Here is a 144,179-nt window from a genome sequence, read left to right on the forward strand (position 1 = left end):
CATTATCTATATAATATATTTAAACAAATATTTTCAATTGTGACAGAACAGGAAATACGGTACACATTAGTGACATTACTACCGAGTGCCCGATGGGATTCGAACCCGGGTTTCCAGCGTGATTGTTCCGTACAAACCACATTGATCAGAACGTTCAAATTAACAAAAGGATGAAGTTACAAATGTAGAATGTGATTCAGCTTAGAGTACAAATTATATCAAATTCAACATTTCTGTTTCTTTAAAACGCTTTGAAAAATATGTTAGCATACCAAATTACCATTAAAGGTTAAACTGATATTTTATTTAGGTTGTCGGTTCGATTTATTTCGGGTTACAAAAGAAATACTACTCTATTTAAATTCATCGTTATTATCACAGATAATATTAACGGGACTGATATAGGTTAGTCCTTGTACAATCTGTGCTTTTCTTTGTCAAATCAATTTCGTGTTCATCCACTTCAAAAATTCAGGGCAAGGCAATAACACAAATTTTATGATTAAAATAATACAAATAGAATACAAAAAAACCCCAAAACTTTCTGGATTTCCACCTTTCTGCTAGACATGCTATAGTAAGTTCACATATGATAATTAGTTCAATTGACTTTTCCAGGCAACTCCATATATAACCAAATGTAATGCGAGATACACAAATGTTTGATTGGTTTGGTTTAGTTTATTTTGTTTAACGTCCTATTAACAGCTAAAGTCATTAAGGACGGCCTCCCGTGCGTGCGACATGCATGCGTGTGGTGAGTGCGTATGTGTGCTTTTGGAGGCTGCGGTATGTTCGTGTTAAGTCTCCTTGTGATTGGCCGGAACTTTTGCCAATTTATAGTGCTACCTCACTGAAGCATACTGCCGAAGACACCCAGCAGCACACACCACCCGGTCACATCATACTGACAACGGGCGAACCAGTCGTCCCACTCCAAATATGCTGAGCGCTAAGCAGGAGTAGCAACTACCATTTTTAAAGACTCTGGCATGTCTCGGCTAGGGGACAGAACCCAAAGCCTTCCTCATAGCGGCGAACGCTCAACTAAAGGCCAAAAGTGAGGCATTGTCAAGGGAGACATTAGGAAGAAGAAAGTTGTTCAGAAAGAAGAGAAAAGATAAAATCCCAAATTTAGTCGCCTCTTACGATCATGCATGGGGGCAGCAGGTACAATTCTTACGCCTTACCATCAGGGCTAACAAATGTTTGATATTTATTACATTGATATTAGATTAGGTTATACCCAAAAATCAATAAAATATTCTTTCAGACATATGTTTGGCTGACTAAAAAATACATTATTTCATTTGAAACTCTATACATAACATATGTTGCTTTAAATTGATTTTAAAATAAGTTTCTGAGTTGCTCCTGATTTATCTTACAGTTACCTCCCCTTAACCATAATTTAAAGAACTCAAAATGCAAAATGTGTAACAAAACCTTTAAAATGTGGTTGAGTGCTACAAAATAGGGATTCAAATAGTGTATTTGCTCTATCGGACCATACATCATCTAGGCTAACTATACAAATACTCAAACATCGCTATAGAACTATTGCAATGCCTTGATAGGGGCAGCAATATTTGTTTATAGGAGAGGGAATATTAATTTCGCACACTTTCGGTGTGTATTAAATACATTTCTATCAAATTCATCATGAGAAAGAATGCTCTCTTACCAGAGACATATATACAGATATATGTATATATGTCTCTGCTCTTACATACAAGTGTGTATGGGCGGCCATTTAAGGATAAAATGCATACACTACTTAAGTAAGTCCAAAAGATTTGCACTTAAGTGCAAAAAAAGTTAACATAATTGCACAAGTTTTTTATCACAGAGCTTGGAAGCTGTAAGGTCATTTGTAGACAAACATTCTAAACAGAATCACAATCTGTTGATGTCTTTGAATGCTTGGGTTGAGCTTATTGCACGAAGATTAAGCCAAATGGCACGATAAAAATAATCTTTAAAAAATATACACTGTATATGTGAAATTGAAAACTGTTGTTCAATATACTACCATTTCTGCTTTCAACAATGACCGACTCTACGGAGGTAATGTAAACAAGGCGACGAAAGTGACGGGGTGTCTGCAGATCAACGCTGTTATTAGTTATTGGTGGATTCGTATTCAATTTTCATTATATTCTGATCAAATGATATTTTGCTTCAATAATTACAAATACACATGCAAATCAACAGCTTGGATTATTTTGAATAAAATAGTTAATCACTCGGAATCCATTTTCTCCGAAGAGAGCCGTGTCAGTAAGATTTTGATTTTATTTTCAAAACGAACTTAATTGGAAGTGATATATTTCAAATGGCAAACATACGACGAAAGTCTGGCATTCGTCAACATATAAACAAAAAAAAACCGCACACTATTTTCAGCGGGGACCGGTAGGTAGGGAACATGTAGTTGCTTTTAGCAATATCCAACATTCTTTTGTTTCAGTTGTTTTAAATCCAATGCACAGGTCGATCCTATTAAGCAATAATGTCGGGGAAGAGTGTACAAGAGGTTATAAAGAGACACATATGGTGAGTTTGTTGCTCTAAACGACTTCAATATTAAAGGGTAAGGGATAACTTTAATTTCTCTGTACGGCCCAGGACAAGTATTGAATCATTTGTTACACTTTAACACCAATACACAGGTAAAATGTCTTCATGTCAATTCAGGTCAATTTCAGGTCATGTTCAGGTTAATATTTTTGACCTCGAGACTTTTGCCTGTGTAACACTAATACTTCTGTAGCTAGAGATAAGAATATCAGAAATGATTGAATATGATGTTTTTCTTGATAGATAAGATGAAGACCCTACTGGTATTTACACGCAATCTATGGCGACGTGTAATATTGGTAAACGGTCTACATTGTCCATCCTTCTTGCCTCTGAATCTCTCCTACTTAATGTTAGCAAATCCACAATCGAGAAGAAAAGGAAAGCTTCAGTTGTTGAGATGAAAATGTTCCTTTTTTCAAATGATATTTTACCATCGAGCGTAACAATCCTTATCTACTAAAATACAAATTATACACTTTCCGGTACAGTTTCTTCCTTTTCAGTCGGGACGCTATCCTACTAAAGCCGTGGAGAAAGAAAAGTCAACATTTTACATGCAAAGCTGGGGTATAATACAATTATATTGTCATCCTTTACATTATGATATTTGTATAACATATCTCGATAGACATTCTCATTGTAGTATAGTGTTTATGTGACCATCACTTCTGTTTTGTATGCCCCGTATTTGATCCAAATACGAAATATTCCTCTATTATAATTTATCTACACCTGTATGTTAATTGTCTCTGACACAAAATTACACGGGGAATGAAAATCTGTCCTTAGATAGGAATACCATAATTTTAGAACCGTCAAAAACTACAGAACATTGGGCGAAACGTTCAGCAAATGTGTTGTATACAAAGCGACCTACCGTCAGGTAAATATGCTGTTGTAGATTTTTTTTCTCTTCCCATAGTGTACAAAACATATAATGTATAGCACGGTTGTGTCTATAACGTCTTAATCATTACATTGTCATGACAACTATTTACAGAAAAAAATAATCTGATACCTTGATGGAGCTGGAACAGAGAAGGTTAGTATGTCCCATGGATATTGATAAGATGATCTGACTGACCTTTGACGTAGGAAGTCATCTCTATTGTTCACATATGTCATGTATATAAAGTATATAAAGATGTATTGAGTCGGTCACATTATTGTTAGGTATTTATTGAGAAGAGGGATTTATTATAACATGAAATAACGTGTCACCAACCGTCTTGCTTGAACTTTTGGAAGCATCTTTATTTAATGAAATGTGTTAAAAACAAAACCATATCAGCACAGTTCAATGCTAAGTAAAGATGGATGATTATATTTTACATCCGTAAAGGAATTTATGAAATAATAACTCAAAACGAATTATTATTTTCGTATGCATTATGTGCAAAGGAATGTATTGTTTTGACATTAGTATAACAATATAATGGCTGCTATATGTAGATATGCTTTAATACATCTGCTTTAGATATAAGATGAAACGAGGTAAATTGTTAGCAAGTTAAGATTTCATTGTTGAGCCATGTATGTAAACGATCGCGTAAACACAGGTCATCATACACTATTGTGTATGTTCTAACTGTTGATTCTTCTGACCACCAGCCTCTCATTTGTTTTTCAGTGAAGTAGCCACCAGCTACTACAAGGTACCCCGTCTCAAAATGAGATCATCTCATCTATCATTATCATCTTTTTTGTGAGATTTGCCTCCTGATCAACATGTACTTGCTTATTTCCCTTCTGTTCTAATACTTGTAAAAGGTTTATAATGCGTTACTGAAGTCATTACACATAATTTTTTAATGTACATGTATATTTGAATTATAGAGGGGCATCGATAAGCTGTGATAACTATCGTCCTGCTCCTTTTTTTTTTATATTAATCATTAAATAAATTAATGTTTAGATTCAAACGAATGTCTAAGTATGTCGTACTTGAGTACTGGTCTATAATGTATGTACTTGTTTGAAATAAAATGTCTATCATTTAAACATGTATGTTTTGTTTAATGCTAAAATATAACCCTGATAAGCGACAGGAGACACTGATATATGTACTTAACGAACTCTCTGTAAATAATAATTTGATAATTTCAGTCAATATCGATAAGCACATCCTTGCGTCTAGACTTCAGTGTAACTGTATAATGTACAACACGTCGGCATCAGCTGCCTCTGTACTTTGTCCTTCAATATACATATGTGTATATATAGTTCGAATATAACTACACATTTCCTGTTTCAATCAAGAAATGTATTTCTTATCTGAAGAAAGAATGGCTAAGTGACATTGAAATAAATACAATAGTAGACAGTTGCACATTGGATAAAGAGTTCGGGAATGAAGCCGAGCCTCTTTCTGAGTTACACAGCGAGTTGGAACAGCACGAGAAACACTGCATCCTCTCGTAGCTCTCGTTGATACGGCGACAGTTGGGGCGACAGTGTTTCTGGCACCCGCGAGCATACGTGACGTCACCGGACACTGTTTCATACTTAATTACCTGTAAACACAACAGTGAAATACTAGAAAAAAAGTCAAAGGATTAGTATCTGCGTCATCATAAAGTATTTATTAAATCGCCAACGTAAACTGATATCTGCCGGTAGATGTAAACACAAGCATTTTTAGAAGTGTGCAAAATGATATAAAATCCAGCCAATGGTTTCGGTTATATGATATTATATACATCGCTTTTTTAATTATTTGCTTAAAACTGGTATTCATTGTGATCATATCAATCTTTTTTAGTTTTTTTAAAAAATTATTGATCGACAGGAAATATCTATAAATACATGTCTTTAAATATGATCATTTACACAATTTAGAAATTAACAATACCGATATTGAAGGAGCTAAAGACTTCAGACTTTAGCTTAAAACTAGTGTTCCTATTGTGTGATATAGACACACATAACGGCGTGGTTATTTTGTGAGATATTTATTATGTATGTGATCCACATGAACTAATTGTATTCTCCTGAAACATGCATTCTTTTGTATTATTTTGTATTATTTTGCCAAGATTAACAAACAGCTAAACAAATATTACATGTCAACAGCAATGTCCATGGTTAGCCATGACACATCCTATAATACATCTGTTAAACTGGCAAGGGAAGTGATGATAGACTTGTAAAACATCACTAAGGTGAAATGTGAAAAAAGTAAGGATGACTACCGTTAAATAAAGACTGAAGCTGACACTCACGGCACAGAAGGCTTGATCCAGACGACAGACAGTGGTGGTTACTCCGGAGAGGTCGTACATGTCGCGACAGTTAGCAGTTTGGTTACATGTCCAACAGCGTAGGAGTTCCGCACTTACTTTAACTGCAGGGTCGATGGAAAGTTCATCCGACACATCCATTCCCGTCGTCAGCACACCTGTGAAATACGTCAATGCTACTTTTAAAATTTGTAATGATCATTTCCTGGTTGAACACGGATTCATTGCATCAGAGCGAGGACAGTTTGGATCGGTAAGAATGTTTTAGTTGCAAGTATTATTTGGCTCAATAATATACAGTTCAGAGTGGAGAAAATAATTCCGATTAGGATGATCTATGGCTTGCTAAAATCACCGCATGAAACATAAATGAGATTTTCGTTTTTACTTAAGAATAATGAAAATAAAAATAAAATGGTTTGAATGTACTGAGAGTTCGGTATTTCAGTGTCTGAGCGAACAATCAAACTGTGTTTTCATCAGATGTACTAAAAAGAAAGAACGAAAACAAAATACAATACAGTCATAATTAAGGTTACCAAGAAAAAAAACAGTGTCATCGAGTATGATAATTCCCGAGGAGTTTTCTATCATTTCTATTTCTTTTTGACATGTGGCTCTGAATAAACGGGATATTTTGATTGAACATAACTTAGACCATCATTGTTGCCGAGGGCTTCCCATTTAGTGACTTTGAATGCTACCACCCCTTAACAACAAACGGGTAATCTAAACTATCATAGTCTATTGCACCCTATTACGGGCGTATTATCATGATTTGGTAACACATGATTTACTCACGCTCCGATTGTGACAAAGGTATCCACATATCTCTATACACAAAACAATAACAAACAAAATGCTGATGAGTGACTATTTGGCTAATTTGTGTCCTCCTACATGTTTTACATGATCTGGTATGCTTCTCTTGTCCCCTATGTTTATAGGGTAATGGATGAGTCAATCATACTATCTGCTGTGTCTCGCTGAATGTTGAAATCTGTTGTGTCTCACTGAATGTTAAAATCTGTGGTGTATCACTGAATGTTAAAATCTGTTGTGTCTCACTGAATGTTACAATCTGTGGTGTATCACTGAATGATAAAATTTGTTGTGTCTCACTGAATGTTAAAATCTGTGGTGTATCACTGAATGTTAAAATCTGTGGTGTATAACTGAATGTTAAAATCTGTTGTGTCTCATTGAATGTTAAAATCTGTGGTGTATAACTGAATGTTAAAATCTGTTGTGTCTCACTGAATGTTAAAATCTGTGGTGTATCACTGAATGTTAAAATCTGTGGTGTATAACTGAATGTTAAAATCTGTGGTGTATCACTGAACGTTAAAACCTGTTGTGTCTCATTTTATGTTAAAATCTGTTGTGTCTCATTGAACGTTAAAATCTGTTGTGTCTCACGGAATGTTAAACTATGTTGTGTCTCACTGAATGTTAAAATATGTTGTGTCTCACTGAATGTTAAAATATGTTGTCTCACTGAATGTTAAAATCTGTTGTGTCTCACTGAACGTTAAAATCTGTTGTGTCTCAATGAATGTTAAAATCTGTGGTTTATCACTGAACATTAAAATCTTTTGTGTCTCATCGAATGTTAAGATATATTTTGTCTCACTGAATGTTAAAATCTGTTGTGTCTCACTGAACGTTAAAATCTGTTGTGTCTCACTGAAGGTAAAAATCTGTGGTGTATCACTGAACGTTAAATATGTTGTGTCTCACTTAATGTTAAAATATGTTGTGTCTCACTGAATGCTAAAATATGTTGTGTCTCACTGAATGTTAAAATCTGTGGTGTATCACTGAATGTTAAAATCTGTGGTGTCTCATCGAATGTTAAAATATGTTGTGTCTCACTGAATGTTAAAATATGTTGTGTCTCACTAAATGTTAAAATCTGCCGTGTCTCACTGAATGTTAAAATATGTTGTTTCTCACTGAATGTTAAAAAATCTGTTGTGTCTCACTGAATGTTAAAATCTGTTGTGTCTCACGTAATGTTAAAATCTGTTGTGTCTCGCTGAATGTTATAATATGTTGTGTCTCAATGAACGTTAAAATCTGTGGTGTATCACAGAATGTTAAAATCTGTTTTGTATCACTGAATATTAAAATCTGTTGTGTCTCATCGAATGTTAAAATATATTGTGTCTCACTGAATGTTAAAAAATCTGTTGCGTCTCACTGAATGTTAAAATATGTTGTGTCTCACTGAATGTAAAAAAATCTGTTGTGTCTCACTGAATGTTAAAATCTGTTGTGTCTCACTGAATGTTAAAATATGTTGTGTCTCACTGAATGTTAAGATCTGTGGTGTATCACTGAATGTTAAAATCTGTTGTGTCTCACTGAATGTTAAAATTTGCTGTGTCTCACTGAATGTTGAAATCTGATGTGTCTCAATGAATATTAAAATCTGTTGTGTCTCACTGAATGTTAAGATCTGTGGTGTATCACTGAATGTTAAAATCTGTTGTGTCTCACTGAATGTTAAAAAATCTGTTGTGTCTCACTGAATGTTGAAATCTGATGTGTCTCAATGAATATTAAAATCTGTTGTGTCTCAATGAATGTTAAAATCTGTGGTGTCTCACTGAATGTTAAAATCTGTTGTGTCTCGCTGAATGTTAAAATCTGTTGTGTCTCACTGAATGTTAAAATCTGTGGTGTATCACTGAACGTTAAGATCTGTGGTGCATGACTGAATGTTAAAATCTGTTGTGTCTCACTGAATGTTAAAATCTGTTGTGTCTCACTGAATGTTAAAATCTGTGGTGTATCACTGAACGTTAAAATCTGTTGTGTCTCACTGAATGTTAAGATCTGTTGTGTATCACTGAATGTTAAAATCTGTTGTGTCTCACTGAATGTTAAAATCTGTTGTGTCTCACTGAATGTTAAGATCTGTGGTGTATCACTGAATGTTAAAATATGTTGTGTCTCACTGAATGTTAAAATATGTTGTGTCTCACCGAATGTTAAAATCTGTGGTGTATCACTGAATGTTAAAATATGTTGTGTCTCGCTGAATGTTAAGATATGTGGTGTATCACTGAATGTTAAAATCTGTGGTGTCTCACTGAATGGGGTTATATGGCCGAACAAATTACAGACATTATATCGAGACTGGCGTCACAGTAACACGCCAGGAAATACGTCAAGGACTTCACAGCTTGTAATGTCATTATTACTACATTAGCAGTATTGTCATCAACGACTACATATACCCTCATATCGATTTCATTGAACCCTTTATTAATACAATAAATTAATTTAGAAATAAATATAGAAATACCAGCAATGACGATGTTATTACTGAATGAATCTGTTTACCAACATAAAAAAGACACAGTGTACGGTCTATGTTGTGAAGGTCATTCCTGCGACAGTAGAACAACTACATCATTATGATCTAGGGCAATCAGAAAGCCATAGTTCATATCAGCAATGCGATATCATTAGAATCGCTAGTTTGCTTGGTTTTATCCGTTTTACAATCCTGATGTGAATTTGACCACAACATGAGTTTCTAGTTTCTCTTGCAATTTTGAGTAAATATAATTGATTGTTCAGGAATGTGAAGATGTGATTTACTTCCATAGCACATTTGTTTTATTTGAGTCTGCATGTTTCTTCTTCTTATGGTAACTCCCTTCCGTCAATAATGACGATTTCATGTATATATATTTCATCAATACATATTTATCTTAATGTTGATGTTCAGTGCAACATATGAAAACGATACTGTTATATTATAAATGTCTCTTTAATACTGGCTTCTGTCTTTGATATCTACACTCGCTAATGTTGATATTACCGATTTGTTGGTCTTTTAACACCCACACAACTCACTGTTTTAGAGAAAGCACAGATTTTCGTCCTATTGAATTTGGCTTTGTATTGATGTTGTGAAGATCGCCAGACAACAAAGAAACGACAGCATCAATTATTCATAAAAAAACACACTAGCTTGTAGACTTAAGCCGGAGTCACGTGATGGCAAAACACGAACGGTTTTAGTTCTCCAGTATAACAGGATGTCACAAAATGGCAAATGTTACAAAGACTGGGCATTAATATTTGATAAAAACAATTATTCAGAACAAACAAATATTACTTAACCTTCGACTGATGTTTTGCATAAATTTTTCATTAAAAACTTCACACCTACTGATGTCACGGATGACTACATACCTACTGATGTCACGGATGACTACACACCTACTGATGTCACGGATGACTACACACCAACTGAAGTCACGGATGACTACACACCAACTGAAGTCACGGATGACTACACACCTACTGATGTCACGGATGACTACACACCAACTGAAGTCACGGATGACTACACACCTACTGATGTCACGGATGACTACACACCTACTGATGTCACGAATGACTACACACCAACTGAAGTCACGGATGACTACACACAAACTGGTGTCACGAATGACTACACACCAACTGATGTCACGAATGACTACACACCAACTGATGTCACGGATGACTACATACCTACTGATGTCACGGATGACTACATACCTACTGATGTCACGGATGACTACACACCAACTGATGTCACGGATGACTACATACCTACTGATGTCACAGATGACTACATACCTACTGATGTCACGGATGACTACATACCTACTGATGTCACGGATGACTACACACCTACTGATGTCACGGATGACTACATACCTACTGATGTCACGGATGACTACATACCTACTGATGTCACGGATGACTACACACCTACTGATGTCAGGAATTACTACACACCAACTGATGCACGAATGAGTACACACCTACTGATGTCACGAATGACTTCACACCAAATGATGTCACGAATGACTTCACACCAACTGATGTCACGAATGACTACACACCTACTGATGTCACGGTTGACCACCTGATTTGATAAATTACTACAGAAATATTGAGATTAATTCAGTTGAATATTACGTCAGTAAGAGTCATACATACCTGACATCCCGAGGAACAGATACATGACATTACACACATCAATGGCTGTAGGCGTTGGCCCTCCGTGTACGACAAACCTCCTCATCTTTATCTAATTATATTTGTAAAAGTCCACACAACTTCTACATGCTGATCATATAGCTACGATCATTAATGATGTTGAAGTATAAATAAAAATGAAGTATGTTTTTGTCGTTATAAAGTTGTCAAACGATCCACTTCAGTAGAATGTCTTCTGAAGAGAACATTCATCAATTGCAAACAAAAACACAAGTTCCTCCGTGGGGAAAGTGACGATTGCTGGTTCTGATGATGTATTGGTCGACCGTTAGTCGACACGGCTAGCTCTAGTATGGCTAACGAGAGCACATCGTATCCATTCTCACGAACACCTTTGTGTGACTGAAATAGTCATAGCAACGAGTAATTCTATACAACAAAGCGTGTAATCCTTCTATTATCATGGAAAAGTAAATCCTACATTGGAGTTAATTATTACCCTGTATACAAAGGAGATTCTTAGCCACAAATGCTGTACGCTTATAACCCTGTAACAAAGGAGAATCGTAGTTACCATACACAATACTGTACGCTTATTACCGTGTTACAAATGAGAATCGTAGTTACCATACACAATACTGTACGCTTATTACCGTGTTACAAAGGAGAAATGTAGTTACCATACACAATACTGTACGCTTATAACCCTGTAATAGAGGAGAATCGTAGTTACCATACACAATACTGTACGCTTATTACCCTGTAACAAAGGAGAATCGTAGTTACCATACACAATACTGTACGCTTATAACCCTGTAATAGAGGAGAATCGTAGTTACCATACACAATACTGTACGCTTATTACTGTGTAGCAAAGGAGAATCGTAGTTACCATACACAATACTGTACGCTTATAACCCTGTAACAAAGGAGAATCGTAGTTACCATACACAATACTGTACGCTTATTACCGTGTTACAAAGGAGAATCGTAGTTACCATACACAATACTGTACGCTTATTACCGTGTTACAAAGGAGAATCGTAGTTACCATACACAATACTGTACGTTTATAACCCTGTATCAAAGGAGAATCGTAGTTACCATACACAATACTGTACGCTTATAACCCTGTAACAAAGGAGAATCGTAGTAACCAAACACAATACTGTACGCTTATAACCATGTAACAAAGGAGAATCGTAGTTACCATACACAATACTGTACGCTTATTACCCTGTAACAAAGGAGAATCGTAGTTACCATACACATAACTGTACGCTTATTACCGTGTTATAAAGGAGAATCGTAGTTACCATACACAATACTGTACGCTTATAACCCTGTAACAAAGGAGAATCGTAGTTACCATACACAATACTGCACGCTTATTACCGTGTTATAAAGGAGAATCGTAGTTACCATACACAATACTTTACGCTTATTACCGTGTTACAAAGGAGAATCGTAATTACCATACACAATACTGTACGCTTATAACCCTGTAAAAAAGGAGAATCGTAGTTACCATACACAATACTGTACGCTTATTACCGTGTTACAAAGGAGAATCGTAGTTACCATACACAATACTGTACGCCTATAACCCTGTAACAAAGGAGAATCGTAGTTACCATACACAATACTGTACGCTTATTACCGTGTTACAAAGGAGAATCGTAGTTACCATACACAATACTGTACGCCTATAACCCTGTAACAAAGGAGAATCGTAGTTACCATACACAATACTGTACGCTTATTACCCTGTAACAAAGGAGAATCGTAGTTACCACACACAATACTGTACGCTTATTACCGTGTTATAAAGGAGAATCGTAGTTACCATACACAATACTGTACGCTTATTACCGTGTTATAAAGGAGAATCGTAGTTACCATACACAATACTGTACGCTTATTACCGTTTTATAAAGGAGAATCGTAGTTACCATACACAATACTGTACGCTTATTACCGTGTTATAAAGGAGAATCGTAGTTACCATACACAATACTGTACGCTTATTACCGTGTAACAAAGGAGAATCGTAGTTACCATACACAATACTGTACGCTTATAACCCTGTAACAAAGGAGAATCGTAGTTACCATACACAATACTGTACGCTTATTACCCTGTAACAAAGGAGAATCGTAGTTACCATACACAATACTGTACGCTTATAACCCTGTAACAAAGGAGAATCGTAGTTACCATATGTGGTGAACCACTGTTTTGTGTTATGTTACCTGTCGTTCCGGACTGTCCGTCTTCTACTTTGTTTATTAGTCTCGACGTCAGGTAGACGTTTGTAAGTAATATACACCTAGGAGGTTTAGAAGCGTTCTAAAGATCCTGATTTTATAATAGGTGGCGCTAGTTTCCCTTTCGCGAGAGTATAAAAGGCGGCGGTCGAAACTAGACAGCGTTCACTTCTTCGTCTGACACGAACGAGATAAGGCCGGACATTAAGGTAATAGTAAAGATATAGACGTGCCTGAACAAGGCTTCCCTATATCAAAGTACTGTATTGTGTATTTAATAACTTACGGTAGAGTACGGAGGCAGATGTGCCTGAGTAAGGCTTCCCTTCTCCGTGGGGACTCTAGTTAGTCTATGTGATCGGTACATCACATACGTTGTAAGTGTATTAATATCAATAGTCTTGGGTCTGCTCGTGGTTTATAAGAAAGTGTCTGAAAGCCCCGAGTGTTGTACTGTACGTACATGCCTAACGTTAAATATATGCTAGGGAGTGCTCAGTAAGAAGTGAGTACTCAGTGAGTGCTCGGTAGAAGTGAGTGCTCGGTAGCAGTGAGTACTCAGTGAAGTGAGCGCTCGGTAAAAGTGAGCACTCAGTCAAAGTGAGTGCTCACTCGGTCAATGAGTGTTGAAACTCTCTTACCCTCATAGTAATTATAGTTGTATAATGTGATATTGCCCTGAATAAACCCCAGATAGGGAAGGTTCATTTAGGGAGCACTCATTATTAGCTCACCTGGTCCGAAGGACCAAGGTGAGCTTATGCCATACCGTTGCGTCCGTCGTCCGTCGTCCGTCCGTCCGTCGTCCGTCGTCCGTCCGTCCGTCAACAATTGACTTCTTCTTCATAACCACACATCAGAATTTGACCAAATTTGGTCAGAAGCATCCCTATGGGTAGGGGACTCAGAATTGTACAAATGATGGGGCTGACCCCCTGGGGGCCTCTGGGGCGGGGCCAAAAGTGGTCATTTTTGCGCTATTGATATAAACGACTTCTTCTCTGAAACCAAGCAAAGGCTATCACTCATATTTGCCTGGTAGCATCACTATGGGGTGGGGATTCAAAATTGTACAAATGATGGGACTGACCCCCCGGGGGCCTGAGGGGCGGGGCCAAATGTGGTCAATCTGGCTATATTGATATAAATGACTTCTTCTCTGAAACCAAGCAATGGCTATCGCTCATATTTGCATGGTAGCATCATTATGGGGTGGGGATTCAAAATTGTACAAATGAGGGGGCTGACCCCCCAGGGGCCTGAGGGGCGGGGCCAAATGTGGTCAATCTGGCTATATTGATATAAACGACTTCTTCTCTGAAACCAAGCAATGGCTATCGCTCATATTTGCCTGGTAGCATCATTATGGGGTGGGGATTCAAAATTGTACAAATGATGGGGCTGACCCCCCAGGGACCTGAGGGGTGGGGCCGAATGTGATCAATTTGGCTATATTGATATAAACGACTTCTTCTCTGAAACCGAGCAATGCCTGTCACTCATATTTGCCTGGTAGCATCACTATGGGGTTGGGATTTAAAATTGTACAAATGATGGGACTGACCCCCCCAGGGGCCTGAGGGGCGAGGCCAAATGTGGTCAATTTGGCTATATTCATATAATTGACTTCTTCTCTGGAACCAAACAATGGATATCTGTCATATTTTACTGGTAGCATCACCTTGGGGTAGGAATTTGAAATTGTACAAATGACGGGGCTGACCCCCTGGGGTCTGAGGGGCGGGGCCAAAAGGGGTCAGTTTTACAGAATTGATATAAACGACTTCTGCTCTGAAACTAAGCAATGGATATCACTCATATTTACCTGGTAGCATCCCTATGGAGTGGGGATTCAAAATTGTACAAATGGTGGGACTGACCCCCAAGGGGTCTGAGGGGCGGGGCCAAATGTGGTCAATCTGGCTATATTGATATAAACGACTTCTTCTCTGAAACAAAGCGATGGATATCGCTCATATTTGCCTGGTAGCATCACTATGGGTTGGGGATTCAAAATTGTACAAATGATGGGGCTGACCCCCCAGGGACCTGAGGGGCGGGGCCAAATGTGGTCAATTGGGCTATATTGATATTAGCGACTTCTTCTCTGAAACCAAGCAATGGATATTGCTCTTATTTGCCTGGTAGCATCACTATTGGGTGGGTATTCAAAATTGTACAAATGGTGAGGCTGACCCCCCGGGGGCCTGAGGGGCGGGGCCAAGAGAGGTCAATTTGGCTGAATTGATATGAACAACTTCTCTGAAACCAATTAAGCAAGGGATATCGCTCATATTTGCCTGGTAGCATCCTTTTGGGTAGCGATTCAAAATTTTATAAAGGAAGGAACTGACCCCCACTCCCCCCGGGGTGCAGAAGGTGGGGTCAAAAGGGGTCAATTGGTTTAACAACTTCTTTTCTGAAACTAAGCAATGGATATCACTCACATTTGTGTGGTAGCATCCCTATGGGGTTGTTCCAAAAGTTGATTTTATTTCATGGATTAATGCATTTTTTGACATCAAATCCTCACGTAGCCATATAAAATGCCTATGATATATTGACATACATGTAGCAATACCAGTGACAAATATACTTAATCATCATTCTTGTTTCATATCTCATAAAGTCCAGGTGAGCGATACAGGCCCTCTTGGGCCTCTTGTTTCATGTAGAATATCATTCTGTTCAGAGGAACTGAGCAATCATTGTGTTATATTTCAACTGTATAGCTAGTTGGCACTTGATGTATATTACATAAACACAGCCAGGTCAGCTGTATATTTCTGTATATTTTTGCACTGAGGACTCGAGTAAAACTAATTATATGTTAGACAATATGGATCATCAGTAGTGACTGATACGAACCCTGTAAACGTCACATAATTTGGTGGCAGCGGTGGTGATCTTGTTGTCTATATTTCTGGTGTGCTCGAATACTCAGGTTTAAATAAAATTTGATATCAGAATTAAACTGTTATTTTTGTATTGATGAAAATGGCCGATGGAACTCCTCGCATTGATTTGATGGACTCTGAAAAGCGGTTTGGTGAGCGAAGTGACCAAAGTTATCATTCAACACCAAAACAACCCATGTCAAAAGGGAGCAGTCATTATAGAGACTCTGGATTTATGTCTATGCATGCAGCTGATAAAACTCGTGCAGAAAAGAGGGACTTGTCTGTGCTCTATAGCAGTATGATGGACAATCACGAAGATCTTTCATCTCCAGATGAGATAGATAAGGAGATCGAACAAATGCAGGAGCAGTTACGCCGGCTTGATATTGAAAATCAGAGCCTGCGAGAGACTTCGAGTAGACATGGACTGAAGGATTCATCGACATATAAAGGGAATCATGGTGTCCGAAGTAAAACAGAGAGCAGTGCTAAAGTAAGGTTCTCTGAGAGCACATATTCGCCTCATTTTAATGAAGGGAATAAGGAGGACAATATTACCTGTCGTGACAGCAATCTGAGGAGATCAGCTCGATTAAAGGAGAAGGAACATACATCAAGCCATGACTCTGCTCGGGTGAAGAGAATGAATCCAAGGACAATGTTGGATATGGATGATAGTGATTACGAGGATCAATCTCCAGTAAGAAAACACAAAACAAAATTTGTGTCTGTTAAAGCTTCTACTTATGATGGCACAACACCCTGGAGGGATTACCTGTCTCATTTTGAGGCATGCGCTCGAATCAATAGATGGACAGAGCAGGAGATGGGTCTGTACCTAGCTGTGAGTTTGAGGGGACAAGCTCAAGGTATACTTGGGGATTTGCCTGCCCGGAAACAGGAGCATTATTTCTCACTGATAACGGCTCTTGAACAACGGTTTGCCCCACCCAATCAAACAGAGCTTTATCGAGTACAATTGCTGGAGAGGAGGCAGCGAGCCAATGAGACCCTTCCAGAACTTGGTCAAGCTATTCGAAGATTAGTCAACTTGACTTATCCCACTGTTGAAGTTGGGGTGAGAGAAACATTGGCCAAACAACAGTTTCTAGAATCCCTAGCTGACTCAGATATGCGAATTCGTATAAAACAAGCCAGACCTGATAATCTGACGGATGCAATTCATCTTGCAGTGGAGCTGGAAGCTTACAAGAAAGCAGAAAAACATGGAAGTGAAGGTCGCTCATATCTCAGAGCAGCAAGTACTGAGAGTACTGAATCGACACATTCAGCAGAATCTGAGAAATCTGCGATGGAATCTATGTTGAGTAGTATCCAGCAAAAGTTGGAGAAGATGCAAACTGATATTAGTCAGCTCCAAGCTGTAAGGAAAAAGCAGAACCGACCTGTTCAGCAAAGACAGGATGCAAAGAATAGCACTGATCGACGTTGTTATAAGTGTCAAGAAATAGGACATTTACGCCGAGACTGTCCTCAGCTTAAGAAAGAGTTAAAGAAAGCATCAACAGGAGTAGCTAATCCGGTAAGGACAAGGAAGAGGAAGCGAAGTTGTAAACCATCCGCTGGGATTGGAATTTCCTCGGCTGCTCAAGAGGCAGGGCTATACATCAATGCTGAGGTACAGCATACCAAAGTGAAACTTTTGGTTGATACTGGAGCCACAGTGACCATTCTGTCACAGGAGGCATATGAGAAAATTCCAGAGGAGAGAAGACCCAAATTGAAAGAGGTTAAAAAGAATATCATGGCTGCTAATGGCAGTGAGTTGAAAGTCCTTGGTCAGGGAGGATTTATGATCAAGCCAGATGGTTGCCGGGACGTGTACTTTGAGGCTGTGGTAGCCAAAATAAGCACAGAAGGAATTCTTGGTCTTGGTCTTGAAATCAAGAAATGGCATAATTGATTTAAAACGAGGATCTTTAGTGTTGGACGACGTGCCAGTGGACACTAAGTACGAGGGTACACTTGGATGCTTTCGAGTTGTTGCCTCCGAAAAGATAACCATTCCTGGTAAGAGTGAGATGGTTATTGCTGGGGAATTACGTTCTCCATCAGGTGAACATATAAATAGCGAGTCACATCTTATTGAAGGAGCTGACTCCTTCCTGAAAAATGACAAGGCTCTCGTTGCCCGATCATTGGTTTGTTATGAGACTACAGTTCCTGTGAGACTCATGAATCTTCAGGAAGATCCGCAAACGGTCTACCCAGGTACAAATATTGCTCGTGCTAGTCCTGTAACAAGTGTCATTGAGACAACATCCTCGTCTAGTTGTGCACCCTCTGGAGAGCTCAGAGAGGATTTACATCAACTACTACTGAGGTCAAAAGAACACCTGACTCCGGAACAGAGCAATAAAGTCAAATCTTTGTTATTGGCATACAAGAATCTGTTCGCAGCCACTGACAGTGATCTTGGACGAACAACAGTGGTGAAACACAAAATAGAAACTGGTGATGCCCGACCCATCAAACAACCACTTGAGGCACAAGTGAACCACACAAGAGTGCCAGCACATTTGAGCCCTGAGGTGGATAGACAAGTCAATGATATGCTGGACCGTGGAGTAATTCAGAAGTCTACCAGCCCCTGGTCATCGGGTATTGTTTTAGTACAAAAGAAAGACGGTAGTCTCCGATTCTGTGTTGACTATAGGCGTCTCAATGCTGTGAGCATTCATGATGCCTATCCATTGCCACGCATTGATGAGGCATTGGACCACTTGTCGGGGTGTACTTGGTTTTCTACACTCGACCTGAATGCAGGGTACTGGCAAGTTGAACTAGAGAGGGAGGACCGTCCTAAAACTGCCTTTTCAACTAGGACTGGATTATTTGAATTCCAGGTGATGCCTTTTGGGTTGACTTCTGCTCCAGCCACATTTGAGCGGCTTATGGAGACGGTGTTAGCCGGACTTCAGTGGCAAATTTGTCTCATTTATTTAGATGATGTGATCGTGGTTGGAAAGGATTTTGAGGACATGTTACAAAATCTGCAAACTGTGTTTGAAAGACTCCTTACTGCAGGATTGAAACTTAAAACCAAGAAATGCCAACTGTTTGGAAAAGAGGTGATCTATCTCGGACATGTGATATCAGAGGAAGGAATAGCTACTGATAATGAAAAAGTGAAAGTTGTTGAACAGTGGCCTGTGCCGAAGAACATTAAAGAGGTGAGATCATTTCTTGGATTCTGTGGATATTACAGGAGGTTTGTAAGAAACTTTTCACATATTGCTAGCTGTCTACACCGACTGACTGAGAAAGACAGAACTTTTGAGTGGACCAATGCCTGCCAGGAGGCATTCACCACACTAAAGCATCAGCTAATCAATGCCCCTATACTGGCCCATCCAGATTTCACACAACCGTTTATTCTGGACACTGATGCAAGTGACAAAGCTATTGGTGCAGTTCTTTCTCAAAACATTGATGGGAACTAGAGACCTATCGCATATGCAGGCCGGATGCTGACGAAATCTGAAAGGAGTTACTGTGTAACAAGAAAAGAGTTGTTAGCGGTTGTGCACTTTGTGAAACATTTCAAACACTACCTGTATGGTAGGAGGTTTACGGTGAGAACGGATCACAGTTCTCTACGCTGGCTACTTAACTTTAAGGCGCCAGAAGGTCAAATGGCCAGATGGCTACAGGTTTTGAGTTCCTATAACATGGACATCAAACACAGACCAGGAAGTCAGCATCGCAATGCGGATGCCTTAAGTCGGATACCATGCCGACAATGTGGGTTCGATCCCATGTGGGAGAAACGTACCGAGACGGAGACTGAAAATACTGCCATGGCATGCAGCCCCAAAACGAAGGAGGACTCGGAAGACCAAAAGTCAAAATTTGAGTCGTCAATACTTCAACAAAAGCAGGAAGATGATGCTGATATTGCAGTAGTGTTTAAATGGGTGAGGGAAGGAGAGAAACCTCCATACAAGGAAATTGGTGACCGGAGCATAATCCTGAAAACATTATGGGCCCAATTTGAATCCCTGGTGATACATGGTGACATGTTGTATCGGAAAAACCCCAATTCAACAACAAGTCTACAAGCAATTGTTCCTGCAGCAGAAAAACGAACAGTGTTGACCCACAGTCATGACAATCGGAGTTCTGGACACTTGGGTATAAAGAAGACTTTGGCCAAAATTCGACAAAGTTTCTATTGGCCAGGAATTCAAAACGATGTGAAACAATATGTGATCGGATGTCCTCAGTGTAGCAAACGAAAGAGTTCAAGTAAAACCAAGCGAGCCCCTATGCAGATGGTTGAGTCCGGTTTTCCAATGGAGAGGATAGCCATAGATATTATCTGTGAACTCCCAAGTACACAGCAGGGTAACCGACACATATTGGTAGTTGCGGACTACTATACCAAGTGGTTGGAGAGTTTTGCCATGCCAAACATGGAAGCACAGACTGTGGCCAAGATTCTCGTAGAGGAGGGGATAGCTAGGTTTGGTGTACCTTACAGCCTCCATTCCGATCAGGGATCCCAATTTGAAAGTTCTCTCTTTCGGGAGATGTGCTTATTACTACAAATCAACAAAACACATACCACTCCCTATCATCCCAAATCAGATGGAATGGTAGAACGGTTCAACAAGACGCTTGTGACCATGCTGAGTGCCTTTGTAAATAACCATCAGACTGATTGGGACGAACACTTGCCATATGTAATGATGGCGTACTGCTCAACAGAACACGAGACCACTGGAAATTCGCCTAATGCTATGATGCTAGGAAGGGAAACGAGTACTCCCCTAGACATTCAGTATGAAATGCCAAGGAATATCAAGACCATTCCTCAAAACCAATGGGCTTGGCAGTTAAAAAGTAAGATGGAAAATGCACAAGAACTGGTTAGGAAACACTCAAAAGGTGCGATGCTCCGACAAAAGCGTTATCATGACCAGAAGTTGTCTTGGACTAAGTTTGAGCCAGGTGATTCTGTCTATGTCTTCTTCCCAAATATTCCGGCTGGGACCACCCACAAGTTAGCAAGCCGATGGCGGGGACCTTTTAAGATACTCACTAGATTGACAGAGGTGACCTATAGGGTTCCGTGTGGTTATAGGGGAAAGACTCAAGTGATCCATGCTGACCGCATGAGACCGAGACACCCTCAAGTATTGCGTGGTGAAAGTAGAGCGGAAGCATTCGGACGAAAAGATGTGCAAGTTCAGGTGGATGAAACGTGTTTTGAGCAAAGTCAGAATGAGAGTGTAGAGAAAACTGAGAAAAACTTGGTGCTTGAGGAATTCGGTGAGAAATTCAGTAGTGAGAATGAGTGTGAACCTAATGGAGCAAACCCAAGGCGTACGCGACGTAATCCTCAATGGCATTCTGATTATACTTCATTCTACTAGAATGGTCACTACTGTTTAGTGAACTACCTCTCTTTGTCATTGCAGACATCCCCAGAATGGTTAAGACTAAGACAACTCCCGTCAAACAGTGCCCTATGTGTTCCTTCCGTGCCAACAACATGGATGACATGAGGAAGCATATCCTGGAGTGTGGCCTAGAGACAATGGAAAGGAAGACTCTCACGTGCCCTGATTGCAGCTACAAAACTTTCCGTGCTGCTAATATGAATCGGCACCGTAAACGTCATACTGACAACGACAGGAGTGCTCCCAAGGCTGTGGAACAGAGTTTGGAGGAAAACCGGCCTTCAACGTCATCCCAAGCTCCCGCTGTACAAACTGATGTAGAGAGCTGGAAGGCGCAGGATCCTGGTGACCTCCTGGGGGAGATATCGGAATCTTCTGAGGGTAATGGCTTGTCTTCTGAAGATGAGGGAGACAGTCTTCTGGTCGGGCGTACTATCAGAAGACCAACGCGACCAGAACCAGTTCGAGCCCCAAAGAGGAAGTCAGAAACTGCAACTTTAGTCAAGCCCCATCCGAAGGATCCTATCAACATGGTTCCAATGCCAGTGGTAAGCACTGCCCCAAGTGCAAAGAAAACATGCAACTACGTTAATGTTGCCACTCAGACAGAGCAAGAGCCGCCTGCTAGCCGAAGGACTGTAACGAAGACTACCCGGTATTCAGAGGGAGGACGGGACATCCAGATAGTCGAGTTTTTCGAGTTCTTTGAGCAGGAGAACCTCAATCGCTTTTCCTAAATCGATTTTCATGTAACTTCCTGAATAAACCTTTGAGTGTTAGTTATTGTTTTAGCTTTACTTATGTTAGGACGTGAGGACACGTGTTGCTCGGAGGCGTGGGTAGTGTGGTGAACCACTGTTGTGTGTTATGTTACCTGTCGTTCCGGACTGTCCGTCTTCTACTTTGTTTATTAGTCTCGACGTCAGGTAGACGTTTGTAAGTAATATACACCTAGGAGGTTTAGAAGCGTTCTAAAGATCCTGATTTTATAATAGGTGGCGCTAGTTTCCCTTTCGCGAGAGTATAAAAGGCGGCGGTCGAAACTAGACAGCGTTCACTTCTTCGTCTGACACGAACGAGATAAGGCCGGACATTAAGGTAATAGTAAAGATATAGACGTGCCTGAACAAGGCTTCCCTATATCAAAGTACTGTATTGTGTATTTAATAACTTACGGTAGAGTACGGAGGCAGATGTGCCTGAGTAAGGCTTACCTTCTCCGTGGGGACTCTAGTTAGTCTATGTGATCGGTACATCACATACGTTGTAAGTGTATTAATATCAATAGTCTTGGGTCTGCTCGTGGTTTATAAGAAAGTGTCTGAAAGCCCCGAGTGTTGTACTGTACGTACATGCCTAACGTTAAATATATGCTAGGGAGTGCTCAGTAAGAAGTGAGTACTCAGTGAGTGCTCGGTAGAAGTGAGTGCTCGGTAGCAGTGAGTACTCAGTGAAGTGAGCGCTCGGTAAAAGTGAGCACTCAGTCAAAGTGAGTGCTCATTCGGTCAATGAGTGTTGAAACTCTCTTACCCTCATAGTAATTATAGTTGTATAATGTGATATTGCCCTGAATAAACCCCAGATAGGGAAGGTTCATTTTGGTCAGGGAGCACTCATTATTTCATGTAGAATATCATTCTGTTCTGTTAATATAAATAACTCTCTGTTTAGGTATATTTGTATTTATACTGTAGGATTACTCAGAGGAACTGAGCAATCATTGTGTTATATTTCAATTGTATAGCTAGTTGGCACTTGATGTATATTACATAAACACAGCCAGGTCAACTGTATATTTCTGTATATTTTTGCACTGAGGACTCGAGTAAAACTAATTATATGTTAGACAATATGGATCATCAGTAGTGACTGATACGAACCCTGTAAACGTCACACATACACAATACTGTACGCTTATTACCGTGTTATAAAGGAGAATCGTAGTTACCATACACAATACTGTACGCTTATTACCGTGTTATAAAGGAGAATCGTAGTTACCATACACAATACTGTACGCTTATTACCGTGTTACAAAGGAGAATCGTAGTCACAATACACAATACTGTACGCTTATTACCGTGTTACAAAGGAGAATCGTAGTTACCATACACAATACTGTACGCTTATAACCCTGTAACAAAGGAGAATCGTAGTTACCATACACAATACTGTACGCTTATTACCCTGTAACAAAGGAGAATCGTAGTTACCATACACAATACTGTACGCTTATTACTGTGTAACAAAGGAGAATCGTAGTTACCATACACAATACTGTACGCTTATTACCCTGTAACAAAGGAGAATCGTAGTTACCATACACAATACTGTACGCTTATTACCGTGTTACAAAGGAGAATCGTAGTTACCATACACAATATTGTACGCTTATAACCCTGTAACAAAGGAGAATCGTAGTTACCATACACAATACTGTACGCTTATTACCGTGTAACAAAGGAGAATCGTAGTTACCAAACACAATACTGTACGCTTATCACCGTGTTACAAAGGAGAATCGTAGTTACCATACACAATACTGTACGCTTATAACCTTGTAAAAAAGGAGAATCGTAGTTACCATACACAATAGTGTACGCTTATAACCCTGTAACAAAGGAGAATCGTAGTTACCATACACAATACTGTACGCTTATAACCCTGTAACAAAGGAGAATCGTAGTTACCATACACAATACTGTACGCTTATTACCGTGTAACAAAGGAGAATCGTACTTATCATACACAATGCTGGACGCTAACGGGTTCCCATGCCATTTGCTCACCATACATCTTGCTGTCATATCGACTATAACAACATTAAAACCACTGTTCAATACTTATATTTACATTACATTGTTGCATTTTTGTCAACTTTGAAAAAAAAAATAAACCAACACAAATAATCCCGCCTTTTTAAATATAACATGACCGACTAGGTGTTATAGCCTGGGGGACTGGGTGTTATAGGCATATGGTGACAACTGTCTCTTAGCATTGTGTCAATGGGGAAAATGCGGAGCAAATGTAAATATTACCGTGTTAACGAAAGAAAATCGTAGTTACATTACAATTCGGTAGGTCCTACAGGAATGCATGAGTTACCGCTCGTCCGACTCACACCCATCTGACTGATCAATCCAGGAAAACAGTGCTTTAAAACCCGAAAACAGATATCTACATAACATATTTACGGTACAATGTTGTGTATCGCTATGTCCTAGACCTATAACACTATTTATAGGAAGAAATAATTATTTAATGAATATGCAATCTACATTTATTGTCGCTTTATGTGCAACTTATATCTTGGAAAAACGACAACAGTTATAGAAGTCGTAGGTGTTTCAGTATATTTAGTTGAATGATACTACTCTTACGTGTTAATGATTAGAAAATACTACGATTATTTATGTTCTCCAATTATTACGGTCTAGATTCTAAATTAATTGATATCACCACAACCTGACATGTGTAATAACACAAATGGGCTCCTCCTTAATTCAGTATTCGTTAACGAGCAAACCTAGACATGCGCTGTTACATTCCTTCTCTTACCAATGGTGGTAACCTGTTTTAACCGACACTGTACTATAGTAAGTAGTTATTGATTTTAAATAAATGTTTCCAATGCAATTCCATTACATTTATTCCAGAAAATGTTTTCAAATTAGGATCGACGACTAAACTTTCCGACCTGTCCGATATGAGTGCCACCAGACACAACCTAGCAGAGAGAATGTTCTCTATGATTAACGGTGGCGAAACTGTTTGTTTTCCTTGCTGGCCTCCTCTCGCGTTGTTACCGTCCAAGTTTCTCTGTTTTAGGTACTGTCGTATTTCAAAGCTGTTTTGTTGTTTTTGCTAAAAACGGCAAGATGAGAATAAGTGTGTAATGATGTTCCTGGTATAAATCGATAATCAAATATATTTTTCTTTGAGAATAAAAAATAACATTATATTAACCTTATTTTGTCACTTTATATTTTTGCATTCTTTAGTGGTAAAACGACTGATTACAAATATTTGATATCGTTGCAAAAAATATTGACTGTAAGGAATCCATTGGGAGATACTAAGTAGCACTAACTGAACACAATACAAGCTTGATTTTTTTCTTGATAGTAACTCATTCATAGCATGTTTAAACATATGTATGCCATATATATCACAATATTTGTCTACTGTAGGACTCGAACTAGTGACTGTTTGCTCCCTTAATAGACACCCTAGAACTAAGTCAAATATACCAGTAAGCTATTATGCGATATTTTACCCTACATACAACAGAACCGTTTCTAGATTCTAATTCGTGTCGTAACCATGGACATGATCAGTTTTCATCATTAAATCTTAGATAAACTGACTGCACAGTAGTAGATAGAACACAACAAACATTTGCCGAGGTGTAATTTGATTTTATTCCACGCGCTATTTCATTGAATGATTGTTGTCATGGTAACTGATCATGCCTACCGAAATTAACAAGTGAATTAGGTTGCCATGGTTATTGGTCGATCAGGTTATCATAAAAATGTATTCAAATTCATTAGAGCGGGTTGTGTTATCATTTTTGTAGTCTACCATACGTGCTTTTTTACACTAAATTACACTGTCATTAAACGACTGCATTATTAATTATGTACCTGGGTATATCAGATTGTTAATATTTTTGTGTTCAGGAATATAGATTCAAGATAGTATTTCATTAAAACGTTTTCTGAGAACAACAAGCTATTTAATATCCATTACAGAAAAAAGATACGTATGGTACCAAGGGGCTTAGGAGTCATTGTTTGATATCATTACTCGGTGGTTAAAAACTCAACAGAAAGATTCAAAGTTGTATCTAATTGTATTTGCCGCCTATATAACGAACATTTAAGTGTATCTGTCGCCTATATAACCAACATTTAAGTGTATCTGTCACCTATATAACCAACATTTAAGTGTATCTGTCACCTATATAACCAACATCTAAGTGTATCTGTCACCTATATAACCAACATTTAAGTGTATCTGTCGCCTATGTAACCAACATCTAAGTGTATCTGTCGCCTATATAACCAACATTTAAGTGTATTTGTCGCCTATATAACCAACATTTAAGTGTATCTGTCGCCTATATAACTAACATTTAAGTGTATCTGTCGCCTATATAACCAACATTTAAGTGTATCTGTCGCCTATGTGAGGTTCCATTTTTCTTGTGTTATAATCTTGTATTATTTGTTTCCTAATAGTCAGGTGAGTTTATTGATTTATTGTGTCTGGTCGGTTTGGTCAGGTTCTCTGTAGTCTCTATAGTCTCTATAATGATAATAATATGGAGTATAGGTTCTAATTGACAGTGGAGAGATAAGGGTCCAGTTAATTAGTTGGATGAGTCTTATCAGTAGTAGGATTATTTAGACTGGTGTAATAGTCTTAAGGTCCATAGAGTGAATAGGTAGTTATTTCTATAGGTTATACATGTAGTTAAGGATAGTCATAATAAAGTAGAAGCTAGAGTACACTGTAGTTACTTAGTGCCTAGTGTTTATATATAGATATGAGGTCATTAGTGTAGATTTAGTAGGTCTTGTTATATATATAGCTATGAGGTCATTGGTGTTGACTGAATAGGTCTTGTTATATATATAGCTATGAGGTCATTGGTGCGGACAGAGTAGGTCCAGATATATTTAGTATGAGGTCATCTAGGAAGGGGGATGGATGATGTCATTCTAAGAATAGAGAGATAGCAGGAGTAATTATAAGGGGTTGAGACAAAAACAGAGGGGAGTTGAGAGTAGGGAGTTCTTAGAGTAAAGAGATAGAGAGAGGTAGTGTTATAGTGGAGAGTAGGGAGTTCTTAGAGTAAAGAGATAGAGAGAGGTAGTGTTATAGCGGAGAGTAGATTTGGACTTGGGGAAAACTGGAGAAGTTTGGATTCACTTTCCAGGATTCAGTGTAGTTTATAGTTGAATTGTAGCTTAGTTTAGTGCTTTAGTTTTATGTAGTTATTTAGTGACAACTTGAGATGACTTTACTTTACTTTTGGATTACTTTACTTTACTTTTGGGATTACTTTACTTTACTTTTGGGATTACTTTACTTTACTTTTGGATTACTTTACTCGTGAGATTTATTTATCTTTATATTGGGATTTATCGGAAAAGCCTGGAAGACACATTGGAAGTTATTAAATTGATTGGCAAGTAATTTTAATAAACCTTGTTGTTCTGAAATAAACGTATACTTAAATAAAACTGAAGGAATTTTATATACCGGAGTATGTTGTGTTTAATTTCCTCAATTCTTATGAGGTGGTGTCAGAAGAAATAAAGGGCTTATAGAAACCTAACACCTATATAACCAACATTTAAGTGTATCTGTCGCCTATATAACCAATATTTAAGTGTATCTGTCGCCTATATGACCAACAATTAAGTGTACCTGTTGCCTATATAACCAACATGTAAGTGTACCTGTCGCCTATATAACTAACATTTAAGTGTATCTGTCGCCTGTGTGACCAATATTTAAGTGTATCTGTCGCCTATATAACCAACATTTAAGTGTATCTGTCGCCTATATAACCAACATTTAAGTGTACCTGTCGCCTATATAACCAATATTTAAGTGTATCTGTCGCCTATATAACCAATATTTAAGTGTATCTGTCGCCTATATAACCAACATTTAAGTGTATCTGTCGCCTATATAACTAACATTTAAGTGTATCTGTCGCCTATGTGACCAACATTTAAGTGTATCTGTCGCCTATGTGACCAACATTTAAGTGTATCTGTCGCCTATATAACCAACATTTAAGTGTATCTGTCGCCTATATATAACCAACATTTAAGTGTATCTGTCGCCTATATAACCAACATTTAAGTGTATCTGTCGCCTATATAACCAACATTTAAGTGTATTTGTCGCCTGCGTGACCAACATTTAAGTGTATTTGTCACCTATATAACCAACATTTAAGTGTATTTGTCACCTATATAACCAACATTTAAGTGTATCTGTCGCCTGCGTGACCAACATCTAAGTGTATCTGTCGCCTGCGTGACCAACATCTAAGTGTATCTGTCGCCTATATAACCAACATTTAAGTGTATTTGTCGCCTGCGTGATCAACATTTAAGAGAAGGCACCACACTCCAATAAAGAGACTATATCGTATCAAAACTCGATATTCTATTTTTAGTAATGGTGACCCTGACCTTTAGACCCATAAAACATTCGACAACAAACGTTCACAGTATGAAGATGGAACCTTCTAAACGATGCACTATGTAGGACAAGAGTCGTATTTGCCGATGGCCATGTTTGCCAAAAAACCAAATGACCTTAATTAACTTGACACAAAGCAAAAAGACTTCTGACATTTTCAATGGATCAGCGATCAATTAAAGAACTGCTAAGTTGCAGAAATACCCACATGCATCGTGAATATTTTTAGTTAGAGTATTACATGTATATGTGTGTCACATGATGGCTAACATACAGTTGTAACGAGAAAAGCATACTAATGTTAACTTTACTGAAACTATCATGTTTAGGTAGCGGGGATAAAACTTTGTAGATACAATGTACCAGAAAATATTGTGTTCTACTTTCTGTACTGTCATTTTGTTACTGTACGTAATAAAAACACCTAAATAAGGTATATTTTCTAGTACTAATACTGTAGACCATATGACTACAGGTTAAGATTTTACAACATACATGTACATGGAAGACAAAAACAAAGCATTGCGAGGTCTATGCTCACCATCATTGGATTGGTCGGATGTGTCCAATTTTTGTGTGTATGCCTAGTTGTTCCGTTGTGATCACCGTAGTTCTGTTTGTTAGATTATCACTTAGCCTGGATTATTTGACCTAGATTTCTACGGCGGGTGTCGCCTTGACCTAGATTTCTATGGCAATGTCGTTAATGAAGCAAAAGACGCTTATACTTCAGAAACACCTGGTTACATTCTCCTTACACTTTTTCCTGAGTCTGCATGTAAATTTGTAAATTTGTTCGTATGGTGGTCGAGTGGTGCATTGGTAACACACTTGCCTTTCACCTAGGCGTGGGTTTTCCCTGGATGCTCCGGTTTCCACCCAGAGTCAGGTGCTTCAATCCCGGCCAACAAGTGTGATTAATGTAAATTGATATGAATTGTTTCGCAATTTTTGTAAAATAAATATAGTTATGATTTAATTTTGTTCGCATTTTGCCCTTATTCTGTTGATTTTAAGTTTGAACTGGTGTTTCAATTTGATGAGGAATTTCCCTGTTGTTTGTTTTACAGTAAGATGATAATTCGGGTTGTAGGTAAGGAATGTTATACAAAACAACCTTGTGCTGTAACAAAGTATTACATTAATAATATCGGACATACATTTACACCTAAAGTTGGTGATAATAGAGGGTCGATGTGTGATCAATAACAATGTACACCAATGAGTACATCAAACTACGTACACAACATGTGTACATCTATTACATTAGGTCGGTACTCATAGTGACGTCATCGGGGAATACCACGAATTCAGTGTTAATATCAACGGATTGTTTTGTGACAGATACTTATCTCCTTTTGTCCACGTGATTCGACGTTAATAAAATTAGGCTATCAGTTCCATTGGGATATGAAATTTATATTATTGCTGAATTGTAAAAATGGCAAGATGCCATCATCGTATTTTGCGTCATATTGTAAAATGATAAAACAACCCATAGATTTCGGTTAGTGATTTAGTCATATTACCGATATGTTTGAAAACAAAAATGGATGAATATCATATAAGGCAAGCGTTTCAAAAACAAGGTTTTGTTTAATAAAGGAAAACGAGGCCATTGTTTTAGTCATTTAGGCATTGGTGTCATTTTTTTTTCGTTTCATCGGGGTATGAAACAAATTTTGTTTGCGAACTGTATGAATCCGCGTAAAATAATATTGGCATCAACGCTTATAATTAATTTTTGAAATTGATTTTCTAATTTAAAAAAATGTTTTATGTACAAGTTTACTGGTTTTAAATGGGATTCTTTTTCTCAAATCAATACGCAACGTCAATTGTCGTATTGTGATGTCACATTTTTCGCGCCATTCTCGGAATTTCTTTCATAGAAGAATGAAAAGAATTTTTCGACCAATCACATTTGAGTATTTACAATGAAAACAAAGAAAAATTAATTATTGTTAGTTATATAATTATCTATCTTATTATCGATAGTCCTTCTTGACTTCTATGTTCACAGGCTTTAATTAAAAGGAATGGCATCAGCCATTCATTACACAGAAGAAGGATTGCTGAGAGTTTTAACAGCTGAACGGTTTAAACATTGACGTAACTCATGTAGATCTAAAACTATGTGTGTGTTTCTCCTCTGATCACAGTAAGTACATTATAGTGAAATATATCATAATCCATACATAAACGGTTTAAAACACAAATGCATACATTATGTAACAAACATTTAGTCGCCATCTGGATACTGCTATATCACTTGACAGTGTGTACTACTAGTCATGCCAGTTAACAGTGCCTCTTGTCCATAGACTCCATTGTTCAATGTAGATTATAGTCAATGATACTTTTAGGAGATCAGTAGACATTTAGTATTGTCCGTAAACTCCACTGTACAATGTAGACTATAGACAATGATACTGCCAGTAGATTACTAGACAGTTTATAATGTCCCTCACATCCGTTGCCTATATTACACAGTTTGGTACGACAACACGAGTGACACCTTTCCTCGTCCACATCCTCTCCCCAGATACCACAGTGGTTCTTACACACGGACGTACAGCCCCTAGTTAGGCTCATCAGGTCACCATACTGGGAGTCTACTCGTAACACCTGTAATACACAAAATTCACATCTTACATGTGACATTTCACCAGCGAAATAAAATCACGAAACAAGTTATATCAGCTTTTGTTAATCATTTTTCTGTCCCCGGATTTAAGCGTGCAAGGGATCTTATCGTGGAAGGAAACCGGAGTTCACGGAGAAAACCCATGTGATCAGGCAGGTGATCAGGGAATCGAACCCCATTGGCTTAAGTAAAAAAGCGAGTGCTTATTTCCAGAATGTATCGACCAATCCGAGAACAGAATTAAATTATTAAAAATAGTAAATAATGGACATTGTCAATTATGATATGACCTTGGCACAGACATGTTTTGATGTCGGAATGTGACATTCATTATCCCACAATTTCTGACATAAGATATCTGTTGATAAGATAGTGTATCAGTTTAAAGGAAAGCCTAATTAAAAATGCAATATTAACACTTGCCTGTAGATGAAGCTAGCAAAACTCAATGTATGTAGTCATCGATATTTAGGTGTAGTGAGGCTTTCGCAAAAATATCAGATATTAATGTATACAGAACAAATTATCTAAAAATCACTACAAAGTAGCGCTTGAAAAAACAAATTATTTATAAGGGAACAACCAACCAATTGAAAAAATTAATTTTTGAAACATCCCCTGTGTATAGAAAGTTGAGCCAAGGATAAAATGTCTGGCAGCCACTGATTGGCCAGTATGTTATGAAGTAAGAAAATAGATATGTAGCCTGATAGGTAACTATCCATAAGAAATGTTGATATAAACGTAAGTCCGATTGAATTGTTTCCCAAAAGTTCAGGTAATAATAATTAACTGGTAAACATTTCAAATTTTTGAAAAGTTTTACTGCGAAATTCACCCATTTTCAAAATGGCTACCATGGAGAAAATTTGAGCTGAAGGACTCCACTTTGTTTTGATTATGTGTTATATGAGACCCTAAACTTTTGTTATAAACCATAATTGTCATATTGAATTCAAGAATACAAAACGTTAACACCAAAGTCTATGGAAAAATAATTGGTTGGTTGGTCCCTATAAGATACCTCATTTCAAATTTGTAAAAGGGTAAACAATTCAGTTATGAAAATAATAATAAAAAAAAGCAAAAAAAAAAAAAAAAAAAAACCCAACTTATTCCAGGCAGACTGGAAATATGAATTTTGTCGTCTGCATTATATATTGACTTCTCATGACTGCAGCTGAGGCCGATTCATTCGGGTTTTCTTTGTTAGTCGGGCTGAACCAAGGCTTCCACGAAATTGAGTTCGGGAGAGTGGAAGAATAATTGAAAGGGCACTATACGAGTCTAATGACTTGGACATGCTACCGCTCGGTCTCCTCACCACTTTGTCATTCGTTACCTGAGAGTGTAGCTACGTGATTCTCCCGCAGTATAACCGTAGAACAAACCGTTATGATACACTTCGATACATATACTAACACATATCAAGAAAACAAAATCTTGATTAGGTTTTTCTTTGACCTGTTTTGTTTACTCTTGTCGTTATTGACACACCAAGCAGCACCGACTGGTGGATGATTCGGCTATTCTATTAAACTCAATGCTGTTAAACCATGTGTGTATGTAGACATTTATTTTAGATGTTTTATGGAATGTCATACAGAAAAAATCCTTAAATAACAGTATTACGTTTGTGATTAGAATATGTTTCTTATTTTATTCGTGTTAATTTAATATCACCATATCAAAATATTTATCTCAAAACTTAATTCGATTATCGTGTCGTTGGCGTGATATGACACCACCTTCATTCACATCTGAAACGATTAACATGGTAAAAAACAATAAAGACAATACGACGAATAATGATATAGGTAATAATAAAGAAACCATAATAAGATATTCTATTTTAAGTGCGGTAATGAGAAACCACATCTTTAGCAATACTCCATCAAAATGTGCGTAATCAATACATTGTACATTGCCAAGTAGAATGATACATAATGGGGTATTTGGACGACAGTAAAACCGATAGGATGAGTGCACTGGTTCATTAAAAAACCTTCTTACCCGACAGAAAGGTTCATCTGGAGCACACGTGACCACTTCTGTTTCATTAGGTGAATTGACACAGGGGTCACTTGACACTGTAGTCGTGCATGTGTAACATGTCAGGTTATAAGCATAGACTCGGTCTGTAATTGAACAATATATGGGGATTAGGCTCGGTCTGTAGAGGAACAAAAATATATATTGTAGAGTAATTTATACCAACTTTGTTGAAATATACAACACAACAACAAAACTGTTTTCAAACAGTATTTACGCATACAGACGATCGATAATTGCCGGAGATTTAAATGATAGAAGTAGAACCAATTACTATACCTAATATTTCCCCAGAAGCGGCAAAGAAGAAACTGATAAAATCAAACATTTCGAAATCCTCACGACCGGACATGATTCATCCTAGGGTTCTCAAAGAGGCTGGTAATGTCATAAGTCATCCATTATCGTTAATATCTAAAACATCCATAGAGACAGGGAAACTGAGGATTGGAAATGTGTTAATATAACGGCAATATTTAAGAAAGGAGTTCGTAAGGAAGCTTCAAACTACAGACCAGTGAGCTTGACTAGTGTTGTTTGCAAGATACTTGAGTCATTAATCAGAGAATAAATTATGATCCAAAAGCACAATTCAGCTTCATAAATGGTAGATCTACTGTTCCACAACTTCTTAATGTCATGGGGAGATGGATAGATATTTTGGATAATGGAGGATGCGTGGATGTTATATACTGTGATTTAAGAAAGCCTTTGATAAAGTCCCTCATCAGCAACTCGTACATAAACTCTCAAAATATGGAATTGCTGGCCAATTTTCCTCTTGGATTACAACCTTTTTACTTGGAAGAAAATAACGAGTCTCAGTGAACGGTGAAACATCACAATGGAATCCAGTAATAAGCGGTATACCACAAGGATCTGTGTTGGGACCACTTCTCTTTGTATTATATATAAATGATACGCTGACGTAATGAGCAATGAAACCGGAACTTATCTTTTTGCCGACGACACGAAAGCATTTAGAACAATTAATAATGAACAGGATTGTAAAATTCTTCAGCAAGATATATTTTCGTAAAACAAATGGTCAGAAACCTGGAAACTAAAATTCCATCCAGAAAAATGCAAAATGATGCGTGTCGGATATACAAATATGGATCCCTATAACTACAAACTGAAAGAAAGTGCTCAACCATTTGTTGACTCAGAAAAAGATATCGGTGTCACCATAGATAATAACTTTACATTTGATAAACAGATCTGCGACAATGGAGTACATAAACCCCATACAGCTTTAAAATGTTATACACGGTTTTAGTAAGACCTCATATCGAGTATGCGGTCCAAGTCTGGTGTCTTCATCTGGTGAAATATATAGAAACAATAGAGAATGTTCAACGTCGAGCAACAAAACAAGTTCCTGGTCTGTCTAATCTGTCATACTCTGAACGTCTGCAAAAACTGTCACTACCAATGTTAGCATATAGACGGTCTCGTGGAGACATGATTGAGGTCTATAAAATCATCTCCGGAAAATATGACAAGGAAGTCGCAAAATTGTTTTCCGTAAATGTAGGGCAAATCACTCGCGGACTTAACTTAAAAATACATAAAGGATTCTCAAGATTAGATGTCAGAAAATATTCTTTCACGCAGAGAATTGTGGATATGTGGAATAGTCTCCCATTTGATGTTGTAAATGCCATAATTAAACAATTCGAATAAAAACTTGATGAACATTTGAAAAATCAGCCACAAAAGTACTGTTTCAAAGAGAAAATCAAGCTGTGAACTAAACAATTATCTACTACTAAAAAGTATTTCAATAACTTTATTACGAGCTGACAATCAAAGGATGTAAATCCTGTACATATTTCATGAATGCTGTCAGAATAAATCTATGTATCTATGTAAAACAATTTGCTCTGTAAAATACATTTATTAATAATGCCAGCCCGTGTATAAAGCATATTGGAATCATATTAAAACAAATGTTCTGCGACAAGTTCAAATCATTTCGATACTGCTTAGATTAATAAAATTGTTACGAAGTTTGCTGTAGTAAATATAAGTTTTCAATTAAGTGTATTTTTTCAAGAGAAAATATATAACTTAATGCAATTTGTTAATATATATAAACATATCTAAACAATAATTATTATTTTCCTATGCTTCGGTAGAAACATGGATTTATGAAAAAAGTGTATTGATTTCAAACTGTGGGCAAAATTAATATTCCACTCTCATGGGTTGATAAATCGACTTCAGCTTAAGGGGGATATGCTTGCATAATGCATTATCAACACTAAATACTAATCAATGTAACATGGAATAAGATATTAAAGGATTGTACTAAAGACATAAGACATTAACACCTTCAATACACCTTTCGTCATTCTAGGACATACCAGTGATACTACGGGCACAAAGCGTCTATGACAAGTTTTAATTTGATTACTCCCTTAGGCCTGTTGGTGGTTTCCATTCATAACCAGTACAAGCAAATAATTTCATTTGAACAAAAAATTGATAGCTTTTGTTTAAAACTATGAATACGATTTCGGAGTAAGTTTCCAGAATGTTTAATCTAACCAAACTATCGATTAACCAATTTATGACACTACCTTAAATTAGCCCAAGGACTAAACAGCTGTATGATACTGTATTTTATTTTGGCTCTACTGTATCTATCTCTCGATTCGTATTATAAAGTGTTAATATCTTGTGTGTCTTTTGCAAACTCGTTAGAGTTCTGAACAGCTCCATACATTGTTCCTTCATCAATCAACTTTTTTCATCTTGTTATATTGCGTCATGTTGACCTTTAAAGTTTTTTTTTTTTTTAGAATTTAGCGGACTGAAGCCAATCAACATATTCCAAGATGACTTATTATCTGTTTAATGTACTTTTGATGCATATTTTCGTGAATCTACTTGTCAACTTCTAAGGACTGTATTAAGTGTAACATTTGCAATGCTAGACAATGGGAAGGAGTGGTATATTTATAGACGACAAGAATTTCCTGTAACTATTGGTATTAATGGTTCACGTTGATCTCCTACTAGGACCTTGATCACCCGTGTGGGCGACACGGCATCATTCACTTTAGATATTTGTCACGCAACGGGACATGCTAGATACATACATCACTAAGGCACGGTGCCTCAAATAGTTACTGCTCCACAGACGAAGGCTACTTTGTTTATTTGGGAGCGAAAACATGAGGCCGCAAAAGGGCTACCGATTTGTTTATTGCCATAACGTAATCATTTTGCGGCACATTCTACTCTAAACGATATCACGGAAGTTAGTCAGACTGCCACTTGTTAAACGAGAATAAATGCGTACAACAAAGAATGCAAGTTAAACAAACAAAATTAGGAGTAACTAATTATACTTTTGAATTCATTGAATGCCATTGATATTTTGCAAAACTAAACATTTTTATTGTCCGTAACATCACATAGATGGTGTCGAGACGAAATCAAAGAAACAATGTACGTCAAACAATATGCCGTGAGGTAGAAATGGCTTTAGATGTGATATTCTCTATAGCGTTACCATGGTAGCACGTTTTGCTTACATACATTTCTGCATGAAGCCAACAGTTAAATTCTGGAGAACAGTAGCAATTACCTTCTTTTTACCCAATTAAGGCGAATCACTTAATGTATAAATCGATAAGACAGAGATTACACGTAAAGACTGCGCAATGTATAACAAAGCTTTTGATGGCGACGGATCGACAACTTATCAAATTACTATGGCGATCATCGAGGCAGCAACATACCCGCCAGTTACTATGGAAATGACATTGATGTTTTAACGGAGCTATGGCAACGTTGTTGATTAAAGTTTAGATAACATTGTCATTAATTTGGAACAGAAATAGGGCAAACTGATACTAATACATTGTATATCGAAAAAACTGATACTTATACATTGTATATAGGAAAAACTGTTACTAATGCATTGTATATAGGACAAACTGATACTAATACATTCGATATAGGACAAACTGATACTTATACGTTGTATATAGGACAAAGTGATACTAATACTAATACATTGTATATAGGACAAACTGATAATAATACATTGAATGACGTTTCCGTACCTTCACAATTCATCTTTTCCTTCTATGACAACAACCAAATAGAGCGCAAAAATACTTAAACCATACCGTTATATTTGAAACGTGGCATATACATTAAACATCTTTACATACACTGCTGATATTATAAGGTAGGGCACCACGTTTACACGGACACATGACTTGCTAGGTTGTCGACTCTTACTGACAGGTCACCACGGTTACACGGACGCCTGACTTGCTAGGTTGTCGACTCTTACTGACAGGTCACTACGGTTACACGGACGCCTGACTTGCTAGGTTATCGACTCTTACTGACAGAGCACCACGGTTACACAGGCTCATGACCTGCTAGGTTGTCGACTCTTACTGATAGGGTATTACGGTCACACGGACGCTTGACTTGCTAGGTTGTCGACTCTTACTGACAGGGCACCACAGTTACACGGACTCATGACTTGCTAGGTTGTCGACTATTTGTGATAGGACGTCACGGTCACACGGACGCCTGACTTGCTAGGTTGTCGACTCTCGGTGATAGGACGCCACGGTTACACGGACGCTTGCCATGCTGGTTTTTGTAAATTTGCTGATACGACACCAGAAGTACATTGCCAAGGTTCTAAACTCTCATTAATACGACACAATCTTTTTGCTAGGCTGCGCTGATGCCCATCTTTTTATTGCTTAAAACATCCAGCAGTTGAGTCTGTGTAAGAGGTCTGATCAGCGAAAACAACACAACATAGCAACACATATATAATACACTGGAATGTCAACTAAACGGTGTTAAATCTGTAACAATTTACATGTCGATACAAAACGAGAACAGAGGTGACAACCAATATAGTTTATAATCGTGGAAAGTTAGTACTCCGGAATATTACCATGTCAGAAACCACATGTCCCATGAAGAACGCGCCATTGTGTCACCCGTTAGGAATGTACAAGATTGTGAGAATGTCCTTTTTATTTTTGATTCAAAACAGCAATTTGAAATATTTCGATATTGAAATCCCAGACAAGATAAGCCATTGCTCACCATATCCTCACCATATTTTCTTACTTAACATAAATAATCAACGATGCTATCATTAGAAGGCAATGGGGATTTGTTAATTGTTACCGAGTATTATTTAACGATATAGTGTAATCAAAAGTAGCCACGTTTGTCATATTCCTAAGTTAGTAGAACATATCGTTAAGTGTATAAGAACAGTCTCATATCATTTATACTAATACACTGGGAAAGTAATTATGCAACAACAGGCCAGCTGTTGCTCTATGACATATATACTTACGGTTACATATATATACCAGTAGGACTCCGATAAAAACACATCTCACATAGCTGACAGAATCACAACGTGCCATACTCGAATGAATCCAATTATCAACTGCTCACATCATTACAGTCGTTGTATCCATAGCGGTTAAGGTTAGTTGCCAAATACCAAGGAAATGATTCACGTGTTTTGCAAGTCAAACTGTTAGCCTTCTGATCCAACCGTCATATCTGTTAGCTTCTGATCAACGAGATCCAATTAGTGTTTATCGACGTATTTAATCGATAACTACAGGTAACAGTGGCAACAGTATGTACGCCAGAATTTCCTAGCGTGTGGCTGTTGTCTCATCGGGGTCTCATATGTTGTTGTAATCTTTTTTTCATTTGCACAATATATCGATAATGAAATGCATTTGGTTTGCATTATCATATCATATCTAATATGCTGTCATTGTCACACTGTATTTATGTATTGCTTAGTTATATAAGCCAAAAAGGGAACAAATTGTCAGCAAATATTGGTACAAAGGCCTAGTGGCATAATCACAATATATATTTACATATGTATATCGCCCGCTGACCACACCATTTACATTTTACGGTTTCAACCAAGACAACGAAAACAGGCATTTGCCTTGTCACGCTTTGAGGTCGACGACATGAAAAAGGTTAGGCCTTGTAGCCAAGCATTGTCATAACATTGGCGTTTGATTGATGGACTTCACTGCATTGTCATCTTTAACGTGCTGTGTTAGAATATTTTAAATTCACCGCGATCGATAAGCTGTTTAAGACCGAATGAGTAAATGCAAATTGCTTGTTTACACGTCTTGGGTTGCGTGTTTCTTTCTGTGGAGGGGGTATCAACCTTTGGTATTCGACCCTTATGATGGAAACACAATGTCCATTGCTGTAGTTTGCTTGGGAGATGAGATAACGGGCGAGTAGATGTCACTGTACATATAGCTTGGACGTGTGATAGAACGTCCACTTAAGTCATGCCCTTAACGCCATCATATCCCGAGGTGGTAATAGATTCAGCTCGGACTGACGACTACTTATGGATAGAAACCATTGATGGACAGGCATCGATTTCCTGACCAGAGAAGCATGATTTGTCAACAAACACAACGAAGGTCACCGTGGAGGTTACGACGAAGGAAATGCCAGAAATATAATGCCTTTTAGACCCACCTGACAATGTCGTTATGGGTTTTATGTATTGTGAGTCCACCTTGTGGGCATATAATAAAAAAAACTATTCGCAATTAACTTAACAATGTACTAATATTTTCATATGCGTAGACATTATTCGATATTATTATACATTTTATACTTGCTTATAAGTTGTATTGCTTATTGATACTGTATAGTTGGTAGTATTTGCGGGGTATTTATTTAGCTATATTCGCGATAAATAGGCAAAATACCTAACTCGCGAATATTATCATTGTATGTTTAGGTAATTATTCCAAAAAAATGAAAAGCCGATTTTGTGCGAAGGTTAAAACCATGAGATAGTGTCAACTGGGACAACCGCAAAACGTTGGCCCTGCGAAATTAAACAAATATAAGTAATTAACCTCCTAAATGTACAAAAGACTCACGAATTACTAGCATTTTAATACAAATCGAGAATTGTATGCATTAGAATCGAAAAAAAGGATTATAACAGCATGATACAGTGATATCGTCCTTCTTGTGTTCGTCAGTCATAGTAAGGGTCTAAAGAGTCTGGATAGGAAGGTACGACAACTCCATAATCTAATACGATTATAAATGTGTGACAAATGGTACCCTCCTTGCCTTACTGCCCTGGAGTATGCCGTAGCTTTATTCGTCTTGCTAGACAACACTGACGAATGGAGCTTGGAGAACAGTCAACAACAATCACGCTTTTTGCATTAGAAAACAAACACTTTGGAATAATCAATATTTGTTTGACAAATTATCGGATACTACGTTAGGTTGTATTTTAGTGTGTGGTATAAATCAAATTAGAGTGATGGTGTACAGTATCAAAAGGAAATGATGAGATGACACAAACAAAGGCAAATGTTGCTGTTTATATATTATGTGTACGGCCTGATTTATTTACCATGTAGACGACGGAAATGGCACCAAAAAAAGGCAGCGGTCACAGCAACAAAGGGAGGAATGATGCGTGTCTAACGACTGATAAGATTGTTAGATATATATTACATTTTTCTTATTAGTCATTTCTAATGAAAGGGTCATGATAAAACTAATTTAGGAATTAGGAATGGGGCAGTGTTCTTTATAACTGAAAAAAAAACCCAAACATTATATAACTTTGCACTGTATCATGCCATGCTAGATGCACAAGAGATCTTTATGATGTCTAAAATCAACCATTTAATTATATATCGTTTTCTATGTAAACATAATTACATTTGTCATTTGTATATCTTGCGCGTAGCTACGATCGTATGGACCATGCAAATACAAATTGTAGGCCAGAAAAATTGTACTTACCGTCTACATTGTATGATTGGCAAAAACAGCCAAATTTAGGATATTCATCACCATCGACACTGTCTCACATTTAGGTTCTTCCCGTAGGCTGTGACCCGACTAAATGCTTAAAAATGGTACTTGTTGTCATCTGCGTTATGTAAGCATACATTGTAGTGGGTCAGTTCTAGAGGAAATACATGTACTATAAATCGGTCCTATTTTAGTAAGTGATGTTATAAAATAGCCGTATTGTGTTTGTTAGGATGATAAACAATAGCAATTAATCAACAGTGTTTTATCAATATGTACGTAACTGTAAGAAAAAAAAATCATGATATTGACAAGTAATAACATTGTGTTGGAAAAGACGATCAACATTATAAAAATTCAACATATTTATTAATATATGTAAATTACTGCACTGTATTTTATCATGAAGTTGTTGCTATCATGGTATTGCTATTTTGTGTGATCTACTCTATTAGTGTAGCCATACGTTATTATGATTTTGGTTAGTGTTGGTGTACCCATACGTTAATATGAATTCAGTGAGTAGTGGTGTAACAATACGTTAATATGAATTTGGCGAGTAGCGGTGTAGCCATATGTTATTATGAATTCGGTGAGTAGTGGTGTAGCCATATGTTATTATGAATTTGGCGAGTTGTAGTGTAGTTATATGTTATTATGAATTGGGCGAGTGATGGTGTAGCCATATTTTATTATGAATTTGGCGAGTAGTGGTGTAGTTATATGTTATTATGAATTTGGCGAGTGATGGTGTAACCGGGATACACCACATGTGTGTATATTGATTAGAGTAACTGTACAGAATGATAAAGAGTACCTATGGTGTAAATGCCCTTACCACATTGTCGAATAGAATTATTATGAAAATGTACATATTCAAGAAATAATTAACGATGATTCGTGTATTATTGCAGGATATACAACGAGGACGAGAATATTTTGCAATTAAATTAATAACGAAGGCCGCAGGCCTGAGTTATTAATTAAAATTGCAAAATATTCGAGTCCGAGTTGTATATCCTGCAACAATCCACGAGTCAAAGTTGATTATTTCTATTCTACAACGTACTGTTTAGTTCTTAGATCGACATCTTTCTAATAGAAAAACAGCAAAGAAACCCCGAGAAAACCTTGTGATTTATTTCTTGAGTATTACATTATTTGTTGATAAAATATACAGGCAATACAGTTACTGCAATCAAGAGCATCTTTCATATGGCATTGATTTTGAAAATAAAAAAAGGGATAAAAAAAAGAAGAAAAAAAGTGGGCCTCCGTAGGATTCGAACTCGCGTCGTGATAAAAATTAATGAAAGACTAACCTATTAGCCCACTAGGCTATGGTGACCTTAAATAAAACGGGTGAAAATTAGATATATAAAATTGTTACAGCCGTGACTCCCGACCGTGTAGTATTGGCACGAGCGTGTATTATTGGAAAATAATACATAATTTTAAACCAATCAAAACTGGCGTTGCATAGCAAACATGGTAGAATACCGCGTAACAGTTTAGTTATAGTGATGAAATTCGTTTTGTTATGGTATAATAAAAGATACACGCTTTGCTGCGGTGTCATTATTTTTTGTTTTCATGTAGATAGAAACTATTACAATGATCACACGTTACTAGAAATGTGAAATAAAACAACACACTATCTCTGTTTAACAGTTTATTTATTTGTTAATCAGTCTACATATAACATCGTTCAGTAATATTAATAGGACTTATCACAACCAAGTACACTACTTTTCGAACACATGTGTTAAGCGAGAAAACAGGTGAGTTGCTTGGAATTTTATAAGTACATCTTGTGTGTCGGTATAAATATGATGTTTTATCAATATAAACTATGCAACGATATGATGTGCTTTACAGTGAAGTAGATTACATAAATCTCAGATTTTGTAAAGACATTTATTTTACCCTTAAGCTGACAGTTGATAATTTCTTATTACTTATGGATTCAAGTAGATTTTTATAATATATAAATCATTGATTCTATAATATCGTTAGAGAAAAGTGCTTTTGAAATAGAATCGATGTCATTTGTATGAAAATTATATTCAATTAGACATGTATTAAATTTTCCGATAATACTAATGATACTATGTATGAAAAAGACTTATAGTTTTAGTGAAACCATTATGTTGCAATATGATCGTTGAAGAAGTTCTCAATATATGCAGATACAGAAAAGTTGGATGTATCATTTTCTGTCGACACCAAACAATTCTAGCACTGACGTCATGACAAGGGAGACAATGGTACTTATTTTATTTCTCTGGTTATCACATAATAACTCATTATTTATTATTTACTTCCATATTTATAAACAATACGTATCAAGCATTTAACACATAGTATTTGTGTATATACAATGTATCATATTGGTAATATCAAGTAATTGTAACCACTATAAATATATATTGTTCAAAATACTGGTATTAAGTTCAACAATGCGTACATGTGCACAGTTGTTTTTGTTATTACACTACGTATACACTTCAATAACTTTATAGATATATTCTCGATGTTTATCATTGTTATGAGAATACACTTATGTTCTTTACCTGGCCATTTCGAAACATATAACATTTGGTATTTATATCCATTTGAATAAACCCTTCAATTATCTTATTCTTTATTCAAATTGTACTAATCGGCATTTTAATTAAAATGCCATAGCAGTCAAAATATGCTTTATCACACAAAACACGGTCGTCTAACCAACTATTCGTGTCTGAGGTTATATAATTATTGCCATTTGATAAGGTCAAATAAGAGATAGTTTGAGATAACCGAGACGTTGTACTATTTTATCCAGTAAGGAAGTGTGTAATATATCAGCGTTTGCCATATTAGGCCTGGAAACATGGAAGCACACAACTATGTATATTGCACATTCAAACATTGAGGCTCGAAGAATGAAAAGAAAATATTGCACTGTATCAAGCTCAAGCACTTTAACCGATCACTATATATGTGTATTTTAAGCAATTTTCAGTATGGAAGTCTCGTTAACATTTGCATCACGAGAGAAATTCTTCGTGCCGAGCTTGTTCCTCACATACAAGATATAAGACTCTCCTTTAGTTCTTTTTACTGTATGTTATATGAAAGAATTCCTCCATGCTGAGCCGATATGGAGACATCATTACTTTAGTTTTTCGCCAGGTCGACACGTACGTACACATATATAGTTGATAAGATTGCCTACTTGCGGTCAATTTGGCTAACTGAACCACTTAACTGTACAAGCTAATTAATTCTCTTATGACCGACATCAGCGGATATCAATAACACTCGGGCAGCAGGTGGGATTTACTCAGTTGTTGCTTGAAATGAGTTAGTTGTCAAGAAGGTCATAGAAACGCCAATTTATGATAAACGGCATGTAAACTATAGGGAATCGTCGTATAACATGATGTTGCCCCTGCTTGCTGCTTTCAAATGTAATTGAACAATTAAGCTCGAACATTTCTCGATATCGAAAGGAAAGCAACAAAGGACGATTCATTTAGGGTTGAAGGTTGTATACACTCGAAAATCATTAATCTGATTTGCATTCCACCCGAATAATACTACAAGTATATAATGGACTTCACGGTATAAAAACGGCGATAGTTCGGAGAAACTTCAGATTCAAACTGATTTAGGTTGCCTTCGAATTCGGTGAGGATTTTGGATAATTCGCTGCCGTATGTGTCTTTGCTTGTGACACTAGCTGTAGGAGAGGGACAGCGACTATAGTCAGGAAGTGGATCTGTCGTGCGTGTGCACGTGTAAGGCGTACTTGATCTTGGTGCACTAGGCTTTGGTGATTGCACATTGTCTTGAGAACTCCTTCCAGATGATTTCAAGACATTTGCGTCAGACCCGAAGAATGCACTGTCATAGCTCTCACTGTCTACTCTGTGTTGTTCCTCCCTGGTATTGTTGTTTATGTTATCGTCGTAATCTGGTGGAACCTCGTCACCCGCCCTATAGTTCGACTGTAAGAGGACTTCGTTATTACGAACAATCCAATTCTCCACTGCAATGTTTGTTTTTGTTGGATAATATCCGTATTGATTGTTGGCAAGATCGCATTCTCCCGTTTCTTTGAAGCAGCAATCACACAAAAGTCCGTCTGTTTCCGATTCACAGTGGTTTCTGAGCGCCTCAGCTACTTCTAAATCGTAGTATGAGACATCATCTGTCCTTTCACTCTCCGTGTCCTTGATGTAGGCAGGGCATACTTCCTGTTGATCGGAATTGACGTAGTTAATATAAAGTGACTCTGTAACGCCCTGTAAAGGCGTATACTCGGTTGATGAATCGTGTGAAGTCTCAACAACTGGTTGAGCGTATTCCGTTTGTTCTACCCGATTCACTTCCTTTGGTGGAGTTTCTGATACCAGTTTGGTCAGTGATTCCTAAAATCATATAACAATAGTATAAATTCTATCAAAGAAACAATAATAACGATAATTATATCACAGAAATATTATGTATTAAATACACGTTTTGATACAATATAAACACTATTTGAAGAAAGTTAAAAATAGTTTGCTCTGGAAATTATAATGAACCAATCATGTTAGCATAGACCGTATATCTAATGTATAATTTTGATGACAATATGCCTCTTTAAAAGGTATCAAATAGCAAAAATGAATACCTTATAATTTTGAACAAACTGTGCAAAATGTCCAAACAGTTCTGAAGGCTCCATGTTTTCCATGTTCTCCCCAAACATGGAGCAAACACGTTTATAGACGTTATATGTGCGCTGATGCGATCGCCTCAACATCCAAATCTGTTCTTCACCTTCTTCATAAAAGTTCTAGTATACCGTTAAAGAAACCATCATTTTTATTTTTTAATAGGACGCCATCATCAATACAAGATAACAGGATACAGAGAAAGGAAATCACGTATATAATTACATTTGGTATGTAAGAAAAAGTAACATGTTAACTTCATTTGATATATATCGGGATATAATGAGTATTAACTATAAAGTGATATTTACTACCAAAGCTCCCAGAAGTATTATGAGTGAAAAAACTACAAAAAAAACCCCCTTGGAAATCCTTATTCAAATAACCAGAAATGCGATTTCGGGCAGACAGAAACAAAGCGGAAACGTGGCAAAGGTCATTGGTAAATTTGGAATGTGGAACATGATAAAGGATACAATAAGGCGGTCTGTATGACCTCCCGTCGTCTGGTTCATGTGGTCGCCGACTGTCCGGATTCCATCGTCTAGTTCCTGGACCAGAGATGTCAGGCGAGAGAAGCTACCTGTGATAGGTAATACAACACATACTCAACGCAGGCGATACTATGTGTTAACAGAACGTGTTCAACATTAACATGTAAACATGTTCAGCGTTTAAAACACCACGCGTTAAATAAACTTTTGTTCAGTGGAGGTAATTAAACAGCAAAATATAAAAAAGTAGAGTCATAAACAATAAGAGTCAGACGTTAATATAAGATAAATCGTAAAAATATTTGTATATTAACAAGCATTGCATTTTTGCAAAAAAAAAAAAAAAAAAATGAAAAAACCCATCCATTTATGGTACGCAATGTTAAAATTGAGAAATATAATAAAACCATGACGTAATTATGTGGCTTTGTACAAGGCTTTCAGATCGGACAATAACTCCGTAAATTCGCATTGGGCATGTTCACAGCAGGGCAAAATTAAGGGTGAACTTATATAGTTAGAATGGTAAATGTACATACATTTATATAAATATATATTAATTGGTGTTATATTCATGTCATTTAATAGTTCGTGTTAGGCCAAGAAGAGAGTAAAAAGAAATATCTGTAGCTTATTCATAACTTTGATACCTTTGGCCACAGGTAACAATTCGAGGTCTCGGTACCAGTGAAGGATATCGGGATGTTTTCGATTTATCATCGTAACGATGAAATCGAGGAGAGTCTGCGTCTTGTCACTTGATTTCATGTCTTTCAGCTGAAAACAAATGTTTTTGTTTTGTTTATATCAATCTGCGTAATAAAAAAAATGAATGCAAGTCCGGACTATTAATTAAACAATCGTGTGACAAGCACTATACTGTAAGCGTACATATTTTAGCGGTAATATCATTTTAGCGCTTTTCGCGTTGGCAGTTTTGCGCTAAATTTTAAATTAGCTAATTGCTTTTTCTATATTCTATTAAGAAATAATCTTGAGGAGCTAAATTCAGCATTGTGCTAACGTCTTAAAAATGAAAATACGTTAAAACTTGAAAGCACCGAAGTCCGTTTACTGAACGACGTAATGTCGGTAATGACATTAACACCAAAATTTATGTCTACAATCTGATGAAACATTTACCGATATACGTTTTGAAATAGTATTCATTTGTATATGTTAGTTGATGCTTAGCGATGTATATTTTGATAAGCGATCTAGGTGTTTATATGGGCGACGTTTTACCGGTTATACATTAATATACAGTGTAGACTTAGTGATATACAATTTGATATACAGCCAACTTACCGATGATAGACAAGATAGTTTGAAGCCCCGAATGGAACCTCTTTTAAAGGTATTGATGTAATTGCCGAGATACAGGATGATCTGGGTAAAAAAATGAAACAGGCTTGAGTTCTTCTTCAATGTAAACATAATTACGACAGCGTGTTTTCTAGATAATTGAAATATAAAACTTTATTAAGATTTGTTTTAAGGTAACATTACCTCGAACACTTTCCTGATCCGGTCACAGTTCAGCAAAGAAGATGCGGATTTGTGAATGCTATTTATCTCCTGAAATAGATACAAAGGTATTCATTTTATTCACAACACCTTCCCATGATATATCTTATGCAATTGAGTGTTCTGAATTTATTTCCAAAAGAAATAATTGTTGCAAAGTTTATCGACAGTTTAGCGTGCTGTACGACTTATCTCCCCTTTTCCTGTCGAACTACACTTACCGGTGAGAGGGCGTCAACTCTCTTCTGGAACTGATTCATGAAGGCCATACAACTCAGTTTTCCTTCCAGATCCGAAACGGATACTAGCTGTAAATAGTACATAATGTTACATATAAGAGTACTGCACTGGTTCCAACTATATCAAATATATTAATTTTTGAAATCATGTTTTAAATAAGTTAATCAAATTGAATTATTGAATTAAATGTTTATTATTTTTATTTAACATAAGTTGTCAGAATGAACGGCATGGTGAAATTTTACCTGAACCATGAGTTGTTCCGTTTCTGCCAGGTCATTATAGTTACACGCTAGTGACATCACGTCTCTCAGCTAATAAAGAAAGAAATGTTTGTTGTCATGGAAATATTAATAACCAATTAATAGTCTTAAGGTCTTTATTTACATGTATAACACGTATAACTGATCGAAGATACAGAACAGACAAAATGCATCTGAATCACTGTCAAATCACTGTCAATTATTATCAAATATGCTAAAAAAAAAAAAAAAAAATCAATACAGTATATCAAAACTTATCGAATGCAATTCTTATACAAATGTAAATAGGGTAAATATAATGTACCTCGGTCTCCGTTGGAATGAACCGCGACAGGAGTTCGGCACTGTCCGCATCCACTCTCTCAAAGTCATATTTGTCCAGTGCTGCTTTCAGGGCCTCCGCTGTCAACCCAATCTTCCGCCGGGCTAGCACTGTAAGGTACAAAACAAATCCATATTGACAAATATCTCAACCATTTAGTCTATTTAGCATATACATATTTTTAGATCGATAAAAGTGACTTTGTGTAATCATAATTCCATTCGATAGATACTTATATCTCGTGTTTCATTATCTTTAAAGTCTATTGACATAGATATGTTGAAGCTGAATATAGAGAAAATATAATACTTTATCTTTGATGTGTCAACGCGGTGTTATTTACAACCTTTGTTTTTTAGCATACTTACGCAAATTATGTGCTCTAGAACTTTCCAGAAAAGTTCGTTTGTTTTCCCGGCGTCGACGTCGCGATTCTGGAAATGGGAATACACCGTATTTTCTATATAGGTTTTAAAACACAAATATCACAAATGTCATCACACATAATTGAAAATTGGGAGATTATTCTAAATATCTATATTGTTAAAGGGACTAAATGGTTAGATTTCAATAATTTCTATATGCATTTGATTTCCGGAAAGCGTTGTGATACTTGAAATTAAATTGTTTACAAAATTATGACACTTTTTGTGAAATATTGGCAATGTTTATCAACTTCGAATTATCGCTGAACAACATTTGTTGTTTACATCGGAGAGAGCCGAGTGCGTCACATGATTTCAGTATCCTCGCTTTCACCCGACGAAAATGGAATCGAGGTAAGTGTAAACATTTTGTCACGTGGATGTAGAACGTGATTACTTTGCAATCGGATGGTTTATACGGTCTCGAGGAGTACCGATCGTTATTCACTATTGTTGATTGAGAGCTCAAACAGATAAAAGTACGTATAACCCTCAGAAGTAGCATGTAAAATTTTGACATTCGGCAATGGGGCCTCCAAAGGGGACTTCGTTTCGTTTATTGTGATGTAGGAAAACATTATTATTATTCATCTTTGAAGTGTTCATTCAATTCAATATCGTCCCAATGTAAGAAATCGAAGTGTAAACTCAAATTGGAATTGCTATTTTGTATGACCGTAAGTGCTATGACGACGTAACAGCTATACAGTTGTAACCAGACATATATGTCTCTGTTGTAACATACAAAAAAAATGCCGATCACTAACGTGATAGGCCTACCCAAAATTGAATTCGATTTAAATCTGATTAATGGAGATCTACATTGTAAATTGATTGCACTGAGAGCAATACACAAACTGTAGGTCTAGATATAAGAAAAAATAATTCAGTTTTACACAGAAATTGTAATTTATTCGACTGTTTGAATCCCTCGGCCTTTCAGATTGACATCCTAATTAAAAATCGGAACCTTCATTGAGTTAGTAGTTTTTGCACTTAACTTTGCTTCTGTTTAATGATTGTAGTTAAAATGTTGTTGAAAGCCTTGTACGTTATTTAATGAATTATATAATTAAATATGTACGTTAAGAAATGGATAACACTGATACATGGTAAAAGATGGATATGAGTATTGTTGATTATCTCATTTATATCAATAATGTATTATCTCACTTATATCAATTTATCATCGATATAAATGAGATATTTAATTCACAATACTGATGTCCATACTGTTTTAATAATTCAATGATTAGCTGACAGTCTCAATGATAGTCATGGATTGAGGAATTGGACTATTCTCAAGTTTACCTACATGTACAATTATGTTCATTTATATGTTACATGTTCTTGTATTTCAGTCAACCTCAATATCATCTTGATTGGCAAGTCAGCAGAGCATGCAGTCTAATTATATATGGGTAGAGGTCAAGGTGACAGGAGTAAAGAAAATATAGAAATCGTGAAAATTTAAGCATTTCATTGGTAATCACTTTGTCTGTTTGCCCATACACATAAGCTGAATTATCTTATTTCAAGGAAGTTGTTTTGACACCTGTGCAGTGAAAAGGTTTGATATAAAATCAAAATAAATTACATTACATCATTGAATTCATGGAAACCTTTTGTTTTATGTACCATATTTCATATGCAGCAGTTTTCACTGATACTGGCTTATGTAAAACAAGAGGCCAATTGGCCTTAATGGTCACCTGAGTTTTGAAATATTCAATTTAATTGACCCTTTTTAGCCTCGCCCAGAAGGTCAGTCAGGGCCAACATGTGCATGCGATCAAGCTGTCATCCCATGCTGATAATGTTAATGAAGTTAGAATGAATTTCAATAGAAATCAAACAAATGCTGATCAAAATTGTGATTTCCCTATATAAATTTAGTCCCCCATCAGGGTCATGAAATTCACAATTTTTGTTAAAGACACCAGTATATGATTCTACCATATCTGCGAGCTGAGAAGATCTTTCAAATTTTAGTCAATTTGACCCTTTTTGACCCTGCCCCTCAGGTCCCTGGAGGTTGGGACTATGTAATCCACAGTTTTGGTTGACCTTTTGACCATGAAAGCTTACTGACAAATTGTTTAAAGACAAGCAAGGAAAGACGACGGACAAAAGTCAGTTAGAATAGGTCACTTCATACTTCATCTCAGTTGACCTAAAGATCCAACCCTAATTTATCAGAATATCAACAGAACAGTGACTTATGATGTTGATAATACACTAAACAGTAAATGCACAGTACAATTTGTCTCACAAATAGTTTTGATATAGAAAACACTGAGAAAAGTCAAACATGCAAATAAAGAATTTACCACATTGTATTTATTGTCTTGCTCAGATGTAAGCATTGGCATCAATGACTAGAGAAAGTTGACTGCCATGACTAGTGACTTAACATCAATGACAATTGTTGGCATCAGTGATAATTGAGTGTTGACATCAATGACTATTGAGTATAATGGAGTGTTGACATACATGACTGGAGTATTATGGAGTGTTGACATACGTTACTAATGAGTACTAGTGAGTGTTGTCATCCATGACTATTGAGTATTAGTGAGTGTTGACATAAATGACTATTGAGTACTACTACTAGTGAGTGTTGTCATCCATGACCATTGAGCACTAGTGGGTGTTGACATCAATGAATTTTGAGAGTTTATAAATTACTTGTGAGTGTTAACATGAATATTTCAATAGTGCACACATGTACAGCTATGAATAATCATTTTTGACTAAGCATTTAAATTTCAGACCAGACAATGTTGTTTGTCTCTTGAGATTATATAAATTTTGAAATTAAGGCTGCACTGATTATCATATGACATTAATGGAATGGATAACAGCTAAGCTATTATAGTAACATTATACCAATAAACTAAATACTACTCAAATTTAAGTTACATTTCAAACATTTTTCTACTTTTGAACTACCTCTCCCAACAATGGTTCAAACTACAAGTGGACTAGATGTAATTCTTGAAAAAAAAAATGAGTTAAATCCTTTTTTTTTTTGCTATACCAGGTAATTCTCTTATTTTGCCCCGAAAGGTGCCACTCAGATGATGGTGACGCTTCATTTATGCAACATATAACATTGCCACATAATTCTCCTGACCAAATTTCATCAAATCCATTTAATTGTTCAGGACTAGTAGAATTTCTAAAAGAGTTTCCATTCTGACCAGTGAACTAAAAAAATGTTAATAATAAGACCATTACAAAGGGCAATAACTCTGCAAACTACTGTCAAAAACTACTGTCCAATAATTTCCATTTTTGAAGTTGTCTGAGATCTTGTCGATATATGGCTGCTTATAAAGTTTTATTAAATTTGGTATATTCTGACATTTACTCAAGTTATTCAAATATTGTGTTCACAATGTTGACAGACGAATGCCGGACGCCTCAGTATGGCATACTCACCTTGGTCCTTCGGACCAGGTCAGCTACTAAACGTAAGGACAGATATTCAAAAGTAATAGTCTCTGGAACGTGATTAGTCTCAAAATGTCAATTATTCCCATTCATCTTAATTGGGATTTCTTCTCCTCTACCATTTGGGCAGTAGATGGTGGAGGAGCATGGGCTAGGAGTTTGAATCTTCTGGGATCTATTTGATGCAAGGGTTTTGGCTAGATATTCCAGTTCTATCTGTTATTCTGTTGGCCACTATCAGATTGATGAGTCCCTGGATGTGTTGGTATGTCCTTTCCACCTTGTACGGCACTTTTTGTCCTCCAAGAACTTTTGTGTTATAAATCCTGTGATATCTATAAGAAGAAGAAAAGATATTTTCTTACACAAAATCAATGTAATTTCCAGTTACACAAACCAACAAAATGTGCAAAATTGGCAATATTATAATCATGCCTTATATTGAAACATAGCAGTCATTATTTATCATGCAAAGATGGCTCTTCACGATATTTTGTCTGATTTTTCATCAAATAATTCGCCTGTCAACATTTTCTCAACTTACATTCAAGCTTAATTAGCCTCTACACACAATCAAGGCTTCTGCTGGGTCTTAAATATGTATACCAGTATCAATAGTTGAAAAATGTAAATTCAACACAACATATGTTGTGTTTCGCTTACGTTTTCGGGCCTAATGACTATCTTAAGGCATGATATTGTATATATGTGACATCATAATGTGGTATCCAAGACGTCAAATAAATGAAGCGTATGAAGATGGCCATTAGGCCCGAAAACACCATGGGAAATAACTAAACTAATTATGGTGTTATTGCATTAATTTGGTGAATCAATCACTATCAATATATAATGCAAAAAAAAAAAAAATACTAAATTCACGAAATTGATACTCCAGAAGTTTTTCAATCTCCAATTGCACAATATCTTACCAAATACACTAAGAATTCAGCAATTTTCAACAAGTGTTAAAAGTAGAGGATACATGTGTAACAGGAGATCAGGAGATAACGTAGCGTAAGCGGCCAGACCGGGGTTCCAACCCGGGCCTCCGAACACCAGCCGGATGCTCTACCAACTATTGAGCTACCTGGTCACTGATGATCGACTCAGTCCAGTCCCGCTACACATGCATGCAGCTCATGCATGAATTATAGTGGTCAAAACTGATTGGTTCACTTATTCTGATTCAAATTATTAATTACAAAAAAAATCCATTATTGGTAGCTGCTAAACAAAAACAATATTTCAAATCCATTCATTTTAATTAGAAAAAAAAATTGTTATCGAAAATTGATCGGTTGGTGGTATCTGATTACAAACCAATACATGTATAGGAATTGGTTATGTTTTCAAACTGATTATATACAATATGTGTCATATACTATAGACCAAAACATGTAATCAAACTTGACGCCTATAGATACGTATATATATCTACATTTTTTTGTATATCAATATGCAAATCATAACGTAATAACAGTTCACAGTGATACATGACTTGTGTTGTATAATTATGAGAATTTTGAATGTTAATTAGCATCGACAGAAACTATTCCACGACTTTTTAATTATACGACTCAATAAATAAATAATGTTCTTCCTTCGCATCCAAATGCTAATGATTTATATAAATATTTGTTAATTAATGGCCTCAAGGATTAGTAATTAATTAACTATGAAAAATACCTAAGTGCGACTAGTAATAGTGTCGTCCGTAGTGGCTGCATGTACTCCATGTCGCCTGTGGTCATCTTCATTGCTTGGCTTCAGTTTCTTTATGACCAGATCTACATTATACGTACGCTCTAGATCTCAGGCTTGCTTTCAAAACTGTACAACGGAATATTAATAACACAATGTAAACTTAATGTGTAATATACAGGCAGTCTAACAAAAGCATAAAGTCATCAAGTTTACTTTCTGGTATAATACGATTAATTTGACAAATGTCAAAATTCCCTCTTGGGCGCCCCCTTTGATTTGTATTCCCATTTAGGACATGTTGAGGGGCGAGTACAAAACCCGGAATGCACTCAGGCGTGAAGAGATTTTTGTTGATTTATTGTGTTTATTAGGTCATAATTCCGTTATTACTGAATGGATTTTTGTTCGGATACCAGCAGTAAAAGGGTTGATTTATCCCCTTTAAAATGGTATAAGTTATATTTAACAGTATCAAAAATTAGAAGTGAAAGTGGTGGCCGGAATGAACCCATACGGAAAAAAATGTCGATATTTACAACTGTTTTCGTTATAATAAATACCCATATCTCAAATATTACTGAACAGATTTTTGTTCGGGAACCACACAAAAACGGAGAATTTAGTACTCTTTCACATGATATAAACTGTTTGAATACATGTTCGATATTACTTTCAAAAGTGGTGGCCGGAATGAATTGATGTGGTGTGAAAAAATAGCAAAATCGTCAAAGTTACATGTAAATTTCCATCTTTATTGGTCAATAACTCTTTTATTACTTAACCGATTTCTGTTCGGAACACACTCTAGACAAGATAATTTTATAGGCTTTAAGCTGATATAACTTTTATTAATATTCATTACAAATTCGGTGCAAAAGTGGTGGCCGGAATGAACCTAGTTGAAATTCACGGACGCCATTTTACGAGTATGTCCAAGCCGATACCACACTACGTCTATACTAAAACAACATACTATATAGGCCTATACGGTACACCGGTCACCATGACCAGGTAACGGGCGGCTCGTTCACACCTTGATGAATATAATTAATCTTTAGATGACCGATGGCCGATGACTGTTAACTAGGAAGCCAATTATATACTACTTATAAGATAATCCAGTCCAAGACAGTGAATCAGTTCAAGAACCTAATGTTAGTAAAGTTAGTGAATCTAAAGAAGTAGACATATCAAACGATCTCAAAACCGACAAACAACAAATAACTGATAATATTCAAGAAGGTTTAGAAAATAAAAGTCAACCATCAAATAAAAATCTGTCTCAGGTATGTTTAGCTAGATTAGTTTTAGAAAATAATGGTGTCACTTTTGTTGAAAATCAAAAAGCGTTCGTTGTATGTGGGAACAACAATTCTAAAGAAACTTGTCAATGTCCGTCTACTGGAACTTGTTACCATATCATGGCTGCTAGAATGAAAATGGGGGATGAAATTGTAGACAGTAAAAGAACCGTTAGTTTAAAACAGTTATCTAAAAACAGTTTAAAAAGAAACGATAAAAAATCAGGCAGAAAAAAACGAAGATGTAACGATTATGATAGGGATGTAATTGCGGCACCTGATTCGGTTACTCTTAATCAAGATAATGATACAATAATGGTAGATAGTACGCCACCTAAAACGCCAAAATCTACGAAAAAACTAGGTCCATCAAAAACTCCTATTCAACAAATAAAGACTTCCTACAAATCAATCTATTAAAAAGGAAACTTTAAGTCCTGTAAAAAAGGAAACCACGTGTTCCAAAAAGAAATTAAGATTTCAGTTAGAAGATTCTGATACATGTAATATTAGCGAAGATAATGTACAACTTGTTAAAAAACGTAAAGTCGCTGATAACACAGAGTCGCTACACTTAACTAAATAACTTAAATGAAAGCCATAAACTTAAAATTTCCAATAAAGAATTGATTTGTTCTGATATTATAAATGAAGTACAATCAATAATGTCTAAACAATTTCCTGGTTTGAATGGTTTTCAGTTGACAAACTTAGCTCCAGTATATGATTCAAATAAATGCAAATGGAAAAACCAAATAGCTTTTCAATCTGTAGTTTCACCTTCTGTTCAAATTCACCATAATGGAAGAGACCACTGGGTTACAAGTTTTCAAACAAGTAATGGAAATATATCCCTTCTAGACAGTTTAGCATCAAAAGAAAATCATACTGTAACAGTTAATACTCCGTCAATCGAACTTCAGCTTTGTAGTATTTACGGTAATAATAAAAGTAGTATCCCAGTCAAAATTTTAGATGTACAGGATCAAAATAATGGCTACGATTGTGGGCTTTTTGCAATAGCTAATATGGTAGAATTTTGTTTTAAAGGTAATTCATTCAAACAAAAAACTAACTTCATTTGAAATCAAATGCGGGATCACTTAATTTGGTGTTTAGATAAAGGTTATTTCATGCCGTTTCCACAGTTCGTTAAAATAGCATCACAACTAAAAAAGGCAAGTAATAACAGTATCACAATAAATTGTAGTTGTTCTTGTGGGTTTCCAGATTGGATGGATGAAATGATTGGCTGTGACTGGAGAACAGGTAGGGTACATTGCAAAACGTGGAAACATAAAGAGTGTGCAAATCTTACAGAGTCTGAAGAACAATGAAACGAAAATAGAATAAAAAGATTACAATAAAAAAATTAAATTCATTTAAATAAAACAATAAAGCAAAAATAAACTGACTCTATGAAAATAAAAGAATAAAAAAAAAAAAAAAAAATAATGGGCTCTTAAGTAGAACTGCGTCCACGTCGCAGAGCCTGGTAACATTCTAACATAATGGCTAAAAGTTCTACAGGTAATTTTTCCTTGCTCGAGTTACTTCCCTTGTATTAAAGAACTAGCATGTAGCTTGTGTTGTTTTTACATTCAACTTTTGTTCAAAATGGCGTCCGTGAATTTCAACTAGGTTCATTCCGGCCACCACTTTTGCACCGAATTTATAATGAATATTAATAAAAATCATATCAGCTTAAAGCCTATAAAATTATCTTGTCTAGAGTGTGTTCCGAACAGAAATCGGTTAAGTAATAAAAGAGTCATGGACCAATAAAGATGGAAATTTACATGTAACTTTGATGATTTTGCTATTTTTTTACACCACATCAATTCATTCCGGCCACCACTTTTGAAAGTAATATCGAACATGTATTCAAACAGTTTATATCATGTGAAAGAGTACTAAATTCTCCGTTTTTGTGTGGTTCCCGAACAAAAATCTGTTCAGTAATATTTGAGATATGGGTATTTATTTTAACGAAAACAGTTGTAAATATTGACATTTTTATTCCATATGGGTTCATTCCGGCCACCACTTTCACTTCTAATTTTTGATACTGTTAAATATAACTTATACCATTTTAAAGGTCATAAATCAACCCTTTTACTGCTGGTATCCGAACAAAAATCCATTCAGTAATAACGGAGATATGTCCTAATAAATACAAAATATTATGAAAAATCTCTTCACGCCTGAGTGCATTCCGGGTTTTGTCCTCACCCCATGTTGAGGCCAATACCAAGCGATTCATGCCGTGTTAACACTACGTGACCTTTCTTAAGCTTAATCTCGATATCAGTTGTTACCATTTATGATAATTATGTATCATCAAGTACTATCAAGTCATCATCTGGGCGTACACGACAGTTGATCTACGAAACATCGAAGTCCAGTGCTGTCAACTAACCTGTTCAAGGCATTAGCTTGGCCAAAGGAGGGTCTGTTTTAATCCCTTCGGTCTTTTTTAACTGATGCCATCTGCTTGCTCTGTCTCTAAGATACGTGTTCGTCTTTGTGAAGTTAAAATCACGTTCTCGATTATTCGTTTCTTCTTGCTCTCGGTTAAAACTGATTCAGGACCCTTCCACTTAGATCGGGTGTTCGCCATTTTTGTTATGATGTTTCCAATTTCCCGCATCGCGCATGCGCAAAGGTACGCAGAAGTATTTGTTTACACACATCGAAAAATAATAATATGAAATAACTACTAGGTTAGTCAAATTTATTTTATTTTTTTCATTAAATTTTAACAAATTGTTATGGACACTTTTGAAATGTATAATTAACATAAAGTGCTTAACTTTTTACATCATTTTAAATCGTATATCCTTTTTTATATATTATTTAAGTGGAAATCTAGCCATTTAGTCCCTTTAATGATTTAGCATTTTCGCGTACATGTACTTAATTCCTATTGTCTGAACATTTTTCTAAATTTCTGAAACAGCAGATGATCATTCTATGGTAGGTAGTGTAAAAGAAGGAATAAAAACTTTAATTTTACCTGGAAACTTGTTCTGTGTGATAGGTGGTTTTATCGCTTCAAGACGAAACGCTGCTTCAAAAGCGTCTATGTCTTCATCGCGTAGAACACATACACCGCTCAAGGTCTGAAATAAAGAACTTACACATACCAGATTGGTGCCATATCATCATGTAAGGATATACAATGCGTGTATATTGTATCCTTAGATTAAATCAATTTTAAAAAATTAAAAAAACAACCTATGTAGAGTTAACTCGAATGTCTTCAAATATTTTAAATCCTAAAACAAAGTTTTTTTCTCTTTCAAGAATTTTCCTACACATGTGAGTTGGATTTAAGGAGCTACTACCTGGAAAATAGTGTCCTGCACATCGTGAAGGGGTTTCCAATAGAGAAACGGAAAGTTAGTCCCCGTGTTTGGTTTTCTTTGGGACCCGGAACATGGTGGGAGTGGCGGTGGATCTGCAACATCACATGAGTGTTCAGTAACGTGATGAACATGCGCCAATATGTATTGATTGATAAAGTCATGTCAATATGTACGTCTCGGTAAGGACATGTCAATTAACGTTCAAAAACGAATCATAATAGAAGTAAAATAACGCTACGTCAATAATTAACGCCATACCAAAGAAAATAGATCAACTAGGACACAATCGTCAGAAAAGAAACTTACAACTAAAATAGCTCTACGTCAGTTTGTAACATTAATTATCACACCTAAATTTGATAATATGTCTGTAATAATATAGACGTCAATATGTTTGTACTTACCTGGGACGTTTGGGTGGGTACTTTCTTCACCAGTTAGTGACTTCACGGACGCGTTCCCCGAATCAATGACGCTTGAGTTCTTTATGCTCTATTTGTAAAGAACACACTCGTGGGTACGAATAACACTTTGATATTAATACCGGATTTAAGGGATATTGGCAGAACATTTCAGGGACGAAATTAAACTGACGGTGTAAAGTAAACCTGCATGCGGAATATTATCATTAGGAAGTCAACAACTACATACTGTACTGATGTATGTAATGCATACTAATTGATTTCTATATTCACAGATAAGATTACCCAAATACAGGTAATCTGTCATACTTTTATGAACTTTTATCTCAATAAAAAAAGTTACCTGAACTTCGTCTTGGAGGACGCATAACTGTAAGAGAAAAAATATGTACATGTATCGTTGTTTTACAGGATATTGAAATAAACCACATGTATGAAAAATATGAACATTGAGTAAATGATTATTATGTCGGTATTTTTGTTGTTTTTATTACCTGTTTTTGTAGGCCATCATTTGTTGTTTCAAGAGATGACCGGTACTCAATTAGCGAATCGACATCAATAAAAGTCTCCTGAAACTCCGTTAACTCTCGGTCCAATTCCACATGTTCGAGACTTGTCTTTGTGTCAATACTCTGTGATGATTCAACAAGACAACCATTGAAGATATTTGTATTAGCATATTAACTTTACAAATTTGAGAAGTTGAAAAAAATGTTAACATCTATAGAAGTCATTTATGGTTTAATGTGACATTGTTACGTGTCCAATAATAATTAGATCCACACTAGAACGGTAGTGTCGTGTAAGAAATCCCAAATTAAGCGTCCAGATTACCTTCTTCAAGACGTCCACGTCCAGACCCGCTGTGATTAGCTCGTTTTGGAGGTACACCCTGGCGTTCATATTCGGGGTGGCGGCAAGAAGTGAATTGAAAAACTTCATGCAACAGACCTGTGCGTAAGATGTATATATATCTAATTGCATTTATATATATAAGATATACACTTATTCTTTTACATGAATCATCGAAGCGAATAATCTTACATAGAACCATTGTTCAGTGGTTAGATAGCATATGGATATTCCAACAATTGATAGTTAAACTATTACTTGACCGACATTTACAGCAAACGATAAGTCATTAAACTGATTTATTTGAAACAAATTAATCAATTACATGATCTGTATCAGATGACACAAACCTGGAAAGTAACATTCTGTGAGCTAGTTGTCATCATCATGCTGATGAGGAAGCGGAAACGGGTAGGCTCGCAATTCTTCAACCGAAAATATGTAAAACAGTCCAGGTTTCGAGACAACCCTTTCGGATCGCTTAAAACGAGACTCATGATCTGTAGAATAAAGAAGACACGATCAGACATTAAATTTAGACATAATCAAATGTATGTAACATATTGTGTTGTTTGCGTAAATAATACTGATATTGGTTAGACCAGAATACAATATTCTCTATTGCATACCTGTATATACCTGACGTCAGGGACACGGTATACATATGTATGGTTAATAAAATGTCATACTATATTAATATAACATTGTTTTATCTAAACAACTCAACAATACTTATCACACGTGCTTGTGTATCATAATCTGATAGTACTTACCTCTAGCGCCACCAGACGGGATTTGGTGAAAGAACTCATTAGAGCCGAGGCCACGCCTTCTAGTCCATACGATTCGTCCAGGAGTAAACTTGTGGCTTCCTAAAACATTAATTAGTATATGGTTATGGTGTGAATGGTATACACTGAAGCTAAGGATATAACATTATTTCTTTTCGGTATCCAATGCATATGCCAAAAATACAAATCTTAGACTGCATTAGCTATCATCGTTTTTAAATAAAAAGAGATAATCCAGTCTTTAAGCCTTTAGTTATTCAATTCATAAAAATGGTATTTATTCTTAAGAAATAAAAACGGCATTGGTAGAAAGAATTAGATGTGTTCAATACACCTTCTGTGTAAATGATCGCTCAGATTCGGTCAGTAATGGGAGAAACGTGTTCTGGAATAATCAATGCTCGCGGTCCGTGCCCATAGTGTGTAAGTGATACTCTACATGTTAAATACATTAACGATTACATCATACATACCTGCTCACGTAAGGTAAATTTTAGGCACAGCAAACAGTCATGTTCATCAGTCTGAAATGAGAATAGATGCATTGGTATATTCGATATTCATGCTCCATTTCACTGCATTTTCTGGTTTAAGACAGTCTTATCGAACACTTACATACGACACCTACAAATGCATTAATAGAAGGGTGAATGGGCGTTAATCATGAAAACACTGCCAGGTGCGAGGCAAAGGAGAAGAATAGGAGAATCTAAAATGAGAATATTTCGCCAAAGATACTATATTTAATCAATTTCATATAAAATTGAAGTCAGAGAATTTCCCCTCAGATATTTACAATTCCCGGTAGAAAGGCACAGAGCATATTCTTGCTCTAATAACATATTAAACGTACCAAAAGTCTTTTAGAGTTGATGGCTTTGGCTTTAGCTGTGCCCTGTGAGAGGTCTGACGTACATTTTTGGATAGCTTTGAGCAGAGACAGCAATAGACTAATCCCAGATAGTGGCTTTCGCAAAAACTCTCGTACGAAACTGCAAAATAATAATGGTACTTAGTTGATGTTTGTATCATGTCCGGGAAAATCAACACAGATAAATTTCACTCAGCAAGAAAATGCGGTGTCACATTTTTTTTTATAATGGCACGGTTAACCATTTTATATAAAGTATCTTTCTGATTTATTTTGAGTTACCTTGGAAACGACATTTGTAAGTCGACTTTAAGTTTCCGCAGTAAATACGACATCGGTCTATCATTTCCAGAATTCCTTCCATTTTGTCCAGACATGCTCTGTAGGTACTTTTGGAGGTGATCGCAGTATTGCTGAGCAGTATATACAGATGTTCGCATTTGCTACAATATAAAGAGGTCACAAACAGTTCAATCACATATCATAATGTTGAATTGGCTCACCAATTCATACAAAACACTTTGATGTCTAATGATTTAGGTGGGGCCCTTAAGGTTGGACCTATATATGACGTAAAATGAGGTACTTAATCACAGCGAAAAAGCTGTTTACTTCCTTTAGAGATGTTTCACTACCTCTGGCTCTACTAAACATCGGTAAATAGTTCATTTATATCGGTCGCTTCCGTCAGCTATCGACAAAACGTTCACCATAAACAATTTTTAATTAAAAATAATCAAAGACGCGTGAGCGACTCAATACCTAGATAGGGAATGGTTGTCTGGGTAGCGAGTGTTCATATGAAAAGTAAAGAAAGCGCATTGATTGATTATTCCGATTACCTGCGAGTTCTCTTAGAGACCTTTGCAGAGAAAAAAAGAGATGAATAAACACTCACTTAATAGAGACTCATTTTAGGGCAATATTTTTTTTCGTTTTGTATAGTTATGTATTCAAATGTAAACAAATAATGTATGCCATGCTATATAACTGGTAACAATGGGCCTGGGACATATATGCGGTGATGTTCATCGAACTCAGTAATTTGGAAATTATAAGGAAATAAAAAACCCTCTTTTTTTTTTATGTTATTCCTGTTGTTAAGTAAATAGCTTAGCCAAAGAACTACATATCATCTCCTGTCGGGGACCCCTAAGTTTGGGTTAGCGTAATTAATAAGATGGTATCTGTCCGCGTGGAGGGTTACCCTGTAATTAGAGGGATTATCTTTAAGTTATAATCTTGTTCCCGTATAACGCCACTGAGAAAAAAAAGCGACACCAAACGCACGCTCGTGTCTCCATAGAACTTCTATGTATAAAAAGATATTTAAATCAATTACATTTGCGGTAATCATATGCCTAGGTCGGCTGATATCTATCTACCTAATGGAATAAATCTTCCGATATTTACTTATCTTTTACACTCATTGTATAACAAAATTATTGAGTCAAGTCCATACATATCGTTTGCATGTTGGTAAAGAGCCACGAGAAAGGATAGACAAAAACAATAAATCATCAAGTCAAATCATAAGTTTGTTTGATTTTTTGCGGTTATGATATATAATATAAAGACAGACATACCAGCGGACAAAGGGGATGTAGACCATACAAAAATACACAGACAGTCGGACAGACATACATGTAAATGATCTGACTTGATTGCAAATGATCTGCCATTTTCCCTCGATGGACAGTAATGTAGACCTAACGTCAATACACGGACCGTCGGACAGACATACAACAATATGAACTGACTTGATTGCAAATGATCTGCCATTCCCCCTCGATGGACAGTAATGTAGACCTAACGTCAATACACTGACAGTCGGACAGACATCAGTAATGTAGACCTAACGTAAATACACGGACAGTCGGACAGACATACAACAATATGAACTGACTTGATTGCAAATAATCTGCCATTTTCCCTCGATGGACAGTAATGTAGACCTAACGTCAATACACTGACAGTCGGACAGACATCAGTAAGGTAGACCTGACGGAAATACACGGACAGTCGGACAGACATACATATATCATAAGACAACAATATGAACTGACCTGATTGAAAATGATCTTCCATTTTTCCTCGGTGGACAATACTTTCGACTGTCGGTACCGACCTCCCCTCCGGAAGGACTCCATAATCTGGAACACAATATATGTAAATATCAATGAGGAACGCCCCTAGTGTTGATGTCCTAGTCATATCAAGATTAGTCTTAACTTCTCTCCATCAGAGGATAAACAAAGGGTCACCGAGCCTTACACGCTGATCCCTCGAACACATTGTAGCTCCTACGTTGTCGATAAACTATCTACAGCTTTGGATACCTACAGAGTATGTGTTAAATAAAAATTTAGGCGGTAATAGCATAAATACAAAGAGTTCCATCTGAACCTTTATGTAATGTTTATATAACCTTACATCAACAATAGAAAGAATATTAATTTCCTATGGTAACTTCTGCATTGATTGCCTATTTACCTTGATTAAACAATTCGCATTTATTTCAACCACCACTACAATATCCAGTATGACAATGGAATTGGTATATACAATGCTTATCCTCGACAATAATGGCCGGGTAGACAACCATTTACTTAGGATTGTTATGAGAAAATGGAATTCTACCCGTGTGGGTTCCAGACCGTACGCCTTTTAATGACGCACGGACACCCTGGTATGTCAGGATTCGTACAGTGTTTTGGTCTAGATTCGCAGGGCGGATTTGTGTTAGCTCTGTTCTATGTCATTTTGTGGTTACTCTCTCCCTCTCCCGACATTACCAATATGTATCATATATAACTAGATTATTTAAATATTCTATACACTCCGTCGTCTTTTATGTGTCTACTCAAAAAAACTTACATTTACATTCCTTAGTATATATTTCAAATAATTGGTCCTTACATAAATGTATATTAACTTATTACGTACTGGTAATACTGAATTTGTAACACACGTAACTAATATCTAAAACAGTCGGTCGACATAGATAGATCTATCGGTTCTACTATTAAATTTCAACATATCTCTAGCCTGAAACTACTTGTACATTACGTCGTTTTTGGACATGTCAGTGGCGATATCTCTGGCAGTATACGAGGTATTCCTAATAACAATAAGAAATATCAGTAATGCACGTGGGATTTTCACAATATGAAACTGTTTGGGCCTCCCGTTATATCGTCCAGTCAATCATGACGCGACGTCCAAAATGGACAAGATGCACTACCGCGCACCTTATAAGTGTGTTGAAACAGGGCGATGCTGCAACATAGGTGAATGTTTAAAACTGATGTCGAAATATTCCGTAATATGTGTATATAACGATCAGAGATATTTGCCGTTTTACAAACCACAAACAGCCAATGTCAGTTAAAGATATCGGTATTGAATTAGTTAGTTTTATTATTGGATATTTTATTTCTATCTTTTAAAATAGCATTCAACAAGTATACCATTACAAAATCTATTAGTAAATAATACAATAAATGGGACATTTGCCATCACCTCTGGCCTTACACATGCTGTATCATATCCTCTGGGACTCCGTACCAACATGACGTAGCAGTCAAGTCACAAAATGGCCGAACACGACACTACTGAAGATAATCAGAGATCACGTTAATGTCAAACTAAGATCGCAGTGCCGGACAAAAGCTTTTGTTATCATTGTTTATCGTTTAAATATTTACTGGAGACAATACCTGTGGAGTAAAGTTAACACCTCAGATCCACGCATGCCACAAATTTATGATTAATTTGTATTGTCCCCACCTTGCGTGCTCCGAATTATGCCTGTCTATCTATGCAGATTAATCAGTAATACAAGGACGGAGGTTCAATAGGTGATCGATAAGAAATCGATAACCTGTTTATAAAAGTTACGATCAACAATGTCAATCAAGTGTTGGTAATCGTCCTAAAACTGACATCAGGATCATCTGTATCCTCTTAGTAGACTCATGGTGACTACTTAACACCAATCAGTTGGTAAGCAATCGTGCTTTAAATTTGTCACATTGATGCGTTACTAATTATAAAAATTAGAAAAGTTTCATAATCTATTTCTCTTTAAGCGTTTACGTGTATTTACCAATAACACAGCCGACTTATTCTGTCAATGGTATATTAATCCATTTCCAGATTGTCAGAACTAAGGAAAATAGTAATTACGTTACAAAGAGGCGGTTTCATCAACGTTCTTCATTTTGAAATTCTCCATATGACGTCATGTTTTGATTTTATGTAATATAACATCTACTTTTCCTGTTCAAACATCAAACTGTAGAATAATGAATTGCATCCTTGTATAAACCAACAGGTTTCACGACCAATTACTTAAGATCATTCCCATTGAAATATCTCAAATCTACACCACATGCCTTCATCTCGGTTAATACCGTTCTAAAGTCCGTGCAACAACACATTAACCTCAGCTACAGTCCATAACTGATAAATGTACACTATGACCACCATGTGTTCATTATGACAATGAGTAGTCTTACCTCGTGATAAGTACCTTTTCAACCTTTTCCAACTTCCGCACACACAACTTGTACCACAACCACAAGCATAGCCGCACCACCAACTCTCGTAATCCGTTTAACTTTGGTTGTTATTCGTTATTTTAACGATCAACTACTGTATCGAGTCTTTTGAAATGTTAATACGATTTAAATTTGCTTATAAATAGATTTTAAATGGATCATAGAACATTTTTATTCACACTTAACCTGGTAAAAATATGCACATTAAAATAGTCTAATTGGATTAATATCAATACCAGCAAATGTTGATTTTTATAAGTAACAGGGATCAATAAAGACCGGATTGTGAAAATAGGTCATTGCAGATATATGTAGCATTGTTTTTAAATAAAACACAATCGGAATGTTTAGGATATATAAATAAATATACATATCTTAATACAATCTCATGTTCCCTGATCCTGATCACTATTCGCTACATTTAAAGCATCATTTTCACATGACATAGCAAGATTAGCTAGCATTGTCTTTTTAAGTTCGTCATCACAATAGTCATTCTTATATCTTTAGAACAACACATATCTACCTCAAGAAATATTAACATACCAATGTGAAATTTACCGTTTATTGTCATTAGATTGAAATCGGATACATCCACCATTAAAGACCGAGACTAAAGCAGGTATTGTTATTATTCGACCATCCAAATATAGTTTTGTTTACTGTAGGTAACGTTACATCGTATTTTACATTTATGGTAGTATAACTTACACCCGCTCATTACCTCTCTCCACATACACAGTCATATTGTTGTGCACAATATATAAACTCGCCAAGGAGTGATCTGTTCGCAATGATAAAATTAAAATTATAACATTAGAAAATAAATAAAAAAAACCATGAATGTTCTGTTATCACTGTTAATAAATTTCCCCGATTTTCGAATTCCGAGAAATGTATATCGAAATTATATTTACTGGTACAAATATGTTGATTTTATATATACTTACAGTTGAAAATGTAATTACTTGGTTTTTTTTGTGTGTGAATGTTGTCACGTGCTGTTTTGTTTCCCTCTTCACACTCACGTTGCGACACTTTTAATACTTTTGGACGTTGATACTATTCGATACCGACTTGACATATGAAGACCAGTGGTTCATCGTTAACACATTCATGTGTGTTCATAATCCCTAATGGTACATGTATGTTATACTAATAATGAAAGTAATGATAATTGATTAATGAATTTCACGCGCGATTTTTGTTTATTGACAGATATGTCGTATGATAATATCCACAGTTAAGGCTACCAGGAACATTTCACCTCACGACGACAGCTATGCTTTAATAACTGCTCTGAAGGATGGCTAATATAAGGAAAATGTGGTGCTCGTGCTTGTCATAGAGAGTAAGAGTAGTTACGCCCACTTCTAATTTTGTTTCCTATACAATAGTCGGAGCTATTTACGGCCGATTTAAAGAACACACCGAAATTAACTCTCAAGGCTGCAATTACGCTAATGAATATATATGTACTTTTGAAGTACTCTGCCCCTACTTATATCCAGTTACTTCAAAAGCGCCCACACCTCCAGCAGAGAAACATTTTTAATACTCTAATGCAGATCACCACCAGGGGAGTGATGGAACTGGAACATTCCAATTGTGATATCTCATGATGTTTCGTATATATAGTATATAGTTATATACTGCAAAATAGGTGAACATACATGTATCTCCAAATATTAGTAATAAACAAACAATCATACAGGTAAAATGTAAACTATCCAAAAGTAAACACACCTACCTACCTGTCTTCACAGGTGTAACTTTACAGACATGCTTGCACGTGACTTTCGTCAGCTTGTTATTTGTTCCCTACCAATACTAACATATTTTGATTCAATCGACTACTTATTGAGATGTAAATGAGGAAGCCAGTGTACTTAGACCTTACACTATATGTTCTTTGTCAAATCCGTTCTTGACCTTTTTTTTTATAGTAAATCACCTGTGAACAGATCTGTCAACATGGTGAACACCGAATGACCAGGGTTCGTATTGACACTGCCTTAAATCACAAAATCATGAGGACTCCCTACCTCGCTAAGTCCTCACTAAGAACGAATGCAGAATAAAACCAATCTCAACTTCTATTGTCGAGTTTCCGTAACATCCGACAAATCCGCTCCATTTTAATTCAGGGGGATTCGCCAAACACTCCATATTCACGGAATAGTTGACATCTAAGTAACATAAAGAAGGCACGGTCTTTGGCCAGGAAGTACTGACTTTTAACGTATATGTAAATAGATCACAAGTTTATTTAACATCACTTCACTAAACTCTTATTTAGCATGTTTAAACAGCTTAGGTCTTGCCTGTTGTAAGGTGACGTTTGTCAATACGATGCCTGTACCGTTTTGCCTACTTGTGGTCCCGATCTGGCCAAGAGCTGCTAACTGGTGTAACACGATACACTAGGGAGGGTCTTGGACACAGTTTACAAATTCAAATATCGATGTTGATCCTTTCCTTTCCCATGGCACATCCGAAATAATCACTTCTAGAACTTACGATCACCAATAGTATCAAGATACAAACTCTAAATAATGATTGCGTCCAGCAGAAAACCTCAAATTGTATCTCACAGTTCAATGATATCCTTACCTTGAAGACCGTTTGATCCCTTGCACGATTTATCCAGTTTTAGTCACAATTTATAATATGAATCCGTGGAACATGGTCCTTCACGTTGGAGAAGATTTCTTCCTCCGATCCGAGTGCGGTAGTCTGCATATCGTTTTATATAGCCTACAGTTTACATTCACGAGTATTGATCTGGCATTAGATGATTATTAAAAGTTATCCAATCACCTGCTTACTATTAATAGAAATTAATTAGTTATACTGGCATTGGAATAGAAATCTGCAGCAGCGATATGTTCATATTAACGGCATAGCGACTATTGATATACATCTAGTCAACACCAATAAAACTATATTAATTTAACTGTAAACAAAGGTCATGTCCACCATAACCCGGTTTATGTTTATACTAAATAAAAGTTTTTCGGCCGACCCGGCAATACTATAATTCCAATCCATTGATAATTCCTTTGAAATCCTCCGTGAAATCCAATCTTTGTAGTAGACGATATATATTTACCACCAGCAGCATATTGACACTTGATAGATATGTACCGAACCAGTATTTTCATTCATAATTGATGGACGTCTGACCAGCATTTAATTATAAATCGAGTTAAGGATTAACAGCACCACACTAAAAAAATTTTGTTATGTATAATATTTTTTGCAGATGTAAGGTTTCGAGTTTTGAATGTAAATATTGGAACAATGAATAAGTTTGTACGAACGAAAATGTGTATCCTGAGGTTATTGAAATTGTATTTGTATATATATTACTTTCATTGAAATCATTAAACAATTGAAGTATTCTTTGCCGCTGTTTAATGCTTTACTAATAAAATTACTTAACACCGAAATAAAAGTTTAACAGCCGTAGAAATTAAATACAAATGTTTAGGAAATCCAATTCTACAAACAAGTATTTATCCTAGAGGAATGTTTCCAATTAGTATACAACTATGGTAAACATGAAGCTTAATTTGGTATTTTCCCACTATACTTACCAATTATATCTATCCTCCGTCGGGCGGGTACACTGTCTGGGGTCCGGACACGGCGGTAGGTTATCTGCACACTAATGGCCAGTATATACGTCCGTGTGCTAAAGACTCCAGTGTTTAAATGAACAGCCCTAAGCCGCGATGACACGACTATTTAAATCCTATTGTTTAGTAATGTACCTGAAGTCCACCCTGATTAGTACCCGGCGTCTGATCTCGAGTCAGCTTGCAACATACTCCCGTCGAGTCCTTCATAAAGCTTCTTCTATAATTACAAATCTATTATGATTGTGTTCTAGACTATGATATATGAGCGAGGTAAGTAACGACACAATGAAGTTTGAACATGAGCAGTCACCCTGTACACACACGTCAGGTTGACAATACTTTGAGCCTCGTGGTCCTGTATTGCTCCGTGTGAGTAGTCACCCTGTACACACACGTCAGGTTGACAATACTTTGAGCCTCGTGGTCCTGTATTGCTCCGTGTGTGTAGTTTACTAGCTATACATTAACAGGTAGCAGTAAACAAACCACCGCTAACCATCGACAGTTTTAATCAATTAGTGGGACTAATTATCCCGAACAAGACATTATTCACCGTAAAGGAAAGTTAAAGTGTCAAGGTATTATTACAATACCAACAATGTACACACGCACAAGTACAAAATCAATCCTAAATGGTCAATTTAAAGGAAGCATGTTTACCCCCCACCATCACTAGCCGACAAGCAGGTAAATCACTTTCTCTGTTGGGGAGCTCTGCAAACAATTGTTTTGTTTTTCACAATTGTCCACCAACATAGCAAGAACACAAAGGAAGGAGTCATCTGAACCAGCGAGACTTAAGTAAACCCAATCACCTTCACACATTATAAAATTCTACAGTACGTCTGGTGTATTGTTTCATTCATCAATTAACAGGTGTATCATACAAAGTATTGTTGCTTGACAGTAAGTGAGAGCCGACGTCCCAGGAGATAAATAAATCCCAATGACAAATAGCTATACTATGTGAATGAAAAGCCGAGTATGGGTCTCCCATGAAGACGTTTCGGGTGTGATAATACAATTCACTTACAATAACTACATATATTATATACAGCACAAATATTTTTGAAGAGAAAGGAATCATGATGAAATTTGTGTTGAAATATACGTGCCATTTGTTTCTCAGAAACCTGCCGATAATTCCAAATCGTAAATTAAATCTTGGAAAAGATAGAGTGTGTGCTGAATAATAAAATACATATGTAAAACTGTATGATACAACAAAGACTTGTATGTCAGTGATGAAGTAAAGGACCAAAGTGTGGGAATCTAGAAGAGAAGCCATGTAATTAAAAATCGGACCTAATTTTTTGTTTGATGATATTAGCATCACTATTGAAATTCGTCTTTATGATGGATAATTCAAATTAGTATATTCTAATCGGGTACCAGTGTTTATAAGAATGAAATATGACATGCAGAGAAACAGCAACACTCGGGGAATAAAAAACAACGATCATTCTAAAGGCTGATAATTGTTTACAGAAGCCCTTCGCAACATGTGGTCGAAGTTAGACGTCTGAGAAGTGGAAAGACATATTGTGGTAGGAGAATCTGGTCTCTGTATCTACAAGGGGTATCGAGATTGACGTTTTGGTTCTCTGTGGTAGACACCACCTAAAGCCATTTTAGTAGCCTATCGAGTCTAACGCGTTCAACCACGCGTGCGGCGTCTAAACTGTCATCGCCTATGCGATATACCCCATTTGTCCCGTATAATCGATACAGGGACCGCCTTCACTGACACAATTCCAAACCTACAGATGCACTTGCTGTCTACGTGGTGTCAGAAGTGACCCAATATAAGGTATGTCGCCGAGGATTATCCCGACACGCAAGCGATTATTCCAGGTAGTTGCCTATGTACATTTTGTACATATATGCGATGCATCAACCTTGAATATGTCGCTCAGGTGCAATAATTTAATCGTCCTGTCTTGTCGTACGTTCGGCATGCGTGAACGATCTGTCCTGGGACGGTCAGAAACTGACCCGATAGCACGTAAACGTGTATAGAAATTATTGTTTGTGTATCGGTGAACACCAAACTAACGGGCGACAGCAGTTTAGCTGGATATCCATCAACAACACAATTGCTCTTCCCCATTGAATTTGTGCTTCACGTATGGAATCTACGATATTTTCTCACAAAAATACCTTTTATTACCCTGTTTGGGTTAATTAAGCTTACAAAGTTGGACCATGACTTCGTCATATTTGGCTAATTTAAAGGTACGTGGTGGATAAACCAGCTATCAATCTTATGACATAAAATTGTTACCATTTATCAAAGTAATCCAAGTACCCCAGTGTTAGAGCGTCTTACATTGCATATATCAATGAATTGGCAAGCAAGGATCATGTCGTTGTCTTGGCCAATACTAAAATGGTCGAAAGCATTTTTCTTTCAAGCGGCGGGTGAAGGAACCATCTGGAAACACTATATGATATATGATAATCGAAGTTTCAAGAAAGAGATGACAATTTGTTTTTTTATAATGAAATTTGTTGAGATGAAATATTTTTGTCTTAATATTGTGTTTCTTATTCATTGTGCAACATCAACCTACATATTTGAACTCGTAATTTAAAGCAAATAATACTTCTGAGAATATAAGATCATTTGACAGCAATCGTTTTTTAAAAAGTGAACCGTGTAAAACACTTCTGGTGAGGAACACTTAAGAGGCCATAGCACAGGTCCCTGGGAACTTTTGATTTTTATCAAGACCTACCTCATGTGTTGCCTCTAAGGTTGCTACTTGTTTTGGTCAAATTTGTTCGTAGTCGAAATTCCAATGTACCTGGAAATGCTCTTTCGTAGTCGAAATTCCATTGTTCCTTGAAATGCTCTTTTAGGCCCATATACGCACAGTTGCCATTTCAATGTCCATAAGATGATAAAGTAGCCTACTTATATACGAATAGAGTCGGAAATGCGATGTATACCTTTTTATTACGCTGATACAAGGGCTAAAGTTGGTACGTCTTAACATGCAAATGTATTGCAACGGACAAGTTAGGTTTTCCTACATTAAGTGATTCACAACCAAACCTTGGCAAATTGGATAAAATGTTACGCGATAATGAATAGAGAAAACGATTAGACTATAAGCTTATTTTCTACTGATGATCGTACGAGTTATGTCCCTTGTTGCACGTAAGTTGCTGGTACTATTAAAGCTAAATAGCCTATCTAGTGATATATGCCTAATTAATCACTACTCAAGTGCAATTTGACAGAAGATTTTAATTTTAATTATGTTTACATACATGGTTAATAATGATAATGCATCTATTTTAACAATTCTACAATGAAATTGTATATGCATGTGTAGAGCAATAACATATGTTGAAAACTATATTAAGCATACACGTTTATAAATATCGTACGATTTTGAATTTAAATAAAATCAACCTTTCTATAAATAACATCTGTTCATCGAAAGACTTATTATTTTTTTTACAATATCACAGGAATATCGCCATAATGCGAATTGTATCGTCTGTTTACTTCCTTTGTTATATCTACCATGCGTGTATGAATACTTCCTTGGTGTTTTGTCATGTGTGTAGAAACAACAGTATTGTTGTGAAATTAGTTTCGCTAGCAAACATGATCAAGAAATGAAAAATAAATCAAGGGTACAAGGATGACAAATCACTTAGAAGACAGGCGCTGGAAACTCAAAAAGATTGTACATCATGCACATCCCACCATCTTCACCATTACACGGACATTCAAGGACATACAGGCTACTGGTGGGATAAGTAGACGTCAACGTCGCGCTACTCGCCTTGTCCTTCAGAAACACAGACTGGAGAACCAAACTATTGATATATTTATCCTGTGCTTTATCACGTACATGTATGAATCAAAGACGTTTTCAACAATATGCGATTTTCGTGCATGTCTCCTCTCAACAAGGAAAATTTGTCATTGGTACATGTACAATGAGTTTTGCATTTATATCTTAATGTATTTTACTACAATGTGATAATATATTTATAGATTTGTTCCAACTGTGTACATTTATACATGTATTTGCATACCTGTTACAGTTTTCTGTGTATATTCGGTGGTTTCAATTTTGTCCGCCGTCTAACATTATATTATATAAATTCAAATTCAAAAAATATTTTATTATTCCAAATATATACAAATACATGTTCAATATACATACAATCAATAAACCTAATTATATTAGAAAGGGCCTGTTTCCAAAATGGCCCCTTCTCTGATTCAAATTTCCTGTTGGTGGTGCATTGCCCATGCCGTTGTGGTCACAAATCTATAAAGTATAAAGATTTAGGTCACTTGGTTTGTTTTTTATGGTTCCTCAAAGTTGTACCTTTCAGAAGCTGTCTAAGTGTTGATAAAATGTGCATGTTATGTAAAATGTTAATGAAAATCTAATCAAATTATGGTCACCGTAAAGAATACGTTCATGGCATGATTGTGACAAGAAATCATGTTTCCATCGCGCCATTTGGCTGTTTTATGGAAGAAACAATCTCAAAAATGCCATTTTCGATGATAACATTTTAGACACAAAAACTGTGTTTTTTAGAGAATACGCCCTTTTATGGGCGTTGGATGCAAACCAATTTTTATCCTATTAAACAGTACTTAATATGCTATTGATGAGAGGAAAAATCATCAATATGTAAGTGGTGGAACATTTTCAAATCTTGGGTTGAATTAGCCTATGGTTGAATTGCCGATTTTCCACTTTCTTTAGATAATTAACAAAAACACGAGAGTATTTGCTCGGTATGTTGAGAATATGTACACAGATATGAAAAAAAGTGAGAGAAACACTTTTTCATAAAAAAAATCCAAGATGGCTACTTCACAAGTCCCCGTGGTTGAAGACATTGGCTGACAAATAGGCAGAACACCAAACAAAACTAGATCAAGATCAAAACACAGGATTTCCAACTAGAAAATGATCGCAGACATGTTCTCGTTCTGACGAACGCTTTTGTACGTTTTACCTACGATTTCTCTTCGTTTTCTCTTCGCTTCCCTTCTTTAACCGATCAGTTGACTTTCAACCCTCTCTGTGACCTTAATATAGGTTGATTTCTTGAGATAAATCTATATCGCCACATAAAAGTATATGAAAATTAATAAATCCCACACGATTGTATATAGAAGTGATATGATGCCTAAAGGTAGAATATAGTGGGCACTGGAAGAAAAAATGAACCAAATTTTCAAAGTCTGCTCCACAAATGCATGAGCCATCAAGATCTATAAACATAATGTAAGATTCCAATAGTGTTATTCCTATCAAAATATATGATATTATATTAACATGTAATATTCTATGATTATAATAGTGATATTCCAAACTGCGTAACTTTAAATTAGCATACATGTACATGTCTAATGTCTATATATAATTAAGATTCTAATGGTGTTATTCCTATAAAAATGTGTAAATTTACATTAAAGTATATATACATGTAATTGTAGTTCTCAAATTATAATAAAGATTCTGATAACGTTGTTTTCAAATTATGAAAAGATATATTTACTTGCAGAATTCTAATGTTCTTACTTTTTGTATAACCTATCCATAGCAATATGTGATTAATACTATACTATAGAATTGATAAAATCTATATGCTAGTGTCTTGGTTTTCTTTAGTTGTCAAATGATTTCTACAGGTAAAATACAGGTAAAATATCTCGGGTAAATACAGAACATGTATGAAACAGACTATAATTACCCTCCCTTTGATGGTTCTGCCTATTGTTCTAAATATGCAGGCGTTCGGGGAACACACCACCTTAACAACCATCTGTACAAGGAGAAAAGGCTCGCTAAAGTGCTTAAACCACTAACAAAACCAAAAACAAAATTACCCAAGACAATTATTGTTAGATTGGTTGTCCCCATACGTCTTTACATAGATTGTATTAAAACCACTAGGCCATGAACCTAACTAAAGAAGGGAGAACGAAACTTTACATATATACATGTATATAGCTAAATCATTGAACCATATAGGGGTATAGGCTGTAGTATACACAGCGACACGAGCCGACCAATACATCATACACAATATAGATTTTACTGTCAGACGTATGCATCTGTTGCCATGCTGTAGTGGTGAAGGACACATTATATCAAAATATATATGCTGTAGCTGACCATGACAGGTAGGTGATTTTGAATTAACAAGTAGCTTATAACTATCAATTTCGTTAGTGAGCATGTGCTGGTACCTTCGTTGAAAGTTAACTCACCACACACCATTGATTTAGCATGAGTTTTATATTTATTGTATAACGACAACTATTTTAAAAGTTTGCATTTACTATTGTATGTTAAATATACATTATATACATGTAGGAGAGACTACCCCTGGCACAGGATATACTGTTAATCTTCAATAGACCACCACGAACGAAATGGTTTCAGGGCTTATCCACAAGTGATTTCGATAACCAGTTTATATCACTATGGATAGAATGTCACACTTGAGTGATTCCTCTTAGTTACAACTGTTGCCATTGACGTATGGCTGTTTTTTTAAGATGTGTGAAATAATTAGCTACCGATAGACGTTTCACTTACTGTGTATTAACTGTGTACATACTGTATACTATGGTGATTGAACTAAAGTGATTTCTCCTTCCGTTTAAACCATTTAAATATTATTTGGTGAGAAATGAAGCATACGTGTATGTTCATTTGATCATCCATAGCTTGAAAACTCTAATTACAGTATTTGGATGCTTATTTACCAGATATGTGAAATGTTATCTTAACTTTTCATCTTTATTTTTCATTTCCGATGTTAACCTGCTGTTAATGTTTCAGTTAAAACTTGTTCGATTTTTCGTTGGTTTATTTTACTATAACTAAATGCGTATAAGACGACAGGAGTAATCATAGTATAAGAAGAATGTTATCAATATTCTTAAAGTTAGATATTTGCTACCCGTTACCTAGCCATTAGATGGCAAATAAAACACCAATGTCACCATTATTATGTATATTATCCTAGATATTATCGAGTATAAATTTATTCCGTAATTGAGATTGTCATTGAAAATATATTTATCTACAATGAGGATCAAATTAGAAACTGATCAGATATCATAGTGTTCAATTATTTCAATGTCATTGCCTATTGAAGGACATGCAATGTAAATCTAAAGAGGACAAGAGTAACAGAATAGTATATCAACGCTGGTACATTGGCAACAGCGTACATACACTGGTTTTCACACTGGATTTCACGAAAATATTGGACCCGTGGTGTTGATAAAAAAAGTCCTAAAATGATCGTTTAGAGTTATAAACGAAATAAAGAGGCAGAATCCGTTAGATATTTGCCGGGAATCAGAAACTCACATTTTTCGAAGGTAGCTATATATATCGTAGGTAGCTTTTCGTAATGTATACACATAAACAATAGCCTATTACAGTGATATTCACTTCTGTGTGGCAGATCATACACCTTACCCTTAAAATGAAATGCATAATGACAACAAATTATTTTGCAGGACAATGGCGGGCGGTTGTGTTGTTTTTCAACAGTTTTATGGTGCTTGGGACTATTTTTGTCGTGGACACGCCGACTGCGCTACAACACGAGGTTATCAACAGTCCAGTAAGTCTGTTTATGTATTCCACCGATGTTCACCATGTCCATCAACTTTTAGATATATCCTAGACAGATCAAGCATGTTCTCCAACTGCCGTCAGAAAAAGCTTTATCTCAAGTCGATCAGTTACCTCTTAATAACACGAATACAAAACTAGTGGCCAATGAGACTGAGCTGAGTTCCATCGGACAATGTATGCCGTATGTGGGAAAGGTTTCAACAATATTGCAAGAAAATGACAAGACAAAGTAAACCTTTAAAATGTGTTTGTTTATTTTTGCTCTGACGATATGATTTAACCTATCGTTGTGCTCAATTTCGCAGGATATCACAAGTGCTGGAGGTAATTCAAGCAATACAACATCAGATAATGGTTGCAAGGTGTGTCTAGGTTTAGGAGCGGTCCGGTATAACCTCTTGCACTCCTCACTACGATGGACGTAAGCACACATAATCCAAGATTATCTTAAACTTTCCTACGCTTTAATCCATGTCGAGGGATATTACGCATGTGCGAAAGGATATTCCATCCTTCATTTCGTGCACGTTATTAACATCAATTTAGAGTTGATCTAAACTCACGGTTGAGTAACAAATGTCTAATATAATTTTCCAGGTCAGCGATCCTGAGTCTACCCGTTGGCTATCTGATAGATAGACTCGGCAATGGTCGTAAGTATCATTTGGACCTATACACGACAGTTCACAGTAATTCACGATTAAAATATTTTTATTGGAGGAGATAACACTATAACGTCAAACATATTTAGTAGTTCTAAGAAAGATAAACATTGTGGCAGGTATTCCTTTCCTTCCCCACTATTTATTTATCAAGATCGTGTCCTATGTTTCTTGCAAAACATTTATTTTACAAAGCGCTATTGTCATTGATTGTTTTTTTAGGTCGGCAGAATATAATTTAATCTTGCTCGGTACAATAATTTTCATTAGCTTTAAAATGTTTTCGGCCCATAATGTGAGAGATTACGTTGCCTTTGGTAACATCGCTTTTGATTGGATAATAAAGCTGCGTAATAATTTCTAAGAGAAAAGAGTCCATCAATAAAAGTGGATTTTTCACAGAAATTGTGTATAGTAAATTGAAATAGAACACTTAACTTGAATATGTGTTTATGTTACGGAGCAACCACCCCCCCCCCCCAAAAAAAAACCAAAAAAAACCCCAAAAAAACAAAACAGACAGTCGAGGTGTATTTTACATGGAGTATCGGTAGCTAGCTGTACACTCCGTGTTTTTTTTATAACATCAAAATTAAAGATATATATTCAGGAGATTATTAACATGTATTTTTATATAAAAAATAATCATTTTTGGTACGTGTCAAGAAGGATTGTATCACCCCGTTATCTTATAATGTTGAATGATGTTATATACGAATGATATGTCACGCTCCATGATGCCTGACTCTTTATTTCGCAGGTTCGGCTATCCTGTTGGCTTCGCTCCCATTCCTAGGGTCGGTCCTGTTCGCCGCGAGTGCTGTGTCACATACTCCAATAACTCTGGCCATGTATATAGTGATGGTGATAGGGAGGATTCTACTGGCGTTTGGTGAAACTCCTCTCTGTTGTGAGTAGTGCTGTAACCAGAGGAGATAATGTTAATAATTAACAAATACAATAAGATTGACACGTGTTCCTTCGGCTCACAATCAATAAGATGAGGAAAAACAACAAAACAAAAAACTACGTTAAGAACATAATATGAGCCGCTATTTCAAAAGGATTAGTGTTTTCTCTATCTTTACTAACATCCGCAATGGGATGAAGGCACACAAAAAACTTAAAATCAAATTTGACGTAGACAGTTTATACAATTACATCATTAAATATTATACATTATATAAAATAGATAAAGTGATTATAAAAACAACATCCGTGACAATGATAACACTGTGTAACCCTATTGCTGGATTGTTTATTGATATATACTTTAAAAAATCATCACTATATATCCTGGCCTTTGAGCGACTACAGCGTTTCTAGAGGGGAATTCTTGTACTCCCCTACATCCCTTACGGTAACAATGTTACATTTTAGATAATTTAAACCTTTCCTTTTTATATCTCCTTACTTTTGGCACCTCTCATAAGCAAGAGTCTAAGAAGAATCGACGACACAGCTGTATGATGCAATTTTATTGATTTTTCAGTATAATTGTTATGCTGTTCATTTTACTAAATTCATTTTAAAAAAATAGTCAGCAAAAACTGTGTTGTACGATCATCTACGTTTGTTTCTAGTTGTCCAGGGTCGAGTTGTCGCCCATTGGTTCTCAGAAGAATCCCTTTTGCCCCTATCCTTCATAATACTTAGTCAACGTGGAGGCTCGATGCTTACATTCTTCGTCTCAGCAACTATTGCGGATAAACTTGGATTTGGAGTCGCAATATGGAGTGGTAGGTCATAATATTGTTTTGATGGTATAAACACGGAAGATATCAGTTAATTTATCTAAAAATCTGAAATATATCGCATTGTTATCTTAATGATTAGCGATGTTTTATTGGCGGCAGATAACAGGAATATTTACCTAACTAATTGAAATATATCACATTTTATATAAACGATTCCCGATGATACAATCACGAGAGATATTTGTAAACGTTATTTAAGAAACAGAAATACTGTCTGTCACATTTTTATGTAAACGATTTTTAATCTTGTAATCACGACATATATTTGTAAAATATATCTAAATTAGCTGATATATTATCATAATTTTATGTAAACGATTTTCAAAGTGGTTTTAATATGACCAGGAACATGTCTTTGTGGACTGGGTGTTGTATCAGCGATCTTTCTAGCGTTGACTCTCCGGAAAGTCCAGACGAATCAGAACTCTCAGAAAACCGATATAAATTATACCGTAAGTGGACAATTTATATAACGTACATACTTTTCAATGTTATTCAGCAGCCTTTCTGTTTGCTTTGATCTCTCCGCTATTAATATACCTCCCATTGAATTTGCTAGAATCTTGAGAATATTATACGTATTGTACGTACATTAAAGTCTTGTTTTATCTTAAATACCTAATAAAGCAACCAGATAAAATGAGATAGATACACATTGATTAAATTGTGCCGTAATCCTACTAAGTGAAGTAAATTGCATAATCTTATCTATACTATATTCTTTGGTACTTGCAGACGTTAGCCGATATAAAGGCCGTCCCTAGAACATTTTGGGTGCATGTATGCATGATTGCTTTGTTATATGGACAAATAATAAGTTTTCATGCAAACTTACCGTAAGTACTCCGTCTGCATAACCAAAACATCTCATGCTCATATTTATGAATACATGTACTGTTACCTTATTCAATTCTTGTTATATCATCACGTGTGGCAACTTCTGTTCAAATGGTTCTGGATACCAATCCGATTACTCACACTATTGTCTGATTAGCAAACCATATCATGGTATAGAAAAAAACACACGAATAACGTACTAGTAATACTTTTTTGTTTACACAATTTCCTGCAAGATAAAAACATATAGCCCCTTTAATTGACACACATGCAAATTCCTTCACTTGAATGTTTTGCAAGTGATTTTTTTCATATGAAATTCACATGACAATTTCCATGTGAATTTCATGTGGAATTTTGTCGGTGTAGATTACTCCTGAAAAATTGTTTCTCTTTTGTTTATGATGATTTATGGGTCAGTTGTTATCTGTATATACTTTCAATACAATGCTTACAGTTTATATGAATATTTGTAAAGTTAAATATCAACTTATCCGAAGGTAGCATTACCTTAGAAAAGATATAACAGTAATATTTTGGATAAACACTACTAATATCTTATCTGATTTTCAGGCACAGAATTTTATAAAACGCACCCGAGTTAAGAAGTTTTCATGATACTTGTATAAGTAATATACTTAAGCATTTACACTTTCTGAGTGTTAGTGTCAGTTGGAAGTGAAACCAAATGACATACTTACGTTAACATCGTTGGATTTATCTCCCTTCTCAATAATTTTTTTAACATATTCGTTATGAAATATATCCTTTTATAAATCCTCAAAAATAGTTCGCTATATTGACACTAACATAACGCAGCCTTCTAACCCACGCGCATTCACCACCTGCATGTGTCTCGCACACAGGAAAGGTCGCCCATAAAATAAACATAGTACAGTGTATTGATACATGAATGATGTTAAACATCTTTCTCCAGTAGTGGCGCTTGTAAGTTAAAAGAACTTATTGATTGTCATTCGCTTTGATCATGAATATATATATACATATATATACAAAACTGTAGGTATATTTTTTCAATCAAAATGAAACCCTGTGGGTATAAGTCATTGTAATTTTGTACTAATTAATTAGCTTATAATATCTAGGGAACCTGTACCTAAACCTGGTTTAAATAGTTCGTTCAGGATATGTACCAATGAACAGGTATGTCTGAGGAGTTTGTTATCTTTATTACAGTGAATATCTACTGTTACAATACGGATTCTCTGCAACAACTTCATCCTACATCACCGGTTGTGCCATATTACCTTTCCTTGCGGGTCCTCTCGTTGCTATTGCCTTGGTACGTGGCCTTTATATCATTTATCCCAATTGTAATATTTGTTATATTTTTAATTTGGGTCGTCAACATGCATTAAATCAGTCAATATTGGTTTTTGCTATATATTCAAACCCCGGTATGTTAAAATTTTGTTCATATGGCGGCGAAAGTCAAAACAAATAACCGGAAAAGCCCCCCCCCCCCCCCCCCCCCCCCCCCCCCCCCAATTAACAGACTATGTTTTCCTGTTAATTTGACCAGGAATTTGTAAAAAAATGTATTCGATAGTTACATATTTAATCTATGAAAATCATAGTAATTTGGTCATAAGATAACTTCTTAATCGATTTCATAGGGAAACCCCCTCCCCCCCAAAAACAAACAGGGATTGGTAATCGTTTTGACTCAAATGATGTGATAAATAGACGCGAAAAAAGTTACATTGGAATGCAAATTTTGCAAAATGTAAGAAAAAGCAGCTTTGATGAAAAATATGAGCCAAAACAATTTATTCTACACTGTTCAAAAGAAATGTTATTGAAGAGTATAACAGGAGTTAACGAGCAATGTTGATATTTTGTGAACATTGATATATTTAAACATTAAAAAAAACCTATTAAATTTCAACAATGTAAAAAATATCAATGCTTACATTTTCAGAGTAAAACTCATTGCATTGGAGTTTTAGTGACTTGTGCAGCAGCAGTAATTATACCGTTGCTCGCTTTATTAGGATTTTGTCCATCCGTTCATCCACTTATTCTTACAATTAGTTTTGGACTCGCAAATTGTGTTACTGAGGTAAGTCTTATTTCAAAGTTCACCTACACAACTAATGAATTAATGAAAATATATAAATGAAAATAAATAAAAATTGACATATTTAAAATGGTAAAATAAATTAATAAAAATCGTGTTAACAACATGTCATTTCTCCGGTGCACTCTTATAAAACAAATGTACAACTGTATAAAATGATAATTTATTATGATTTCAGCTGGGTATGTGGCAAGTAGCGGTATTATTGGTGCCTAGTTCTTGTTTTGGAACTGTAACAGGGATTATGTACTTCGGACGGAAACATCGTCGTAGGACTTACTTTACTTCTGGACGGATATTTACTACAGAAATACAACATGTACGTATATTAGCCGATCGGAAGATGTTTATTTACATTGCTACATATTTCTAATGCAAATTCAACTCATTAAAGGGTAAATTTAGAAACCTAGAATATTTTGAAAGCAGTTGAACCGAACTCAACATAATAGTTTCATCAGTCAATTATCAGGATTACATGTAGTAATGACCAATCAGATATCAGGTTAACATGTAATAATGACCAATCAGATATCAGAATTATATGTAATAATGACCAATCAGATATCAGGATTGCGGGCGGATTTTAGACATCTGCCTTTTTCTGTTCAGATGCAATAGAAGGGAATAGATAATGCAGTTGCTTTACTAGACTTTAACCAAATACACTTACCTTTTTACTTGAATATACATGTTATATGAATCTAATAAGCAAAATATAAAGGGCTACTCCAACAATGCTGGAATTATGTTGAGCTGGCCATCCAAAATGGCACTCTCTTATCATCAAGAAGACTATCATTACCTATAAGATTACGCTTCTGATCCCCATGCTCATTGTTTCTAACGACGCACAAATGTCTCATTGATTTAAAATGTAATAAGTAACAAAATTTGTGTTTTTGTTCACAATCATACATATTGTGAGATTGGGAAGGATATCTATATAAAAGGTGATATAACACAATCAATAACGTTATTCAATGACGAATATACCTAGTCTGATTTATACCATCATTTCCGTGAACTGAGAACAATTGTTCGTATATTATAACAATGATTTAAATTTAACAGACGGGGAAATGAACACCCATTAGAGGGATATCATGATTTCTTCCTGGCGTTGGTAATCCTGACGTCACTGTCTGTCCTCTGTGGTATACTACTGAACGTTCTGGATATTAGAGACGTAAGTATCCGATGAAATGGTAATTCATCAATTAGTATATAGTCTTGTAAGTCAAATTCTATTACAACACAGCCGAGTCATCAACTTTCACTTTGATCATAACATAAATAATGAAATACAAGGATGTAATGGGTTGTAGTATCGTTTGTTTAACATAAATATTTGTAGAACAATACACTAGTTGCTGTCGGTTATCAATGTGTTGCGGGGCAAAAGACTAACTGATTTGAGATAAACACATTAATATCAACCGTATTCGGAACACACTTTCTGATTTTCGATGTGGAACAAGATATGTATAAAGAGTAGTAATTCAAAATTTTAGTGCCCCGTCGTAAAATGGATGGGAGTTTTGGATGGGGTGGGATGGGGGGCTGGGGTGTTACCATCAGCCGTGCTGTCCTGTCCCATCCCGTCTTGTCCCGATGTAATGTGAACTAGCTATTCTGAGGAACTACTGATGCTACCCTCACCAAACTGTGGTTCGGGGTGTCAAGTGGCAGCAAGTATTTATATGTATGTCTTGCATATATTTTCTACTTATTTTATAAACTAAATGAGTAACATATTAAGAGGGATAGGAAGTAATTGCAAATAAATAATGTATTCATTGATAAAGGGGGCCACAGCATAACTACAAATGGAATGAAATTGACAGCATCCTTACCAGTTGCATAAAATACAAATGACTATTAGTGACATGAGTAAGACAAAATTGCATCGATACATTTACGGAGCTTTTGTAAATGAGATGAAAGGGATAGTGAAAATATATAAATTTCTGAAAACATTACTTTTATTTATAAGGTGAAAAACGCTTATTATGGCCACAATGTTAAAATAAAAAAGAATAGTCCTTAAATGATGATGACGTTATATTCGATATTTTTTTCTGATTTTGTATGTTTCTTGTATTACACAGACATGTGCAATAAACCAACTTATAGGGAGGTGGAAATACAAGACTGGCGAAAACATAAAGTTATTGCAGACAGGTGAAAATACAGAGAGGACAAATAAGGATACACCTGGACCTCACGTCACGAATACAGAACAAGAGGAGGCTGAAAATATAACTGGACAGGAGGGACAAGAAACGTTAAAAATAATAAACGGCTAATGTCCGAAATGACCCATTGATAACATTCCAGGCTATATGATTGAAATACACATAATGTTAAGTCTGTCTTAAATGTATTGTCATCAATTCTGTAATTGCACCCTCGGGTCTGTTAAATTGAGTAAACAATTAATAAATAAATAATATCTTTGTTATCGATTATGGAATGCAGAATACAAAATGTGCAATATGTTCAAGAAAACGGCATGAAGCAATAGAGATAATATGAATCTGCACTTTACTTATTTCATATATATATAATTACTCTGTAATATTTATTTAACTATATCATAAAATAACTATTTTATGTTTATATCATCTAAAACATCAAGCTAACAAAGTGTCTCTTACATCATTTATATTGCCTGATATACTTTTATAATATTATCAAGAAAACAAAAACAGTGATAGTTATTTGTGAAGATGCTGTTGCAAAAGGTTCGAAATTAAAGTACATTTTAAAGTGTTTTATTGTAAAATACAAATGGATAACCATTAAAAGGAAGACACTGACATTGATATTTTCCCTTTTAGTTCCTATTTTAACAGCAATTATCGACACGATTTAACTGATGGTTCCCGTGTTTACTGCAATTATTAAAAAGGAAATATAAATATTTGGTGTTCTAGACTATTTTAGAGTATAAATATAAACATTTTTCTCATCAGTATATGCAATTTTAATGGCGTATGATTACGTAGTTCTTTCTCAATCCTGCCTTGAAAACGAAAGTAAAACAAGAAATATCTTTAAAAAAGACGAACGGCATAGTTTTAATGCTGGTGGTTGTAAACTGCTGGTAAAATAAATTAACGAACTAATGCCTTTCAGCATGGATTACAAAGTTATATCAGTTTGAATCATTTTTGGTGATAATAAGATTGCATTTGAATCAGGAATATAACTGTATTAATGTGTCATTTGAAAAGATGCACCCACTTATTCAGCTTGCATTCCTCAGAGAAACTATCATCATGTCTTAGATTCATATGTTCATCCTGAGTTCATATGCAGGAGCATTTCATATAAGCCTAACACCAATCGTGTTTACGTAGTCAAATGTTTACAATTCTATAAATAGCTTTTCAGCCAAACATTCCACGAGATAACTTCAGCGGCCACGTGACTAATCACGTGATCATCACGTGTTGGCCAAAAGGCGGCTATGTCTACTGTAACTAAACCAGCGACCGTTCGCAGATTCATATTTATTTGTATGTCGCTAGAATACGCAAGAAATATCAACATGAAATGAAGGCAAATTGTAACAAACTACATTGCCGTTTTTTATGAAGATTTTATTAAATAAGATTATTATTTGTTGATCCGTGACTGGCGTCTTGTTTGTCAAAACTATAGGCCTATATACAGTGTATGTCTCGTGGGACAGCGTGACAGACATGTTTTCTTGAATATATACAGAATAGGAATAGGAATAACCAGATTAAGAAATTTCATTTGATACAAATGTAGTTGTCTGACTATAAAATCCAATTTTAAATTTCTTATTCTATGATCTCAGACCCTGACGTTTCTCAGGGCCTTTGGCCCTTGGATTTTATGTATGCTTATTATTTCTATTTATTCATTTATTTTTGTAATAGTGATACTTTCTAGGTTCCACTAATAGTGATAGTCATAGTCATCCTTATGCATGTATACTTACAAATCAGACAGCTTAATCTTGATCTCAATAGTTTAATCCAACAATAGTTTTTATCAAATGTAATGACGAAGTATGATATTAATGAAAACCTTATAGATATTTTTTATGGGGTGTTCAATCGCTAAACACTAAGGAAAATGAAGAAATATTCATTCCTGTTCAGGAGTTCATTTGTAACAGTAAAAGATTTTAATAATGTCCACATCTTGATTAGTTTTCAAACACCGCTGAGGCTACATCATTTTTTTGGGGAATTTAAAGTATCAAATACACTTATGTAATCAACTGAAGTATTTTGTTGAGAAGTTAATTTGTCCGTCTCATTATTGTGAGTAAATGTCTATGATTTAACGCTGGAAAGGAATTGGTATAAGCTTTTAGCTTGTTTTCCAATCCTATATGTATATATGATTTGTAATCAGTTAAGTTAATTAGTACCAAGAAAAATATCAGCGATACTTAGCCATAAGGATAAGGGTTATCGGATAGTAGTAAATGGCCTGAAGTGATTTTGTTTCGCATTTTTAATCATTTCAAACAGTGAAATATCTATAATATATATGTTGTTGTACTATAGATGTCTTCTGCAAATCTAGTTGATGAAAATGATATATGGTATGTACAATATTCATTAAATAGTAACGAAATGAGATGAATTCAAAGTTTGTGTAAAATAGAGGTAAAAACCATGTAGTGTGGGAGAATGCAGGTAAAATCCAGGTAATGTCGGAGAACACAGTTAAAATCCAGGTATTGTAAGATATTTATAGGAAGCAGACTATAATGAATGTCATAACATACCTGCCCCTATGTTATTTTTAAAACGTGGGAGAAAGGAGAACACACCAGCTCATCATTCGCGAATTTGAAGTCATTTCTACATCAGTGTTTTCGAAACCATGTTTTAAAATCTCAGTGTCTTCTCTACTGTCACCGCACGACCTTTCTACGGTAGGGTATAAAATGTGCTGCATATCCAAGCACGACTCAAAAGAAAGCAGCCACATGCTGGTGGTGCGATACAGACAGTAGTTCGTGGAATCTTTATATCATCTCCTTTCGAGGTCTGTTGGGTAACAGCTGGAAACCAGTGCTCGTCTAAAATAAGGGTTAAAAGCCTTAACTGCTTTACACCAGAGGCTGCATGACTTACAAGTGGGTCAGAGGTGAGATTAATGTGTGTGTAAAATGTTTTAATAAAAAAAAGCCTGTCATATTTACATCGCTACTGTTGCTACTTTGACCGGAGAGGCGGAACCAAGAGTCTTTATACAAACAAAATGTAGTTCCATCTTCAATACTTATTCAGTGAAATTGTTGGAGTGATTTTCATGTTTTGAACATTTAGGAGACCGTAAAAACATCGGATTCATGTAAATATTACATTGATCTTGTAAATACCGACGGCGGAGAGTACTACCCATGGTATGCGGTCCCCGTCATTACTAAACACTGTAATGAGGCTTATGTTGTTATGAAAAATGAATGCAATTTTCGCCAATTGTTTCTAGCACACTTAATGTAAATATATATAAATATTTCTGATTACCAATAAGGCTATGTACATGTATATATATGTCAGAGCTTCCTAACTTAGCAGCATATCACTGAATCCTAAACATTTTACCCGTATACACAGGGCAATGTCGACAGTCTAGTTTTCAATTTGATGTTGATTGTTCTCTTGAAGACGGGAATTGCAAGATAAATCAGTGGTTTTCCTTTGTCCCCTATCGGCAATATTGACATAAACATACATACTTTGATTCCCCGATCGCACTTAAAAAGGTATGGGGTCATATTTACGAAAACATGGGTTTCGCTTGGTACTCCTCCCATAATAAAGCCTCTCGCGCGCTTTCATATCAGCCAACAAGATTTATTGATATAAGTTGGTATAACTTGTTTCGAAATTGTTGTAATGTAAATAAAGTTAACATCAATAATGACACCGTTATGGTAAATCAATAAAATAAATGTTAACAATTGTGTTTTTATTTCAAAACGCTACACCTCATTAACCCTCAGATGGATTACTATCAAATTTGATGTGAAACATCATTGGGAGAGGGCCCTCATATGTTATATGAATGAGGTTGGTCCGACCCCTGGGGACAGAGGGACAGGACCAAAAAAGGGGAACTTTGCTGAAATTTTGCTTTACAATCCTACCCCTCATTTACCCTTTGATGGATTTCATCCTCATTTGGTGTGAAACAAAATTAGGGAAAGGCGGTCATATTTAAAAAAAAAAAAGAGACTGGTCCGACCCCTATGGACAGAAGGACCCAAAAAGGGGAGCTTTGCTGAAATTGTGCTTTAAAATCCTACTCCTCCTTACCTCTTTGATAGATTTCATCCTCATTTGGTGTGAAAAACAATTGTGGAGGGCTTTCATATCTTTAGGTGATCTGACTCAAAGGATCAGGATGACCTATAGCCATCGTGTTTCGTCCGACGTCGTGCGCCGTGCGTCGTGCGCCTGGCGCCGTCCGTACGACTTTTTATTTCAGAACGCTACTCCGTCTTAACCCAATGCGGCTGATTTGACCCCTGGGGCATAAGTAATGGGGGCACAAAAGGGGAACTTTGGTTATTTTTTGCTTTAAAACCCTACTCCTTCTTAACCCGTGGGTGGAATACATACTTCTCCTTAATGCCTTAATTTACTACAACCATATTTAGTATAAAACATCATTGGGGAAGGGCAAGCCTAACTGACATAAATGAGGCTCGTCCAACCAATGGGGACAAAGGGGTATGCCCAAAAATGGGAACATATTTACTTAAATTTTGCTTCAAGCGAAAATGGATCAATTTTTTTTATCTGAAATGTAACTGGCTGCGAATAGACAATTTATGGTAATGGTGCTGGATTGAGGGGATGTCTCTGCTGTAAGTGTTTGAAAGATGACCGTTTAGGCCCATGGGCATCTTGTTACACTATATCAAGTTGATGACACTGCTTCTTTTTTTTTTTTTTATTTATTTATCATTTTGTTTATTTATTTCTTGTCAACATCAAAACAAACAGACGAAACAACAATACAATAGATAAATGACTTATTAAATAAACAGGTACATTACTTCTCAAATGTATATGACAAATCTTTATTGAAAAAATAACTTTGCACAAATGTATGGTATTTGATGGAGACACATGTAGACATTCTACTTGGTGGAGACATCTATTGATTTTGTGGAGATGGTATATAAAAATGTATGGATCTAAAATGAGTGTGTACTACGGGGTAGAATACTGGTTTATCTATATACATTTATTCTTCACTACGTTTGATGTCTGTGGAGAGCTTACAGTCGTATGTCGGGACGCAAACCTCAACCAAACTGTGCATCCATCCGTTGAATTACTGTCACTATCTAGCCGTAAAGGACACAGAAGTGTGATCAGTATAGTGATGTACTCAGGGATAATGACAGGTAATATTTACAGGTGTATCGTTTTCCTTTCATTTATTTTGATAATTTGTTTGTGCTTTTCGGTGTTTGATATTAACGTCAAGATTAATTTGGACGTTATTGTAATATGACCCGTGCTGTTTATAGGACGTTAAACAAGATAACATTAATCTACCAATTGGTTAATATAGAAATATGTATCACAATGGGGTTGTTATGATCACATAATAATTGTACATTGTAATCTTGAAATATGTAAATCGTGTTCCGTGCCCCTTTTCAGTGAACCGTGACCATTTGTGTGGTACGTAACTACATACAATGGATTTGTTTTCGGTACAGCGATTTTCTAACATATTTATATTTCATGGGGGTTGATATATTACCATTAACGGATAGATGCTTACAGTCAAGTACACAAATACTACATATTTGTTTTTGGTATTCAACGAGGATAGCTAATGACTTGATTTATAATGCACACATTCGAAAACTCATTATGGATTAAAAATAACTCATGTATGCATAGTATCATTTGTGCATACTGCTTGTAATCATTAATATTCTGTTCACGGCTTTGATACATGGGCACAATAACACGAGGAATCAGCTCGACTGTAGTGTGTTTCTTGGTCTGGGAGCGCTTCGCTAGTATATTATACGCTATATCTAGATGGACATAAGAAAATGGAATTAAAAAAAATAATAAAATGACATAAAATTTCTTGAAAAACGGCATATTTTGTCAGTGTAATACATTCCTTGCAGTTTTTGATTGTTACGATTATTTATATAGATAGTGTGGCCCAATGAAATCCATTAAACCAATTTCAAAATATTTTATTGACAATATCTACATGTATGTAATACATAAAAATATTTATGCATGGAACTACAGCATTGTTAAAATGATCAGACAACAGGCTAAGCCTATATAAGTCTTCTTCCAGAAAAAAATTCAGCTTTGACCTGACAGAAAGATGTAACGCTCCCTCTTTTGATACTAACGTATAATCGTAAAGTATGAAAGTTAAATGTACGTATACTAGACTAAGACGATAAGAATTCATTCACACATCCATTCAAACATTCATACTAGAATGTTGTAACAATATAAAAAAGCAAAACTTGCTAGAGATAGAAATATATATCTGTATACAAAGTATGTTTGCTACCAAAATCATGGTTCATAGAGTAGCGCTCAGAAGATCAAATATATAAGTTAACTTGATAAAGTATAAACTTATTTAAATGATCAGCTGTATTGAGGATACTGTATAATAAACAATGAAGATTTATATAACCTGATAAATTATAAATGGGTGTAATATGGTGTATTAAGTTGGAATATAGCGGACATTGAAAGAAAAAAAATGCTTAGTATCTTCTTCTCCAGGTGCACCACACGCACAGGAAGCCTTATCCACCAGGTGATCTTGGAATCTATCACTATTTAAATCACTTTTAAAATTCTTAAGTTGACATAAAATTATGTAAAGTTTCCTCGGAATAGAATTGATTAAAATTTCAGAAGCAATTCAAATTGATAGTTGATTTTATACTACGTTTAAAATAAGAAACCGAAGTAGAGTCTCTTAAGGTACTGTCAAGTGCACTCCACATATTCATTATTGAAGGAAAGACATTTTTCATATAGCTAGTAGTTCGTGATTGCATTAGTATTAGTTTATTATTTTGTCATCTTGAGCTTAATGACTCTAGTTGTGTTTCCGTATATAAAATGTGATGAGGAGTACCTCTTCTGAGATATTCAAGAAGGTCAGATTATGTTTTGGTACAGTTATCCCACACAGCATCAGAATATTCCAATACTTGTCTAATATATGAAGTATATATAAATTTTTTTTTATGTTTTTCTATCAACTGATTTTTTAGAACACGAAGTATACTTAGTCTATAGGTAGCTTTGTGATAAATATGTGAGATATTTTCCACCCGTGTTCCTTTACTATTAAATGTTAGGCCTAGGTGATTGTGATATCCATGTTGTGCAAATAATCATAAATCATTCAAGTAGGTGTATATAGGTCATTATTATTGTGTACTATAACATAGAGGGATGTGTCATCAGCAAAGAATTTTATATTAGAAGTTACATTTTTTGTGATGTCATTAATGAAAAGAAGAAATATAAAGGGACCAAGGACAGATCCTTGAGGGAACTCCTGCAGATATAAGTCTAGTGCTTGATTTATAACCTTCAAAGACAACCCTTTGTTTTCTGTCAGATAGGTAAGCTTTAAACCAATCAACTAATCTACATTTAATGCCATTAGTTTTTAATTTGTGTAAAAGACCTGAATGCCAAACTCTATCAAAAGCTTCACTTATATCCCAGAAAACAAAGCGCATATCTTTACTTGGTCCAAATTACTACTTATAGTATTATAGATATCAGTTAATTGATTTACTGTTGAGTCAGGGGGTCGAAAAACTGACTGGTGTTCATTTAACATATTATGAATAGAAATATAATTAAAAGTATATTTAAAAATAATCTTTTCCAACATCTTAATAAAGATAGATATAACAGCAGTAACATTGGCAACTTTTAATTCTATGTAATCTGTTGTTTTTGTCTTAATTTGTGCCTAATCTCACCTTCATCCATAATTTGTCATCAGGATATACAATAACTGTTTTATATGGTATATGTGTGTTAGTAGTGTATTTTTTCTAAGACAATTGGATATAATTCATTTATATTATCATTAGCATTACAAACATAAATTATCCCAAGCAACATTTATTTATCCATTGTTAATATCCTTACATTGAGCTTCATTAAAATTGAAGATAGTTTTTTTTATAAGGTTTAATTTTTAAAGTTTTAAAACAGATATAAGCTAGAATTGGACAGCGATCACTGTAAAGAGGACCAAGTACCTGTATTGAATTAAAATATCAACTAACTAACATTGTTAGTCATTAAACCAACGCGTTGTACCAACATTCTACTGCATCGTCTAAGTATCAAAGTGTTGCGATTGTTATTTATTACACATGCAGATATCACATCTAGAAATATATTATTATTTCATAAGTAAGTGATATAAGTATTTTATTATTTACTCTCTTTCTAGATCTTTAACCTTAGTGCGAGGAAGTATTTTTATTTCGCAGTAACTTGAGCATAGAACGCGTTGAAATATATAAAATTATAAGCTGCCCTTCCTTAGTTCTCTGCCCACTGTCTTGGCTGCGTTCCGCTTACAAAGATAGAAGGGAACCATGCTTATTTTTTTATTGATGACCACAAATTATTGACATTTACGTTGTGTATTATGTAACCTTACTATTTAAAACATTTTCCATAATGAGATCGGTGCACACATGCGCAATTAGTGTGAATGCGCAGTGATTCTCTTTCAATTTTTTCGTTTCTGCTTTGAGTTTTCCCCTCAAATAAGATATGAATTGAAAATGGTAGAATAAACTAAAATTGAACGATAAAAAAATAAAATGATTCACATATCTTATAGTTATCGAATACAAATGATGATACTGTGGAACTTATATTTGTTTAATGCTGTAGTTGACAACTTTTACCGTCTAATTGGAACCAGCTGGTTAGCGATTCTAATTATTGTCCGGCTGTTACACGTCTATTCGTATAACATTGCAAGAAGAATGTCGATTACATTTTTGATAACACTAAATACAAACACAAATAAAAATGTAAAGATAGGGAATGATTATTATGTTTGTATCTCTGTTACAGATAATTTGATAACATTAAATAAAAACACAAGTAAAAATGTATTCAAGCTGAAAAATGCCTGATCCTTTGAAAATCTGCGAACGGCGTTCTCGTACGCGGTACAAATCCATCTTGGTCACTTTTACACATCATACATTCTTTAAAAAAAAAGCATCATTCTTGATAATAAAACTACGCTGTAGAGATTTCCATTCAGTCATTAGTTCTTTTGAGTCTTACATCCAAATGACTTTTATTTAAATATCTGTTCATGAAAACCGCACGCTCTTGAAATATATAATATAAGGTCGGCTAACATCCGTAGCCGTTAATGTTATATAATACTATATGTTATATTGACCTCCCATCCGTTACTTCTTCCTCGTGTAAATATCTACACCACATCTTTCGGAATATCCTTAATCGCTGGTAAACGTAAACGAGGGGTTCCGATTAGCACATAATGAACCCATTTTTTTTTAACTTATGAGATTTCATCTGTAGGTGTAAGTTTAGTGTATTTACGTAAGAATGAAAACATTAAATCTTAATTTGATCGCAGCAAAACACCCATTTTTGATGGAACATTCATCCTATTTCACAAGTAACGAAGTCATAAAACGATTGCACCACTTACACCTGATATATGTGTTGACAAACAAAGGTCGTGTCGTCGAAATTCCTTCACTACAATTGTTAACAACATCTAGATCTTTTTTGGTCAACTTGGAATGCCGTCAGTAGATTAAGTTTTAGCAGATCGGCAGCTGATTTTTAAAGGTAAATTGCTGCTGTATTCAGGAGTACTTGTTCGATAGTTGAGTCCCCGACACTAGTTCTGTTGATTCCGTATCATTTTTCCCTTTCCACCTTCCAATCCTCGGGTTTAAAACACAGTTCTGAAAGAGAATGAACATTACTTATCCAAGAAAGACAAATAGCGTTATAAATGCATTGTTGTTAACTTAACAGAACATATTTCGTCAAGCATACAACCAGGGCTCCAAAGAGATATACAGAATATGAAATTGTAATAAGGATTTTATTTCTCATCGATGACATCCTTGCTGAATTTGGTAACCAGATCTCCCAACATATTGTTGTCACAACATTGATAGAAACTGTTTATTCTTTGTTGACCGAACTCTTTTAATTTTGTACGAGGCTTTATGTTAGAACTGATAATGACAGGTAACATATACTCTACAAAGTCCTTCGATTTCATCTATAGGTATATTGACAGTATTTTATCAACAAAAAGTACGTTATTAACCATGTCAATGAGGTATTTACACTTACTTGCATGTAGGTGAGAAACAGAATTATAGGTCTGTTCCGCGAACAATGATATCTCAATCTTCGTGTAAGCGTTTGACTGGCTAGCATTCGACAAGCCTCCTGCTGAATTGCCAAATCCTTACACTTTGATCGATATATCGATGTCTACAGAACATACTTTGTTAGATTATATTAAACAAGGACACTACCGACCCTTTAACAATAGATAGCCACTAACCTCGATCTTTACTTACTTCGTAACCAGAAATGCCATGTACTTAATTTTAAATTACTGATGTTTTATCTGTCTTTTAAAACACTTATATGAGCCGAGTTACATAAGGTCACGTGTCATACTAACGGCCATCTTCGCTAACCAAGGGTTACTCTACGCTAATCACCATTTCACAGGGAGAAATGGATATTAGCGTAGGGTAACCCTTGGTTAGCGAAGATGACCAACGGCCTTCAGGTCGGAAATTCGCGCCGTTTTTAATACCGTAATGTTGAATATATCGCAACAGCGATAAATGTTTTTTCCCTACATGCATATATGTCAGCAGACATAAACAGAATAGCCCACTTATTTTACAGCCAAATTACATTTCGCGGCTGAGATAGGGCTGGCATTACCCCGTTTGTACTATGGCAGGAGGTCTGATTTTTGTCGACCCAGAATTTCGAAAGAGATCAAAATTCTTCAGATTACTACTGACCGGCATGATAAGCGTGGTATCTTCAATATCCTTATTGTTCTTTTTCTTATTCTAACTACATTTTGTAGTAACATATACGCTTCCCCTATCGACGGTATTAACATGCCCAAACTGAATAGATATTCACGGACTGGTTCCTATTATTACGATTTCTGCTACAGATGCCGACTATAGAAAAATAACACAAAGTTTCGAGAGATGCAGGTTGATGGAGACCATGGAAAAGTTTAATGGAAGGCATCATGATCTAATTTGGAAATATTCATTGGTCATCCAAATCAATTTATTTCGTTGTTCGCCCTGGATTCATTGAATTTGAATTTCGTTATAATGTAGGCATTCTCTTATTTCACCAATCACTAAGCACCATTCAGCATCAAAATCTTAAAACAGACATTTTATATATAAACATGTACAGTTATTTAATTCGATAGATGCTTACTTCTCGGATATCCTGGACATTCATCACTAGGACGATAATCAAACCCGCGAACTTTACACTTATAATCACCAGGAAGAAATGCTGATATGAATGCAGGACTTCTGTTACGTCAGTACTATGTAAAAGAAGAAACATAAAGTCAATAAGAGGGATATTATTACGTTACGTTACATCTACAGTTACTTTTTGAATTAGTATACATTTTTAAATTGATAGCATTGTGTCAGCAAAATTTGTAGGTGTTACACAATTCTTCAATGGTGGCTTTCTAATGTTTTAGGTTGGAGTACGTTGAGACGTTTCTGCCGTTATTTCTCGTTGTTGCCACATAATCGGTTGAATGTCAGTGCCTAATCAGAAATCTCTGATTGAATCGATCTCTGAGTACAAGGATGATATTTCAAAATCTCCAAAGTTGCCGTATCTGCCTACAATATATCCAGTCTTCAAATACTGCAAACTGCAATAAATGTATTCCGTCATCATCGATAACGTGAGAAGCAAAAATGGACATAATAAAATTTATTTGTCATTTGTAATTTCTAATAGCACGTAAATACATATCTATATTTTCATATCACAACGAGTGATTGACATTCGAAAGAAAAAAAAAAAAAATCACGAGGAACAAAATATTAGTTTTTAATATTCTCTGATGTGCTTTGAGGATTCCCTGTGTTTTATTTTATATTATCACATTCTTCTATTTTCCTGATATTGACAGTTTGGTTTGGTTTGGTTTATTTTGTTTAGCGTCCTATTAACAGCTAAGGTCATTTAAGGACGGCCTCCCGTGCGTGCGACATGCATGCGTGTGGTGATTGCGTATGTGTGTTTTGGGAGGCTGCGGTATTGACAGTCACTTTGTAAATTTTGTCTACTTTTCAGTTATTTAGATATTTAACTCATTGTACATTGTGTAAGTTATAGCATAGAATAATACGTACACTTCAGGTTTCTTCAATATATATCCTGCAATAATTAAAAGGACCGCTGGAGTGAGATGTCTCACGAAATACATGATCCCTCCGAGAGTTGCAACAGTGAATGGTTTGCTGATGATTATCAGAAGCTGCCAAGTGATTACCTACAACATTTACACACAACAGAAGTATATACCAATGACCAAAGACTCTTATGGATGGTTTGCAATATCTACGTCATCTTTTTAACTTACCACGACTACAGTTGTCCCTATTCCATCCGCCATCGCTAGTATGAGAGGATGAATGGTCGGAAAGAACCCCAACATCACATAAACAATCACCATCCAAAGCATGCCACAAGTCAGACTAACACCCAAACAATCGATTTTTTTCTGTAAATGTATAATTATAAGTGAAGAATTCATATTCAATGAAGCAGACATGTTGATTCATCAAGTTGAGGTCAGAACAACTTGGCTTCAATTTGTTTGTCGTAAAATGTTACATATCTCTTATCATAAACTATAAAAAGTTCTTTTTGAACCTTCGGATATTCGCTGTTGACTTATCTTGATCATTAACGCCATCGCCCTGAAGTTGTAGTACAAGTGATACACGCTCCCTCCCGATATAACCGTTGCGAGGACGTTGAACCCCTAACAATAAACAAAATACTGTCAAAATGACGCCGTGGAATTAAAGATTGGACAGTCATTGGAGTGAAGCCAGTTGTACTTACCAATAGTATACATACGGCAGGACCAGACATTATAAGAAAACAAGGGACGCTGACAATGTATCCCGATTCTGTCATTGTATAACCATAGCGTATCTCCAGATAATCCCTACAATTACACGAAATAAATAACATATTATCGTGTGGAAACATGCCAAATGATCAATATTGAAGATTTCTGGGATTCGAGTGATAGGAAAAGCAGACAAAATTAAAAAAAACAAAAAAAAAATACGTACGGTAAATTGGTTTGTTTGCAGGTCCAAGCCCCATAGCTAAACCCAAGTGCAAATATATACAGCCAGAATACTCTTGGTAAAGAACAAATGTCTGTCATTGTCTGTAATGATTTTGGGAAAAATACAGATAATATGAGAATACAATATATTTGAAATATATCAATTTGCTCCATACAGCTATTTCATACAAAGAAGCAACAAGGGTTAATATGAAGTCAATTTTAACTGTCTAGTATATCATTACATTAAACTATTCCAATGGTACCTACAGGAATTTGGTGTTTTGGATAATCATGTGGATCCAAAACGTCTTGCTTTTGAAGAAGAAATCTAAGGCCAATCGCACACAAAACGCTAAATCCACAAGCTGCAACACCTTCAACCAAAAATTTAGTCTTTGCTTAAGTATCTTGGCGTCATAAGTCAACCAACCATAGAAATCTTTAAAATTATGATATTGAAACATTCTTCTCTCACATTTGCTCGCTCGTTTACATCACAAATTGAACCATTATGGATTAATAGGAAATTTTATTTATGATAAAATGACTGCCCGCAATAGCTAAGAACACAAAGTAATGGTTTATCAGTTATAATTAAAAACGTACCAAGCCACACGGCTGCGCGAAACCCGACTGTAGCCGCTACACTAGACGAAACGATAAAGCCTAATGCTGATCCAAGAATGCCTATCAGTGCAAATGCCATTGGCATAAAGGTGTCTCCCGGAAAACAATGAGCAACAACACTTGCCTGAATTACTGTGAAAAAAATGCGTATTCATTTGATATTGAAATATCTCAACTATAAAGTTTGACATCATTACAGTTCAAATCACTTAAAGAATTAATGGAATTAATTAATGAAAAAAAACAACATTTTCTTGAAGAAGTGATTTAGCATGATTATATGCGGAATCATTAAACATGCTGATATCGATTAGAAACGTTATATTTTAATAGTATATTTAACAAAAACCAACAGCAGAATATATACAGTTAGCTTCTAGCAACCACCCAGTTGCCTTCTTCAGCCAGAACTGTGGACATTGATGAGCTGTAGACTGATCATGTGTAAGATATATTTTCAATTAAATCTCGGTGTAAATATTATTTCTGACTAGTTGTAGATGAACTGACCAACCAAGGGTAAATTATTAAGTGGTTATTGCACACTGGTAGTTGATACATACTTCGTATTGGTCCGTCTCCAAAGGCTAGTGTGATTCGTCCGGCCACCATCAGTATGTATGTTGGTGTGGTTGCGGGTACATGTAAAAGGGCACCTAGGGTGAACATAGATGAACCCAGCAATGTCACCATGGTCAGTAGAATAGCTGAACCTGGATTACAATGCATAAGTATAGAGGAGTCAGCAAACGCGATACGTGTTACTTTTACACAGCTTTAAGAAAGACCAGCAGTTGTTTACACAACAACAATTGGAACAATCAGAAAACACTCTCTACGATCGGAGACGGAATCCTTGTTATGCGTTCCAAATCTCGCACCGTGACTTATGTTAACCGGTGCTTTGGAAATGTAGCGACCACTTCAAGAAACAGCTTACACTATTTTACAAGAAAATCGAAAATTCTGGTCAAATTGGAGGTTAAATCTCACTTGTTTATATGTGCGTTTTAGAGTCATTTTCTACACATTATCATATGATTGCTTGAGTCGATATAAGTGATATATGTTCTGTACAATATGTATCACTTGAAATAAAATGTACACTAATAATGGTATTATTTTTTATTAAAAGACATCCGTCCCTTTGTATGCATAGCATAAGATTGGAAAATATATTTTTGGAAAGAACCAGTATAGGCTTAATCCATTATTTTTATATCTTTATGTAATTATACATATATGAATTACTTGATAATAAAATATTTGAAATGAAATAAAAAAAAAAAAAAAAATCAGAAAGATATGCAATGTCTGTTGGATGCTGTGTATTATACGTGAGGCAGATTGATGTGACAGAAGTTGATTTAATATTCAAAAGCTCTTATTCATTTTAAATTTATGTTTTTATTTGTTCTAGCCCTTGAATAACAAATAAATGAAAATAAATAAATAAATACTGAGTGTAGACAATAATTTAAATGTAGCTAAGTGCATCAACTGATTTATTTGCCGAGAAATAAACTGTCGAATCAAATATATGGATTGATGAATCACAGTTTTACTTCTAACTAGATACCTGATATACTTACGACTATTTCCAAGTCTGTCGACAATGTAACCGGTGGGTAAGTTCCACATAGCTGACCTGCAAAACGAGAAATCTTTCTTCAAGACGAAAAAATAGTTCTTTTCCAAGTGATATAATAACATTTTAATCTTATACAAAAGGAAAGGGTTACCAATAACTGGAGATACATATATACAGTCAAAATTTATATAATATAAATACATGTTTTGATGAACAGATAGACATTTCATCTTGCTATGAGGTTCATAATGTATCTCCTTCAGAGCTTTTAACGTTGATATCAAACTCAAATTTTATGAAAACATGGAAAGCACTCGAAAAGTACAATGGTAACACGACATAGTGTTTTGAAGGTGGAAGCGTCATATTAACAGATCTGGTATGCGCAATAATAACACTTACACCCATCTCATTGTGGAGAATAACAGATTATAGCGGACCTCTCCGAGACCAAGACACACTTTACAGACGGTCTGGTTACCTCTACTGTCTGTTACTGTAGAATTCTGTAAAAGCATAACAGACAAGATACACACAAACATGTAGTGTACACTGTTTCGGAAAATACCATTAGACCACTGTTGATCTGAAATATTCTGCGAAGCATTAGATGATTAAAGAACAAAATAGCAATATACTACATAATAATGTATTGCATACAAATGTATGACGCTTTAATTTATACGGCTTTTTAACAAAAACAACTGCAATTTATGTGTCTTAACTTAGTTTACATAGTCTGTCTGATGCGAATTTATAGCCATCAAATTGCTACTGCAATCATGAATGTGATATCATAGTGGAATTGAATCACAAAGCGGTTTGTACTTCAAATTACAAAGTCTTTATTGTTTGTCCTAAAATGTAGTATACCTTGTCATCCAATGAGGTGTGTGTCGTAGTTGTATACTAAAATGTGGGTGATTGATACTCACGGATTGTAAGGTTTTGTACAAGATATGATCGTCACCCAAAGGAGTGTGCTTTGCGTCACAGAAATATGACAAACACTGAAGGACGAATGTTTTTTTGTGTGATTAATATAGAACATAAATGTGTTAGCTGTAAAATACTTACAAAGTTGTTCATAATTTCACTCTGTAACCCGACCGGAAGATTCATAGAATAATACAATCCAAATACAAGGAAGGTGTTGCAGAACAGCACGCTGTATCTCCAGCACACTGATAAAACAGACATTAAGTGACATCAGACTACAGTTGTAAAGTATGTATTTTGAAATTGTTATTCATGTTTACTTTTAATGCAAACTGTTAGGGGGTAAATATATACATAGTAAATAAAAAGTGAAGGACAGGATTTAATATCCATCCTGACATGATATAATAAATTATTAATTGACTACGTGCATATTGTTAATAAAATTGTCTCATCATTATCATAACAAAACGTGGCCTGTATGGGGTAAACTTGGCAAGTATCGACAAACTTTGCCAATATGAGGTAAACTGGACAAATATCGAAAACGCGCCAATTTAACGCACAAACGCTATTCGGAACATTTCTAGACTGATCCGATGATGGAGCGAGTGTCTGACATATCCGATAAAAAAGGTGAGAACTTGTTGGCTGTATTAGTGCACAACATTAGTAGATACGATGAGTCAGACACTCAGTGACGACATATTAAGCAACGGTCATGACGACGACAATTTAAAAGTGACTGTTTCATTAAGTCAAGGAACAGTCAATACAAGACCCAGTGTGACTTCAATATATTTAAGGACTGGGTAATTTAGCTTTTGGGTAGTTGTACACCTACATGTAATCCAATAGTGCAATAGCAAACTTTTAGCAGTGTTGTCTACCCTTTTTTCTGTTCTCTGCGGCAAACACATCATGAGGTAGCATTAACATCAATATCATGCCTCCACAGAATAAAAAGAAATATTTTGATTCTATGTCAAGTTAGCAAACTGTTATATTTTCTTACTATTGAAAATAACCATGTTTAATCTTTAGTTGTTATTATATAATTGCCAAATTATTTAATCAATAAAAGTGTCATTAGTCAGCCAGTCGGAGTGCGGCATCGGCCTAATAACAGGGCCAGTATCACAATTTGCTGATTAATTACAGTGTAGTACATGTAATAATACAAATCACCTGGCATAACGTGAATCAGTATATGCATAATTACACTGAGATATATAAAATGCTGCTGTGACAGAAGTGAATGTGTCTTGTAAGTCGTGGATAGGGTGTGTTTATTTGCGTGACAGATTTAAGAAAGTACATACATAAACATAGCTTCGATAAGAAACACCGGTAGATAAACACTTACAGTTAGCTTCCTCAGGCATGCCCGGTGCCTTGTTTTGTATAGGATAGCGTCTGTTGAGTTGTCCTTCACCAAATGTATTTTCTACCGAAAGGGTCGATTGGCTGCTGTCCTCGCACGGACCTTTCTCCGACAGGGTATTGAATGCGCTGCAAACCCGACTGGAAAGCGCAAGGAAGTGGAGACAGGTTTGTGGGACGATACAGAACAGTAGATCGTCAGCTCTTCATATTTTCTCAAGCGGTCTGTAGGGTAGCCTGCCTGTGATGACACTACGGTTGCAAAATTAATGGGGTTGGATTACCCGAAGCGTTTCATGAGTAATATGTAAATTCATAATAAACAAATCCTGTCATATCAACATCGTAGCTTAAGATATTCGACCGGAGAGTCGGAATCCAGGAGTAGATAAACCTAGGGTAGTCACTGAATTTAAGTTCCCTGAAATTACTACTTCATCCCTACTACAATTATACCACAAACACATAGTCTGGTACACATACATATCTGACCATATATGTAAATTACAAAGTATCTAATAGTATGATGTAGCATCAACAAAGTGTCCTATGTTCTTCATGTAGATCGTAGTTGTTGCATTTTCCATGCTAATTTGTATCAGTGAGATCACAATAACACGACCTAGGGTCATCGTAACGTCACGATGACTTTTTTTACAATGTTCCTAATTTATGTCCATTTTATGTTTTACAATATAAAAGATACGTGAAGAATGACTGGATGGTATCACGTTTCATGCATTGTCGTATCTTGATTTATACCTTTGACCTATTTTTCATCGTATTTTCTTTAAGACCGTCTACAAAATGATTTTTTGTAAAGACTTCAGTGTTAATGTTCTAGAGTACATCATCAAAACTTTTTAATTCCATTTGGCCATTATGGTTTGTAGCAAACGTTAGGAGTATCATATAGCACTTGATATACAGATGTGGCGTCCCTCTAATCAAACATTTCTTAATGATGACCATTTTGAAATTGGGTGAATTTCACATGAATATTTTTATATATCAGGCTATATACATGTATATGTTGTTTTTTTTGAAATTTCATAATTCAGTGGCTAATGAGTGAATCCAAAACATTTAATCTGTGGGTCAATCTTGTATACATAGGGACAATGTCAAAAGTCAATAGGTTAGTTGGTTCCTTGAGAAGCGAGGAAACGAAAACTGTAAATTGGTGTAGTTTCTCTGTGCCACAACAGCAATATTGACAAACACATACATACGTACGTGCATTAGGAAATTTTCAAACGTCAATATGACGCTAGTGTAATTTTGGATAATTACAATGACTAGACACACTGACGATTAGTCAAATGAATGTTTAACACTTAACCAATTTTGATTTGCATATACTAAATGGGAAGTCATTATAAAATATTGATCTTGTTACACATAATGGTCATTTATTGATTATTCAAAAACAAACCTTAATGATTGAATGTCAATTCAAGTAAGCAAGGGAATATATCTACTTGCATATATTTAATAAACGTCTTATCACAATTATATTGTGCACATGTCCAGTTTTTAAGAAGTGTTCATGAACATAAATGACATACATTGTAGTTGCTTGTTGGCGACTGCTATCGGCCATCGTAGAAAATCGAATTTGTAAAAACGTAAAACGACATATCATTAACACACTGAAATCCAGTAACTGTTTGTGTCAACGTATTGCATCGTCTCGGTGTTCAGTTGTTATGATTGTTACTAATTACACATCTAGATGTCAAAATCAGATATATGGAGGTTCCCAAACAAAGTTTTTTTTTATTGATCATGTTTATCTACCTCTCGTTAATCTAATTTTAAAAGAAAAAAAAACTTTAAAGCTTGTAAAACATGATTAACAACCGTCACTCATTAGGGAATATGGTAATCCAATAGCTTCTCACTTTTAAATATACGCTTACCGCGTTCAAATACTCCTAAACCAAATATTAGTAAAAATTAGGACCTGGATATCAGACTGATATGTTATCCTTCCTTAGACCGACGTTAGATGTCGCGACCGTTTGACTAAGATTATGGACAGCGACGTCACCATTTTGTTGTATATTTGTGATTTCTTTTGATTATGTCATGGCTATCGGGGTCAACTGCATATCTTAGAATCACGGCTTTACACAAAGTTACATCAATGTTGACCGTCGGCAAATCCAGAAAACGTGTCCATGTTTGTGATTTTGATTAATTGACAGACAGCAAAAAAAAAAAGGACTGGAAATTGCTGGCTAAACATTTGACGGACTTTTAACCTACACAAGATCTAATGGCGTAAAATTTCCAAGCAAAACCTAGTGTAATATATTGATAGCCATCCATCCAAATTCTTATTTTTGTTCAAGTTTAAAATGTATATGTAGCTTAAAAATTAGTAAATTATTATGAGTCAAGAATCCGTATTCGACGGGCGGGGTAATCAAACGAGTTTGAAAAGAGAAGGTAGATCTTACATACCGTATGGAATTAAAATTGAGTTGCTTCCCCTTGGTGCTAAGCGAGTTTCTTTTTTTGCAGAATATAGATCGGTATGCTCAGTGATAAAACCAGGTCATTGTCAATGATTTAATATTTTTTCTATATCATGTTTTGTCTTAAACATTTGTTATTTACCATGAAAAAGGATGAATTATGTCATCTTTAGTAAGTTTATGTTTAAAAAATCGTAAAGATTTTTACCTCATTGACAACTGTGACCTTGCACATAAGTCTTTGCATATTATCAAACTTGATGACCAACTACTTGCTTGACAATATTCATGAACTTTGGTCATGGTATGTGGGAATCAAACTAGGCCACTTTTACACATCCTGCATTGTATTCAAAATACTCAAGCATTGTTTTTAGTAATACAATCACATTGTCGATATCTATGACAGCTTCAACACATCAATATTCATTTTTATTTATTCATTTTTTCGTTAATTCCCGCATTCTTTTGAGCAATACATCCTGTTAAAGATATGCACATTACATGAAAACCATATTAAAGACCTATTATGCCTGCTAACATATGTAGATACCCGTGTATTGTTCACATGTACGTATACACAAATATCCGATTTACACAACAGAGGAAAGTACCAACAGCAAATCAACTGAGTTAAATGCAAAAATTGTAGACGCATATTGCATTATATTTAGATACGCTTTTTCGACTTTTAATGCGTTTATTCTTTTTTTTATTTTCTATTTCTGTCTTGTTCCGGCTAACTCTCTTTGGAATCATGTTCTTTCGCTTCGAATAATACTTCATTCAGCGAAGGTTTAATTAGCTGTTTAAAATGTTGACATTGGTTTTAAATTAAAATTATTTAATTTTGTAATATAAATACGATGCAATCCATTAACGTTCATAACCTCATGAAAGTTTAAAATACGAAGGCTAATCGATATGCTGTTAGTCTCTTTGTGAGAGATTTCAACAAAATCCCAAATGAAAACCAGACTGTGTCCTATTAATATTCCATGTCAATGTTTTTAGTATACCAGAGTTTCATAAAATATACAATGACAATGTTATCCACGTTATGCTGAAAACATTGATTTTCTAATCTTAGTGCAGTAAAACATAACACTTTGCTGTCTGTTTTGACGCTTCCCCACATTTCGGAGTTACTGTACAAATGTCATAGAAGTTACCACAACGCATAAGTAAAATATTGTGATGACATACAAACGTCGTCTTGACGTAGTGTAGCCGAAATTTCGTCTCTAAAATTGTCAGCAATATCTGGAATATTTTGGCCAACTTTTAATGTCGTTAGTTAACTAGCATATTGTGAATTAGCAGTATTTCTTCCAAAAGTAAATTATTGTTGCATTCAGGAGTATGTGTTCAATAGCTGACTCCCCGACACTAGTTCTGTTGATTTGTATGATGTCCGTGTCTACCTCCAAATCTTCGAGTTTAAAGCACAGTTGTGAAAGAGAGTTAAAATAACTTATCAAAGATAGGTGGTAGGCATTAACCGTACATCATTGTAAACAACTCGCGTATTTGTAGGCATTCCTAAGAGCCGGACATTATATTAAGCATGATCAGATGTACTCGGTAAACCTAGAAATCAATGACACTACCGACACTTTAACAACATATACTTACCTCGATCTGTACTTACAGCGAAACAAGCACGATCAGCTTACTACCAAGCTATATGATGATGATTTTAACTTCCAAATCCCTATTTTAACCAGTAACATCCATACTGCCCTTGTCTATGGTGTTTACATCTCACAGTTGATATCATTACGATTTCAGCTATAGATGCCGATTTGTTAATTATTGTTTCACGTCCTATCAACAGCTTATGTCATATAAGGATGGCCTACCGTGCGTGCGATATGCATGCGTGTGGTGAGCGCGTATGTGTGTTTTGGGAGGCTGTGGTATGTTCGTGTTAAGTCTCCTTGTGATTGTCCGAAACTTGGCCGACTTATAGTTCTTTCTCACTGAAGCATACTGCCGAGGACACCCAGCAGGATACCCCACCTGGTCGCAGTATACTGACAACGGGCAAATCAGTCCAAATGCTTAAATGCTTAGCGCTCAGCAGGAGTAACAACTACCATTCTTAACAGTGTTGACCTGTTTACGCAATATACATGACGGTAAATGTCTTCTATACAATTCACGAGATTTGTATAAATTGAATGTTTATATGATTTCCCTTTCTTAATATATGCTTGGCATTAATTGATATATTGATTAATTTATTTTGCTCAATGTTTGGGGCAGATGTTATACAAAAGACTTGGTATATATATCATTTATAACAATCTAATTAAAATATAGATTGTCATTATCACTATGTTACCTTTTGGATTAACCAATAAAAAAACTACCAACAAAATCTTATAAGTGAATTTCGTATGTGCGAAAAAGCATGACTAGAGTGCATAGCTTGCATAATCTGTCAATTTGTTTCAAGTCTGCATTGCAACTTAGGTTGCCATATATATGTGTATCAGTGTATTCTATCTTGCAGAAGGTTTCGGCTCCTGTCTTGCAAATCAAATTCAAAAAATGTCTCTGTATCGTCTACTTCTTTTAATTTTGTTATTTCTGTTATTATAATGAATGCTAAGTTGTATTTGATTGTCGTTAAATTCATGTTAAGCAGCATTGTTGAGTTAAAGAAGGACTTCGCAGCTGTGTGGTGTTTCTAGCCTCACTAACGAGTCCCAGATGGACGTGACAGCTATATGGTATCCTCAACATCATTGACGAGTATTTGAAGGTGGAGTCAGCTGTATGGTGTCCCTTATTTCACTGGTAAGTCATAGAAGGATGACACAGCTGTATGGTGTGTCTCGGACTAGGAGAGTTTCGCTATACTATTTTATTTTCTGTTTCCAGATGGAGTGTATAATATTTTAGGAATTTCTTTAGAATAAAATATTAACATCAACTATAAAAAATACAAACGTTTTATAGAAATTGAAGATCTTCTTCTAAATATATGTAATTGAATACACGCACATTTTTCACGTTTTAAATATACAACCGAACCAAAACTGAATTAAACTGCACCACACAGGCTGCTGTATGGGACTCGTCAGTAATGCTCAAAGCCTAACGTTTAGATACCTACAAAAATGTACAAGCCCACGGAGGCAAAAAACTCAAAATAGATTTTAGAATATTCAATATTGGATTTCACAAGAAGGTAAAATAAGTATATTTCATACAACATGTTTCAAATGGCGTTTCAAGAACTAGCAATTTTATTGTTTAATATAAAGCAAGTACTAATATTCAATATTTTCTGTTTGATACCCAATCGGAAACGTAAGAATGGTATAAAAATTCCAAGGTGTACTCGTACAAATTACGATTTTAAGATGAACTCGTTTCAAATGATATACTAAGATATATCACCAGATATGTTGTCGATATTACTATCCAACTGGTCGTGCAACGGCTATTGACTTCATACAAGCATAATAAATACATCAAAATGTTTCAGGCCAGTCGTCATGTGTCTTCCCTTTGGATTCCTGATCGACAGACTAGGGAACGTTCGTGGGTAAAACCAGCTGACGGAGGTGTCGTTCGTCAACACTTTATAATGACTTTATTACTTGTATGTTGATCGCAGGGTTAAATTTCAATAAAAATGTTTGCATAATTTTCAACAATTATGCTTGATATTAAAAGGTATTAGTTGCAATACTTTCAGTATGTATTAGCTCTATTTCTGTCCAGATGACAGCAGTTACAATGTTACGAAACATGTTATCGGATACTAGTACCAAGTGAATGTGTTGATAATGTAGATGATCTACAGTGTTATATAAATAGTCATTTAATACAATATAATACCTTATGTTAGTAATCAGTGATGGTTTTAGAGGCCAAAATATGCCTTAAAATATGGTTATGACCACTAGTATGACCTCTCAAACGTCATGTGATGTAACATTACGATGACAATGGTCAATGGTATGAATATTCAAATATCACGTCATTGCAGTCTCTTTTATGGCAGTAGTATCATTGCCGGCCCTAGGAACATCAACAACGATTATTATGGGCCCTAGCCTCAGAGATCACGTCATCAAAACATGTATAATGACGTGTTATTGAAACTAGCCTCAAATATAGCGTCATCAAAACATGTATCATGACGTGTTATGGACACTAGCCACAAAGATCACGTCATCAAAACATGTAAAATGACACGGTATGGACACTTGCCTCAGAGATCACGTCATGAGAATATTTACAATGCTGCTACATCTAGTAATGATTGAAAAGAAAATATGCTGTTATTTTATTCACTTCTGCTATTCGATCCAATTGACCTGCACTTTGTCAATGAAATGTGTTGAAATGACATGAAGTCAGCTGTATGGTGTCCCTTATTTCACTGGTAAGTCATAGAAGGATGACACAGCTGTATGGTGTGTCTCGGACTAGGAGAGTTTCGCTATACTATTTTATTTTCTGTTTCCAGATGGAGTGTATAATATTTTAGGAATTTCTTTAGAATAAAATAAAAACATGTAAAATGACACGGTATGGACACTTGCCTCAGAGATCACGTCATGAGAATATTTACAATGCTGCTACATCTAGTAATGATTGAAAAGAAAATATGTTGTTATTTTATTCACTTCTGCTATTCGATCCAATTGACCTGCACTTTGTCAATGAAATGTGTTGAAATGACATGGAGTCAGCTGTATGGTGTCCCTTATTTCACTGGTAAGTCATAGAAGGATGACACAGCTGTATGGTGTGTCTCGGACTAGGAGAGTTTCGCTATGTGTTGAAATGACATGAAGCTGTCGTTGTAATGGTGTCCTACGATAGACATTTTAACCTCTCATCAGTGACATGACGCAAGAAAATTAACATGTTGCATGCATTCTAAGTTTGTTTTAGTTGACTTTGCTACGCTGCTGTTAAGTAGTTTGTCACTGTTCGGGTCGATTCCATTCAGCATCGGATCAATGTCACATATCCCGGTGACCTGCCCAATGTACATGATGATGGCGATCGGGTTTGGCCTAGTAGCACTTGGAGATGGACATCTATGTACGTTGTATGTATATATGACTTCAGTCAATTTCAATGTACTTTCCAAACCATCACCAATACTTTATTTATGTTTTCACTTACTTAAACAATTTTTCATGACTTGATTAATATAATCTCGACTCTTACTTCGCAGATCTATTGGGATCGTCTCTATAAATTCTTCAAATTGGCTAGTCAGCTGTGATTGGTCAAATCACAACTAGCCTTTTGTTTTTATTGGTTTTGATTCTGAAGTTAGGTCCATACTGACATTTAAATAACTTCTCTGCTATTCTTGATTGTCGATGAGTTGCAAACGACTCTACAATAGGTTCCTGATATAACGACTAGCCCCGATCAATGAAATAGGAAAGTTTTGTGTCCCCATTAAAATATAGAACGAACCATAGCTCTAACTCCAGGTTCAATTTTTGGTGACTTCCCTTTTATAACACATATTAGAAGGACGAAACAGTTTCATAGAGCAGTTCGTATCTGTTTGTAAGCGTTGAACCAATCAAATAATCTACCTTTAATTCCACAAGTATTTAATTTGTTTAAGAGACCTGAATGCCATACTCTATCAAAAGCTTTACTTATATCACAGAAAACAAAGCACAAATCTGTACCTTGGTCTAAATTACTACTTATAGTATTATAGATATCAGTTAATTGATTTATTGTTGAGTCAGTTGGTCGAAAACCTGATTAATTTTCACTTAACATATTTTGACTAGACATATAATTATCAGTTTATCTAAAAACAATGTTTTCTAACATTTTAATAAAGATAGATGTAACAGCAATCGGTCTAATTATTAAGGTCACTGACTCACCTTTACCTTTATAGAGTGCAGTTACATGACAACTTTTAAAATATTTGAAATTTCTCCACTAGATAATGTTTTATTGAACAACAGCAGCAACTACCATTTGTAAAGACTCTGGTATGTCTCGGCCAGGGGACAGAACCCAAAGCCTTCCTCACAGCGGCGAACGCTCAACTAAAGGCCAAAAGTGAGGCATTGTCAAGGGAGACATTAGGAAGAAGAAAGTTGTTTAGAAAGAAGAGAAAAGATAAGATCCCAAATTTAGTCGCCTCTTACGATCATGCAATGGGGGCAGCAGGTACAATCCTGTGGATGAATAAGAATTTCCGGAGGATAGGATTGAGTGTTGTTATTAGTAATTATGCCCAAGGACTTAGCTATTTGCCACCATTTCTTTGGATTAATGGATTTGTCAAAAAGAGAATTCTGTAGTTTTTTTCATATAACTATCCTAAGCCTGCCTAATCAAATAAATGGTGTCATTCCGAAAACTTCTAAACTTAGCCAAATATTGTCCCTATTTTTTCTTTAGCATTTCTAGGTAATATGTTTTTTTTTGTCTTAATTTGTGCCTGATCTCACCCGTCATCCATTGTTTGTCATCAAGATGTACAGTAACTGTTTTATGTGGTATATATGTGTTTATTTTTTCTAAGACAATTGAATATAATTCATTCGGCGTTCAGGCCGTTGCTAGTTCACTTGTTTCCAATATAACACCACGATTTCCTTTTTATAGAATCGATAAATGACATGGTATTTTGCAACTGAAGATTTCAATTTAAACTGTCTTATTTGAGTAAATTGTTTTTATAATCATGCTTTCTCCTAATTTGATATATTTGTTTAAAGTTACGGTCATGTTTACAAGCATGTATTATCTTGGTATTGAAAGCTAATACTTAGGGTTATGATTTAAATTTCTACTTTATACATTGCGGTACACTTAAGGAAAGTGCCTTGAATTCAAGTACAGTGTATACGCAAGTTGAGCCAATCTTATATTGAAGCTATGGAACTTATGTCGATGGAACAACCGTCAAACAGATAGCACTGGAAGACTTAAATGCGGGCACATTCAGTGGGGTCTTATCAATTATAGTAGGAATGTGTAATGCGGATTGACAGAGGAAGATAGACTGGTGATTGGCTACCCCTCTACCAGTATGATGTGTTTCTTTCTGATAACATTATGCTGAAATGTCGTTGTATACACTGTATAAGGCAATTTTAATAAATATGCGAAGTGATCGTGTTAAATGTGCCGTTTCTTTTATTTTGTTTTGCATAATTGATAATGACTTCTATGACTGAATGATCTTGACAATCATGTACGATGCAGTACATTGTTTGCAATTTGTATATATTCCAATGCACCATAAACACATTTGACGTTTAAGGGTTCTAAGGATATAAGTTCGAATTGAGTCAAAATCAAAGTAAATCAAACGAGGGCAAAATATTAACGAAAGTACAAGACCAGATGCTCCTAAAGATATACAAATTTCAAATGAGAATTAGAGTGGTGACGACGGATCCAGCAAGCATATCAATAAGCATTTAACACATCTTACTTTATAGATTACGCGTGCAAAAATAAATGTTAGCTAACAGAATATATTACATTTAATTTATATATCATCAAATGAATTGAATAATTGCATGTCATTCGGCAATATAACATATTTTTTTTGCTATTCATCCAATCAGTTTTCATTTTTCCAATCCGTTTTATGTTGTTTTACATTTATATTTGAGCGTATGCGTTGCGATAGATATTTGATAATCACAACCAGTATTGGTTTTTATGCGTGACGCCTATTTGACTTTGTATATTTAGGTAGGGCTATATCTTCGAAAAACAAATCAGTTAATCAAACATATAGTTTCTTAAGGAAAACAATCAAATTTACGTATTATCCCAAGACAAGCTTAGCCGAAGTTTATTTTAAGTCGGAGGTGATTGCAAGGTTTATCAACAATCAACTAGCCAGTAAGGATTGCTTATCACTACGGGAACAGTACACAATGCTACGCGATCTGGCGTTGTTCAAAATTATATGCTGGTTATCGTGCTGCGGATGTGTCTACGTTATTGGTATAGGGATCTCTTTGACAAGTCGGAATTCGGACATTTGGGATATTTGGGAAAACTATCAAAAATAATGATTGGAAAATGAAAAAAAATTCTAATTAAAGGTTGTGTTACATACGAGGCATAGATACATAAGGCAACGAAACGTCGGAGTGTTAATCTGACGACAGACTTCCAATGCCATCAGAGACTAAACATGTTGTGTTCTAGAAAATCCTTTATCACACATAGCAATATTTGAGAGTTTCAAATCCTACTATACCTTAGAGAAATGGAGAAACTTCACAATTTACGGCTGGTTGATCGCACGAAGTCTGCACGATGTGCATAGGATAAAATACGCGTGCGATTATATCGTGCGGGTGAAGGTCATATGATGGCCGATCGAAACGAAGTGTATTCGATAGCTATCGCGGTATAAATATGTTCTGGGAATTCATTCATGGAACTTCATTTGTCAGTTTATCCATATTGCAGTTCATTTAAGAAATGCAATAAAATGCTGTCATTTTACTTGTATCAACTAGATAGCAGTGGCTTGTGTCCGTGAACTTATTAATTATCACTCGCCTTCGAGGTATGAAGCGTCGGTTGTCACATAGCCATTCGGAATATGCCCTTGAATATACACGCTTCGAGTCGTAACATAATCAACGTTAGAACACAAGAGAACGAAAAGAAAATGATATAATACATGCCATATTTTGAATATTTTCATGTGCTCCTGTTACACTAAAATGTGAAAATACAAGGCAAAACCTGTAAAATGCAAGTAACAGCAATTTTCAAAATGACCGCCAAATTGACTTTTTTTTTTTTTTTTTTTAAAGAATTCTTCTACAAAATCTACTTACATAAGAAGTCTGAAATTTTGACACAGTTTTAAATACAATCTTCCTATAAAATTGTCATTTTTTGTTATGCATGTGAAAAAAATTAATACTTGAATTTGACTATATTCCACATCTGATATTTTCTATTCGTCATCTACGTTTAACAATGCATTTTTAATAACAGAAAACATATTCCTGGACCAAACAGTTTTTCTAGAGTCAATATATTGTAAAAACAAATGGCTAGGAGAACTGATACAGTGTTCATCTCGCTCTATCCGATATAGGCACTATATAAACATTCATTAATATAATGTTAAAAGACACATTTGAACACCCATACACGTATATTATTGTATAGGGCTATAATAACATACAGACATGTGTCCTGAATTTTAAATGCATATTCTTTGATGTATCTAATAAAGTTTCAACAGTGTTGTGTTTACTAACTTTAAAAGCTATGTTCCAGTGGCTAAGTATGTAATAATGTCTTACAATGCAACTTCACTAAAGTGTACTTTTTGATAATGCATACCTTTCTTCCTTATAAAAGATAAACTTATAGATGTAGCAAATAGTTTCATGCATGCGTGTCAAAGGCCCTCTATACATTTTAACATCAATGTCCTAGTGTTGCCGTGCAGTAAACTAGAACACATACTTTTGTAGAAAAAACACGCGTGAATTTGTTGAAAAGTGTTATTATTGTGTATAAACCGCACTGAATGACTATCTTTTACAACCCTAACTTCCTGTGCTTGACGATCCAGTGAACCCCAATGCTGAAATGTAAAATATCTATTTAGTTATTTGGCTATCGTACCTCTGCAAATAACAGTGTTTCAACATTATCTTGACCATGCTTTCTTAGCATTTGCTATTCCCTGCTTGATATCATTTTAGTACCTCGTCCTAGCACGACAAATCAGCTACATGATGTAGTTGATTTCATTTTTAACCCATCTTCATTATCTTTGGTATAACTTGTTAAAGCGGTAGGAGCGTAGGTTTGGTTATTGGAAAATGAAAACTGGGAGAATCGATTACAATTTCATGAGTTTTTTTTCAAATGAAAACAATTACGACACATTTAAAAATGTATGACACACACAGCTCCTACACTCTATATGGTTGATTGGACATTTGTGTAAGCAGATTACCGAGCCGAAGAATACAAGGGTACGTACATGCCTGCAGAATTTTACTATTCCATTGTAATATTAAATTTCATTTCTTTGGTTTTTAGTGAGATTGTGGAGGAGGATGAGCTTACACGATGACTGTTTTTCTCCTTGAGAGGGCGATATAAACATATGTGCTAACAGTAAAAACGTACACACATGCAACGTAAATTCATACACACAATTTTCTATGAAAGTTCAGCGAGCATTTAATGTTAATAATGTTACAAAATATGTAGGTATCGGGATACAAACAATGACTGTTTGGTTTATTTTGTTTAACGTCCTATTACCAGCTAAGGTCAACCATGACCACAATGGCTACAATTGAATGCACGGGCCGGACTTGGGTATACGTACAATCTTGATTGTTGGATATTACAGCAACAAAGGCAACAACATAGCGATTTTCTGTTGTATAATTAATATGAAGACATCTAGAAACATGTCATTTAAAAAATAAACCTCTTGAACCTCGCTTAAATATTTTGGTCGGAGCTGCTCGGAATGTGGTGTTCACCCAAACAAGGGCAGATAACTGTTACATCTTATTACAATACTTAAAACAGGTACAAATAAATAAACATATCAAACAAAATATACAGGATTTCGTGACATTTAGATAATGATCGACTTCTCGAGCAATGTAACTTTCCTCTTTTTCCAGTTTTTAAGTAATATATTTATACCTGTTATTTTTTCTTTCCAACAAAACGAACACCAAGAGATTTCGCCATCTTAACCCATTTTGTACCTAATATAAACATTGTCCCTCTGTTTTATCCATATTTTATTTCAAACCAGTAACTTCTTCAATGCCTGTGACCAGTTTGACCGCTTTTTTAACATCCTGGTTCCTTATATCAAACGTCGTATCATCAGCTAGCTGAAATAACTTTATCAGTTTGTTATTCATTTTGATACCATGGATATAACTTGCAATACTCTGTGAAATCCGGTAACTTCCGGTCGACCAATTATTGTTCTTCACACATCCTGTAATATCTGCAGTTATTACATAATGCATTTGATTTTCCTTAACTATACGCATACACTATATTTTGAACTATTCCACGGCTAAACATGAATATTACACGGTGACGTGCGAACTATTGAACACCGTGAGACGTTTCAGATTTTAGTCTTACCCTTTTAAGTGTCAAGTCACTTAGATGTCAACACTGTCAGACAAGAGTCATGGCGACTTGTAGGCCTACAGGGAAGTCGAGATTTAAATGATTTTAAGTGTATGTTAGTGATTATGTAATAAAACAAGTATATCATGGTTGTCTGTGCAATAGCCCAGACATCCATAATATATTTGTATGATAATGTTCTGACCCAATATTAATCAATGATACCTTAAAACCGTTTTTTTTTCAAACTAGTAAACCTGCATTCCCTGTCAATTGTATCAAATGTTTTTTTTTTTTTTTTTGTAAAATCTAAGAATACTATACAAGAATCGATGCTAAATGATTCCAGTCGCCCAAGCATATACAACTATTTTGTAATTTGAATCAAGTAGAGTGATCGGCCTCTAATTTGTAAATTTAATGCGCCATTCCTGTTGACAATTAGATAACTTATTCCTTTTTGAGAGGTACTTAATTCGTTCCTTCTATACAATCGTTCAAGGCTCTTACAGGTAGTCGGGTGGCACAGTGGTAACACACCTAGGCGACCGGGGTTCGATTCTCCGATCAAACGTGAAAAGGTATGGGGTCACTTGCCCGACCACGTAGGTTTCCCCCGGGTACTCCGGTGCCCTCCCACAGTAAGATCCCTATCAACATATTTTATCGTTTTCATGAGGCACGTATTCCAGCTAACATTCATTTACTTAAATTTTATCTAGATTACTTGCTTCGTATAGATTTGAGCAAAGATTTCACTGAGGAGTACAATGTATCTCTCACACAATTCTTGGTTCAGTATGTCATTTAACACACGATCTACATATTGCAACTGTTAATCCATCCTTGACATCTCTATATGATTGTAACATTATACACAGGTCTTCAAATACGGTAGTGGAAAATGTTTAACGTCTTATCGACATTTGTGGTCATTACGATATATTTCATGCCAATTTGTTACATCCTGTTTTATAACAACTATATTTGTAACAATTTGCTACGTTCTTAACAAATTATTTCGATCCACCTACTGTTTTAGATATGTCTATGCAATAAGACAAAACGATTTTTTTCTCAATAAAGTGAATGCTCAATTCCAGTAAAATGTTAGGCAGTTTCAGGAGAAGCATTAACAAAAAAGAAAATCTTTAGAAAAAAGAGAAACCATTCAATGCCTGCGACAGGTACACTTCTTTCCCCCTACCTCCAAGGTGTTGTTTAACAACGCCATGTTATGGTGTATGAGCGGATGATGTATTCATCAAAATCCTGTCTTAAATTTCAACGATGTTTCCCTTGGATTTGAATATCTCTGACTGTATCATATTTCATTTAGTATTTGCTCTATAGAACAGTGATCAGGATACTATAATTACTTCTGTTAGGCACAAGTAGTTAGATTGTATGCTAAAATCGCATTCCAATTTCAGAATATTGGCGATGTGGAGTGCTATTTTGCAACAGTTTCCTTGTTGTCGGAGTTTTCTATTTTCTGCAAATCCCGGTCGGCCTACAAAACGAGATAATGAATAGCAATGTAAGTATATTTTGTATACAGGGAAATGCTTATTAATAACGACATTATGTTAATAGATATCTAAACAGCAAGTCTAGAAAAAAAACAGTTGTATTTCACATGCCTATTAGTTCCTACTATTGTGTAATTTAACATTAGTAACTTAATCAACTTTTAGTATGTATCATTGCATACCGTGTGCCCTGCCTTTGATATGTAATTTGTTAAGATGTTTGTAAAATTCAACAAAACATGCGAAAAATGAATGTTTCAGGGTGACACAAATTCCTCATTACTATTTTTATGCAAGTTTGTAGATATTTATTCGTGTTTGAAATTCAACAATATCCTCCTATATAGATGAAGCATAGGGGAATGCACAAAATCTGTTTCGGTGTTATTTTCAGTTCCAAACTTAACAGTAACCTGTTATGCAATATTTGCCTTCAGTATTGAGGAGTATTCACGATTTATTTTGAGAAGTCAATCTTTTTGTGTTATGGCTCAATAACATCTATTCAGGTAAATTCCCCAAAATAATAGATCATTGTATTCAATCCTTGTGGAAATTCACTTATGCTTTTGGACTCATTTCTCTTTATCACACCACTGCATAAGTCAATAGAAAGCGACGTTACAAATGGATATTGCTATGTTTACGATCTGTCACACCCCATCATAAAGATAAGCGGAGCGAAAATGGGAAGAAAAGATGGTTGATCAATATTAATGAAGGCAGACCTAGAACTGCTTAACATAAACAACATAGCATGAAACTTAACATAACGTGGTCGCATCTACATTCACACTGTTACATTTATGAACAACACGATTAAAATTGTATATACACAAAACACATGAAGAATATGCCATTTATAACTGCCTCCTGTCAACTATTACATATATATGCATAATACCGTTTTGTATGATATATATACATGTATGAGTTGATCTTTCTCTTTATATATATATAGAATTGAACCAAACTGACTGTTATTTGTGTCTGGGACTGGGTGAACTTCGCTATAATCTTTTATTTTCTGTCTCCAGATGGACGTAAGTGTACTATGCTCTTAAGAATTTCTGTATCATATAACGAGATACAAATTTATACAAGATTACCTCTCCTTTCATTACGAATGTCAAATGTCAAAGGGAGCCGCAAAGTCCAACAAATCAATCAAATGTTTATTTTTTTAAATTTTGAATTCACAATAACTTCAATTATCTGTGCATATTTTGAACCTTATTAATGCTATCAACATACCATATAATGCTAGATAACATTAATGCTTAAATGAACATATAATATATAAACATATAAGAAATTGTTTTATTTTTTACTAATTATGAATCAAGACATATATTAAATGACCAGACATATTGCCAATTAAACTTATATATTATACCAAATAGGTCGTGCAATGAATATTACTTAATATAAAAGTAAGATTAAATTAACTGTTACAGTTCGTTTGTCTTGTGTCTGCCGTTTGGATTCTTGATCGACAAAATGGGAAACGTTCGTAAGTACAACCAACTTCTGCTGGTGTTGTGCAACAGTTCATTCATGACTTAATTGGTTATGCCAATATATATGGTCTGCATACAGAGTTGATTGCATGAAGCGAATTCAGTAGTTGATTTTGAATGATTTATAAGGTTGCATTAGTATTCAACGGTATTACTCCATGTTAAGGAGCAAATGTTAGTAGATAACTCAGGTGTCTGCTGAAGATGTCATTAGCATCAATTTTGATGTCAAAACGATCACACAATGCAATATGATAGTATATGTTTAATTAGACCATGTCAATACATGTTGAAAATGGTAATGATCATGCTCGAGGTCATGAACACTAAAATGTCACGTGATGTAAGTCTACGATGCCGTTTTCAGAGGTATGAACACTTGACTCAAATACAAGCCATGTAGGAATTTGATAAAGCACTGATATAATATATGAACATTTGTCGCAAGGGCCATGACATGCTATTATTAACGTGAAAGGTATTTGTGCTAGTAAATATTTTGAAAAGTGTGGCATAAAAAGAATAAATCACGTACGTGACCTCCAAATTATCGAACAGGAAGGAATAATGCTTATTCTGTTTAAAAATTATCTCCCGGACTGGATGCAAAGAGTCATAACTGAAGATTTTTAATACAGGGGAATGCAAGCATGTTCTTGGACCTATTGTTTTTCTCGCTTTATATGACGTCAGCATTGTTCTTTTTAACATAAATGTATAATATAATTATCTTAATAACGTAATTGTTTACATTCATAGAGAATTATACATAATTTTCTGTTATTCCATCCAAAAGATTGATACCAACGTACTCACTTAATATCTACCTTATGGATATTGTGGTTGCCCGTCTGTGATTCGATGCACGAATGTAAATGTGTTTTGAAACTTAATTGAGGTTGTTTGTTATAGGCTCTGCACTAATATTAAGCAGTTTGTCACAGCTAGGGTCAGTCCTCTTCAGCATCGGATCCATGTCAAGTATCCCAGTGACCGACCCAATGTACCTGATGATGGCGATAGGGTATGGCCTAGTATCAGTTGGAGACGGGCCGTTACGTTGTATGTATATATTACTTATATGAGCCATTTAATATTACTGTTTTTCTATCTCACTACCGTCAGCCATTTAATCCCGGTAGTTTAACTCAGCCATCTAATATTGCCTTCATAAATCTCTCTGCGAACGCTCACCCCAAAGAACAATGATAAGGCAGACATAATGAACAGAGACGACACCTTTGTTTTGACCTGATAAATATTTATTTAAGCATTACACCGCTTTGAGTTGGGAGTAATGAGCTGATGAATTTCATCTGGACAAAGGCAGATTTAATGAATCGCGCTAGCTTATGTTTACATTTGACAAAGGTTTGTAAAGGCTTTATCCAGAAATGTTGCTCTTACCATGGATGAAAAAAAGTGTTATCGTCAAAGAAGAAACAGCCTTTTCAACAGCTATCTTTCTTTATCGCCAACGTGACACGTATGACGTAACAATAAAATGACGTCTTAATAAAGAGAAATAATGGACTCGTTACTTTCAAGTGAGCTTGGTAAAGTTGTTATATAGTCAGGCTGCAGTGTAAATATAAATATATTGATATAATTCCTACTGCATGTACCTTCAATATTACATTCTGTTTCACAATGTGATAGTATTATTTTGTTATCTTAAAAGTTATTATTTTAAAATCATTCAGTTCATTTTGCTTTCCTCAGTTGTGCAGGCAAGAGTGGTCGCATGTTGTTTCCCTAAAGCCACATTTACCGCCCTTGCATTTGGTGTGATTGGATATTCCGGACAGGCTATTAGCTTGTTCGTCACGCCTAATTTTGCCAATGTCTTGGGGCCAATACCAGCAATATGGCTAGGTATGACCATGACAATAATACGATCTTAATTATATATGCTTATATATGTTATTACCTACTATGTTATTTTCTACTACAAAAATAGTTGCATAGTTTTTGTTGTGGCGATATGGCATCTAACGATATGATGTAATAAGGATTTCTGCTGAAAGCAATTGGTACAACGGAGTATATTATCTCATCCCATTAACAAACATCTAGATTAATTCTTAAAATGTTTAATAATTTATGTCACGCAATTGCTATGATAGTTCCTGTTTCATTATCCTTACGACGTTATCATATCTATTGCCCCCTAAATCTCTAGCAACGCTTGCAGGTGCATCTGTTTGTGGATTTGGAGTTATGTGTGCAGTTGGCTTAGCGTTTCTTCTTCACCTAAAATCACCTGATGTGGTAAACGGCAAGCCCGCTAACACAACATTGGTTTGTAACTTGCCATGTCTTTGTAGAGCATAACAATTCAAAAACAACACCGACATGCAATCAAAACAGTAATTTTCCAAATCAATCAAAATGTGACTATAAATTAACAAAAACAGTTATAACTTACACGGAAGCACTTAAAACGTGGGAGAATGAAAGCAGATTGTTTGACCATATCCAGCAAACCAATACTTTAATACATATTGAATGATCAATTGATATCGCTTATAATTTAATATATTTATGCTACACAAACAGTGGCATCTAAACTCGTGTTCAGGCAAAAACAAAGACCTTATCAAGATTTAGCATAGGTATGAACAAAGTAGATTGACCCAAAATCGTCCAGGATGTCGACTGGTCGATCAAGAGGAGTTACACACATGTGTCTATTTCTACTGCTCACATTTTCGTTGTAGACACTGAGAGAGCTATGGGAGATGCCGGGGACATACTGGCTGCATACACTAGCCTTGGGATTTGCAGCTGGAACCTGGTTTCCTAAACAAAACAATCTGCCGTGAGAAAATTATATACCAAAATGATACCATTACTAATTAACCGATAGTGTCAGAAATAATTATACAGTTTGTTTCATTCGTCCAATCAATGATTGAAATGTACAAATACAGGTAATATAAATATTATTTATGAAAGTAAATATCAAATTGAATATGTACATTTTTGTATTGTTGTTTCGGTATAACTAGGATAATAAGAAATACTAATACTGTTTCTAGGGACTATTTGGAGTTTCGACACGGATATACGATGACGGAGGCAAGCTATATTGCTGGCATATCTACACTTTTATTTATATTGACACCTTTGTTTTCATTCGCACAGGTACGTATCAAGCTTAATCACATAATCGTTCTGGGATGCATTGAATTCAGGCACGTAACATTTCTTCATACGTTAATACTTTAAAATACCCTTGAAGCGTTTTTCATTGGCCGTGTGTCAGAAATTGAATACTCCGTGATACTATATGGAGAGTGACGTTACGGTCGGTCTTCATTTGATTTTTGCTTCTATAGTCTGCATTTAAAGATACCCTTTTTCAGTTTTGTGATGAAAAATGTATCTTAAACGAAACCGATCTAGGAAATTTCTTCAGAAAAAAAAACATCGCACGAAATTTAAAGAAACCTCGAATATTACGCCAAAAAATGTGAATTCCGGCTGTTAAATCGGTAGGTAATTAATTATTAGTACGAAAAAAAAATGTCCGCATTCATGAACTCGAACTGGCCTGATAGCTCCACATGCGCACGCAAGCATGAGGCAGCTGTCAACAAAATGGCGGGGCTTCGGTCGTAACCGGCGATAGAGGACCGAAATATATTTGACAATTTCGTTGTTAGAAAGGACCCTATCTGCCACATGCCTAAGAAATTTTCCTTTTTAATATGTTTCACACTAACCACGTTCTAACAACAATATGTGAAGAGGATATACATTGTATGTCGAAAATGACTACCTTTTAAAGTATTCTCAGTTGTTAACGTGTATATGTGAGTAAAAACAAATCGGAACATCTTGGTATATTTTAATTAAACAATAAGCAAACACCATACCGTCAGTATTTGTCAATCGAATACGTTAGCAGATAATTATTTGTTTCTGAACAATCGTAAGTAAAGTGAAAATGCCTATCTATCGTTTTACGACAAGCACTGACCATATTTGAATAAAGCAAAAAATTACACCTGGTGTCACCTCCGAATTAAGGCATGTTTAGCTATCACTTTTAGGGCAGCGCTTGGCTACTGGGATATCATCAATGCATGGCTAATTAGCTTCGGTTTTACTCGGCTGGAAACTAACGTCAATATCTCCCTGAAAGCTGGGCTTCATTTTATCAAATAAATATCGCAGATCCTATGACTTCGTTTTCATTTCAAAAAGCTTCTTATACCCGTTTTATAGAACATAAAATGAAAACTCATATAAGGTGCCGTGTATATTCAGTGATCTATATACAGTAATACCTTTAGCAGGATGACTGTTTTTCTGTACACAATTCTTCCTGTTGTTTCCTAACCTTCCTTCAAAGAATATTTGTACAAATAACAAATTGCCACACCCAATCATAATTTAGATCTTTCATACATTTGATTGCAGAGAAAGATAGACTGTGACGGGATTATGATAACACTTTGTATGGCGTGTAATGTGCCTCTCTATGCCATTATTGGATTCTGTCCTGCAGTTAACGTATATGCTATGCCGTGGCTGACGGAATCAGCCTCTCTATCGTTGCAGTAAGTTTATGTTCATAGTTTTTTTTTAGTTACTTGTGTCTTCAATGCCTACTTTAATTTACCTTTTTTACTATAAAAAGGTAGCTCCAACTAAGTACAATCACCATTGATATGGTAAGTTTGTGTGCATAGTTTTTCTTCGTCATTTCGTTATAGGCTGTGTTTTGGCTGATTCGACTATCATTTTACATGTCTTCAAACAAGCAAACGTTTAGTTACAAGATTGTTCGGTAGATAATTTCATTATATGACGACATTTAGTCCATCATAATGATGTAGAATATATTGATTTTAACCAATTCATTGATTGATACATGTATTTCGTTCTTATTCCTATATATGAAGACTATTTATATATTTATCATTTGAAAGAAATCTTTAAACATCCTCCCCTCCACAATCATACAACATCTAATACTCACTCCAAACCCCACGCATGCACGCACGCGCACACCTGAAGATCTTACGTCTTAAAAAAATTTCACTTGTATTTGTAGGTAATGACTTTTCAAGTCCTTGTGATGTTGTGTCCCGCATCATATATAGGAACACTTGCAGGTGTGATGTATGTGGTGAGGAACATGATTTTAGCTGTGGTCTTCATGGCCGCGGGATATATACTAGATAAACGTTCAGTGTAAGTTTTATTTGAAAGTATATACTTATCAGTTTGCCTACCAAGACGAAGTAAACAAAGTAGTGTTGGCTTTAAAATTGTAAATTGTGACTTAATAAATGACGCTCAGCATAAACAAATCGACCTAAAATGGTATTTTATGTATTACAGTGATGACACAGACGAGACACTGAGCGCCTACAAACAGTTTTTCCTTATGTTAGTGATAACATCGTCCGTGTCAGTGCTTTTGTGGACAATGCTGAATGTTTTGGATCTCCGAACAGTAAACTGACATGATAATTGGAAAGTTAATGTTTAGGGGCGTTCAGGCTGTTGCCAGATTATAATAAAACTACTTGTTCGAAATATACAACGCAAGGTTTTGAAAATAAATCGTCGTCGTTCATACACGTGTGTATAATGCTTCAATTGAGTTAGCTCTTGTGGTATCCATATTTTGTCCTCGTGTAAATGATACCATTATTATTTATTTATTGCAATTACGGTTGTGTTTGTCAGCAATATTATCTTGTTATGAAAAAAAGAAAGAAATACTTATGGGTACGTTTACATGTTTTCGACGTTTGATGAAGTTGATTTCACTTTAACTTTCATGTTTTAATCTTTGTTGCTTATTCCCTCTCTCTAATACATTGTGCTGTTTTAGGAAGGTATATTGAATCCAAGAACATGCAAGTGGAGACAATCTAATATCGAAGCTATGGGACTTATGTCGATGGAACAACCGTCCAACAAATACTGTGGCACTAATAACGTAAACGAGGACATATTGCGTGGTGACTCATCAACAACATCAGGAATGTGTAATGAGGACTGACAGAGGAAAGACTATTTCAAAAATAAATGTGCGTTTTTATTCACGACAAAACTAAAAATTAAGTAAACTGTATCATACAGTTTTTTCATCCATGTCTCCTCAGAGATGCTTTATGGCTAATACTAAGACAACTGAGTGACGGAGCAACAAAGCATAGGTCAAAATCTAAATAAAAAGGCACAATACTCCCATAATTCAATAAAGGGCCTGTTTCCAGTAATGTTAATTCTCCATAGGAGCCTGCCCCCGTATAATTTCTTATCTAGCTCAACTACAGTTTTTTTCTTTTCCGAATAATAATTTTACACCTTTCCGATACCCAGATTTCATAATGTCAGTGAAAATGTATTTTTATAAAGTTGTCCTTTTGAGCATCAAAGACATAAGGTCGTAAATAAAAGAAGGTTATCTCAAAATTGTAATTCGCAACATAGTATAAATTTCTTTTGATAAATATTTCCAAAACATCGTGTTTATTCATAAAACATAAAACAAAATTTTCTCGAATGAAAATGCACTTGCAGAGACACAATTATGAAGAAAAATGCCATAAAATTGCAATTTTCTCCCGTTATATAGTTTTGGATGCAAATTTCCATCACAAAATCGGATAGAGCTTTACTTGTTTCATATGTGTACCAAAAATCAGCTAATTCCATGTGGTGGAACGTTCTCATATCGCCGCCTGAATGTGGTTGTAAATTGAAAGAAAAGGGGAAATGAGTAACAACCTTGTCTGAAACCCTATTACATTTGTATATAGCTTATTATATACAAAATTTTATATTGAATATCAGAGCGGATATTTTCATGACAGTTTTATGATACCTAACGACTAAATAAACAGTATCGATATAAAGATTTACACTGAGGACACCCTGATACATGAATACTGTTCTATCTCAAGTTGTCCTCTTTTGAATTTTCTGATCGTGTGGCCTTGTACATTTATCCGTATCGTCTTGTCTTTGTCTATACGTTTACGGAATCATTGACTCGACGCTAGCCATTCTTGTCTCACTTTCCTTGTTTTATTGTCCCATCTCCAAAGCGTTGTGGCTCTGTCAGGGTTGGGACCCTGACACTTGTCTCACTTTCTTTGTGCCTGCCGACCACGCCACATCGAATAGATAGATTATCCATATGAAATACTTTATTTTGTTCTAAGTAATCAATCAATTCTGCGCTTCTTGGAGGTATTGAATGTGATTTATTATATTATCTTGTTATTTTGTGTAATTAGTTGTTCGTTATTTATCACACATTTTCGCATAATTGTACCAAACTACTAAGTATTAGCTGTTTACAGCAATCATCGGTGGCTTGCTATTTTGTTACTTTATCGACGCTTCATAAACCAATCGTTATTGTTTCAAGATGGAGGGTAAATGTGTTGGAGAAGGCTGTCAACTATACTTCAAGAAACGTAGTGGCAATAAGAACAGAAGTGCACGCAATGTAAATAGTCCACAATATAAATGGCTCCTAGATACGCTGGTGCAACAAGGATTGATGTCAGCAAAGGAACAAGCACTTATTCTGGACACAGTAGGACCATTCACTGGCAGCGAAAATGATGCTACAATTACAAAAAAAGTCATGGACAAGCTAGTTACTTGGCTACAACCAGATGACAATGTTGTCGTTGACCGAGGTTTTAGAGATGTCCTACCATTTCTCGAAGCCTCTGGCCTCAATGCTAGCATGCCGTCATACCTGAAACACCGAATGGTTTAGCTCAGAGAGTCAAGACAGATCCGGATCTATCTAGACGGGCAAGGTCCGAGTTTGTCAAGATGGATGCATCTTCCGTACTGTTTCCCCGTCTCGATCTCGATTACTTGAGAACCATTACGTGTGGAACGTATCAGATATCTCTGGCTCCTGGTTACATCGCCGAACATTTAAGTGATGACGGAGACTATGAGGTGTGGCTTTACCAGCACTCCCCAGACCTTCTCCGATGTCAAATACATTCTCGACACAAAAGCCAAACGAAATATAACGTTTGGATACGGTTCACCGTTTCACCCGATGATGAGGCCCCAATAAAGGACTACTACTGCCAGTGCCCAGTTGGAGAGAGAACGATGGGAATGTGTGCGCACATCTCCAGTATCTTGTACTACCTTGGGTATTACAGGGCGCTGGAAAACCCTCGACCATTACAACCACAGGTGAAGAAATTCCGACAAAACTTGAAATAGTTTTCCATGCGGCAACGGAGTGCATATGTCGAAAGTATGTTTGGGGCTCGATATGAAAGATCCCCGTTACCATGTGACTAACCAAACTTATAAATATAGGTATTATACAATCGCCCGTAGCTATGAACACCCCCGTAAATGCGAAAACCAACCAAAATCATAAGGAACACGTTTTGTTTGTTGTTCTGTCTATTTGTCAGCCAATGTCTTCAACCACGGGGACTTGTGAAGTAGCCATCTTGGATTTTTTTTATGAAAAAGTGTTTCTCTCACTTTTTTTCATATCTGTGTACATATTCTCAACGTACCGAGCAAATACTCTCGTGTTTTTGTTAATTATCTAAAGAAAGTCGAAAATCGGCAATTCAACCATAGGCTAATTCAACCCAAGATTTGAAAATGTTCCACCACTTACATGTTGATGATTTTTCCTCTCATCAATAGCATATTACGTACTGTTTAATAGGATAAAAATTGGTTTGCATCCAACGCCCATAAAAGGGTGTATTCTCTAAAAAACACAGTTTTTGTCTAAAATGTTATCATCGAAAATGGCATTTTTGAGATTGTTTCTTCCATAAAACAGCCAAATGGCGCGATGGAAACATGATTTTTTGTCACAATCATGCCATGAATGTATTCTTTGCGGTGACCATCATTTGATTAGATTTTCATTAACATTTTACATAACATGCACATTTTATCAACACTTAGACAGCTTCTGAAAGGTACAACTTTGAGGAGCCATAAAAAACAAACCAAGTGACCTAAATCTTTATACTTTATAGATTTGTGACCACAACGGCATGGGCAATGCACCACCAACAGGAAATTTGAATCAGAGAAGGGGCCATTTGGAAACAGGCCCTTTCATTACATTCTATATTGGATTTCACATGAACGCTGTGTACATTTGGGCTGTGTTAATACTATCATCATACCACAAATTATTAACTGCGCTTCAGTTAGTAGTGATTCTTTTGTATAATGTTGTAAAACAAGTAATGCTATTTTCTATTTGATAGACAAACGGACACAGCAAAATTCTGTATAACTTTCATGGATAAACACATTATATTGCTTTTCGATTTGTTTGAATTTATTTCCATTACTGTAAATCTAAAGATATAGTAAGTTACGTCACTAGATATATTATATATATATTATATTGGTTGGATGATTTCCGGCCGGTCGCACAATGACTATTTACTCCACATTAATATACAGCTTACCTAGAATTGTTACAGTTCAGTTTGCGTGTGCCTGCCACTTAGATTTTTGATTTTTGTTCAACAGATTGGGGAACGTTCGTAAGTACAACCAGCTAATGTAAGTGTCACTCTGCAACGCATGTGACACAGTTGTTTTTGCGTCTAAAAGTGCATTTTGCCTTTATCAAATAGAAGTGCGTTAAATGTTCTATTGTGTTCATAAGGAAAATAAACGTTACAACATCCATGCCATGGAGTCATTTAAACGAGTTATGCGACCTCGTGAATTTTTCATTTTTGTGATTGTCATTATATCGATATATATATATATATAAGACCTTCATTAGACATTCTTACAAACTGTTTCGGTGTAAACTAATATATTCATATACTACATTTTTTTTTTAAATTCAGTGATAATGATGATTACAGTCAAATTTCAATCGTCACCAACATACATTAAACGGCAAAGTGTGATTTACATGTACATACTGTAAGTACCAAGTACCTTGTCACAATAGTGTTTTATGATCAAACATTTTTGTTCTGTTTTATCACTTTTAAATTGAACAATGTAAAGATAGTATAAACACTTTATTGTATTTAGGCATGTGGAGGCATAACAGTGAATTAGTTTTTCAGCTGTATTCGGATTGGTGGCAACATTTTAGTATAGTATAATAATGGAAAATAAAATGTTGATGGTATTGTATTTGCTAATTTCATTCTTTTGATTGAACGGAATGTTGGACTTGTTTTACAAAAGTGCCTTTGTCGACGGTTCGAGGCAATCTGCCTTATTGTCAAGATAAACATATATGAGACAGTAACTTTACACAACTAGAATACACAAGTTTTGTAGGGTGGATGACACATCATAAAATGAACTGATGTGTCATTGTGTATATATTATACATGTACTTATCTTCTGAGGTTAAAAAAAATGTATGCAGGTGTTGAACCGTATCCGTAAGGGTGGCTTGAGCTATTAAGCTTTTCAATTTTTAATTGATGATGCATGACGCCTCCTATCTGAAGGGGTGAACTACGATCATTGTATATATTATTCTTGTAAAGCAACGATGTTCTTGTCACTCAAAAATATCACTTAAAGTAATATATCGAATCATTGTATCTATTACATACATTTTTGTACGTGCGTTTAGGACCTTATTTGAGTTTTTATTTCATTAAAGATTTTATAAAAACGATTCTTAGAGGATTTTATTTTTGCGATCATTGACGAGCAAAAATCAAAACTTTGAGACGAGTTTACATTTTTACAGGTTTTAAAGTGAAAATATTGATGACCTTATCAAGCCCAAACAGTCATTTTTCGCAATTAACAATTCATGACATTACATCATTGTCTGCATTATGATGACAAAATTGATGTCTGACTCACATGGCCAATAAAAAAGCTCAATCTCAAGTGTTGATAATACTAGTGATATATGCAAAATTATAACATTAGCGAATTCAATAGATCACAGTCCAAATACAGTGTATGTGATAACAAATTATCAGAATCAAACGAAAACCAGTTCTTTTGACTATATGTACAGAAAATGCAATGATGGCCTTTTATCTATCCATTTTGTATATTCATATAACTACGATGGCTGATTGGTATGTTGTGAGCCTCATATTGAAGGTTTTGAATTTTTTCAAGATCGTCCTCTTCAGTATCAACGCCTCAATGCCACTTTTTTTTTAGAACTCCTTGTATTGGCTGTTAAGGTGATCTAGGGTGCTTCCTTTGTTTGGCCTCTGGGGTAAAATTATGAACCCATGTTTCTTCCATAGTGACAAATCTCTAAAGTAAATTGGCAAGATCTTCCTCAAAAAAGGTTCAGATTAGCACGTGATAATGTACGCCTAGTGTGCTTCTGATCAAATGTCAGAAGTCTTGGTACCCATCGGGCCAAAAGGTTTCTCATTGCAAGATTCTCGATCAGAATGGAATGTATATCTTTCTGTAACTTGTCAGTCATAACAATATCATGAAGTTAATTGACCAATTCTGGGGTTGCAACATTGATAGGCCTTCCAGGACGGGGTTATCCTAAAGGCTCTGTCGGCCGCGCTTAATATCTGTCAACCATCTTTTCACTGTAGCAAATGAAGGGGCATCTGTCCCTAGTGTTGCTATCATATCATTATGGATATCCTTAGATGTTAGACCTTTTAATGCAAATATCGGATCACTGCTCTTTTATCGATTTCGTTCATTTTACGAAAGCCGCTTGTCTTGTTTACTTTACCTCGTGCTACCTCGTCGATATAAACTATCTTGGGTACACGTCCCGTTATAGTCAGAGAAAAGTAGGACTTAAAAAGAACATCCATGAGTATCTTCTTCAATACGAGGCTCACAACATATCAATCATCCCTGGTATGTTTTAAGGTACAGAAACTTACAGCATTAGCTCAATGTCTGTGCGACTGACCTATTTATACCATTATTAGTCATTCATGAGTGCATGGTACACATGATTAGCACTAAGCGCGCGAATGCATATTCTACAGTAGATTTAAACACATCGCATTACAGATATAAAGAGTAAGACACATGCAATGGATATATGTTTGGTTGAAACCCATGTAATATACCTCAATGATATATATACACTGTATATAGATATAATATATAAAGGAAACGCATATAACTTTATGACATGTGGTTAAAATTAAATTAAATTTCACACTGACCTTCCTTCATGCACTGTGGAAATGTTTTTTAGTTGAAATTCAGTCGACCATGACCCCGCTTGACGCTTCAAACAAATAGGTTTAGAAGGTGTGCACCCGTGATACTCCTGCACCATATGAGTTGCTTAATCATTACAAATATAACATTTGAAAAGTACATACCAGTTACACAACAATTCTTTTTTAAACGATTGTACAGTGAAATGCCGCGATTGAGTGACGTCGATAGGAATAAAGCCATTGCTCTGATAATGTAGGGAATATCGCAAATATGGTGTACACGAGAAAATAATATTTCAATAAGTTCGGCATCTCAGAGACACGGGGAAATTGGGTGACCGTCTCTTGCACCTCCGTAACCGATTTAAGACTGCGACTGTGCTGTCTTCACTCATGATCGACCACTGTGTACAAGAACGGTTCGGAATCAGTTTATTTAAGGCCACGGCGTTCATTATGTTGGTCTTCCAATTACGCAGAGGCGACGACAATGTCGAATGCAGTAGCTTCTTGCACATGGACATTATCGCTTTCGTTTGGCTTATTTGAAACGCGTGTTGTTCACTGACGAGTCTCGCTTTACGCTTTACAGGTCAGATGATGACAACGTGTCTATCGACGTCGTGGTGAGCGATATTCTGACGCATGCGTAACAGTAAGCGACAGGTTCGGGGGAAGACTGTTATGGTATGGGCAGGGATATCTCGAGACGTGGAAACACATATTGGTGCTGACCTCTCGTGGTTATCTATGGTAATCTTACACCAGTAAAATATCTGGATGAAGTCATAAGGAACCACGGAACCAAATTATTTCCCATAGACGGTAATGTTAACGTTTACCACTGTACTGCTTAAATGGAGTTTTCAACACTGGTCCACTAGCCATAATTTTGAAAAATGTCATCTCGGAAACCTGTAAATAGAATGTTACAAATTCTACCAATTTGAACTTTTTTTATAAAGGGGGCACCATCTTGTATTGAATTCAGCACCAAAAATTCATCTAAATTTACAACAAAATACACACTTAATTAACTCCCCTGACAAAAATAGGCTAGGAAAAAAATAGCTTTTTTTTCTATATATTTTACATCTACATGTATTGCCCTAGCCCACACATAAAACTTTGGAAACTTCTCTCACCTAAATATCCAATCAGTAGGCCCCGATGCATTCACCTTCCCATTAAATCTTCTGCCCGAACGGGGAAAACCCACAATCTATTTTTGATTTGGTTCTGTGGTCCCTTAAGACCACACGTTCCTCCTTGTATCCATCAACGTAACCTCACGTTGTAGCAGGACAATGCGAAACCCTATGTTACTAGGGTTTTTCGTGACTTTCTGGCTCAAAACAATGTTCTTGTTCTTGACTGGCCACTTTACAGTCCGGATATATTAAGACTAGTAAGATCAGCGACTGATACCAGGCTCATACGGTACTGATTTTGGATGAGGAAACGGTTAAGGGTAACCTTGTTTTAACGGTATTCCGGCAAACATCGTTTGTGATGGGACAACAGAAATCATCAAAATGTATTCAATAATGATACAACAACCCAAAACATCCACACCATGAATACATCATTAAAGAATCATGTAAAATAATAACGATAAAACATAAACTTTTCTTTTGTTCCGCTAATATATACATATCTAGTAACGTAGTAACACATGTGAAAAATAAAGAGAAGTCTTTGACTCGTGCTCCCGTCGGGCCTCGAACTCACGATCTACGACACCTAATCGCCTAGCCAGAAATTCCCGCAGATTATACCATTGAATACACATCCACGTTTTCATAAAGATCATTTCAATTGTGTAGTGATGGTCGGGTCAATGCCCTAGCTGACACACGGACTCAGTAACTGACAATGATAGCGCATTGTCTGTGTGATCTGTGTCACTGTTAATTTAGACTATAACGATACGCATGAGTAAAACATAGCCAATGAACACGTTTTTTTATAGCCAATGTAAATTGTCCATGCTGCCGGTATAACTTTTTGACCTTATATTTATCTAGCTAACATCAGTTTGGCATTTCAAGTTTGACTTAAGTGACATATCATTGGGAATTTATCATAAACGATTCTCAGATGATGGCAGGTAAGACATTCATTTGATCATTTTTTCAATTATATTCCTGTTGTTTGCTTCACAAAATGTACATTGACTGGTTACTTGACATGAAGGAATGGTGCAGATTACAGAGGAACTTTTTGATAAATTCCCTTCAAAATCTTTACTTCCATGTGTTAATATCTAACATCTCGGGTGAGAGCGGTCGTTTTACTTTGTGATATTTGATACAAGTGTGCTGGTACGTAGTGACCTGGTTATCGTACATTTTGTGTCTTTGTTCCACAACACCCTCAGCGGTGTTATATTGACCACCTTAGGCAGCTGTTGGGATGTGGAATAGAAATAAATAACGAAAGCTAAACATAGTAAGGCTGCCTATCAGTTTTTTTCGCAGAACGATCAATTTTATTGTTGGTCTGGTTTTCGTCTATACGTATGTCACATGGCTACAGGCGACTATAATTGTTATGAGGTTATTCAGAATTATTATTTTCAAGACGGATTATTTGACATAAGGCTTGAATGAGGTAAGGAATTAAAATACAAAACATGTTTAGACAACACACGATTATATTCAAAAATGATTGTCGGTAAAATTACCTCATTTTGTGATAAAAATACCCCATGATATTCTATACAGTTCACGTGAAAACACATACAAATAAACGGGTACGTCTACTAATTTACCGACGATGGGGAGCAAACTTACATCAAAAACAGAAAATGGCATATGATGTCCTGGTGACGTCTTAGATTGGTATCTTCGAAGTAATGGATTTTTATTTCACTTTAAAGAAATAGCTTTCTCTTTACATTACATGATTTGCCAGTATGATTATTTTATTAAACGTATCAGAACGTTATAATTGCAGACTGAGTTCCGATTAGCCTGGTATATCAAACTGTTTGATTACATAGCAGTAAAACAATCAACCTAAATATACAGACATTCTTTTCAGGGACAAACACGGAAAACAGCGTGAAAAGTAGTAAGAACAGGTTATAGATGCCGGATGGACATGCCTCCTTATCCCAAGTTGTTATGCAGAGCAATTTGATTTGATATATAGAATATCTATAATGAGTGCCGTGTCATATGTTAATTATAGTGAACGAGTTCAGTAAAATTCCATATGTCATGGCTGCACGATTTTGTTAATTGGTTACAAATGTAACCAATATTATAATGTATGCAAATGTTCTCAAATTAAATTCTACATGTAGATAAGACATGCGAAATTCGACAAAAAAGAACACGTATTTCTTTTCAGAGTCCACCGTCATTTGTATTTATCTTGACGTCAGAAATTATTGATGACGTCACAATAGTGTTATTGCGTAGGTGTCTGACGATATTTATGACATGCTCATATAACATGGTAGAGCAATGAAATATATAAAATCATATAGCAAAGTAATATGTATTTTCAAATTAATGTGTATAGGTTTGGCTCTATATTATCATTTCTGTTTCATATTTCAGTTTTGAACATCATATATAGAGAATACATGGTCAGTGTCTTAAAATATTAGCTGTATTTTGGCGAGGGTAAAGAAAGATAAAAGTGGCGAGCCTTGGCGACACATATACATCTGCCCGAGCCAAATATACAGCTTATATTTCAAGACAATGACCATGTATTCTATTTATCCAGCAAGCAATACAAAATAATCATCAAAAATAATCATTTTGAAGTGAAACGTAGTCAAAAATGACAGAAATATGTTCGCCTTTTAAATGTTGTTTCGCTTGGAAGTAGGTCAGTCGAATTACGCACGTGCTAATATTCCAAAATACAGTTGTTTACCGTCACTGTCGTATACAGCAACAATATATGCGGTGGGCGTATTCCGACAATGCGGTGACAGTTGCAGGATAAATGAATTAGTGTCCTGATATTTCGTTTATTTTCCCTATCTAGCATGGTGGAGATATGGTGTATTAATCTGCAATAGTTTCATGACTTTCGGAGTTTATTATTTCCTGGAATTTCCAATCGGAGTACAAGACGAGCTAATGAATAGCAATGTAAGTACATCCTACACAATGTATTGAACATATTGTAAATTGTGAAGTGACTACATTAGATTTAGTAGATTAAGCCATCAGCACCATATTATTTATTGAGCAATGGCAGTATATAACTGCTATATTCAACAAATGTACAAATCTGCTTGGGTGACAGTAATACAGCTGCTTTGATATCGCAAAGATCATAATTCTTGATGAGAGTGACATATAAAAGTATTTTTGGGCAAGCCTCTGTCATTTCTATGACGGGTCGTCATTACCTCACCTCACCTCACCTATTCTCTATCCTCACTAATCCCAGCTTTTGCGTTCCGCTCGGTAGTCATCCTCCATGTTGTTTTTGGCAGGAATGCTGTTCTTCTTCCTTCAGCAAGGACAGTGTTTCAGATCCTGGTATATCAACTTACATTCCCTGTGTGATATTGCTTCGGGTCGTCATTAGTTAATTTATTCCATGTGCTCATGGCATCTGGATCATGGGTCTAACTGCTACAAATGTTTTTATTGACCACTTAGCAAATGTTATAAAGTGTTGAATCTCGTTATTAAAAGATGTGTTATAGTATTTTTCTATTAACAGTATTACAACTCGGGATCAAACAACACAAGGAATCAGACCGACTGTAAAGTGTGTCTTGGTCTGGGAGAGGTTCGCTATAATGTATTATTCGCCATCACAAGATGGACGTAAGTGTTTAATATTTTCTTAAATAGCCATTAATATTCTATTATAATATTCACGCTTAAATTGTTATAAATGTATATACAGCTGTACATGTTTTAGATTGATAGACAGTATCAAAAGCGTTAAAATAATAATGAATCATGCATTCCTATTAGTTAAGCAATTATTTAGTTATTTTTTCTTATGATGCTTTTGATTTATTTAAAGGTCTGCATTACAATTTTCAACACATGCAAACTTACTGATAAAAATAAGATTGAGAAACTTGATATATCTGTTAATTACAGATCAATCGCCATTTGCCTGCCATCGGGAGTATTAATCGATAAACTCGGAAATGGTCGTAAGTACAACCAAAACTGCGCATAGTATGATTTAGTTTTATTTCCCCTCACCCCCCCCCCCCCCCCCCCCCCCCATTCAGACCATAAGGTACATAGATGTTTCAAAAACAAGTGATGGTTGATCATCATGTTGAAATAACTCGAGTAAAATAAAAATGATAAACAACCGTCACGTTTTGGGGAACATGTTTATCCCATAGCTTCTTACCAAAGAATGAACCGAATTCAAAATGTCCCCATATATCAACTAAATTCTGTGAGAAGAATCACTACGCAACATTGTATATTTCGGAATGAAGGAACGTTTATTATCTGTTTTAGGTGCGCAACCATTTGCACAATATATTTGTTATTTATATAATGATAATTAACAGAACGCTTATCTAAATGACTCCGTTCAGATATTCAATGACGACATCGCGAGACGCGAAGTCCCAGCTGATTATTAGACTAATAATTCCGACAGAATCAGTTATACATGTAGATCCTTTCCTGGATTTCGTAGGTATGCTATTATTGTTTATGGAGATGTTAAATGTTCATCCTGAGATTTATTTATTAAAGACGCAATGCATTTCAACATGTATTTCGAAAATCAGGCTGGACTGCTGGCCAATATATGTATTACGTTTGTCAATGGATTTGATATTTTTGTGTTTAGGATATAAATTCGCATTAAAGGTAGTTGGAATGAAAAGAAAGTGATAAATTGTTTTTTTCTTTTTCTGTTGATACAATATCCGTACCGAATGATCCGACCCAGCTACCTCTGTACCAGGGAAAAGTACTTTACATGCCGCAACCGTTTCATTCAAATGAAATCCATTAGGGACAGCGATTTAACCATTCTGTTATACATTTGTTTATTGTTTTGATAATCCATTAATAGCAATCAGGATCCATTGCATATCGAGAATCAATGGGGAGGTAGAGGTGGCAGTCTTGTTCGTCATGATCAATGCAATATCTCGCTTCCATACGTAGTCTATTTTACTATCATCAAATTCTATTTCGTACGATTATAACCGCAGTTATGTCCATATCGACATCCGGTGAATCCACAAAATATGTCCGAGTTGATATTTTGAATGACATACAACGGAAAGAAAAAGTGAGAGTAATAAAAATCCATGGTCAAAGGTCAGCGGTGAGCTAATCAAATATGGTTTTGGTCATAAATTAACAATATGAAACTTTGAAAGTGGTTACACACTGCGGTGTGCAAATACAAGCAATAATACACTGTAACGAAACACATCACGTGCCATATCAGTTGTGAGACAAACGCAGTTATGGGATAAATAAAGTTATTGTTGTTACGATAGATGACAAAGTGACACGCACTTGATCTTTAGCATTCTGACGCTATTACCATGTACTCATTTTGTTAGCAAAGATTTGCGGTAAATGTACATTCTACCACAGCTGTGATAATATGGAAAACAATGTTCCTTGCGAGTTGTAATTTTAATATAAATCACTGTGTAACATTGCTTTGTCTTGTGACAAATACATATCCTAGGGATTGTACACTAAACAAACGAGATTACTATAAGTCTTTATTGTTTCGAGGTTCTGCGATTCTGTTCAGCATTTTGCCACTGCTAGGGTCAGTCCTATTCATCATAGGAGCCTGGTCATCTGCACCTGTCACTACGCCCATGTATATGTTGATGCTGGTAGGAAACTGCCTGTTGTCGTTTGGGGACGGAGCTCTACGATGTATGTAACTGTTGACGACTATATATCAGTACACATGAATTGTATTTAAACTATTTATATTTTACTTTCATTTGGTTTATAGTGTTGTAGTTAAATAATAAGAGTGGTAAGTGATACGATTTCGACCCTGAGGATTGCAGTGATTGCTTAAATAAACATTCGTATGTAGTAATTAATATATGTTTTTAATCACAAATACCAGCTGGGGGACTTTTTCCTTTTTGATTATTTTTGCAATAGTGAATACATGCAGTTATCCTTTTGACAATATATATATATATGAAGTCCAGAAGTCTTATCTTTATTTCTTTCATACTAATCAGATGAGCTCCAGTTTTTCCAGTTTTATATTCTTAATCTTACTTTATAATTGTTTCTAGAGTGATGAGGTAAGATAGGTCTTATTTTTCTCCTTTATTATCCCTGAAAGCGTGTGCACACACGTGACCCCGATAGAACATAATATAGACCATATCTTGGTAAATTTTCAAATTTGTTTTATATGTTTTATAACCCACAGTCGTGCAGGCCAGAGTGGTTGCCCATTGCTTTCCAGATGGCACATTTATCGCCTTGGCGTTCGGTACATTTGGGTATTTCGGACAGTGTGTTAGCTTGTACGTCACACCTTCGGTAGCCACACGTGCGGGACTACTATCAGCCCTATGCCTATGTAAGATGTTTTACAAAATATTTATATTATTATTAAATACTGCTAAAATTCAGTAAATACTTAACCATCTTCACCAATCATCTATCAGTGTTGTATACCTCGTAGTATTTCTGTGGGCTCGAAATAATTACATACGTTTCAAGCATTACTTATCTTCCTCTTATTATAGAATGTTAGCATTTATAAAAGATTTCCAGTAGAGCAAATGGTGTTGGTGGTATACCTAATACCCGACATTTATTCTTTCTAATTAAAATATATGTTTCCCATGCAAGTTGTATGAACTTCCCGGGTTCGGAAGCACTGGGGTCAGCCCTTATGCATTATAGCGTAATCACACTTCATGTCCCCAAAATAAGTAATAATAGGTAAGAAGCGGCTTGTAATACGAAATAAGCTATGTTATACTCATTTGAATGCACACTAACAAAGTATTTAACAGAATTGAATATTGTACAGAAATTTCAGTCTATTTTGATGTTGAATACTTTAGAAAGAAATCATGATCATCTCTAAACTATGCATTTCTCAATACGTCTTACTTTTCACGAAGTCAGAGGGAGATCATGTTATTGAGCTTTCCTTTGAACGGACAGAATTTTAAATGTATATTTGTTTGAATCTCGTCCATGTTTTTTCGTTTTTCGTTTGCTTGCCGGTAATTCTGTAGATGTAGGTAAACAAAATATAGATTTATGCCAACAATGCCGCAGATAAAATATCTTATTTACAGGTGCAGTAGCATGTGCATTAGGAGTTGTGTGTGCTGTTAGCTTAGCACTCCTTCTTCAAAAACAACCCACCCCTGAGATAGCGGATGATCGTCACAACAAAATGCTGGTAAATAATATTTGCTGTTAAATAATGTGTCTTCTACGTCACAAAATCACTCGACTGTGTTTATACGGTCGGACTTTGAAATGTATATTTCAGACTCGATTTATCAAAAATAGTAATATTTTTATACTAATTCATTTTCGAACAGACGCGTTTTTTTTTTAGAAAAATTATATTAAACTATGACTTTAAGACCATAACAAGATAATGCCATTACACAAATAACGTATATGTAGGTATGTCATTATATGAATGTCATTGTTCAATTACCATGGCAACAGCTCAGTAACAATGAAGTAACGTACAAAGTTAAATTTTCATTTAATATCATAATTTATAAGTATAATTTAAGATAAGGAACATAGAAATCCTAACTAACCACGCCGTATTGTATACTTTAGACAGTAAGGGAGCTACATGCACTACCGGGGACCTACTGGTTGTATGTTATAGCCACGGGACTGGTATCAGCGAGTTGGATTGTGAAACAAGTCAATCTGCCGTAAGGAACCTGATATATTAACTAATGATAGTATGTTTTCCGTTGGCAATAATGTATATACCAATTTATCAGTGATGACATGTTACTTTAATGCTACGATGAAGCAAAATATGCTTACCCTAACACAAGATATGTAAATTTTGGCTAGATGTTTCCATTGTTCATTGATTGTGTATTTCGTATTATAATTTGTGTTAACATGTCAGAATGAGTTTTTTTTTTTTATTTTTCAATAATCAATCATGGTATATACATTGAATAATTTTAAAGGTATTGCAAAAGGCTGGGACAAACGTTATAATGTTAATGTTGTACGAGTTACAGTTTCATTTCAGAGATTATTTGCAGTTACAACACGGCTATACAATGTCAGAGGGTAGTTATATTACTGGTATATCTTCATTCGTGCTTCTGTTGAGTCCTGTTTTATGTTTCTTACTGGTAAGTTGCACTCTGCTTCTATCGATATTTGAAACCTTAATTACATTTGATTAATTCTTGATATGATGTTAACCAACTACACTCTATGTCAACAATCGCCTATAAACAATATACATGCACACATTTCACAGAAGAAAGTCGAATGTGACGGAATCATGGCCACGACATTCATAGCGTGGATGGTGCCATTATTCGCCTTACTTGGATTCTGTCCAGCTGTCAGCGTTATCGTCGTAGGACTTGGAGATGGGATAGGAATTACTATACTTACAGTAAGTTCCTATCTTTCGTCACTCTTATACCAGAGAAGTTTACAGACGCGAAACATAATATTTAGTTACAATTCAAAAAATGATAAACAATGTGAAATAGAAACAGAAACGTATTACTTCTCACAATAGTCTTTGATATTTCACAATAAATGTTAAGGAACATATAAAATAGCGATATTGTCTTTGATATGAATCATACATCAGTCCTTTCCAAATGGCGCTGTCAAGTTGACGCGGAGTAACGTCACTTAGAGATTACGTCATGAATTATGCTACTGATTCCCGCAGCTTTTGACACTATTAATATTTCGATGTTTTAAATCTTGTTTTTAAGTATATAAAATGCAATAAAAAGAAAATTGAATGGTTTTCCGTTTAATCTAACATATTTATCGATAGTCTGTCATACTCGTGAAATATATATTATATTAAACGGAAAACCACTCAGTACCCTCTGTGTATTTGTGTTATGGATTAATGGTTATATGAACGTTTGTAAACTATATTATACAATCATTAAGCTGATTGTATCAAGATATGTTGATCTTGCTGTCATTGGTAAATATGTAAAACTATAGAAAATCTAGTTTAGTTTCTTTATAAAGAAAGATTCACGCGCATTCGACAAGTAATGTACTGTAATGTAGATGCATTTTCCGGTCGTATCTAATAATATATATTTTTTTTATTTTACAAGTTCTAACAGTGCTATGAAAAATATTACTGTTAAGAAAAATAAATATTCGGAAAACGTTCAATATGAGGAGGGGATGATATGTAACTACACGATTATATGATTGATCCTGTTTTGATATTAGGTGATGACGTGGCAGCTCCTCGTGGTCTTGTGCCCTCCGTCGTATGTAGGGACACTTGGAGGATTAATGTATCTTGTGGCGAACATAATTTCGGCGCTAACCTTAGTAATTTCCGGATATATACTACAGAGGCATAACATGTGAGTATGGTTTGTTATAATTTGCCTATTACTTCTTAAACTTAATATCGACAAAATAATTTTTTTTTCCTGTAGTATATTGTATATCAGGACATATTTTAAGCCAATGTGCATGTACCAATCACTATTGCGTTTTCATCATTATATGACATTTATTATGTTACTGAAATGGCCGCTTGCATAATAATAACACCTAATTGTCATTGCGTTTTCAATGTTCTTATGAAGCAAGGAAAAGGACGAAGCTCTGCTACGATATCAGCATTTCTTTCTGATGTTGATAGTAATGTCATCCATATCACTGATTTGTGGCACAGTCATGAATGTATTGGATATCCGAAAGGTAAATAAGCGTTTCGTACAATGTCATGACCTTGCTTAAGATTTTGTTGCCATATCGTTCGAAGTAAACAATTAAAAATGGTTCCTCCTCCCAGAATTATAGTCATTTCTTAAGTATTATTCATGATGAGAAATATAAGCAATTTGCTATTCAACATATTTATTTAGATACGTTAAGAAGAACATTAATACATGAATATCATTTTGAAAAACTCGTCTTGCCTCTTAAAGGCATGCATTCCTTGTTTCATCTGCTATAATACGCGATGTAATAATAAACAAAAACTTCAAAGTCAATAAATGATTCATTTGGTTCATTTTAGATCGGCGCTTTGAATACCAGGGTTCGCAAATGGCAACAATCTAATATGGAATCTATGAGGATAATGTCGATAATACAGCCGTCAAATAAGTACTGTGGTATCAATTACGAAAGCGACGAATCACCGATGAGGGTCTATTGACGCAAGGAAAGGAACAGAAACTGAACTGATTCTCGAATATTTAAAGCGGATCAAAATGTTAAAATAGCAGCAACACATAGTTGTTTTCTATGTACAATTGTATCACATACTTATGTAATCTTACCACAGTGATGCAGTATATTTTTGTAAATGCTTTCTGTCGTTTTGTATCACATATGTGTAATGCAAGATGTTGTATAAGGGGGATAAACTGAAACTGAGTCTTACAACACTTTATAAAAAAGATGCGTAAACAATTAAAAAATGTGATTTGAAATACAAGTAATTATCATTTATTTGAGCATGTCAAGTGTATGCTTGTTTTCACTCAAATATATATATTCCTCATGTCTGTCCCCTGCTGGAGTCTGATTTGATAGGCTTGAAAGCTCAAAGTCTATTATCAAAACATGGAGTTTTCCGACTTTAACTTTGAAATTCATCATGGTTATGAAGGGAATAATGAGGAAGGGTTTGTAAATGACGAAGAAATCCACATTGTTCTTTCACAACAGCAAGTACAAACTTCTGACCCTATTACCTATGTCTGCTTTCCATGTTTGCCTGTTCCCACCAAAGCCCGTCCCCAAAACAATTACAACACCGTCTAACCATGTGTCCTTAATATTGCTTCCGAGTGTTCGCTCACATCAGGGATATCATTGTAGCATTTGCACAAGCATCAATTTATCGAATTGTTTTAACTTGTTTAGTCCTATCACATGCACACTTAATGTTTTGCAATTGTGTGTACTGATTTGAACCGCTAGGGTAGCACACCACAAAAAGATTGCCTGGCCATGGGTGATTTTTTGTTAAGCACTGTATTATGATATA

At 35.5% G+C, this 144,179-nt stretch overlaps 5 protein-coding genes and 3 long non-coding RNA genes across 9 annotated transcripts; 4 read left to right on the top strand and 4 right to left on the bottom strand.

Annotated features, from left to right (window-relative positions):
- Positions 1–3,816: 3,816 nt before the first annotated feature.
- Positions 3,817–11,189, bottom strand: LOC117334009. Its single transcript, XM_033893431.1, has 3 exons — positions 10,833–11,189; positions 5,805–5,980; positions 3,817–5,096 (listed from the first exon to the last, which is right to left on the bottom strand). Exons 1-3 carry the CDS (start codon positions 10,915–10,917, stop codon positions 4,854–4,856), a joined length of 504 nt encoding a protein of 167 aa, XP_033749322.1. The 5' UTR covers positions 10,918–11,189; the 3' UTR covers positions 3,817–4,853.
- A 10,265-nt stretch (positions 11,190–21,454) lies between these two features.
- Positions 21,455–22,162, top strand: LOC117343561. Its single transcript, XM_033906017.1, has one exon. The coding sequence runs from the start codon at positions 21,455–21,457 to the stop codon at positions 22,160–22,162; it is 708 nt and encodes a 235-aa protein (XP_033761908.1).
- A 4,596-nt stretch (positions 22,163–26,758) lies between these two features.
- On the top strand, positions 26,759–27,693 carry LOC117334020. The gene is made up of 2 exons (XR_004534024.1): positions 26,759–27,253; positions 27,306–27,693. It is a non-coding gene; the product is annotated as an uncharacterized LOC117334020 (long non-coding RNA).
- Positions 27,694–30,613: 2,920 nt separating this feature from the next.
- Positions 30,614–38,950, bottom strand: LOC117334024. Its single transcript, XM_033893444.1, has 3 exons — positions 38,711–38,950; positions 33,316–33,440; positions 30,614–31,283 (listed from the first exon to the last, which is right to left on the bottom strand). Exons 1-3 carry the CDS (start codon positions 38,781–38,783, stop codon positions 31,026–31,028), a joined length of 456 nt encoding a protein of 151 aa, XP_033749335.1. The 5' UTR covers positions 38,784–38,950; the 3' UTR covers positions 30,614–31,025.
- Positions 38,951–42,864: 3,914 nt separating this feature from the next.
- LOC117334034 (formin-like protein 3) lies at positions 42,865–70,361 on the bottom strand. The gene is made up of 23 exons (XM_033893455.1): positions 70,115–70,361; positions 64,020–64,106; positions 62,236–62,396; positions 61,936–62,074; positions 61,556–61,606; positions 61,065–61,163; positions 60,642–60,791; positions 60,274–60,390; positions 59,931–60,071; positions 59,780–59,806; positions 59,419–59,506; positions 58,994–59,106; positions 58,663–58,768; positions 49,126–49,191; positions 48,740–48,867; positions 48,418–48,486; positions 48,154–48,240; positions 47,915–47,983; positions 47,714–47,794; positions 47,056–47,182; positions 46,388–46,494; positions 45,869–46,033; positions 42,865–45,623 (listed from the first exon to the last, which is right to left on the bottom strand). Exons 2-23 carry the CDS (start codon positions 64,101–64,103, stop codon positions 44,790–44,792), a joined length of 3,009 nt encoding a protein of 1,002 aa, XP_033749346.1. The 5' UTR covers positions 64,104–64,106; positions 70,115–70,361; the 3' UTR covers positions 42,865–44,789.
- On the top strand, positions 49,345–50,793 carry LOC117334046. The gene is made up of 2 exons (XR_004534029.1): positions 49,345–49,661; positions 50,544–50,793. It is a non-coding gene; the product is annotated as an uncharacterized LOC117334046 (long non-coding RNA).
- Positions 52,177–58,331, bottom strand: LOC117334042. The gene is made up of 3 exons (XR_004534025.1): positions 58,066–58,331; positions 54,328–54,471; positions 52,177–52,973 (listed from the first exon to the last, which is right to left on the bottom strand). It is a non-coding gene; the product is annotated as an uncharacterized LOC117334042 (long non-coding RNA).
- A 5,826-nt stretch (positions 70,362–76,187) lies between the features above and the next one.
- On the top strand, positions 76,188–85,615 carry LOC117334050 (major facilitator superfamily domain-containing protein 1-like). Of its 2 annotated transcripts, none has more exons than XM_033893481.1 (13): positions 76,188–76,334; positions 77,688–77,794; positions 78,114–78,229; positions 78,406–78,461; positions 79,231–79,380; positions 80,054–80,209; positions 80,573–80,679; positions 80,963–81,063; positions 82,262–82,367; positions 83,007–83,147; positions 83,344–83,484; positions 84,240–84,354; positions 85,277–85,615. In XM_033893481.1, exons 1-12 carry the CDS (start codon positions 76,328–76,330, stop codon positions 84,249–84,251), a joined length of 1,200 nt encoding a protein of 399 aa, XP_033749372.1. In that variant the 5' UTR covers positions 76,188–76,327; the 3' UTR covers positions 84,252–84,354; positions 85,277–85,615. The 2 variants fall into 2 exon arrangements, with proteins under 2 accessions (XP_033749372.1, XP_033749381.1); XM_033893490.1 differs by having other exon boundaries at positions 77,722–77,794.
- The last annotated feature ends 58,564 nt before the right edge of the window (positions 85,616–144,179 follow it).

Source organism: Pecten maximus, chromosome 1 (assembly GCF_902652985.1).
Source record: "Pecten maximus chromosome 1, xPecMax1.1, whole genome shotgun sequence".
Classification (NCBI taxonomy): Eukaryota; Metazoa; Mollusca; class Bivalvia; order Pectinida; family Pectinidae; genus Pecten; species Pecten maximus.

Bases quoted from the DNA above. Each gene is read 5' to 3' on its own strand.
- LOC117334009 (XM_033893431.1), bottom strand. From the start codon at position 10,917: ATGAGGAGGTTTGTCGTACACGGAGGGCCAACGCCTACAGCCATTGAT. The intron at 5,981-10,832 runs GTATGTATGACT...CGTATTTCACAG, and splicing joins TCTGTTCCTCGGGATGTCAG to GTGTGCTGACGACGGGAATG. The intron at 5,097-5,804 runs GTGAGTGTCAGC...TTGTGTTTACAG, and splicing joins TGGATCAAGCCTTCTGTGCC to GTAATTAAGTATGAAACAGT.
- LOC117343561 (XM_033906017.1), top strand. From the start codon at position 21,455: ATGGTTAAGACTAAGACAACTCCCGTCAAACAGTGCCCTATGTGTTCC.
- LOC117334024 (XM_033893444.1), bottom strand. From the start codon at position 38,783: ATGGCACGTTGTGATTCTGTCAGCTATGTGAGATGTGTTTTTATCGGA. The intron at 33,441-38,710 runs GTAAGTATATAT...GTTCAATTACAG, and splicing joins ACTGGTATATATATGTAACC to ACCGAGTCTATGCTTATAAC. The intron at 31,284-33,315 runs GTAAGAAGGTTT...TGTGTATTACAG, and splicing joins CAGATGAACCTTTCTGTCGG to GTGTTACGAGTAGACTCCCA.
- LOC117334034 (XM_033893455.1), bottom strand. From the start codon at position 64,103: ATGGAGTCCTTCCGGAGGGGAGGTCGGTACCGACAGTCGAAAGTATTG. The intron at 59,807-59,930 runs GTAATAAAAACA...TTTCTCTTACAG, and splicing joins ATGATGGCCTACAAAAACAG to TTATGCGTCCTCCAAGACGA. The intron at 46,034-46,387 runs GTATCCTTTATC...ACGGTATACTAG, and splicing joins GTCATACAGACCGCCTTATT to AACTTTTATGAAGAAGGTGA.
- LOC117334050 (XM_033893481.1), top strand. The intron at 80,210-80,572 runs GTAGGTCATAAT...TAATATGACCAG, and splicing joins TGGAGTCGCAATATGGAGTG to GAACATGTCTTTGTGGACTG. The intron at 80,680-80,962 runs GTAAGTGGACAA...TGGTACTTGCAG, and splicing joins AAACCGATATAAATTATACC to ACGTTAGCCGATATAAAGGC.